This window comes from Ranitomeya imitator, chromosome 4 (genome assembly GCF_032444005.1).
Source record: "Ranitomeya imitator isolate aRanImi1 chromosome 4, aRanImi1.pri, whole genome shotgun sequence".
Taxonomy (NCBI): domain Eukaryota; kingdom Metazoa; phylum Chordata; class Amphibia; order Anura; family Dendrobatidae; genus Ranitomeya; species Ranitomeya imitator.
The window spans coordinates 642,905,657-643,049,835 of NC_091285.1; the positions used below are offsets into that span (position 1 = coordinate 642,905,657).

General features: G+C 44.6%; 1 protein-coding gene across 3 annotated transcripts; it reads right to left on the reverse strand.

The window, feature by feature from the left end:
- Window positions 1-4,692: 4,692 nt before the first annotated feature.
- Window positions 4,693-94,776, reverse strand: LOC138677069 (RING finger protein 112-like). 3 transcript variants are annotated; one of them, XM_069766903.1, is made up of 13 exons: window positions 94,650-94,776; window positions 86,286-86,451; window positions 76,259-76,477; window positions 71,868-72,005; window positions 60,697-60,801; window positions 57,007-57,057; window positions 56,867-56,911; window positions 35,668-35,754; window positions 34,371-34,494; window positions 32,837-32,970; window positions 28,785-28,838; window positions 21,091-21,165; window positions 4,693-7,092 (listed from the first exon to the last, which is right to left on the reverse strand). In XM_069766903.1, exons 1-13 carry the CDS (start codon window positions 94,664-94,666, stop codon window positions 6,676-6,678), a joined length of 1,632 nt encoding a protein of 543 aa, XP_069623004.1. In that variant the 5' UTR covers window positions 94,667-94,776; the 3' UTR covers window positions 4,693-6,675. The 3 variants fall into 3 exon arrangements, with proteins under 3 accessions (XP_069623004.1, XP_069623006.1, XP_069623005.1); XM_069766905.1 differs by lacking the exon at window positions 76,259-76,477; XM_069766904.1 differs by lacking the exon at window positions 71,868-72,005 and having other exon boundaries at window positions 4,699-7,092.
- Between the last annotated feature and the right edge of the window lie 49,403 nt (window positions 94,777-144,179).

The following is a 144,179-nucleotide window of genomic DNA, read 5'->3' on the forward strand; positions in this document are numbered from 1 at the left end:
AATAACGGGTGATCAAAAGAACGTATCTGCACCAAAATGGTATCATTAAAAATGTCAGCTCGGCACGCAAAAAATAAGCCCTCACCCGACCCGAGATCCCGAAAAATGGAGACGCTACGGGTATCGGAAAATTGCGCAATTATTTGTTTTTTAGTAAAGTTTGGAATTTTTTTTTACCACTTAGATAAAAAAGAACCTACATATTTGGTGTCTATGAACTCGTAATGACCTGGAGAATCATAATGACAGCTCGGTTTTAGCATTTAGTGAACCTATCAAAAAAGCCAAGCAAAAAACCAGTGTGGGATTGCACTTTTTTTGCAATTTCACCGCACTAGGAATTTTTTTCCCCGTTTTCTAGTACATGACATGGTAAAACCAATGGTGTTGTTCAAAAGTACTACTCGTCCGGTAAAAAATAAGCCTTCACATGGCCATAGTGACGGAAAAATGAAAAAGTTATGGCTATGGGAAGGAGGGGAGCGAAAAACGAAAATACCCCGGGTCTTGAAGGGGTTAAGGGCATAAAATTTTAATTTGAAAAATTGCTAAATTTTCAACATTTTCGCAAAATTTCCTAATTTTTTTTCCACAAATAAATTCAAGTCATGTCAAAGAAATTTTACCAATAATATGAAGCACAATGTGTCACGAGAAAACAGTCTCCGAATCAGTGGGATCCATTGAAGCGTTCCAGAGTTATGACCTCAGTTGTCCGAATTGTGAAAAATGTGCCTGCTCAGGAAGGTGAAAACAGGCTTCGAGGTGAAGGGGTTAGTAATAGATTCCAATTTTTTTTTTTCCGAGTATTTCTTGTATCCCTGAGTGGGAATTGTTATATGTGGTGGTGATGTAACTTAATTTGAAAGGTTATTGTCAGTATTAATTTTTATATTATTATTATTATTCCTATTGATGAGACATTCGTCTTGATACAATAATTTGGCTCTCTAAGGTATTTTCTAATGGTCTCTATGGATATTTCTTCTCAGGGGAACATATATACCAGGATGGAGGACCTACTTTATATACCAGGATGCGGGACATACATTGGGTGAAATAAGTATTGAACACGTCACCAATTTTCTAAGTAAATATATTTCGAAAGGTGCTATTGACATGAAATTCTTACCAGATGTTGGTAACAACACATCCAATACACACAGGCACAGAAATCAAACCACAAAGTAAGTTATATGTGATAATTAGAAATAACAAGTGGCGGACAGTGCGCACTTCTCTCTTGCTGGTTCATTATTACTGATCTGAGCACGCTATGATTGCGCATATCACACAATAACACAGTGCAGGGACTAGTCCCTGAAATGAGCATCACTGATGGCGCCTCTGCCCCCTGATGGCGCATCACTTGAGTACCCCAAGATGCACTGGGATAATAAAACGAAGTGTAATCGCGCAGGAAGTAGGGAAAAGAATATAATCACAATAAGTGTAGTTAGGGAATGGTAGTTTTTTAATGTAAGTATATTAGAAATTAATTTGGATTACGGCACTAAATAGATAGGGATTTAGAGTAATATTTATTTGACCTTGGGACCACTCCTTTAAGGGTTTGTTCACCCAGGTGCATAACTTTGACAAGTGCTATCCGACATTTTATCTGATAGCTCTAGGCCCAATGTTATACTACAGAGCAGTGCAGATCTGCGTGTTTTTCTACAGCTGAAATAGGTCTGTGGAAAAAAAAATCACTGCATGCTGACAGTTGATCCACAAATTAGATGACACGCAACTTTACAAGTCTATGTGAAACATAGGACTCCATTCGGATGTCATCAGAGTGCTGTCTGATTTCTGCAGACTCAGACAATGGAGAAGATGGAGAAATTAAGTTCTCCATCTTCTCACCTGCGCTGCAATTCTCTCGTGTGAGATAACCGGATCACACTAAGATGACAATCGGGATCAGAGTTTAAGCAGAGAGGCCGTTAGCATAATTGATATGATTCCCTCGCAGAAAGAATATATGATTGCGTGACCCAGGCGTAAAAGTGATTAAAAAAATGCATGTACCCAAAAATGTTACCAGTGAAAACTTCAGCTTGTCACACAAAAATAAGGCCTCGTATAACTCTCTATTGAAAATAAAAAAAAGGTACAGGTCTAATATGGTGAACCTTCCGAAAAGATAGTTGTTAAAAAGTGATGTTTGTATGTAAGATTAGTAAAACATAAAAAAAACCTATGTAGCTGTTCACAGGCATTTTTTCCCCATCACTTTGATGCAGATTTCTTGTGGAATCCATTCCAAACTGGACTCTGTCAAGGCTGAAGACTTGCATCGGCGTTTTCCTGAAGCGTCTTCTGTTTCAAAAACTCTGCGGCTATGCCAGCATATAAAGATGTCATGAGCACATACCCTTGGGCTCAACGTGTGCACGTGGTCTTACATGGATTTCTTTGGAAAACTATACCTGATTATGAACATATTTACGTTTTTTAATGTGGATTTTTTTAAGCGGAACCATAAGACCAACCTTTATTAGCCACCCAAAAGGTATCACTCCGAAGTGTAAAAAAATATGACAGGATTAATGAAGATGAAGTTACATAATATTATCTCCTTTATTATAATCAGATAGAGCAGGTACATCGGATATACAGTTGTGGCCAAAAGTATTGACACCCCTGCAATTCTGTCAGATAATACTCAGTTTCTTCCTGAAAATGATTGCAAACACAAATTCTTTGGTATTATCATCTTCATTTAATTTGTCTTAAATCAAAAAAACACAAAAAGAATTGTCCTAAAGCCAAATTGGATATAATTCCACACCAAACATAAAAAGGGGGTGGACAAAAGTATTGGCACTGTTCAAAAAATCATGTGATGCTTCTCTAATTTGTGTAATTAACAGCACCTGTAACTTACCTGTGGCACCTAACAGGTGTTGGCAATAACTAAATCACACTTGCAGCCAGTTGACATGGATTAAAGTTGACTCAACTTCTGTCCTGCCTCCTTGTGTGTACCACATTGAGCATGGAGAAAAGAAAGAAGACCAAAGAACTGTCTGAGGACTTGAGAAAACAAATTGTGAGGAAGCATGAGCAATCTCAAGGCTACAAGTCCATCTCCAAAGACCTGAATGTTCCTGTGTCTACCGTGCGCAGTGTCATCAAGAAGTTTAAAGCCCATGGCACTGTGGCTAACCTCCCTAGATGTAGACGGAGAAGAAAAATTGACAAGAGATTTCAACGCAAGATTGTGCGGATGTTGGATAAAGAACCTCGACTAACATCTAAACAAGTTCAAGCTGCCCTGCAGTCCGAGGGTACAACAGTGTCAACCCGTACTATCCGTCGGCTTCTGAATGAAAAGGGACTGTATGGTAGGAGACCCAGGAAGACCCCACTTCTTACCCCGAGACATAAAAAAGCCAGGCTGGAGTTTGCCAAAACTTACCTGAAAAAGCCTAAAACGTTTTGGAAGAATGTTCTCTGGTCAGATGAGACAAAAGTAGAGCTTTTTGGGCAAAGGCATCAACATAGAGTTTACTGGAGAAAAAAGAGGCATTCAAAGAAAAGAACACTGTCCCTACAGTCAAACATGGCGGAGGCTCCCTGATGTTTTGGGGTTGCTTTGCTGCCTCTGGCACTGGACTGCTTGACCGTGTGCATGACATTATGATGTCTGAAGACTACCAACAAATTTTGCAGCATAATGTAGGGCCCAGTGTGAGAAAGCTGTGTCTCTCTGAGGTCATGGGTCTTCCAGCAGGACAATGACCCAAAACACACTTCAAAAAGCACTAGAAAATGGTTTTAGAGAAAGCACTGGAGACTTTTAAGGTGGCCAGCAATGAGTCCAGACCTGAATCCCATAGAACACCTGTGGAGAGATCTAAAAATGGCAGTTTGGAGAAGGCACCCTTCAAATATCAGGGACCTGGAGCAGTTTGCCAAAGAAGAATGGTCTAAAATTCCAGAAGAGCTTTGTAAGAAACTCACTGATGGTTACCGGAAGCGGTTGGTCGCAGTTATTTTGGCTAAAGGTTGTGCAACCAAGTATTAGGCTGAGGGTGCCAATACTTTTGTCTGGCCCATTTTTGGAGTTTTGTGTGAAATGATCAATGTTTTGCTTCATTCTCTTTTGTGTTTTTTTCAGACAAATTAAATCAAGATAATAATACCAAAGAATTTGTGATTGCAATCATTTTCAGGAAAAAACTGAGTATTATCTAACAGAATTGCTGAGGTGTCAATACTTTTGGTCACAACTGTATAAAATCCCTTCAGCTTCCTCGTTTCTGGATTGTTTGATGTGGCCGACACTTCCTATCTCATCATTTGCTCCACATGAGTATTACCTTATGTTAAGTGAGATGTATGCAGAGGGCCAGCTCTATAAAGCATCAGTTGTTGGTGCTCCAGTCATTTTTGGTTCTCCAAACTACACACTCAACATAATATTTAAAGGACCTCTTCAGGCAAAACTTTGATCTTCCATGTGTAGGTCATGCCCTGGACCGGGCACATCACCGTATATCAGTCTTGTCTGGAGTGCTACTTTAATGTCGTATGTCATAAGTTTAATCATAAAGCATAGAACGTGTATATTTAAGTCCAGCAAGGACTATTATTGTTCTGTCTTCATACACGTTGATACGGTGTGTGATCCAACATACAGCATAAACCACTTCTGTCCTCCAAATAAGCAGACTGTTCTCTGTAGTCTAACTTGTTTATTGGTAAACAGGTATTACGAATGCACGATAAAACTATAAGAATACAAATGACATGAATAAGTATTGGGCCAAATAATAACACAGCTGACACTTACAACTAACAGAGAAGGCATACAGTATGATGCAACTTGTATATATAACTACATACAGTAAGTCACTGATAATAGATTTCCTAAGTACTAGCTGCTATACAGTAAATCACATTCTGTACAACACTATATTTGAAGAACAGAGGTAACAATCTTACCGGATAAACTTAACCAGGATGGCAAGTGAGAGAGATGGTTCCAGCACAGCACATAAGCACGTGTCCCAGGAAGTGCACAGAAAATAATGGAGTTTCCCTGTCCCAGCATACTTTTGTACAATCCCACAATGCAACACTCTAATTGTTAAAGAACAGATTATAAATTTAACCACCATTAGATGGTGCTATAAAAAAGCAAACCAAAACACTAATAGTACTAAACTTTAATGCATAATACGAACCATACTGTCCTTACTAGAATGGACAGAACAATTATCAAAGAAATCCATATAGGCATGTGAATAATAAAGACAGGTCTCAAGAAAAACACAACGTGTAATGAAATAATGCGATATATCGATGCATATAAATTTGCTCTAAGGCTACATGGTGCAGATTTATTCGTACAGCCCAGTCCATCGGTCACAGTAGCGGTCTGTGGCCTCTGCACGAGAAGGGGAGACCAGCCTCTTTCCTGTCGATATTTGCGGCACTTCTTTTGATTAGCCGGCCCTGATGCAGTGTTACACGTGCATCACACCACAACGATGACGTCTCGCCAGACTTGGCTCTACTCACCAAACAGAGCCGTCTCTTTTGGATCTTAAATGGATCCCTCATAAATATGCGTTCGCCATAAGTGAACATTTTATATTAAATTAACGCAGTTGAAACCCCACCTCACCCGTGACCGAAAACCCAACTACTTGTAGCCAACCAATTAAATCCATAGGTGGGTGGGGTTTTAACTTCCGAACACCGACATTTTGCGCTGAGAGCAATTCAGAGAATTTCTTGGCTCTGAATAGGGTGATGGCTCCCATAGTTCCCAGCAGGGAGCCAACTCTTTTTCTCGGATCGGTCGTGAACGACCCATCAATGAGGTAAAAGGCGCACTGCAACTGTGCAGCAGCCCTAGAACACTGTCATGTCCTATGCACTAAGACATGCGAATAAATCCGTACCAAGTCTAAAAACAAGAAAAAAAAGGAATATGTGAAAAAATGATTCTCTTGTCCCATCATCCATATTGTTATATTGTGCATCACTATGGATGTTACATCACCAACGCTGAACCACCACTGGACAACCCCTGCAGAAGCACGGAAAAGTCCCATAGAAAGCTAAAACGATGGTTAGTCACTTCCCACAGTGTCGGCGCCATTCCAGCGATGTCAATGTTTTTATTCCTGATCACCTAACATTGAGTCACATGACCACTGTCGGTTGCATCTCATTAATATTCCTTCAGACCAAATAGTCATGGCTGCAGTGGTCATGTGGCCAACATCACTGGATCGGCGTCGATGCAGGAGGTCAGTATAGATTTTTTTTTATATTCCATAGTACTCTGAAGTGAATAAGTTGGGTTTCTCCAGTAGTGGACATCCACTTTAATTCATACATAGGCCACAGGGGTTGTTAGAAAAACATGGGCTGAGGGCCACACCTGTCATCTTAGTGCATGATGGGAAAGACATGAAAAAGTAAAATAATAATTAAGTTTTGCGAGAAGGGAAAGAAGAGACCATTCCGGAGCATCCACTCAATTTGCCATAGTAGATGCTGCAGGGAGGTGGATGGTCAGATGTGGCTGTTCCTACAGCAAGGGTTAGAGAATTCGGACCTGGGGAGGTCAGTTGATAGTTGGCTTTTAAGCTGAGAACATTTCACAATGATCCTGTATAAACCCCATTTTCCGTTATGTTTGTATTTTCACTAAATAAATCTACGCACAAAAGCCACACCAACCTGCGCTGCTGCTGTAGCCCCACCAATAATGGAGGAGGTTGAAAATGCACTTGCCGCTACCGGTGCTGCTGCCTGAAAACCAAACCATGCTCCCACGGACTCTAATGTAAATGTACCTGCCGCTGCTGCTGCCGGAGCAGCGGCAAAGACACCCGCCAACGGCAATGCCGCTACGCCCGCAACAGCCGTAATCCCATGTAAACAAAGTTTAATATTGTGTCTTTTGCAGAACTTGTCTCCTTCTGTAACCAAATATGTCCTCAGCTTCTCCAACTGTTCTTCGTAATCTTCCTCATTTATACACTTGTATGATGTCGCAAATCTCTGGAGAAGCTCTGAAATTTTGTCAGCAACCTGATTTCCAATTTTTAATTTCCAGATGGACTGTGGAGGCAATCAGTGAGAAGGTATTGAGTGTTATTACAGAGGAACAGAAGATGAAATAGTAGTTTATTATGATGCTGTTCTGTTATTATTATTTATATAGCACCATTAATTCCATGGTGCTGTACATGAGAAGGGGTTACATCAAAATACAAATATCACTTACAGTAAACAAAACTAACAATGACAGACTGGTACAGAGGGAAGAGGACCCTGCCCTTGCGGGCTTACATTCTACAGGATTATGGGGAAGGAGACAGTAGGTCGAGGGTTGCAGTAGCTCCAATGGTGTTGAGGTGGCTGTGTGGTCTTTACAGGCTGTAAGCTTCCTTGAAGAGGTGGGTTTTCAGGTTTCTTTTGAAGGATCCAAAAGTAGTGGATAACCGGATGTGTTGGGGCACTGAATTCCAGAGGATGGGTGATATTCTGGAGAAGTCTTGGACTGTTCAGTGTCATTTACTATGTTATATATACACTACTCAACAAAAATAAAGGGAACACTCAAATAACTCATCCTAGATCTGAATGAATGAAATATTCTCACTGAATACTTTGTACAAAGTTGAATGTGCTGACAACAAAATCACACAAAAATCATCAATGGAAATCAAATTTATTAACCAATGGAGGTCTGGATTTTGAACGATAATCTAAATCAAAGTGGAAAATCAAATTACAGGCTGGTCCAACTTCAGTGGAAATGCCTCAAAACAAGGAAATGATGCTCAGTAGTGTGTGTGGCCTCCACGTGCCTGTACGACCTCCGTACAATGCCTGGGCATGCTCCTGATGAGGCGGCGGATGGTCTCCTGAGGGATCTCCTCCCAAACCTGGACTAAAGCATCCTCCAACTCCTGGACAGTCTGTGGTGCAACGTGACATTGGTGGATGGTGCGAGACATGATGTCCCAGATGTGTTCAATCAGATTCAGGTCTGGGGAGCGGGCGGGCCAGTCCATACCTTCAATGCCTTCATCTTGCAGGATCTGCTTACACACTCCAGCCACATGAGGTCTGGCATTGTCCTGCATTAGGAGGAACCCAGGGCCAACTGCACCAGCATATGGTCTCACAAAGGGTCTGAGGATCTCATCTCAGTACCTAATGGCAGTCAGGCTACCTCTGGCGAGCACATGGAGAGCTTGTCAGCCGTCCAAAGAAATGCCACCCCACTGCCAAACCGGTAATGCTGAAGGATTTTGCAGGCAGATCGCTCTCCAAGGTGTCGCCAGACTCTGTCACGTCTGTCACATGTGCTCAGTGTGAACCTGCTTTCATCTGTGAAGAGCCCAGGGCACCAGTGGCGAATTTGCCAATCTTGGTGTTCTGTGGCAAATGCCAAGCGTCTTGCACGGTGTTGGGCTGTGGATGTCGGGCACTCAGACCATCCTCATGGAGTCGGTTTCTAACCATTTGTGCAGACACATGCACATTTGTGGCCTGTTGCACGTCATTTTACAGAGCTCTGGCAGTGCTCCTCCTCTTCCTCCTTGCACAAAGGCTGAGGTTGCAGTCTTGCTGTTGGGTTGTTGCCCTCCTACGACCCCCTCCACGTCTCCTGGTGTACTTTCCTGTCTCCTGGTAGCGCCTCCAGCATCTGGACACTACACTGACAAACACAGCAAACCTTCTTGCCACAGCTCCCATTGATGTGCCATCCTGGATGAGCTGCACTACCTGAGCTACTTGTGTGGGTTGTAGAGTCTGTCTCATGCTACCACGAGTGTGAAAGCACAACCAACATTCAAAAGTGACCAAAACAGCCAGAAAGCATTGGTACTGAGATGTGGTCTGTGGTCCCCACCTGCAGAATCATTCCTTTATTGAGTGTGTCTTGATAATTGCCAATAATTTCCATCTGTTGTCTATTCCAATTGCACAGCATCAAGTGAAATTGATTGTCAATCAGTGTTGCTTCCTAAGTGGACAGTTTGATTTCACAGAAGTTTGATTTACTTGGAGTTATATTCTATTGTTTAAGTGTTCCCTTTATTTTTTTGAGCAGTGTACTATATACTGTATACACCAAGCAATATAAAAGATCAGTGGTTTATCAGCCCATGGTGGCAGTGCCAACGTTTTGGTTCTGAGGTAAAGGGTCGTATTTAGAGTTTCTGCTGCCCTAGGCACTTTTAGTGCTGCCTCCCCCATTGGTGAGCATGACACTATTGGCAGTGACTTTGGCAATAATCGCTAATGTGAAAGTAGCCTTTTGAAGCAGATACGGCAGTTTTTCCGCATCTGCCGCGTAATGGATCACTTACGGCAACACTGCGTTCAGCCTCATTCATTCCCTATGGGACTTGCGGACATGTGCAGCACTTGCAGTTTTGCTGTGATCCGGCTTTACTTAGCTGCTTTTTTCTTGGCATAACACAAATTCTAACAGTCTATTCAGTAGGACTATTAGCTGTGTATCCACCAGACTTCTGCACAACACAACTGGTGGTCCCAACCCAATTTATAAGGCACTTATTAAACCTGACAGGGCACACCTGTGAAGTGAAAACCATTCCCGGTGACTACCTCTTGAAGCTCATCAAGAGAATGCCAAGAGTGTACAAAGCAGTCATCAACGCAAAAGGTGGCTACTTTGAAGAACCTAGAATATAAGACATATTTTCAGTTATTTCACACTTTTTTGTTAAGTATATAATTCCACATGTATTAATTCATAGTTTTGATGCCTTCAGTGTGAATGTACAATTTTCATAGTCCTGAAAATACAGAAAAATCTTTAAATGAGGTGTGTCCAAACTTTTGGTCTGTACTGTACATGTGTGTATATTACATACCGTATATACTCGAGTATAAGCCGACCCGAGTATAAGCCGAGACACCTAATTTTGCCACGAAAAACTGGGTAAGCTTATTGACTTGAGTATAAGCCGGGTATGTAGTCCCCTCATTCCTATCCCAGTATGTGTGCTTGCCCCGTCCTGTCCTGCTCTGTGTGGCTCCCTCTGTTGTATGCACGGCTCGGCTCCCCTGTCCCATTTTGTATGCATGGCTCTGCTCCCCATCCCATCTTGTATGCATGGCTCGGCTCCCCCCGGCCCATCTTGTATGCATGGCTCTGCTCCCCCATCCCATCTTGTATGTATGGCTCTGCTCCCCCCGTCCCATCTTGTATGCATGGCTCCCCCCGTCCCTTCTTGTATACATGGCTCCCCCTGTCCCATCTTGTATCCATGGCTCCCCTTGTCCCATCTTGTATACATGGCTCCCCCTGTCCCATCTTGTATCCATGGCTCCCCTTGTCCCATCTTGTATACATGGCTCCCCTGTCTCATCTTGTATACATGGCTCCCCCTGTCCCATCTTGTATACATGGCTCCCCCTGTCCCATCTTATATGCATGGCTCCCCCGTCCCATCTTGTATACATGGCTCCCCTTGTCCCATCTTGTATACATGGCCTCCCTGTCCCATCTTGTATACATGGCTCTCCCTGTCCCATCTTGTATGCATGGCTCCCCCATCCCATCTTGTATGCATGGCTCCCCCTGTCCCATCTTGTATGCATGGCTCCCCCTGTCCCATCTTGTATGCATGGCTCCCCCATCCCATCTTGTATGCATGGCTCCCCCTGTCCCATCTTGTATACATGGCTCCCCCGTCCCATCTTGTATGCATGGCTCCCCCTGTCCCATCTTGTATGCATGGCTCCCCCATCCCATCTTGTATGCATGGCTCCCCCTGTCCCATCTTGTATGCATGGCTCCCCTTGTATGTCATTTTTGAGGAGGGGGCAGAGTGAGGTGGGATGGTGGGTGGCCGGGCGGTTGCCCCAGACAAAAAAATCCTTGCTTATGTGCCGCCCCCCGCATCCTGCCGCCCTAGGCACGTGCCTAGTGGCAAATACGGCCCTGCTGAGGTATGTACCTTCTCGAGCAATGATAGAATACCAATGCCATATATTGAAAGCCAAATATTCTATGTATTATAATTTATCTACATCACCCTGAACACGCCCGATCTCGTCTGATCTCAGAAGCTAAGCAGGGCCGTTCCGGGCCTCGTTAGTACTTGGATGGGGGACTGCCTGTGAATACCAAGTGCTGTTTGGGATGTACATCACTATTTCAACACTTTTGACTATTAGAATTGACCCCTTTATGCCCAGTTTCTCTAGGTAATGTGTACCCTTTATGGATTGTGAGTGGAGTTCTGTGTGTTTAATTAGACCCAGACCTCCTCGCATATCCTTTTATTTCCGTTGTACCAGTCCCAGCCATTGTGGGGTTTCCCTGGAATCCTCTTGGGTCATTCCTATATATGCCTTGCAGCTTGGGATCTTTCCTGCCTATCTATAGCATTGTGTTGTTATTGCCAGTACATTTGCCTTTTAGCAAGATGGTGTTTTTAACATCATCTAATGTGCAGCAATTCATCTGTCTTCACCCTCCCTCTTCACCCTATTTATATAGTGCCAACATATTCCGCAGCGCTTTACAGTTTCAAACACAACAGTCATAAGTAACAATGTTAAAAATACAATAATTAAAGCAAAATAAGATGACCCTGCTCGTGAGAGCTTACAATCTACCATGTGGTGGGGGAGGTACAAAAGTACAGGTGTGTATTTACAATGATGTATTTACAATGATGGTCCAGCCATCTTCAGGGGGTGGAGGATAGATGGAAGTAGTGAATGGGCCACACACACACAAACATGAAATGACTTTGATTAGTGAATTGATAGGCTGCTCTGAACAAAGGTGTTTTGAGGGAGCGCCTAAAACTATGCAAATTGTGGATGGTCCTAATATCTTGGGGTAGAGCATTCCAGAGGATTGGCGCAGCACGGGAGAAGTCTTGGAGTCGGGAGTGGGAGGTAAGGATTAGGGCAGAGGTTAGTCGAAAGTCGTTTGCAGAGCGCAGTGGTCGGTTAGGCCGATAGACCGAAATGAGGGAGGAGATGTAAGGGGGTGCCGCACTGTGGAGAGCTTTGTGGGTGAGAACAAGTACTTTGAATTGGATTCTATAATGAATGGGCAGCCAGTGTAACGACTGGCGAAGAGCGGACATGTCTGAATACCGATTAGCCAGATGGACAACCTTGGCTGCTGCATTAAGGATGGACTGGAGAGGGGAAAGTCGAGTAAGAGGGAGGCCAATTAATAGAGCGTTACAGTAGTCCAGGCAGGAGTGGATCAAGGCGACAGTGAGGGGTTTTGTTGTTTCCATGGTGAGAAAAGGGCGGATTCTAGAGATGTTCTTTAGGTGTAAGCGGCAAGAGATTGTATGTGGGAGGTGAAGGAGAGATCGGAGTCAAACATAACACCCAGACAGCGCGCCTGCTGTCGGGGTGTTATTATGGTGTCAACCACGGAGAGGGAAATGTCAGATTTAGGGAGGTTAGTAGATGGCAGGAGCAGAAGAAGTTCAGTTTTGGAGAGGTTGAGTTTGATAGAGAGCGGACATGATGTTGGAGACTGCAGACATTCATTCAAAAAAGATTACCGCACACTCAAGACTGGTAAGATGCAAAAGGTGTATGCCAATTTTATTGAAGAAAACAAAACAAAAAAGAAGTGGTTGCCACATTCATATTCATTTGAAATAGACAAAAACCCAAACTCAGGAGACTGCGGACAGTCAGTGGCGTTCTGTAGTACAGCGGGGGTAAGGTCAGGGGATGACGTGTATAGTTGTGTGTCATCAGCATAAAGATGGTACTGAAAGCCAAATCTGCTGATGGTCTGTCCAATTGAGGCCGTGTAGAGGGAGAAGAGAAGTGGGCCAAGGACTGAGCCCTTGAGGTACCCCAACAGTGAGAGGAAGAGGAGATGAAGTGGAGCCAGAGAACAGAACACTGAAGGAGCGGTCAGAAAGGTAGGAAGAGAACCAGGAGAGAGCAGTGCCCCTAATGCCTAGTGACTGGAGCCTAGAGAGCAGGAGAGGGTGGTCAACAGTGTCGAAAGCTGCAGAAAGGTCGAGAAGAATGAGCAGAGAGTGGTCACCGTTACGTTTTGCTGTCAGAAGGTCGTTGCTCACTTTGATGAGTGCAGTTTCTGTCGAATGTAGGGGGCGGAAGCCGGACTGTGAAGGGTCTAGGAGGGAATGAGTGGAGAGGTAACGGGTAAGGCGGGAGTATATCAGGCGCTCCAAGAGTTTAGAGATGAAGGGGAGATTGGAGACTGGTCTGTAGTTGTTTGTGCAGGATGGGTCAAGGGTGGGTTTCTTTAGTAATGGAGTAATGATAGTGTTTGAAGGAGGAGGGGAAAATGCCAGAGGAGGGGGAGAGATTAAAGATTGTAGTTAGATGAGTTGCGAGTCTTCCACCGCACACTGATGTAATTTCACATCCCTTTCATACTATTGAATGAGTGCTGACATACATGTGCACGGCACTCACCTTTTCTAAGATGGCGCCGGTGACATCAATTGTCACTGTGCATGTTTAAGAAGAGGGACCGGACCGGGGGTACCTTTCTTGCACCGGGTCCGGAACTGTCGGACTGTCACCTTTGTTGACTGGGGGAAAGCTTAGAAACCCGAACCGATCTTTGCACTCGACAGCAGGGGGCGTAGCTAGGCTAAAAAGAGCAGAGTGCGCCAAAAAGTAGATAGACTTGGCGGGAGCACGCAGCGCACAGCAGGGGAAGTATAGTGCTCCGTCCTCTGAGCTCCGTGACAGCGCAGGTCCGCACTATAGTAATTCTGCTGCCACTTACAGAGATTGTGACCAGAGAACTGCTCTTTGCCCGTTGGCTCCCGCTGCTCAAGGTACCCAGCGCTGCAGGCCGGTAAATACTGTGTGCGTGCCACCTAAGAAATACCGGGTGACTCACCGAGAACTGTTCCTCTCTCACCCACATACTTCTGCCGAGTTTTGTTTGCCCCGGCAGTGTTGTAGACTGCAACCCGAATCCAGGACCCCGCGCAAGATGTCAAGGACTCATCATCACCGCCAGGAACCGGATCATCAACACCTGCAGGACGACCTCAGATTCATCACGTGTTAACTGCGTTGGCACCACCGTTTGAACCTAGGACTCTGCAGTCAGGAAGCCGTCACACTGATAAGTTAACCCCTAATGAACAGTTGCTATACTTATTGCCCTCGTTACCTCCCTTACCACCTGCCATACCCCTGCCTCGCCTATCCCCTCACTGTGTGGAGGATTCCCCTGCTCAAGTAAAAATTAACGTTAACCTTTGCTCTGCCGCCTGTCCGTTACTGCATCCCGCAACCTGCTCACACATGTGCGAAATCACACTTACCACCTCATTTTTGCTCTGACATGTGCAGAGGGCTAATTAGGACACTGAATACAGCGGTTTTCTTATACAGATGACCTATAGGGTGAGTCATCATCTTAATCATTGTGATTTTTTTTCGCCTGGTATTTACCTGCATAATTAAGCACTATTGCACTTTTATTGTACACTGTGATACTAGAATTCCTTCACTTGCAGGCATCTTTAATGTATATGCACAAAGTCACATATCTGTATATTGTATATTCACCTTGTATATGTATTTTTATGCACTTTTTATAACATTATATGATGACCTTCCTAAACACTTATCACTCAGGACCGAATTGTTGCCACTGCCTCTATGGGCTAATAAACCACATTTTTTCCCATATTGATTGGTGTGCTGCCTCCATTTGTTCCTTCTTATCCTAGTGGCTTGCTCTTTGCCAGGAAGGCTTTGCTCCCACGTTACCCTGGTGTTGCTCCTGCTTTTCTTTTTTTCTTTTTTTTTTTATACACATGTGGAGTGGGGTCCATTCACAATCCTCATCACCCCCTCAATGCTATCCGTCTACTTGTGACCATTATCCTCCACGTCATTGCTGTTAGAGGAAACCTGTCACCTGAAAAAACACTATTAGGCCGGCGTCACACACAGCATATAAAAATACGGTCCGTAATTTACGGCCGTAATACGCAGAAAAGTCCCCAAAATAGTGGTCCGTATCTCCTCCGTAGGCAGGGTGTGTCAGCGTATTTTGCGCATGGCATCCTCCGTATGTAATCCGTATGGAACTACTAGTCCCATTCGGCTATGCCTGCTACAGTGACAGCTAGCCGAATGATGGGACAGTATAGTCCCCGAAACACAGTGTCTGCAAATTGAGATCTGGTTTGGCTCTTATCCCAAGTCATGTGACAAGGCTCGTTAAAGGGTCGACATTGACTGTTAGGATTGCTACTTCCAATGGGTGGCACTAGAGTTCTAGTTCTCTTCCTCTCTGAAGAGACAATTTGCATATTTCCCAGAGGAGCATTGCGGCTTTAAGTCTCCTCACCTTGACATGCTTAACATGTCACTCTCCGCAAGGAGAAACGATACTTCTTGGATCGTAGGATACTGAAAGTGTTAGCAGAGGAAATTGCAAAACCACTAGCTAGAATCTTTGAAGAATCCTGGAAAACAGGAGAAATCCCAGAAGATTGGAGAAGGGAAAATGTTGTTACTATCTTCAAAAAAGGAAAGAAGATGGAGCCAGGAAATTACAGGCCAGTGAGTCTTAAGGTACCTTCACACATAACGATATTGTTAACGATATCGTTGCTATTTGTGACGTAGCAACGATATCGTTAATGAAATCGTTATGTGTGACAGCGACCAACGATCAGGCCCCTGCTGGGAGATCGTTGGTCGCTGAGGAAAGTCCAGAACTTTATTTCGTCGCTGGACTCCTGCTGACATCGCTGGATCGGCGTGTGTGACACCGATCCAGCGATGTCTTCACTGGTAACCAGGGTAAACATCGGGTAACTAAGCGCAGGGCCGCGCTTAGTAACCCGATGTTTACCCTGGTTACCATGCTAAAAGTAAAAAAAAACAAACACTAGATACTTACCTACCGCTGTCTGTCCTCCAGCGCTGTGCTCTGCACTCCTCCTGTACTGGCTGTGAGCCGGAAAGCAGAGCGGTGACGTCACCGCTCTGCTTTCCGGCTCACAGCCAGTACAGGAGGAGAGCAGAGAAGCAGAGCGCAGCGCTGGAGGACAGACAGCGGTAGGTAAGTATCTAGTGTCTGGTTTTTTTTATTTTTAGCATGGTAACCAGGATAAACATCGGGTTACTAAGCGCGGCCCTGCGCTTAGTTACCCGATGTTTACCCTGGTTACCGGCATCGTTGGTCGCTGGAGAGCGGTCTGTGTGACAGCTCTCCAGTGACCAAACAGCGACGCTGCAGCGATCCGGATCGTTGTCGGTATCGCTGCAGCGTCGCTTAATGTGAAGGGGCCTTTACTTCTATACCAGGAAAGATCTTTGAACAAATTATGTAAATACTTGGATAAGAATACAGTAATTAACCAAAGCCAGCATGGGTTTGTAGCAGACAAGTCATGCCAGACTAATCTAATTTAATTCTATGATGGAATAACTGACTGTGTGGATCAGGGAAATGCGGTATATATAGCATGCATCAGCTTCAACAAAGCATATAGTATATCATACTATTCTTATTGAAAAAATGACCTAGTATGGGATTGATAAGGCTACAGTTAGGTGGATTCATAACTGGCTCAGTGATCATACTCAGAGTGGTAATAAATAGTTGCACATCCAACTGGAAAAGTGTTTAAAGTGGGGTACCACAAGGCTCTGTCCTGGCTCCAGTGTTGTTCAACATTTTTATAAATGATCTAGATAAAGGAACTGAAGGTAAAATAATCAAATTTGCAGGTGATGCAAAGCTAGGAGGAAGAGCTAACACTAGAGAAGACAGAAAGGATTCAGAAGGATCTGGATAAGCTTGAACAATGGGCAGCGAATAATAGAATGGTATTTAACAGGGAGAAATGCAAGATTCTACATCTGGGCAAGAAAAACGAAAATTACATTAATAGAATGGGAGGAATAGAACTAAGCAACAGCATGTGTGAAAAAGACTTGGGTATGCTAGTAGATCACAGACTGTACATGAGTGAACAGTGTGATGCAGCAGCAGAAAAAGGCAAACACGGTTCTAGGATCTATTAAGAGAAGCATAGAGTCTAGATCACGTAAGTAATTATCCCCCTCTACTCCTCCTTGGTCAGCATTCATCTGGAATACTGTGTCCAGTTTTGGGCACCATATTTTAAAAAAGACATTGAAAAACTGGAGCAAGTTCAGAGAAGAGCTATCAGGATGGTGAGCGGACTGCAAAGTATGTCCTACGAGGAACGGTTAAAGGATCTGGGAATGTTTAGTTTGCAATAAAGAAGGCTAAGGGGAGGCTTAATAGCTGTCTACAAATATCTGAAGGGTTGTCACAGTGTAGAGGGATCATCATTATTCTCATTTGCACAAGGAATCATGAGAAGCAATGGAATGAAACTGAAAGGGAGAAGATACAAATTAGATATTGGAAAAAACTTTTTGACAGTGAGGGTGATCAATGAGTATACCAAAGCAGGGTGTGACTAATATATAAAAATTAACTTTTAATAAGTAATACTAAAAATGGTATAAAAAAAACACAAAAACAGACATGAAGGACTCACAAAACAAATTCCCATATATAGGGGGAATTAACAAATCACCAAATCCCTGAGACCGTCCACATAGACGCCTCAGTGTCGGTCTGTACAGGGAAAAAAAGAAAAAACCACTCCTACCAGGGGAGCATATAGCGTGTATAGGTAATATATTCGCACTGCCTATAATGTATTCCCATCAATGTCGTGGGAATGCAATAAGAACACATATGTCCTGTCTCTGTCACTCTTCTAGAGACATGCACAGTGTGAAAAAAATTGGAACGATCTCACCTCTGGACTTCTTATCTTATAACGGCGAGGCCACTCAAATCCGCAGCATCTGGGAGGGGGGTCCACAGTTTTGACCACACATGTACCCATCCACGCTGTCCGGAATATCAATTAACCCCAATAAACCAAACACATTTCTTTCCCTACGCGTTTCATTTGTGGTAAATTCATCAGGGGAAACCGATGTATAGTCCCTCCACCTCCGTGGGGAACCTTCAACCTAGGGGTATGTTCATCATCATCATTGTATGGCAGCGTTCTTGTCATTTAAATAGCCCGCCCCGTGCTGTCTGGGACTGGGCTGTATCGCGTCATTTGCTATGCGCCCCTTTGGAGCGCAGATCTTGGACCGCACGCGTCACTTCCGGTGACGCGCGCAGGTCCGTTGCTATGGCAGTGCACTGCCCATAACAAGTAACAGGTACTCTGGCGTCTACTGGCGCCATGCGCCTAACTTCCGGTGGAGCGCACCTGTCCGGTTGCTATAGCAGCGCAACGCCCGACCGTAACCTCAGGTCCAGGCGATCCTGCTATTTATTAGCGTTCGGAGTCCCGGGATAGCGCTGCATCAGGCTGTGTAAAGACGCCTCTGCAGCGTCACAAAAAAGAAGAAGTGTAGACTATCCTTCCCCAGGTGCTGAGCATGCCAATTACTGCATGCCGACCTGTTTATCATAACGGGCCACTTCTCAGTATCATTGATCCTACCATAACCTTCTCTCAGAAGGGAGGATCTTACCCATGGGCACATGCTGGCTAAATTCCAAAAAAAGGGTGGAGGACACGTACATCGGGGGGCAGAAAAAGACCAAAACATCTGTTAGAAAGCTGTCCCAAACATATAGGAGGGTCCCAATAGAGGATCGAAGAGGCCAAGTATATTTAGAAAAACGTATTTAGAAAAAACATATTTAGAAAAACCTGGGCGAGGCCCACAGGAGAGATGGGAGGTTTTTGGGGCAAAGCCTAATGACAGGATTGGTGCAACGGAAAAAATCAGCGAGAGGGATAGTATCATGTGTCCCCCCACTCTCCCTAGTAAAAGGTATACAGATTGATTCTTTTCTTCCTTCCCCCCCTTTCATCTCTTCACACTAGGGTCTGTTAGGACCGCGATTAGGGATAGCCGTCGTGGAATGGGAGCGCCAATCTTGCGTTTCTATCCTAGGGTGCCAACCTCCATTGTTAGGTAGGCCATGAGAGATAGGAGCTTGGTTAGGGAGAGTGGGGGGACACATGATACTATCCCTCTCCCTGATTTTTTCCGTTGCACCAATCCTGTCATTAGGCTTTGCCCCAAAAACCTCCCATCTCTCCTGTGGGCCTCGCCCAGGTTTTTCTAAATATGTTTTTTCTAAATACGTTTTTCTAAATATACTTGGCCTCTTCGGTCCTCTATTGGGACCCTCCTATATGTTTGGGACAGCTTTCTAACAGATGTTTTGGTCTTTTTCTGCCCCCCGATGTACGTGTCTTCCACCCTTTTTTTGGAATTTAGCCAGCATGTGTCCATGGGTAAGATCCTCCCTTCTGAGAGAAGGTTATGGTAGGATCAATGATACTGAGAAGTGGTCCGTTATGATAAACAGGTCGGCATGCAGTAATTGGCATGCTCAGCACCTGGGGAAGGATAGTCTACACTTCTTCTTTTTTGTGACGCTGCAGAGGCGTCTTTACACAGCCTGATGCAGCGCTATCCCGGGACTCCGAACGCTAATAAATAGCAGGATCGCCTGGACCTGAGGTTACGTTCGGGCGTTGCGCTGCTATAGCAACCGGACAGGTGCGCTCCACCGGAAGTTAGGCGCACGGCGCCAGTAGACGCCAGAGTACCTGTTACTTGTTATGGGCAGTGCGCTGCCATAGCAACGGACCTGCGCGCGTCACCGGGAGTGACGCGTGCGGTCCAAGATCTGAGCTCCAAAGGGGCGCATAGGAAATGACGCGATACAGCCCAGTCCCAGACAGCACAGGGCGGGCTATTTAAATGACAAGAACGCCGCCATACAATGATGATGAACATACCCCTAGGTTGAAGGTTCCCCACGGAGGTGGAGGGACTATACATCGGTTTCCCCTGATGAGTTTACCACAAATGAAACGCGTAGGGAAAGAAATGTGTTTGGTTTATTGGGGTTTATTGATATTCCGGACAGCGTGGATGGGTACATGTGTGGTCAAAACTGTGGACCCCCCCTCCCAGATGCTGCGGATTTGAGTGGCCTCGCCGTTATAAGATAAGAAGTCCAGAGGTGAGATCGTTCCAATTTTTTTTCACACTGTGCATGTCTCTAGAAGAGTGACAGAGACAGGACATATGCGTTCTTATTGCATTCCCACGACATTGATGGGAATACATTATAGGCAGTGCGAATATATTACCTATACACGCTATATGCTCCTCTGGTAGGAGTGGTTTTTTCTTTTTTTTCCCTGTACAGACCGACACTGAGGCGTCTATGTGGACGGTCTCAGGGATTTGGTGATTTGTTAATTCCCCCTATATATGGGAATTTGTTTTGTGAGTCCTTCATGTCTGTTTTTATGTGTTTTTTATACCATTTTTAGTATTACTTATTAAAAGTTAATTTTTATATATTAGTCACACCCTGCTTTGATATACATTTTTGGACTGGTGATACACCGTTGCTTGGTGATCAATGAGTGGAACAGGCTGCCACAAGAGGTGGTGAGTTCTCCTTCAATGGAAGTCTTCAAACAGAGAGGCTGGACAGACATCTGTCTGAGATGATTTAGTGAATCCTGCATTGAGCAGGGGGTTGGACGCGATGATCCTGGAGGTCCCTTCCAACGCTAACATTCTATGATTCTATGTGACATGCAGTTATGGTGCTGGAATCACGGGCCTGGGGGTGTCACTTTTTCCCACTGCTATTGGCATTAGCTTCATTGCTATACTGAGCAGGAAAGTCACTGCTTCGGATGTAGCAGTGACTCGCCGGTGCCTGTGCAGAAGAATGGTTAAGACGCTGCCCATAGAAGGGCAGAAAAGGTATGCATAATCGTGTGAGTGCAGGGCGCAGGCGTGGGATTCTGGCACCACAACTGCACATCATATGGCACTGTGATGTGCATGGGTTAACACCGGAGACAGAGTATGCCCACAGTAATAGTTTGAAAGCGTCCCAGGGGGTGACAGATTCCCTTTAACAAACAAGTGCAGGGAAAATGCCTGAAGGATGATAATACCCTTCTTTATTATGGAGCAGATGGGAAGGTGGATGGTGGTCACTACTTTCAAACAACTCACCCAGTTCCGGAGAAAATCTTGAAATTCATTCTTTATTTCTTGCATGGTCTCCAGATTTTCCTTCATGATCAACATCTGAAGGGACAATAAATTGGCAAACATATCACAATGTCATGTAAAAGAATTTTCTCTGACTCAACAGCCACCAGTTTTTACTATAATATTTTGCACATAATGTCATAACATTGGTATGAACCCATCAAAGCCAGTTTTCACCTGCCTGACCAGGCAAAATTTTTAAAATCTGACATGTGTCACTTTATATGTTAATGGGGTTGTCCGATCTAAATTAATAAGTCTAGTAAACACAACAGTAACACCTCACGGTACTATACTTTTATAAGAAGATAAATTAATATCTATAGTGAATAACCGCGGTGCTCTGTAAAGAAGTGGAAACCACTCAGAGAGAAGGAACCAGCCAAAATACCCCAGAGCAGAGGTGTCAAACTGCATTCCTCAAGGGCCGCAAACTGGTCATGCTTTCAGGATTTCCTTAGCTTTGCACAAGGTGCTGTAATCATTATGTGTGTAGGTGATTAAATTATCACCTGTGCAGTACAAGGAAATCCTGAAAACATGACCTGTTTGCGGCCCTTGAGGAAAGCAGTTTGACACCTCTGCCCCAGAGCAATGGTCAGCCAAGAAACAACCAGACAAAGAATATTCAATAAAAAGATGTATCTTTATTCAAAAAAAATGGCAAAAAAGTGGTACTATATAGAGAAATGTGCACGTATCAGGACCAAATATGTACGGTTAGCATTAAAAAGGAAAATTTGATAACATATACAAACCAATAATACAAATGGCAGACTCAAGGTAATATTGACGTTAAAAAAATCAAAAGACACATAAAATATAAATAAGGTTATATATGTGGGTACCAAAAGAAATCATTTAAATTACCTCCAATAAATACTGTGAATTGAAGAAAAACAAAATAATAATAGTATGAAAAAAAATATATTAAATTATTCTACATATGTAGATAACCATAAAAATGATGATTAAAAAATAAATAAATAATTAACCCCTTAAGCCCCGAGGGTGGTTTGCACGTTAATGACCGGGCCAATTTTTACAATTCTGTCCACTGTCCCTTTATGAGGTTATAACTCTGGAACACTTCAACAGATCTTAGCGATTCTGACATTGTTTTCTCGTGACGTATTGTACTTCATGATAGTGGTAAAATTTTTCGATATAACTTGCGTTTATTTGTGAAAAAAATGGAAATTTGGCGAAGATTTTGAAAATTTTGCAATTTTCCAACTTTGAATTTTTATGCCCTTAAATCACAGAGATCTGTCACGCAAAATACTTAATAAGTAACATTTCCCACATGTCTACTTTACATCAGCACAATTTTGGAACAATTTTTTTGTTTGTTAGGGAGTTATAAGGGTTAAAAGTTGTTCAGAAATTTCTCATTTTTACAACACCATTTTTTTTTTAGGGACCACATCTCATTTGAAGTCACTTTGAGGGGTCTATATGATAGAAAATACCCAAGTGTGACACCATTCTAAAAACTGCACCCCTCAAGGTGCTCAAAACCACATTCAAGATGTTTATTAACCCTTCAGGTGTTTCACAGGACTTTTTGGAATGTTTAAATAAAAATGGAAAGAAATATATCTTGGTACCGTGTTAGCCAGTAGATAGAAAAATATTTAGAATTGAGAGTCCTCAGTGGTTGGTACCTTTTAATGGCTAACTGAAGCCATTAAAAGGTATCAACCACTGAGGACTCTCAATTCTAAATAAATAAAAATGAACATTTAACTTTTTTTCACACAAAATTTATTTCAGCTCCAATTTGTTTTATTTTACCAAGGGTAACAGGAGAAAATGGACCCCAAAAGTTGTTGTACAATTTGTCCTGAGTACGCGGATACCCCATATGTGGGGGTAAACCACTGTTTGGGCGCATGGCAGAGCTCGGAAGGGAAGGAGCGCCATTTTACTTTTCAATGCAAAATTGACTGGAATTGAGATGGGACGCCATATTGCGTTTGGAGAGCCCCTGATGTGCCTAAACATTAAAACCCCCCACAAGTGACACCATTTTGGAAAGTAGACCCCCTAAGGAACTTATCTAGATGTGTGGTGAGCACTTTGACCCACCAAGTGCTTCACAGAAGTTTATAATGCAGAGCCGTAAAAATAAAAAATCATATTTTTTCTCAAAAATGATCTTTTCGCCCCCAATTTTTTATTTTCCCAAGGGTAAGAGACGAAATTGGACCCAAAAAATTGTTGTACAATTTGTCCTGAGTACGCTGATACCCCATATGTGGGGGTAAACCACTGTTTGGGCGCATGGCAGAGCTCGGAAGGGAAGGAGCGCCATTTGACTTTTCAATGCAAAATTGGCTGGAATTGAGATGGGACGCCATATTGCGTTTGGAGAGCCCCTGATGTGCCTAAACATTAAAAACCCCCACAAGTGACACCATTTTGGAAAGTAGACCCCCTAAGGAACTTATCTAGATGTGTGGTGAGCACTTTGACCCACCAAGTGCTTCACAGAAGTTTATAATGCAGAGCCGTAAAAATAAAAAATCATATTTTTTCACAAAAATGATCTTTTCGCCCCCATTTTTTTATTTTCCCAAGGGTAAGAGAAGAAATTGGACCCCAAAAATTGTTGTACAATTTGTCCTGAGTACGCTGATACCCCATATGTGGGGGTAAACCACTGTTTGGGCGCATGGCAGAGCTTGGAAGGGAAGGAGCGCCATTTGACTTTTCAATGCAAAATTGACTGGAATTGAGATGGGACTCCTTGTTCCATTTGGAGAGCCACTGATGTGCCTAAACATTGAAACCCCCCACAAGTGACACCATTTTGGAAAGTAGACCCCTTAAGGAACTTATCTAGATATGTTTTGAGAGCTTTGAACCCCCAAGTGTTACACTACAGTTTATAACGCAGAGCCTTGAAAATAAAAATTATTTTTTTCCCACAAAAATGATTTTTTAGCCCCCAGTTTTGTATTTTCACAAGGGTAACAGGATAAATTGGACCCCAATAGTTGTTATCCAATTTGTCCTGAGTAGGCTGATACCGCATATGTGGGGGGAACCACTGTTTGGGCGCATGGCAGAGCTTGGAAGGGAAGGAGCGCCATTTGGAATGCAAACTTAGATGGATTGGTCTGCAGGCGTCACGTTGCATTTGCAGAGCCCCTGATGTACCCAAACAGTAAAAACCACCAACAAGTGACCCCGTATTGCAAACTAGACCTCCCAAGGAACTTATCTAGATGTGTTGTGAAAACTTTGAACCCCCAAGTGTTTCACTACAGTTTATAACGCAGAGCCGAGAAAATAAAAAATATTTTTTTTCCACAAAAATTATTTTTTAGCCCCCAGTTTTGTATTTTCCCAAGGGTAACAGGAGAAATTGGACCCCAAAAGTTGTTGTCCAATTTGTCCTGAGTACGCCGATACCCCATATGTGGGGGGGGGGGGACCACTGTTTGGGCGCACGGGAGAGCTCATAAGGGAAGGAGCGCTGTTTTACTTTTTCAACGCAGAATTGGCTGGAATTGAGATCGGACGCCAGGTCGCGTTTGGAGAGCCCCTGATGTGCCTGAACAGTGGAAACTCCCCAATTCTACCTGAAACCCTAATCCAAACACACCCCTAACCCTAATCCCAACGGTAACCCTAACCACACCCCTAACCTTGACACACCCCTAACTCTAATTCCAACCCTAATCCCAACCGTAAATGTAATCTAAACCCTAACCATAACTTTAGCCCCAACCCTAACCCTAACTTTAGCTCTAACCCTAGCCCTAACCCTAGCCCTAACCCTAGCCCTAATGGGAAAATGGAAATAAATACATTTTTTTAATTTTATTATTTTTCCCTAACTAAGGGGGTGATGAAGGGGGGCTTGATTTACTTTTATAGCGTTTTTTTATAGCGGATTTTTATGATTGGCAGCCGTCACACACTAAAAGACGCTTTTTATAGCAAAAAAGTTTTTGCGTCTCCACATTTTGAGACCTATAATTTTTCCATATTTTGGTCCACAGAGTCATGTGAGGTCTTGTTTTTTGCGGGACGAGGTGACGTTTTTACTGGTAACATGTTCGGACACGTGACAGTTTTTGATCGCTTTTTATTCCGATTTTTGTGAGGCAGAATGACCAAAAACCAGCTATTCATTAATTTCTTTTGGGGGAGGCATTTATACCGTTCCACGTTTGGTAAAATTGATAAAGCAATTTTATTCTTCCGGTCAGTACGATTACAGTGATATCTCATTTATATCATTTTTTTATGTTTTGGCGCTTTTATACGATAAAAGCTATTTTATAGAAAAAATAATTATTTTGGCATCGCTTTATTCTGAGGACTATAACTTTTTATTTTTTGCTTATGATGCTGTATGGCAGCTCGTTTTTTGCGGGACAAGATGATGTTTTCAGCGGTACCATGGTTATTTATATCCGTCTTTTTGATCGCGTGTTATTCCACTTTTTGTTCGGCGGTATGATAATAAAGCGTTGTTTTTTGCCTCGTTTTTTTTTTCTTTTTCTTACGGTGTTCACTGAAGGGGTTAACTAGTCGGACAGTTTTATAGGTTGGGTTGTTACGGACGCGGCAATACTAAATATGTGTACTTTTATTGTTTTGTTTTTTTTTTATTTAAAGAAATGTATTTATGGGAATATTTTTTTTTTCTTTATTTAGGAATTTTTTTTTTTTACTTTTTTACTTTGTGCCAGGGGAAGACATCACAGATCACTGATTTGACAGTTTGCACAGCACTCTGTCAGATCAGCGATCTGACTTACAGCGCTGCAAGCTTACCAGCGCCTGCACTGGACCCGGAAGTAGTCCCTGCAGGACCCCTATGCAGCCCCGCGGCCATTTTGGATCCGGGGCCTGCAGGGATAGGAGGTAAGAGACGCTCGGAGCAACGCGATCACATCGCGTTGCTCCGGGGGTCTCAGGGAAGCATGCAGGGAGCCCCCTCCCTGCTGAATGCTTCCCTATACCGCCAAAACACTGCGATCATGTTTGATCGCAGTGTGCCGGGGGTTAATGTGCCGGGGGCGGTCCGTGACCACTCCTGGCACATAGTGCCAGATGTCAGCTGCGATAGTCAGCTGACACCCGGCCGCGCTCCCCCCGTGAGCGCGGCCGATCGCTATGACGTACTATCCCGTCGGTGGGAATTAAGGCCTACCCCACCTCGACGGGATAGTATGTCATATGGGATTAAGGGGTTAAACAGGAGGGGACCCTCGAGTGAGAGCAAAAATAAGGTGCATAAGTGTCAAGGTAAATAGCGCAACTCAGTAACACACAAAGTGCATGGTGCAAAAGTGACAATATGGTAAAATTAGAGGAGTAATGTACCTTTAAGAGTCGCCAGGTCTTGATAAGGTCTTGTGTGTATTATCAAAACCTGGAAACTCTTAAAGGTACATTACTCCTCTAATTTTACCATATTGTCACTTTTGCACCATGCACTTTAAATGTGTTACTGAGTTGTGCTATTTACCTTGACACTTTTGCACCTTATTTTTGTTCTCACCCGAGGGTCCCCTCCTGTTTAAATATTCATTATTTATTTTTTTATCATCAATTTATGGGTATATGCATATATAGAATATTTTAATATATGAGCAGACTTGCTCCATACACTTGCAGTGCCCCAGGGTCCTTGTCGTTGCAGTAATGTCATTTTCCTCTAGGGGAGAGTGATGTTACGTTTGGAGTCAAAGAAGGACAACTGCATCCAGGTATCACAAACATGCAACACATTTCACACTCCAGGCCACCAGGGGGAGCTCTTGCTCCTATTTATTAGGTCACTCCCCACACTTTGGTAAAACTGGTGACCTGTAGGGAAAGTTAGTTAGTTGCTGGCTGAGCTTTGCTCAGGTACTTGGTCCCTGACAGGGGTGGGATCCTGTCAGAGATCGAGGAAGAAGGACACGGAGCTGTGCATGCCCTGAGAGCTGCAGCTCCTAGAAAGCGACACGGAAGGAGAACTGTATTGCAGAGAGGGTGAAAGAAGTTGTAGCTAAGGAGTGAATACCAGGGGGGGATCAGCCCTACACAGGCTGCCTCCTTGTGAGGCGCAGGATCCCGGTAGCCGGATAACCGAGGGAGCAATGACCCTTTATGCCTTGCTCCAGAGACCGGCAGGACAGCTTATTTCACGTTTCCTGTCCGCCCTATACCAAGGAGGCAAGGTGGCACCCCTTAGAGGCTGGGGCATGATAGAGTCCCTATAAACCGCCTCAAGCCACTAGTCATACGGGTTTGTCCTATCCTATCTGGGTGATAGAGAGAGAGACATAACATCTGTGAGGACCTTATGTGAAGCCTTAGGCAGTAAGGAACTACAACCCCATGGCGCTAGAGGAAGGCTACTGATTTCCACCTGGATAAGGGGACTCTGGACTTGCCTCCAAACCGGCCGGACTCTGCCTGCCCTGTGATCTGGTGCTCTGGACTGTGGATGCTGAAGTCCTCAGTAAAGGTAAAGAGACTGCAACCTTGTGTCCTCGTTCTTCACTGCGCCTCTCACCATCCACCATCTACACACCAGGAAGCCCTGGGGATACACTTCACCTGGGGGAAGGTATACCATCTAGCTGCCATAACATCACCCCAGCGAACCCCTTAAAGCAGCGTCGGTCACCCTGACCGAATACCACAGGTGGCGTCACAAACATTTCCCCTTTAAAGACCTTTCCCTTTAATACGGACGTTCCAGGGCCGCGGACCAGGTCAGCCACCGTGACATCCCCCTGTGAACCGCAGGACCCGGTACCGAGTACCCTGCTGTCCACTTGTTTTGAGTGAGGCTGCACCCACTAGTCAGCCTCTTGAAGGGAGCATGCATAAAGCATATGTACCCCATCGAGAAAGAGATCCAAGTGTCAGAATTATGGTTTTATAGTCACCGCAACACTGGAAAAAAAATGCAATAAAAGGCGACCAAAACACTATATCGACCCCAAAATGCTATTAAGAAAAACGAGGGTGCAAATAAATAAGCCATCACACATTGACCAAAAATGTGAAAATGTTATGGGTCTCAGAAAACAGTGACAAATGCAAATTTATTTTTTATACAAATTTCAGATTTTTTTCTCCTACAGTAAAAAAAAAAAAAAAAACCTATTCATTTTTGGTATTGCCGTAATAGTACTAACCTGGAAAATTATAATTATGAGTAATTTTGACAGTATGAATGAAAAAAAACAAACATTGTGGAATTGCAATTTTTTTTTGCAGTTTTGCCGCACTTGGGAATTTTTTCTCACTTTTCAGTACATCACATGATAACATTAATGATATCCTTCAAAAGTAGAACTCCTTCCCCCCCAAAAAAAACTCTTATATGGCTGCGTTGATGGAAAATTATGGTTTTTGGAAAAAGGAGAGAAAAAACGTACACACGAAAACAGAAAATAGCCGTATTGGGAAGGGGATAAAAGGCTTTGATTGTTGATGTCATTCAAGTTCTCCAGGCAACTTCTGGAACTCAGTGTGAACCACGGCCATGGATCATGTCCACTGGGAAAGGGAGCAGGGGAATGTAGAGGGGAACGTAGAGTTCACTAATGAAATGTTTACATTTCCTGCTAATAGATTTGTTGAATGATATAAAAGACACATATTATACATATTAATATATAAATTCACCTCACCTCTGAGGGACTGGAGATATTGCACTTCATTTTGTTAATGTAGGGCAAAAACTCCTGAAAAAAAGAACATAGAATGAATGAAGTTTTAAATTCCTGAACGATATACATTTTTACATACAAATTCCTAATGTTTCATGAGTGAGAAGATCCTAAAACAAGTCTGTGAAATATAAAAAGGCAGTCTCTTGTACCCTCGACATGACCCTTAAAGAGGAACTGTCACTTGCCATAAATATGTATTTTTTTATCTGCTGTAAATGTCACCGTGCTTCTAAATCTAGCATTGTTTTTTCTTTTTCTTCATGTTCCTCTCTAGACTTGCAGAGTGGAAAAATGTATGAAGTCTTTGATTTTTTTAAAGAGTTCAGAACGAATATGACACACTTAATAAAGCCACCATCAAGTACTACGACAATGACCACTTTCCAGCGGCAGTGCGGTCAACCAGAAATGTACATCTCCTTTTTCTCCTCATATTGAGACTAGTAGCATTTACAGTGCAGATGTTTTCTTTTTTCCAAGGAAGAAGCATCCTCCGTTCAAAAGATTTTTATGAGAGTGTTCTACAGTAGATGTTTTGTCTCCATTGTCCAGATATGACAACAATATCTACCTCTGTGGGTCATTTGCATTGTAGCTGTTCCATCTCGCATGTTCTACGTGGATATTTTCTCTCTGAGCCCTGTTCATACAGGTACTGTACAGATGATCAGGTTTTTAAATACATCAGATAGGGATTATATACATTAGACAGGACTGCTCTATTATGGGTATACCTTGGCGATTGGTGGAGCAGCTTAACATACTTTTTTTTGCAAAAAAAACGTATAAACTAAATACCCTGTATTTTTTCATTTTTTGACTAGCACTTGCTTATTTACTATGACTTTTTTACAACAGAGTATTTTTTTACCTCTCTGTGTTTTCAACAATATCTACCGCCTGGGACCTCCGGGGGTGAAGATATCCTGTAAGTTGGGGATGTCATAAAATTCGAACAAACCCAGCACATCCCAAAATAAGCCTCCACATGAGCTCATCAAAGGGAGGTATGTGGTCGTAACCTTGAGTGTTGTGAATTCTGTTATCGAACTCCCTCTTGTGGTCATGAATGGTACTTCGGCTGTGAGTGGAGCTGCTGGTTCTGAGGTTCCTTCCACAGGTGACTTAGTTTATTCTTAGGCTGGCTGCTCTATTTAACTCCACTCAGATTGTTACTCCATGCCAGCTGTCAATGTTCTTGTACTGGTTCAGTTCGCTCTTGGATCTTTCTGGTGACCTGTCTACTTCAGCAGAAGCCAAGTCCCTGATAGTTAATTATTTGTTCATTGTTTTCTTGTCCAGCTTGCTATCATGATTTTGCCTTGCTAGCTGGAAGCTCTGGGAGGCAGAGTGGCACCTCCGCACCGTGAGTCGGTGCGGGGGTCTTTTTGCACACTCTGCGTGGTCTTTTTGTAGTTTTTTGTGCTGACCGCAAAGATACCTTTTCTATCCTCTGTCTGTTTAGTAAGTCTGGCCTCCTTTGCTGAAACCTGTTTCATTTCTGCGTTTGTGACTTTCATCTTAACTCACAGTCAATATTTGTGGGGGGCTGCCTTTTCCTTTGGGGAATTTCTCTGAGGCAAGGTAGGCTTTATTTTCCATCTCTAGGGCTAGTTAGCTCTTAGGCTGTGAAGAGGCGTCTAGGCAGAGTTAGGTACGCTCCACGGCTATTTCTAGTGTGTGTGATAGGATTAGGGGTTGCGGTCAGCAGAGCTCCCACTTCCCAGAGCTTGTCCTGTGTTAGTTTAACCATCAGGTCAGTCCGGGTGCTCCTAACCACCAGGTCCATAACACTTGAGCTAGCAACAAGCAGTATTTGGGTTTGGGTCTTTGTCATTCCAGGAAAACATAGTTCGCTGTGAGAGTGTTCCAGTTTCCTAATTGGAGTGCTTCCCTCTGCTAAGCTGTGAGCCATTTCCATGACAAAGGTTTAGCAGTTTTCTTTCATTCTTCCTTTTAATTTTATGTAATTGTATATATTGTACTGTTTGGTTCTCATTTTGTATCATCTTTGTATATTTTTTTTATAAGCACTGCCTATCTAGTGTGAAGTTTGCACAATCAGTGATGGTTTGGGGAGCCATGTCATCTGCTGGTCCACTGTGCTTTATCAAGGCCAAAGTCAGCGCAGCCGTCTACCAGGAAATTTTAGAGCACTTCATGCTTCCCTCTGAAGACAAGCTTTTTAGAGATGGAAATTTCATTCTCCAGCAGCCCCTGTCCACACTGCCAAAAGTACCAATACCTGGTTTACAAACAGCAGTATCACTGTGCTTGATTGGCAGCAAACTCACCTGACCTTAACCCCATAGAGAATCTATGGAGTATTGTCAAGAGGAAGATGAGACACCAGACCCAACAATGCAGACAACCTGAAGGCTGCTATCAAAGCAACCTGGGCTTCCATAACCCCTCAGCAGTGCCACAGGCTGATCGACTCCATGCCACGCGGCATTGATGTAGTAATTGATGGAAAAGGAGCCCCGACCAAGTATTGAGTGCATTTACTGATCATACATTTCAGTAGGCCAACATTTCGGATTTAAAAATCATTTTTTCAAGCTGGTGTTATAAAGTATTCTAATTTACTGAGATAATGACTTTTGGGTTTTCATTGGCTGTAAGCCATAATCATCAACATTAACAGAAATAAACACTTGAAATAGATCACTCTGTAATGACTCTATATAATATATGCGTTTCACTTTTTGTATTGAAGAACTGAACTAAATTAACTTTTTTGATGACATTCTAATTTAGTGAGAATTTTGCTGTGTGGTGGCAGCAGTGGGATCTGTGTGATCTCTCCAGTGTCATCTGTGACAAAGTGGTAACAGTGGTGGCATCTGCATGAACCACAGAGCATTAGTAACTGGACTGAGCAATCATTCCTAAAACTAAAAACTTGCACAGTCCATGCAAGGATTCTGTACAGGGGCACTAAGCAAGCATGGGGGGGTCCGCTCGCCATTGGGGATGCCGGCATGCTATGGGACCCAGGAGCTGCCGCCACCCCTCCCCAGCCATTGTGCTTTAAACTGTTTGAAATACTTAACTCTACCTGTTCTTCCGCAGCTCCTATCTCTTCCGCATCTTCTGACTGTGACATCTCAGGGCAGAGGGCACGATGACGTCACTACAGTGCGCCCTCTATGCTGAGCAGTGCAGAGGGTCAAAAGATGCTCTGGAGATTGGAGCTCCAGCCAGCAAGGAACGAGGAGATGTATTTGATTATTTTTTTATGTATGGCCGGGTTCACATTGCGTTAACAGCAGCCCGTTCAATACATACGTTAACGGGCTGCTATTAACGCAAGTGCCGATGTGTCATCACGTTAGCGCAGATAGAGCTAGCAGATGCTCAATCTGCGCTAGCAGTGACGGACCCGAAAACGCTGCAGCCCGCGTCTCAGGGTCCGTCACTCAATGACGGCACATCGATAGCGCACACCCATTGTGGGCGTGCGCTAGCGATGCATCCGACATAGGACATAATGGTGGTGTTAACGGACTGCATTACACCGCGTTATGCCGCGGCGTAACGTAGTCCGTCTAACGGACTCCACAGACGCAATGTGAACCCAGCCTATGGAGCATTATATGGGACCCTTTCTGTATGGAGAAAATTATTCTGTAGGGAGCATTATATGGAGTTCATTATTCTGTATGGATCATTATATGGGGTCCATTATTCTGTATGGAGCACAATATGGGGCTCATTAGTCTGTATGGAGCAATATATGGGGCTAATTATACTGTATGAAGCACTTTATAGGGCTAATTATACTGTATGGAGCATTAGATGGGGTCCATTACTCTGTATGAAGCATTGTAGTGATCGAATGGTCCTTAATGTAATCAATGGATGACTCCAGTCTTCCAGAGCATCTCCTGAGCCTAATGCAGGAATTCTGACCCTTAATAATAATAATCGGTTTCTTCAAAACGTACATTGTATAAGATGGGCAAATTCAGTTTCTTCTTTAAGTAATAGATAACTTTGATACAAACCGTTAATATCTTCTCAGCCATCTCAGAACATGTGACTGTGTTTTCACTGTTAGCAGATCCAATACTGGAAAGGACTCTCCTCACTACACCCGATAGATAAATTCTCAAACTCTCCTGGAATTCTTTATTCATATCTAGAAAATTAGCAAACAATAAGTAGAATATGTAGGCAGCAGGTAACTACATGGTTAATTTAACCCATTGGTGATGCAGCCATTTTTCAACTGTTTTCATTTTTTCCTCTTTGCCTTTCAGGATCCATAACCTTTTTTTTATCTATCAATTAACATCGCCATTTCAATTTGAAAATTTGTTATATTGTAGGATTGGTTGTAGTTTTGAATGCCAATATACATTTTAGGATACAAATCCAAGTGGGATTGAGAAAAAAAAAACAGTAATTCTGAATTACCTTTTTTTATTTTCTTTACCTTAAATAAAAAATGCCCTGGTAACTGTTCTACAAGTCAGTAAGGTTATGCATATAGCAAATTTATATAGTTTTTCTTTTATGTTTTACTATTTTAAAAAAAACAAAAACTTATTTTTATTTCTGCGATTTTGGGGTATGTACAATTCTTTTATATTTCTTTCTGATCTATTATAAGGCTTGTATAGCGCAGTTATTACATAGTGACTGTTCTTATTCTGCATAGGCTTATCCCTTATTATATAGTGTACTTTCTTTTTATTTATAGTGCCGTCCTTAGTGATCTCTTGTTATGTATACTGTCCCTTGTAACATAATGTCCTTCCTCTATTAAGTTTAATTTGTGCTTTCGATTTTTACATAGTCCTCTCTTGTTATACATTTTATAGCATCATCCCTTATTGCATAGCATCTTTTGTTGTATCATGTTGTGTTTTATTACATAGTGTCTCTCTTGTTATTCAGTATATAGCATCACCCCTTATTAAATATCATCTTATGTTGTATCATGTTGTCCCTTATTACAGTGACCTCTTGTTATACAGTATATAGCATCACCCCTTATTAAATAGCATCTTATGTTGTATGCTGTAGTCCCTTATTACTTAGTCTCCTCTCTTGTTATAAATTGAGACATCTCTTATTACATAGCATCTTATGTTGTATCATGTTGTCCATTATTACATATTGCACTATCTTTTTATTTATAGTGGCATCCCTTGCTACATAGTGATCTCTTGTTATGTGCGCTGTAGTATTCTTCTTTATTATGTTTAATTTGTGCTTTCCATTTTTTGCAGTGTCCTCTTTTACAGTATATAGTGACATCTCTTATTACATTGTGCCTTATGTTGTATCATGTTGTCCCTTATTACATAGTCTCCTCTCTTGTTATGAATTGTGACATCTCGTATTACATAGTGTCTTATTTATTATGCATAGCATTGTTCAGTTGGAAAAAAATATGCAGAATGTGTGTTGATCACGAGACATAACACATGACACCTTTTCATCATTTGACATGTCACCTGACACATATGGTGCCTGTCCGGGATCCTGGCTACCCTTTATTGGTAGCAAGAGAAACAGTGCAATAATTATTACCTTTAAGTCTTCCAGTGTCCTCGGAAGTGATTTTTTCTCCTGGATATGGCATCAAGAAGCATTTAGAAGAACACTGATTAAGAACTTCTAAAAATGTGCAATCCTTATATTTTTTCTTCATTGTCTGTAAAGCAAAACATATAGCAAGAACTTAAAGTCATAAACTTAGACGATATGTATAGGCAGCACGGTGGCTCAGTGGGTAGCACTGATACCTTGCTGCGCTGGGGTCCTGGGTACAAATCCCACCAAGGACAACATCTTCTGACTTCAGTATTGTGTCTGCAGCTCCCATGAAGACCTGCATGTCAATAGTGGCAGTCTACAAGCAAATTCTGTGTATTCTGATCCTACAGCCTTATGCTCATCTGTCTGTTCTACACTTCTAGCTAATAAATATATTTTAGCGAGAAGACGAGGACAGACGGAAAGACGAATTTACGTATTCACGACCAGACAACTTTTCGTTCTTGTGCGTTTGCATTTTTTGTCTCCGTCTTCCAACAGCCATAAGAATATTTTTATTTTGCTGCCAACCTAATCCTAGGAGAGGTTGTTGCTTTTTTTTGTTAATCCAGTTGTAGTCTAGAAAGAAACCATCCAGTTTACCATGTAATGTAATAAAAACAGTTGAAAAAAAAGCGGTAAAACACAATTCAAAAATGAAATAAAAAAAAGTGGTTTGTTTTGCGATTTTTTGAGACCTGTAAGTTTTTGTTTTTTTTCATCATTGAAGCTGTCTGAAGGCTTGTTTTTTTTCTTCCATGGCGAGTTGATATTGTTATTGATATTATTTTAGGGTAAACAAGACCTTTTGATTGCATATTTTTAGGGAGATATGGCCACTAAAGAATGCAGTTCTTGTGTTTTGCCGTTTATTCTCATTTTTAATTACTATACCATATGAGTAATTTAATTGTTTATTTTGAAAAGTCAGATTTTTACGGATGGGCTGTTACCAAATCTGCTGACTTTTATCTCTTTATTATTTCAGCCAGAAAATGAGGGTGACTCAAATTTTATATATACTTTTTTTTTTTCTTACATTTTATTGTTTTACATCCCCCTAGTGGATTTGAACTTGGGGTCGATTGATCGCTTGTTCTATATGCTGCAATTCTACTGTAATGCACTCTGTAGCCAAAGATACATTCTCCTATGTAACTGTTCTATGTTCGCTAGAAACAAATACTAAACTATTCACATTTTTTGACTGCAAAATGAAGGAATTTTACTGCATAGAAAAGTGAATGTAAGTTTCATAAAAACTAAAGTTAATATATGTAAAATTACAAACCTCAATTATTAGTTTATAATGAGATTCACCATGTTCGGCTCCACACATCCTTGGGTCATACCAATTACGGATCAAGAAATCAAAATACTGGAATAAAAGAAAAGAAAAAAAAATTGTCAAACAAAATTAAATCTCTCTACAGTTTTGGTGTAAGTTTTCTAGATTTTCATTTCCCTAAATGAAAGGGAATGTCCTGCCAGAAAATGAGATATTGACTAAATCAGGTTTTTGTGTTAAATGTGTTTTTTTTTTTTTACTTTTGGCAAATCTTATTAGTTGGTTGCTTTTATATCTCGATCTTTATATATTACAATACAAAATTTGTAATCTTGCAATTTCCACACTGGCGTTATTGCAGATTTGTACCGTAATTCACATCCTTTCAGGAAGAGTTTACAGCAGTTTAATTAGCATCAGAGCCAGAATTACAATGACAGGCACAAACATGGACAAAAGAGCTGCTATCTTTATATTAAATTAAGAAAAAAACCACAATGGTCATTGAAATAACTTGAAACTCACTAAAGTAATTTTCAATTTAAATTTACTGAATATCAACTAATCGGACATTGATTTTTTGCTTTGAAATTGTGGTTCAATAGAAAAAGAAAAACTAATGAAACTAGCCTGGACAAAAATAATATTACCTTTAACTTAATATTTTGTTGCACAAACTTTTGAGGCAATGACTGCAAACAATTTCTGTAACTCTCAAGGAGACTTCTGCACCGTTCTACAGGTATTTTTGCCCACTCCTCATGTGCAAACTGCTCCTTGTGTCTCAGGTGTGAAGGGTTCCTTCTCCAGACTGAAGGTTTCAGCTCCTTCCACAGATGGTCAATAGGATTTAGGTCAGGGCTCATAGAAAACACTTCAGGATTGCCCAATGCTTTGCTCTTAGCCATTCTTGGATGTTTTTAGCAATGTCTTTTGGGTCATTGCCCTGTTGGAGAAGCCATGACTTGTGCCTCAGACAAAACCTTCTGACACTGAACAATACATTTCACTCCACAGTGTCTTGATAGTCTTGAGATTTCATTATACCCTGCACAGATACAAGACACCCTGTGCCAAATTCAGCAAATGAGCCCCAAAACATATCTGAGGCTCCTCCTTGTTTCAAAGTCGGGACAATGTTCTTTTCTTTGTAGGCTTTATTTTTTGCGACTGTGAAAATAAAGCTGATGTGACTTGCCAAAAAGCTTTAGTTTTGTCTCATCTAACCAATGGATGTTCTCCCAGAAGCTTTGTGGCTCGTCAATATGCATTTTGGCAAATTCCAGACTCGCTGTTTTACTATTTGCTTTCAACAGTGGTTTCCTCCTTGGTCATCTTCCATAAAGTCCATTTTGGTCAAGACAGTGGCAGACGGTGCCATCTGACACTCATGCACCTTTACTCTGGAGTTCTCCTCTAAGCTCTTTGGAAGTTGTTCTGGGATCTTTAGTTACTATTCATATTATCTGTCGATAGTCAGCAATTTTCTTTTTGCAGCCACGTTCGGGGAGGTTGGCTACAGCCCCATAAACGTCTGAATCATGTTCTGTGCAACTGAAGTAACAGAAACATGAAGCTGTTTGGAGATGTTCTTATACCCTTTAACCTTTAGCATGTTTTTCTGCTGAGACAACTCTTTCTTTAGCTTTCTTTGTTTCTTTTCAGTGTGGTACTATGATAGCAAACACAATGACTACTGTATTTTTCGGACTATAGGATGCACTTTTTCTCCCCAACTTTGCTCTCAATCCGCACATGAACTGCCTATGGCGGCCATTTTTCTGGAGGCCACTGCATCGCAGCAGTGGATGTGCGGGGGCTCCGGGCTTTCACAAAATGTCGACAGAGACCCCTGCACAATGAGCACTGCCGAACCTGTTGCACCAGTCTGGGATGGCAGCCATATCATAGCCAAACCACCGAACTCCCCCTGTGACCCCAGCTCCACCAGCATTGCCGATCCCCCCAGGTAAGCTGATTTTTATTTGGAATGTAAGACGGACCCCCATTTGATGTACTATTTTTTTTCCCCTATTTTCCTTCTGAATATTTGGGGTGCGTCTTATGGTCCCAAAAATACAGTACTTTTCACCCTTCAAATATGCAGGCTGACTGACTACAAGTTTGTAGACATCTGTGATGATAATTTCCTTAAAATGAAATTTCCTTAATTTAATTGAAAAGAAAAGCACTGTTCTTTCCAATGAAGCTAACATTAAATGATTCAGAAATACACTCTATACATTGTTAATGTGGTAAATGACTATTCTAGCTGCAAGCATCTGGTTTGTAATGCAATATCTTCATACGTGTATAGAGGCCCATTTCCAACAACCATCACTCCAGTGTTCTTATGGTACTTTGTATTATTATCTAACTGTGTAAGAAGGCTAATGGATGGTTAGAATACCCTTGAAAACCCTTGTGCAAGTATGTTAGCACAGCTGAAAACAGTTTGGCTGATTAGAGAACCTATAAACCTGACCTTCCTTTGAGCTACTTGACAATCTGGAGCATTTCATTTGTTGGTTCTATTAAACTCTCAAAATGGCCAGAAAACAAGAACTTTCATGTGAAACTCGACAGTCTATTCCTGATCTTAGAAATGAAGGCTATTCCATGCAAGAAATTGCCAAGAAACTGAAGGTTTCCTACAACAGTGTGTACTACACCATTCAGAGGAGAGCACAAACAGGCTCTAACCAGAGTAAAAAAGAAGTGGGAGGCCCCGCTGCACAACTGAGCAACAAAGCAACTACATTTGAGTCTGTAGTTTGAGAAATCGATGCCTCACAGGTCCTCAACTGGCAGCTTCATTAAATAGTACACTCATCCGGGATGCTGGCCTTCAGGGCAGAGTGGCAAAGAAAAAGCCATATCTGAGACTGGCTAATAAAAGGAAAAGATTAATATGGGCAAAAGAACACAGACATTGGACAGGGGAAGATTGGAAAAAAGTGTTATGGACAGACGAATCCAAATTTGAGGTGTTTGGATCACACAGAAGAACATTTGTGAGATGCAGAAAAACTGAAAAGATGCTGAAAGAGTGCCTGATGCCATCTGTCAAGCATGGTGGAGGTAATGTGATGGTCTGGGGTTGCTTTGGTGCTGGTAAAGTGGTAGATATGTACAAGGTAAAAGGGATTTTGAATAAGGAAGGCTATCACTCCATTTTGCAACGCCATGCCAAACCCTGTGGACAGCGCTTGATTGGCGCCAGTTTCATCCTACAACAGGACAATAACCCAAAGAACACCTCCAAATTATGCAAGAACTATTCAGGGAAGAAGCAGGCAGCTGGTATTCTATCTGTAATAGATCTCAACCCCATTGACCTTTTGTGGGAGCCCATCAAGCCAAACCAACTTGTGGGAGCGGCTTCTGGAAGCATGGGGTGAAATTTCTCCAGATTACATCAGCAAATTAACTGCTAGAATGCCAAGAGTCTGCAATGCTGTAATTGCTGCAAAAGAAGCATTCTTTGACGAAAGCAAAGTTTGAAGGAGAAAATTATTATTTAGAATAAAAATCTTTTTTTCGAACCTTGTCAATGTCTGGACTAGATTTTCAATTCATTTGGCAACTCATTTGATTCATAAAAGTATAAGTTTTAATGGAAAACACAAAATTGTCTGGGTGACCCTAAACTTTTGAACGGTAGTGTAGTAACTCCCCATTTACAGCAAAATATGAATATCGGGTGTCTGCTCCAGAGTCTTGAGCAACATCATTAAGTACAGCTACGTTATCAAATAACATAGTAACATAGTAACATAGTTAGTAAGGCCGAAAAAAGACATTTGTCCATCCAGTTCAGCCTATATTCCATCATAATAAATACCCAGATCTACGTCCTTCTACAGAACCTAATAATTGTATGATACAATATTGTTCTGCTCCAGGAAGACATCCAGGCCTCTCTTGAACCCCTCGACTGAGTTCGCCATCACCACCTCCTCAGGCAAGCAATTCCAGATTCTCACTGCCCTAACAGTAAAGAATCCTCTTCTATGTTGGTGGAAAAACCTTCTCTCCTCCAGACGCAAAGAATGCCCCCTTGTGCCCGTCACCTTCCTTGGTATAAACAGATCCTCAGCGAGATATTTGTATTGTCCCCTTATATACTTATACATGGTTATTAGATCGCCCCTCAGTCGTCTTTTTTCTAGACTAAATAATCCTAATTTCGCTAATCTATCTGGGTATTGTAGTTCTCCCATCCCCTTTATTAATTTTGTTGCCCTCCTTTGTACTCTCTCTAGTTCCATTATATCCTTCCTGAGCACCGGTGCCCAAAACTGGACACAGTACTCCATGTGCGGTCTAACTAGGGATTTGTACAGAGGCAGTATAATGCTCTCATCATGTGTATCCAGACCTCTTTTAATGCACCCCATGATCCTGTTTGCCTTGGCAGCTGCTGCCTGGCACTGGCTGCTCCAGGTAAGTTCATCATTAACTAGGATTAACTAAATGCTCCTTTAAGAGTTGAGTACCTGAGTTTGAGTTGGGCAGTACCAAATATTCAACTTGACACCTCCAGCTCAGGGATGCTGGCTTCAGTGGATGCTGCCTCATCCTCATCGCCAACCATCACATAAAAGGGAAACCCAGACTCGAGCTGTGTTGAGTTTTCTTTAAGAGTGACCTGTCTGGTCAGAGAAACCAGACGATCCCCTTTCAATTTCCCCCACAAGACCCAAAACAAGACAAAATCCCACCCTATTATAACAGGGTGTAATATATCAACATCATGGGAATCGGTGCCACAGTTTGTGCCAGTGACAACTTGGTCCACAAAGTAGTCTTTAGCATCCCTGTGTATACAGCAGAGCTCACCATCTTCCCAGAAATCAACCGTTGATGAAGTGGGGTCCTCACTTGGGTGACCAACTTTCCCGAGTCCAATAGACCAGTCATGGGCACTCCGTTCACTCTTACGGGACATGCTTGCTGCCCCTCGCAAGGATAAAAGTTAGCACTGCAGGTAGGGTATGTAAAATATAAGCAGCGCTGTCCTTTGCTGCAGTCCATCAGCTCAGTGGTCATGGGACAACGGGCAGCTATGTGACCTGGAACCTCCAACCGATAGCATTATTAGATGGGGCCTTCGGCAACTACTCTGCCGTTTCGGGCTCTTGGATCCCCCTAAATGTGGCTCTAATTCACTTCTTTTTGGTATCAGCCCCACCTTGGGGCAACCCAGGATTGCATCAGCCTTGGAATGGAGTGTATTAACCTGTCCATGACGACCCACTCCACCATTTGCGCTAGGGAGGAGGATTGCAAGCACTTTTGATCCTGGTGTAATAGGTCAAACATTTAAGACACAGAGTTTTGTCACTGTCATAGGCCTTGTGGTGTACCTGTTGCATCCTGACAATGAGAGTTACTCATAACGCACCAAGATCTCCTTTTTCAACTTCACATACTCTTTTGCGTCTTGCAAGGCCAGGTCAAAATAGTACTTCTGTGGTGCCACCATTAGCTATAGCACCAGTATAGCTCCATACTGTATAATGGCCACACATGATGCTCCATACTGCATAATGGCCACACAGTGCTCCATACTGTATAATGGCCACACATGATGCTCCATACTGTATAATGGCCACAGATGATGCTCCATACTGTATAAGAGCCACACATGATATTGCGTACAGTATAATGGCCACACATAGTTACTCCTATACACGCGGCTCCGCTCCGTACACCTTGCACACACGGCTCCGCTCCGTACACCTTGCACACACTCCTCCGCTCTGTACACCTTGTGCACACACGGCTCCGCTCCATACACATCGTACACACACTGCTCCACTCCGTACACCTCGTAAATACACGGCTCCACTCTGTACACCTCGTACACACACGGCTCCGCTTCATACACCTTGCACACACGGCTCCGCTCCATACACCTCATACACAAACGGCTCTGCTCCGTACACCTCGTACACCCCCGGCTCCGCTCCGTACACCTCGTACACACGTGGCTCCGCTCCGTACACCTTGCACACACAGCTCTGCTTCATACACCTCGTAGACACACGGCTCTGCTACATCCACACTGTAAACCCCTCCTGACCCCACACATACTGTGCCTACAAGTAGTATTCAACCCCCTGCAGATTTAGCAGGTTTACACATTTGGAATTAACTTGGCATTGTGACATTTGGACTGTAGATCAGCCTGGAAGTGTGAAATGCACTGCAGCAAAAAAGAATGTTATTTCTTTGTTTATTTTTTTTTTAAATTGTGAAAAGTCTTTTCAGAGGGTCATTTATTATTCAACCCCTCAACCCACCAGAATTCTGTTTGGTTCCCCTAAAGTATTAAGAAGTAGTTCAGGCACAAAGATCAATGAGCTTCACATGTTTGGATTAATTATCTCTTTTTCCAGCCTTTTCTGACTTTAAGACCCTCCCCAAACTTGTGAACAGCACTCATGCATGGTCAACATGGGAAAGACAAAGGAGCATTCCAAGGCCATCAGAGACAAGATCGTGGAGGGTCACAAGGCTGGCAAGGGGTACAAAACCCTTTCCAAGGAGTTGGGCCTACCTGTCTCCACTGTTGGGAGCATCATCCGGAAGTGGAAGGCTTATGGAACTACTGTTAGCCTTCCACGGCCTGGACAGCCTTTGAAAGTTTCCTCCCGTGCCAAGGCCAGGCTTGTCCGAAGAGTCAAGGCTAACCCAAGGACAACAAGGAAGGAGCTCCGGGAAGATCTCATGGCAGTGGGGACATTGGTTTCAGTCAATACCATAAGTAACGTACTCCACCGCAATGGTCTCCGTTCCAGACGAGCCCGTAAGGTACCTTTACTTTCAAAGCGTCATGTCAAGGCTCGTCTACAGTTTGCTCATGATCACTTGGAGGACTCTGAGACTGACTGGTTCAAGGTTCTCTGGTCTGATGAGACCAAGATCGAGATCTTTGGTGCCAACCACACACGTGACGTTTGGAGACTGGATGGCACTGCATACGACCCCAAGAATACCATCCCTACAGTCAAGCATGGTGGTAGCATCATGCTGTGGGGCTGTTTCTCAGCCAAGGGGCCTGGCCATCTGGTCCGCATCCATGGGAAGATGGATAGCACAGCCTACCTGGAGATTTGGCCAAGAACCTCCGCTCCTCCATCAAGGATCTTAAGATGGGTCGTCATTTCATCTTCCAACAAGACAACGACCCAAAGCACACAGCCATGGAAACCAAGGCCTGGTTCAAGAGGCAAAAAATCAAGGTGTTGCAGTGGCCTAGTCAGTCTCCTGACCTTAACCCAATTGAAAACTTGTGGAAGGAGCTCAAGATTAAAGTCCACATGAGACACCCAAAGAACCTAGATAACTTGGAGAAGATCTGCATGGAGGAGTGGGCCAAGATAACTCCAGAGACCTGTGCCTGCCTGATCAGGTCTTATAAAAGACGATTATTAGCTGTAATTGCAAACAAAGGTTATTCCACAAAATATTAAACCTAGGGGTTGAATAATAATTGACCCACACTTTTATGTTTAAAATTTATAAAAAATTTAACTGAGCAACAAAACTTTTTGGTTTGTAAGATTTATGCATCTGTTAATAAATCCTGCTCTTGTTTGAAGTTTGAAGGCTCTAACTTATTTGCATCTTATTAAACCTGCTAGGGGCGTGGCCTAACGAGCAATGTGAGAAGACGGACGGCTGAGCTCTCCTGCCACAATCTCCCTAAACATTGGTACCTGAGGCGCCGCCGAACGCTGAATTCACTCTTAAGAGTGTGCAGGGACCCATGGAGCAGCAGTGAGCAGTGTGCGGTCAGGTGGAGAGGAGTCCCACATGAGAATGACGCGCAGGAGACAGAAGGAGCTGGCAGCGTCTGGAACCTCTCAGGCCCAAGATGGCGCCGAGACTGCAGAAGAGGCGGCAAGGGCGAGCGCGGCATATCTAAGGCTAGGGTCACATTGCGTTAGTGCAACCCGTTTAGCGCTAGCGGGTTGCGCTAACGCAATGTTTTTAATGTGGCCGCGTCCCGGGGTCGCGGTAACGTCCCCGCTCTCGCAGATCCCCGATCTGCGAGAGCGGGGAACGGACCGCGGGCACGCCTCGGACGCTGCAAGCAGTGTCCGCGGCGCGCCTGGAAACACCAGCGCGTCGCTAGCGTGTGCCGAACATGGCACGCGCTAGTGCTGCGCGTTCCCATTGCCGTGAATGGGCGCGCTAACGGACGCGTTGCACGGCGTTAATTTCGCCGTGCAACGCTGTCCGTTAGCGCTTTCCCATTAACGCAATGGGAACCAAGCCTAAGGAAGATGGAGGTGATCGCTCGGCTGGAACGCTTTGCAAGGTCAGAGGTGGCTGCTAATGAGCTGTCAGCAGCTGAAGGTGAGAGACCTGAAACAACATACAGTGGGGCAAAAAAGTATTTAGTCAGTCAGCAATAGTGCAAGTTCCACCACTTAAAAAGATGAGAGGCGTCTGTAATTTACATCATAGGTAGACCTCAACTATGGGAGACAAACTGAGAAAAAAAAATCCAGAAAATCACATTGTCTTTTTTTAACATTTTATTTGCATATTATGGTGGAAAATAAATATTTGGTCAGAAACAAACAATCAAGATTTCTGGCTCTCACAGACCTGTAACTTCTTCTTTAAGAGTCTCCTCTTTCCCCCACTCATTACCTGTAGTAATGGCACCTGTTTAAACTTGTTATCAGTATAAAAAGACACCTGTGCACACCCTCAAACAGTCTGACTCCAAACTCCACTATGGTGAAGACCAAAGAGCTGTCAAAGGACACCAGAAACAAAATTCTAGCCCTGCACCAGGCTGGGAAGACTGAATCTGCAATAGCCAACCAGCTTGGAGTGAAGAAATCAACAGTGGGAGCAATAATTAGAAAATGGAAGACATACAAGACCACTGATAATCTCCCTCGATCTGGGGCTCCACGCAAAATCCCACCCAGATCAGAATGATCACAAGAACGGTGAGCAAAAATCCCAGAACCACACGGGGGGACCTAGTGAATGAACTGCAGAGAGCTGGGACCAATGTAACAAGGCCTACCATAAGTAACACACTACGCCACCATGGACTCAGATCCTGCAGTGCCAGACGTTTCCCACTGCTTAAGCCAGTACATGTCCGGGCCCGTCGGAAGTTTGCTAGAGAGCATTTGGATGATCCAGAGGAGTTTTGGGAGAATGTCCTATGGTCTGATGAAACCAAACTGGAACTGTTTGGTAGAAACACAACTTGTTGTGTTTGGAGGAAAAAGAATACTGAGTTGCATCCATCAAACACCATACCTACTGTAAAGCATGGTGGTGGAAACATCATGCTTTGGGGCTGTTTCTCTGCAAAGGGGCCGGGACGACTGATCCGGGTACATGAAAGAATGAATGGGGCCATGTATCGTGAGATTTTCAGTGCAAACCTCCTTCCATCAGCAAGGGCATTGAAGATGAAACGTGGCTGGGTCTTTCAACATGACAATGATTCAAAGCACACCGCCAGGGCAACGAAGGAGTGGCTTCGTAAGAAGCATTTCAAGGTCCTGGAGTGGCCTAGCCAGTCTCCATATCTCAACCCTATAGAAAACCTTTGGAGGGAGTTGAAAGTCCGTGTTGCCAAGCGAAAAGCCAAAAACATCACTGCTCTAGAGGAGATCTGCATGGAGGAATGGGCCAACATACCAACAACAGTGTGTGGCAACCTTGTGAAGACTTACAGAAAACGTTTCACCTCTGTCATTGCCAACAAAGGATATATTACAAACTATTGAGATGAAATTTTGTTTCTGACCAAATACTTATTTTCCACCATAATATGCAAATAAAATGTTAAAAAAACAGACAATGTGATTTTCTGGATTTTTTTTTCTCAGTTTGTCTCCCATAGTTGAGGTCTACCTATGATGTAAATTACAGACGCCTCTCATCTTTTTAAGTGGTGGAACTTGCACTATTGCTGACTGACTAAATACTTTTTTGCCCCACTGTATGTCCCTGGGGAACAACAAGAAGGAGGGGGCCAGTCGCAGAGCAGTGGGGAGGAACAGAGATCCCCTGATGTGGATGCACGTGTGTTATGTAGGCAATCCAGTGACACAGTGTGCCAGCAATAAGAGCACATACAGTGATCTGACAATAACCCAAAAACAATAGAACGAGCTCTGAGACGTGGAATCTCTGTAGACCGCAATACCTGAACCTATCCTAAACACAACTAAAGGCAGCTGTGGATTGCGCCTGACACTACCTATGCAACTCGGCACAGCCTGAGGAGCTGACTAGCCTGAAGATAGAAAAACAAGCCTGACTTGCCTCAGAGAAATACCCCAAAGGAAAAGGCAGCCCCCCACATATAATGACTGTTAGCAAGATGAAAAGACAAACGTAGGGATGAAATAGATTCAGCAAAGTGAGGCCCGATATTCTAGATAGAGCGAGGATAGCAAAAAGAACTTTGCAGTCTACAAAAAACCCTAAAGCAAAAAACCACGCAAAGGGGGCAAAAAGACCCACCGTGCCGAACTAACGGCACGGCGGTACACCCTTTGCGTCTCAGAGCTTCCAGCAAAACGAAATGACAAGCTGGACAGAAAAAGTAGCAACAAAAGCAAAGAAGCACTTATCTAAGCAGAGCAGCAGGCCACAGGAAAGATCCAGAAGCTCAGATCCAACATTGGAACATTGACAAGGAGCAAGGAAGACAGAATCAGGCGGAGTTAAATAACAAAGCAGCCAACGAGCTCACCAGAACACCTGAGGGAGGAAGCTCAGAAGCTGCAGTACCACTTGTGACCACAGGAGTGAATTCAGCCACAGAATTCACAACACACGTGCTGACCAGCTTGAACAGCCAGACACACTAGACATAGCAGAGCCGACGCTCAAAGATATATTCTCTGTGGTGATGTACAACAAGTCTGCCCTTGCAGCTCTGAACAGTCGTGTGGATGAATTAAAGGGAGAGATGGTTGCTATTAATGCTGCAGTGCGCAAAGTTGAACAGAGAGTGGAGGTGGTGGAAGAACGTGTGGGGAGCGCTGAAGACCAGGTTAATGAACTGTTGAAAAGGGAAAAAAAGTATGTGCAGCGTATAGCTGAACTGGAATATAAAACTGATGATCTTGAGAACCGCTCCCGTAGGAGTAACCTGAGGATTGTGGGGGTGCCAGAAAAAGCGGAAGGAAATAACTCCACTGAGTACATTGAGTCATGGCTGAAAAACACTGTAGGAGGGGATGGTATCACTAAAATGTTTTCCGTTGAAAGGGCCCATCGTGTGCCCACCAGACCCCTGCCCCCAGGATCAGCCCCAAGAGTCATCTTGGCTAAAGTTCTGAATTATCGGGACCGGGATACCCTGCTGAGGAAAACCAGGAACTGTGCGGATCCATAGATGGCAATCGCATCTCCATCTACCCAGATTATTCTGTAGCCGTCCAAAAGCTCCGAATGACGTTTGGAGAAGTCAAAAGGCGACTACGAGACTTGGATTTGCGCTATTCAATGATTTACCCAGCTAAGCTGAGAGTCGCTGCCTTGGATCGGGTGCACTTTTTTCAGAATCCAGAGGAGGCGACACACTGGCTGGATTCTACCACCAAAAATATCAGAGCGGAACGGTCCCGCTGAAGCAGACTCTGGGTGAAGTGGAAACAGTGATTACCTGTTAGTCAGTTTGAATTTGATAAGTTAATGGTCATCTCTGAGATGACATAATGTTATGCTGGTATATGTGGGTTGTGTTCGACGGCACAACGGACATTGCAGTTTGATAAATGTGGACGGGAGAGTAGTTGGAGCATTGAGCTTGTATTGTTGGGCTGTAAAAACGCCCTCTTAGATCTCAAATAGAGAGGGAGAGTGAATTCTTATCAGCTTAAAAGTTGTGGGAGCCAATCAATCTTTTGGGAGGGGGATGGAAGGGAAGGTTGGGAGTTATTTCAGTTGGAACGTTGGGAAGGTGGGGGGGCGGGAGGGAAGGGCAAGGGGGGGAGGACCGAGACCTCCTTTCTTAATGAGTCAAACGTTTGGTACTGTGATATATCATGGGGGGTAGAATTAAAATTCTAAGCTGGAACGTTAGGTGTTGTGAGTTCTGTTTTTGGGCTCCCTCTGGTGGTTACTGATGGTACTGGGTGACTTGTCTTTCCTGGGTTTCTGGGTTCCACCTGTTCCATCAGCATATGGGAGTTTCCTATTTAACCTGGCTTTGCTGGCATTTCCTCGCCGGTTATCAATGTATCCAGTGTGTCTTGTTACCTCTGCTCCCTGCTCCTAGAACCTTCTGGACAAGCTAAGTTTGGATTTTCCTGTTTTGTGTTTTGCTTAATTTGGTTTTTAGTCCAGCCTGCAGATATGTGATTCTCTGATGCTGGTTGCTCTAGTGGGCTGAAATTGCTTTTCATGTACCATGAGTTGGCACATGAGTTCAAGTAATTTCAGGATGGTTTTTTTGAAGGGTTTTTCGCTGACCGCGCAGTTCACTTTTGTATCCTCTGCTATCTAGCTTTAGCGGGCCTCATTTTGCTGAAACTGTTTTCATACTACGTATGTGCTTTCCTCTCATTTCACCGTCATTATATGTGGGGGGCTGCTATTTGCTGTGGGGTATTTCTCTGGAGGCAAGAGAGGTCTGTGTTTCTTCTGATAGGGGAAGTTAGATCTTCGGCTGGAGCGAGACGTCTAGGATCATCGTAGGCACGTTCCCCGGCTACTTTTATTTGTGTGTTAGGTTCAGGGTCGCGGTCAGCTCAGGTTCCATCGCCCTAGAGCTTGTTTGTATCTGTGCTTGTCCTTTTTGTGATCCCCTGCCATTGGGATCATGACAGTTAGGGGTCTCGCAAATGTCTCAAAGCGGGCCGCAATTCTACAATATCTGCTGAAACAGGCCCTCAATGATATGCCTTCAAAAAACACACCTGGTAGAAGACAAAGTAGCTATGTTACAAAAAAGATGGGTGAGGAAGGCTTATCACTCGACGTACTCAGCCTATGCTAGGGGAGTGTCAGTATTAATCCACACTTCTACTCCATATGAAGAAGTGGAGGTTATAATAGACAAAGACGGGCAATACGTGTTTATTGTATGTAAGATATTGCATAGATTATTATGTATAGTGTCTTTATATATCCCTCCACCGTTTTCGGGAAAAAAGATACAGGAAATTCTGGACATATCAGGGAAATGGACTGGAGTCCCGTTGCTTGTAATAGGAGACATGAATAATATTGCAAATGATCATTGGGATAGGGGCAAACATACAGGGAATAGAGAGGAAGGGAATGTAACACCTTTTGGAAACTACATGAGGGAAATTGGATGGATAGACTTGTGGAGAGTTCGAAATATGGAGAACTACACTTACTCGTGCTACTCGGCGACGTATGGTTCCTTGTCTCGCATTGATGTGGCTTTGGGAAATGAAGGGATGGATAACTTTGTGCAGGAAGTGGAATATTTGCCCAGAGTTCTATCGGATCATTGTCCTCTGATGGTATCTCTACAATTGGGAGAACAGGGGAGGTTGGCAGGTATGGGATGGAAAATTCACCCCTTTTGGTTACGGTTGCTGGATATGGAAAAGATAGGAGAGGAACTGGGTGAATTCTTTAGGATAAACGAAGGTAGTGCAGAGGGTCATATAGTTTGGGATACTATGAAGGCGTTTTTTAGAAGGATCTTATTCAGAGAAGTATCTCGATTTAAGACTAGGTCTCAAAAACTAGATAAAGCAGTGATGGAGGAATTAAGGGCAGCGGAGGAGGCATTGGGGGCACAGTGTTCCAAAGCTACGCAGACCCGCATGAGAGTGGCCCAGTCGGAGGTTAATAAACTTCACATCCGTAAGGCAGAGAGATTGCGGGCATTTCAGAACGAGGCATTCTATGCGGAGGGTGAGAAAGTGGGGCACCTGCTCTCAGTCGTAGCTTCGGCACAACGGGAATCCTCACATGTATACGCAATTAAAACAAAGGAAGGTAATGTGGTTACACAAGGGGATCAAATTTTGGATGTATTTAAACAATTTTACAGTGAGTTATACTCCTCTAGGATACATAAAGGTCAAGAGGAGATGAACAGGTATATGAGTGCGATTAAGCTTCCTAGACTAGGTGAGGAGGATAGAGAATGGATGGATAGGCCGATGGCGGCGGAGGAACTGAGGGTGGCACTGGCGGATATGGCGGGTAATAAGGCCCCGGGGGCGGATGGCATTCCGGTAGAGGTGTACAAAATTTTTAATGAAGAAATAACTAAATTGGAGAAGGTATTTAATGAGTCGTTGGAGAGGGGAATACTACCTACATCTATGAGAGAGGCCATTGTTGTGGTCATTCCTAAAGCTGATAAGGATCCGCTGAATCCGGAGTCCTACAGACCAATCTCACTCCTTAGGATACCGTCACACAGTGGCATTTTGATCGCTACGACGGCACGATCCGTGACGTTCCAGCGATATATCCGTGACGTTCCAGCGATCTCGCTGTGTCTGACACGCTCCTGCGATCAGGGACCCCGCTGAGAATCGTACGTCGTAGCAGATCGTTTGAAACTTTCTTTCGTCGTCTAGTGTCCCGCTGTGACGGCATGATCGCATGGTGTGACAAAGGTGTGCACGATATTGTATACGATGTGCGCATAGTAACCAACGGCTTCTACATCGCACATACGTCATGAAATTATCGCTCCAGCGTCGTACATTGCAAAGTGTGACAGCAGTCTACGACGCTGGAGCGATATTGTTACGATGCTGGAGCGTCACGGATCGTGCCGTCGTAGCGATCAAAATGCCACTGTGTGACGGTACCCTTACAGCGGATATAAAGATTTTGGCAAAGGCCTTGGCCAACAGACTAACCCATGTGATTGATAAAGTAATCCACCCAGATCAATCTGGATTTATGCCCAACAAATCTACAGCAATCGATTTAAGGAGACTATATTTAAATATGCAAATTCCAGCCGAAAATGCTGGAAAGAGAGTGGTGGTGTCTTTGGATGCCCATAAGGCCTTTGATTGTGTAGAATGGAATTACTTGTGTTCGGTTCTGTTGTGCCTTGGGTTCGGGCCTAAGTTTATATCTTGGGTGGGGTTGCTATACTCCTCTCCAATGGCAAAAATTAGAGTAAATAATAAATTAGCTGATAGTTTCTCATTGCATAGGGGTACAAGGCAGGGGTGGCCATTGTCTCCGTTGCTATTTGCCCTAGCTGTGGAACCCTAAGGGAGGCACGAGAGATAAAAGGATTTGTCTATGGAATGAAGGAGGAGAAGGTGTCTCTGTATGCTGACGATATTTTGTTATTTTTGGGGGACTCAGGGGAGAATCTGGATAACGCGGTGGCATTAATTGAGGAATTTGGGGAATTCTCTGGACTCAAAATAAATTGGGACAAATCGTGCATTATGCCCATTGATGAGGTAGAAAGGGGTACTGAGGAGGTGGAAATGTCAGCAAAATTGAAGGTAGTTTCGAAATTTAAATATTTTGGGATACAAATCACCCTTCCTCTGACGAGGTTTGAAGAACTTAATCTAAGCCATCTGCTACAAAAAATACGTACCAAAATTTCAGCGTGGAACAAACTACATCTCTCTGTAATTGGAAGAGTGAACCTTTTGAAGATGATTGTGATGCCACAGCTGTTATATGTACTGCATAATTCTCCAATTTGGATTCCGCAGAGTAGGTTCCATAAAATTAAATCGCTGTTTGGCGAACTAATATGGGGGGGAAAAACCCAAGGTTTAAACAAGAAACTTTGCAGAGGCCAAAGGCGGAAGGGGGCTTGGCGCTCCCTAACCCTTGGGTATATTTTTTATCAGCACAATGCCAGCATATTGGAGGATGGGGGGAGGAGATGGGAAAGGGGCAATCGCCCAGTAGTTTGAGTTATTTGATGGGAAAATGGCCTCTGGGTGAGAGTTTGGAAGGGGGGCAATTTTTAACTGGGTTCTCGGTTTCCTACTGTTCTCCTAATTCATAAGGTATGGGAAAAAGTTAAACAGATTAGGGGTGTCACAGGCCTTACCAAATACTCACCTATAAGGGATAATATAAACTTACAAGAATTTAAGCAAATGGAAGGATATGGGCCATGGAGAGAGGCAGGAATTAGAAAGATGGGTCAGCTACTGGGTCAAGGGGGACTTAAGTCATTTGTGGAGTTACAAACAGAATTCCAGTTATCACATTTAAATTTATATCATTATAAAAGAATTCAGCATGCGTATCGGTCGCAATGTCGGAGAAAACTTATTGAGATCCAGATTGATATCACGCTGGCTTCCATTTTGGAGAACAGCGGGACAAGGGGGGCAATTTCAGAAGTGTATAGAGATTTATTATTCACCTTTCTAGCCAAACATCCCATCAAGTCTAGAGTGAAATGGGAATCTGAATTGGGAGAGATAAATGATGATAGATGGGAATCTATTTTAGAATATGTGACTAAGATCTCTATGAGCGAACCTGGGAGGATGTCTCAATTATACGTGATTCATAGAGCTTACAGAACTCCCGATAGACTGTTCAAGATGGGTTTGAGGTCTGATTCCGAGTGTCCACGATGTTCGCAGGAACAGGCAGACATGTTACACATGCTGTGGCACTGCCCTAGATTGCCTTCTGGACAGTTGTATTGAATCGGATTGAATTGGTATATAGGTGTGTCATTCCCAGAGACCCTTTTGTTTGTATAATAGGCTATGTGGAAGAAATAGCAGTGGTATCTATGGTTAAACTGGCGATTGCTAGACTGTTATTCATAGCAAGGAAATTGATAGCTCGGTTCTGGATCAGGGAGGAGCCTCCGACTAGACGAGACTTTCTTACGCAGGCGGACCATATAATTTTATTGGAAAAAAGTATCTATACTAAGAGAAATAAACTAGATGTATTTCAAAAGATTTGGCAGCCATGGATAGAATGGAATTAGAATTGTGGGGAGGATGCATAATGTTATAGATGATGTTCATACTATACAATTGTATTTGAATTGGGGAAGGAATATCGGATGGGAATTTGGGAAAGCATTAAAGGGGTCTCGAAGGGGGGGGGGATAGGGAGGGAAAAGGGGGGGGAGTTATGTTCATAAAATATATGATTATCTGTGAATAACAGCTTGATGTCATTTGTTATAATTGATTTTCCTTAATAAAAATTTATCTGATTAAAAAAAAAAAAAAACCTGCTAAATCTGCAGGGGGTTGAATACTACTTGTAGGCATTGTAAGCTTATCCTCTTCCAGCACCATGACAGCACGGCAGACTCCTGCAATACATGGAGGCCCTTGATCATGTGACTCATGACTCCTCCCCTCCTGTGACCTCATCACAGATCCTGTGCGCACAGAGCAGCGGCAGACATATATGTGGTGTGCGGCTCTCTGCGGTTGGAGGGATGCATCTCTGCAGTGCGGGACCGCGGGGCACTCTCAATATTGGGACTGCGCCGCGGGATACAGGACGGTTGGGAGGTGTGGTACCGGATCACGGCTCTGAATCTCCCCGGTTCTGGGAACCGGCTGCTTTTTTAACAAGCGGTTCCATCGAACCGGGGACAACCGGCCGAATCCCACCCATGGCCGTATCTTATGGAATGTTTTTATTTTATTTTTCTATGTTAGCTCAGAACAAAGCCCTACCAGGTGTACCATGCTAATCTGATAAAGCCATGGCGAGATAGGGACCCCGTGGAAGCTCCATGTTTGCTGACTAAGCCCGAAGTGGATGTGAAAGATGTTAAGGTGGCAGAGATGTCACCTGCCCAGAAACAGCAGTACCAAGAATTGTTTAATTGGAACAGAGAACTGTTTTCAGAGTTGCCAGGCTGTACTCTGGTTACTGAAAATGAAACCCTCACGAAGCCTCATGTATGGGTGAATTTGAAGCCATAACAGATTCCTGACAAAAGGTAATCTCAAAGGAGGTGAAACAAATGTTGAACTTGGGTGTCATTTAAGAATCCCAGAGCGGCTGGTCCAGTCCCTTCGTCTTGGTGCTGAAACCAGATGAAGAATGGTGGTTCTGCAATGACTACCAGAAGCTGAATGAAGCTTCTAAATTTGACACTTATCCAATGCCCATGTTGATGAGCTCATTGAAAAGCTAGGGCATACCTGATACATTAAGACTTTGGACCTCATGAAAGGGTATTGGCATGCCAATGAGAAGATGGCCTTTGCAATGCCAGATGGTTGTTTCCAGTATATCAGGAGCTCCAGCCACCTTCCAGAGAGTCATGGACCAAATCCTAGCACCTCACAAGAAGTAAGCAGCAGCCTACCTGGATGAGACCATCATCTTCAGTCAAGATCGGGAAAGCCATCTATGCAAAATCCAGGCGATATTTGATGCCATAAGGAAGGTTGACACAATCCGGAATTGGCCCCAACCGCTCTCAAAGAAGCAGATGAGAGCGTTTCTGGGCATCATGGGTTACTACAGTCGCTTCACCCCTAACTTCATCATGATAGTGGCATCTTTGACGGACCTCTCAGGAAGTGAAAGGCAGCAAACACCCGATAATATACCTGAGTCAGAAACTGTCTCCCTGTGAGAAAAATTACTGCATCGTAGAGAAGTAGTATATGGCCATCAAGTGGGCGTTGGACACTTGATGATACTACCTATTAGTTAGGAAGTTAAGGTTAGTGTCAGCACATGCCCCGCTGAGGTAGATGTGGGAGAAGGGGGACAATGACCCCTGTGCCTTCTTATAATAATGCCTCCTGTGCTCTCCCTATAAAGACGATTCCCATTGTGCCTCCTTGTATTAATAAACCCCAATGCCTGTTTATTGTAATAAAGCAGGAGCATACATAGAAGTCATTGGGCCCAAGAGCAAAAGTCCTATAATGGCACATAGGTGCATTAACAGAAGAACATATTAGGGTATTGCCGGACTTATACAGTAATTTTGTCCCTATTCATTCCTCTTAGTGTTCTCGTACACTGATACCCCTTCTTTTGGCCCCCATAGAGTATGATACGCCTCCAACATGAGCCAACACAATATGATGTTCCCACATTTCTGCACCTACACAACATGATGGTCCCACAAACCCACACGATAAGATGGTCTCCACAGACCCCACACACAGTATAGTGGTCACTCCAGTCCCCCCTCACAGTATGATGGTCATCACAGTCCCCCATCACAGTATGATGGTCACCACAGCCCCCAACACAGTATGATGGTCACCACAGTCCCCCATAGAGTATGATGGTTACCACTGCCCCCCCCACAGTGTGATGGTCCTCCCACAACATAGTCTCCACAGCTCCACACACAGTATAATGGTTCCACCATAGTACCCCACACAGTATGATGGTTCCCTCACACAGTTTGATAGTTCCCCTATAGCCCTCCATATATTGCACTTTATAATGGTCCCTCACATACCACATTATAGTATGATGGTCCTCCCACAGCCCCAATACAGCATGATGGTCCCAATGCAGCCCTCAATATAGTGTGATGTATTTCCTCACAGCTTCATGACAGTATGATGGTCCACCACAGCCACAGTACAGTATGATGATCCCCACACACACACCACCATATTGTATGATGTTCCCCCACAGCCCCCATACAGTATGATGTTGCTCCACAGCCCCCATATAGTTTGATGGTCCTCCACAGCCCAAATACAACAATTTATTCTCCCCACAGACCTTCATATAGTATGCTGTACCCCTGAAGCACCCATATAGTATGATGTTCTCCCACAGCCCCATATAGTATGATGTTCCACCACAACTACCATATGATATGATGTTCCCCCACAGCGTTCATACAGTATGATGTTCACCCACAGCCCCCATGCAGTATGATGTTCACCCACAGTCCCCATACAATATGAGGTTCCCCTTCAGCCGCCATACAGTATTATCATTCCCACAGCCACAACACAGTATGATAGTCCTCCACAGCCCCAATACAGTATGATGGTCTGCATTAGCCCCAAAACAGTATGATAGTCCTCTACAGCCCCAAAACAGTATGATGTCCCCCCAAAGCCCCAATACAGTATAATGGTAATCAACACCCTCAATACAGTATAATGGTCCCTCCACAAACCTCCATATAGTATAATGTTCCTCTACAGCCAACAAAGAGTATGATGGTTCCCCATAGCCACAATACAGTATGATGGTCCCACAAAGCCGCCATATAGCATAATGGTCCCCGACAGCCCCCATATAGTATAATTGTCTTCCACAGTCCCCATATGGTATAATGGTCTTCCAAAGCCCCCATATAGTATGATGGTCCCACACAGTTCCCATATAGTATTATGGTCCCCACAGCCCGAATTTAGAATGAATGTCGCCCAATGCCCCCATATAGGATGATGGTTCCCCACAACTCCTATATAGTAAGATGTTTACCCAAAGCTCCCATATAGCATGATGGTTCCCCACAGCACACAAAAAAATCTTATATTCCCCTAATCCAGCTGCAGCCTCCATCTCTTTTATCCTGTCTTGGTTGCAGCAATGGACACAGGCTGTGCGACGCAGTGACTACATCATGCTGGCCTCCAGCAGGCCGCGGGCTGAAAGTATCTTATGGCCTGCCGAAGTAAGTGATGGCTCTGTGCTGCGCCACAGTTGTTGACAATATATAGATAATGTTAATAGAGTCACGGCTGATGTGACCAACAGCCGGACCGGACCATCTAGAATTTGCCAGATAGACAAGTCCGGCCTTGGCTGTGACCTCCCTGGCCATGCACAATGTGGCAATGAGGCCGGGGGGGGGGGGGGGTACAACTGGGTTACTGTGCATTGCTAGGGAGGAAGAACAGTCATTGACATCTGGTTGTGTCCTACGTTACCGCTGCCTAACTCAGCATGCGCACTAAGAAAGCCGTTGTGCATACACCCCACTTACTGTGCATTGTCAGGGAGGCAGTCTGGGGAAAACAACGCCCCCGTACCTAGTTACCCACTAATTACCATATCATAAGCCCAGTTATAAAATATATTTTTGGCATGTAAAGAGATCAATAAAACAACAAAATGGGCTTGTTAGAAAGGGCACAATGATAGCAATAAATTCATGGTGGCAGTTTAGGGGTCCTGGTGAAGCTGTTAGGTTCCCTTTAAAAAATGTATATGCCTTTGGAAATTAACTATCTGTATAAGTTTGTGCAAACTTGGCTTTGACCATAAAATCATACTATACCTTTAATTTATGTAATTTATCGCTGCCGAGTCCATGACAGTAAATCTAGGAAATAATGAAGATATTAAGACAAATGTAAGAAATGTCCAAACAATGTGAAATAAGTGATATTAACAACTTAGAATTTTTTTTCTTCTCACCTCAAGGTAGTCAATATCTGTTTCTTTTATCGTTGAGCTCACATTGTACACCTAAAAAAGTTACAAAAGCAAAAGGTGACGCAGTCCGGTTGTTACGTTGACGCAGTTTAGCAGTGCAGTGGTTAAAGCATTCACATTTGGGTACGTACATAGCTTTGGGCTTATTCCCGGGTTGTGGTTATATTATTAGTGATGATTGAGGACGAAAATGTCCCAGTGGTCAGTACTCGAATCGAGCAGTTCGGACGCTAGGATGGGCTCAAAATGAGTAGTGAGTATAAATGGAAGTCAAGGGGAAACTCGAGAATTTTTCCGGAAGACCCTAACAGGAGGACTGGGGAGGCTGGAAAATCACTGAAATGGATGAAAATGGCGTTTAAATGGAATGGGAATCTCTGACTCCCAAGTTGCTGCTGGGCAAAGCAAAGGTTTGTAAAAAAAAAAAAAAAAAAAATTGTAAAAGCAATAATATACAGTACAGACCAAAAGTTTGGACACACCTTCTCATTTAAAGATTTTTCTGTATTTTCATGACTATGAAAATTGTACATTCACACTGAAGGCATCAAAACTACGAATTAACACATGTGGAATTATATACTTAACAAAAAAGTGTGAAACAACTGAAAATATGTCTTATATTCTAGGTTCTTCAAAGTAGCCACCTTTTGCTTTGATGACTGCTTTGCACACTCTTGGCATTCTCTTGATGAGCTTCAAGAGGTAGTCACCGTAAATGGTCTTCCAACAATCTTGAAGGAGTTCCCAGAGATGCTTAGCGCTTGTTGGCCCTTTTGCCTTCACTCTGCAGTCCAGCTCACCCCAAACCATCTCGATTGGGTTCAGGTCTGGTGACTGTGGAGGCCAGGTCATCTGGCGTAGCACCCCATCACTCTCCTTCTTGGTCAAATAGCCCTTATACACCCTGGAGGTGTGTTCGGGGTCGTTGTCCTGTTGAAAAATAAATGATGGTCCAACTAAACGCAAACCGGATGGAATAGCATGCCGCTGCAAGATGCTGTGGTAGCCATGCTGTATGCCTTCAATTTTGAATAAATCCCCAACAGTGTCACCAGCAAAGCACCTCCACACCATCACACCTCCTCCTCCATGCTTCACGGTGGGAACCAGGCATGTAGAGTCCATCTGTTCACCTTTTCTGCGTCGCACAAAGACACGGTGGTTGGAACCAAAGATCTCAAATTTGGACTCATCAGACCAAAGCACAGATTTCCACTGGTCTAATGTCCATTCCTTGTGTTCTTTAGTCCAAACAAGTCTCTTCTGCTTGTTGCCTGTCCTTAGCAGTGGTTTCCTAGCAGCTATTTTATCATGAAGGCCTGCTGCACAAAGTCTCCTCTTAACAGTTGTTGTAGAGATGTGTCTGCTGCTAGAACTCTGTGTGTCATTGACCTGGTCTCTAATCTGAGCTGCTGTTAACCTGCGATTTCTGAGGCTGCTGACTCGGATAAACTTATCCTCAGAAGCAGAGGTGACTCTTGGTCTTCCTTTCCTGGGGCGGTCCTTATGTGAGCCAGTTTCTTTGTAGCGCTTGATGGTTTTTGCAACTGCACTTGGGGACACTTCAAAGTTTTCCCAATTTTTCGGACTGACTGACCTACATTTCTTAAAGTAATGATGGCCACTTGTTTTTCTTTACTTAGCTGCTTTTTTCTTGCCATAATACAAATTCTAACAGTCTATTCAGTAGGACTATCAGCTGTGTATCCACCAGACTTCTGCACAACACAACTGATGGTCCCAACCCCATTTATAAGGCAAGAAATCCCACTTATTAAACCTGACAGGGCACACCTGTGAAGTGAAAACCATTCCCGGTGACTACCTCTTGAAGCTCATCAAGAGAATGCCAAGAGTGTGCAAAGCAGTCATCAAAGCAAAAGGTGCCTACTTTGAAGAACCTAGAATATAAGACATATTTTCAGTTGTTTCACACTTTTTTGTTAAGTATATAATTCCACATGTGTTAATTCATAGTTTTGATGCCTTCAGTGTGAATGTACAATTTTCATACAATACAGAAAAATCTTTAAATGAGAAGGCGTGTCCAAACTTTTGCTCTCTACTGTATATATAAAAAGCTTATATAAGTTTAGCATTGTCGTAATGATACTCATCATGTTACTAGGTCATTCTTATCCCACAATGACACAATGAAAGCCTTAAAAACAAAAAAGTATTGTCCCTGCCATGAATGATGCTGTCACGGGGTTCCCGCAACAGTGTGGAGCCAGAAGACCACACTAGATAAAGAAACAGGAGGGCACCACACATCAATTCAAACAGGAGAGTTCACCATGGGCTTGAAAAAGGACATAAAAACAAGAAAAGATCATGCCCATACAGACGGGAACACCTCACAATATATAAAAAATTCAATGCTTTATTGGTAGAAAATAACACACAGCACAAAGAACATTAAAAGCATTAAAATTGCAAAGAAGATACCTATACAGAAACCATGCCCTATTATAGGGGCAATGATAACTCACACCAATAGTCCCCCAAAAACATCTAGGTACAAATAATGTACATAATATGCAGAAAATGTGCAAAAAGTATGCAAAGATGGCTCCTAGATGATGTTCAATCTTGATCTAAATAATAAAAAAAAAAACACTTGATCTAAATAAGTCTAAACCATAATGGGCAGCTTTTACACCAGTATCACAGTACCATATGAGTTTAAAGAGATCTTAGTAGCGTACTAGCAAGGAATTGCAGTAAAAGAATAGAGAAGCACATAAATAAAGAGGGCTAAAGTGCCCAGTCTTTACACTAGTATATCCCAGCTTCCATGGTCCAAAGATTTAGAAGCGGAGCCAGCATTGATGATGGGGGACAGGAGGTGTGGGATAGGATCCCACGTGTATCGCCGCAGAAAAAGCGGCTTCCTCAGGGAAGAGTAGCATCTCTACTCATTGAATTTTTTATATATTGTGAGGTGTTCCTGTCTGTATGGGCATGATCTTTTCTTGTTTTCATAGTGTGGAGCCAGAAGACCGCAGCGTCTGATTGCTCCTACACTGGCACTGAGAAGAAGCACCTCTCCTTCATTTTAAATATGTTTATTTCCTCTAGCAGAACAGGGGTTAATTGGCTATATTGAAAATCCCTGTTCTTATAGCTGAGCTCAGTTAGCCACTCCTTTTCCCTTTATAATCTGGGCTCTGTTCCAAATCCTTGTCAGAGCTAGCATTTGCTGCGGTGGTGGGAGGGAAAGGAGAGTTGAAGGAGTTATCTGTGACTGTTGTTTGGTATATTTGTATGGCAATTCCTTATCCTTCTCTATTTTGGTTTATTTCCCTACCTTCACACCCCGGTGCATTCCTCTGTCATATGTGTTATATGTTAATATTTTGTGTGCCTGGAGTTTTCTGTTAACCCTTGTCTGTGTTGCTTTGTTTGTAAGGTTGTGTACTACGGTGCACAGTAGCACCCCCTCTTCCCTGGGTGGAGGAAGAGAACAGATGGAAGGCTAACTCAGGAGATAAGGCAAGGGTGGAGGCCTAGGCATCTTCACCATCTGAAGTATCCCGGGTAGCAGGGCGAGCTAGGGCGCCCCCTAGTGTTAGGGACAGGGAAGGAGCCCCTGGTCCCAGGTCACCCGACAGCTGTGCCATGACAGATGCACACCACTATTTTTATAATAAAAGCTACCGTACTTACAAGATGCAAGCTGAGGAGCATGGTTAACATGCACATCTTTATGTTGGACTTTCTATCAACATATATATCCATGGAACCTTCCATGCCCATCAGAAATACAGCAATCTGCAGGGATTAAAGAGACAATGTCAGAACTTAGAGGGGATCTTCACCTGATCAAAAATGACCCGTTTTTGCTCATATTTTATTCCTGCTGCTCCCAAATATTCATTTTTTTTGTACGGTATATATCAGTGATAAGGTTCCATAGATATGGGCATTATTTCACTGTAAGCACTACCCCTTGCAAAAAAAAAAATTAGCACTAAATCAAAAAGCTCATATCTTGAGAACCCTATGACAGATTTAATAAAATAATGGCAAAAACTGGCCATTTTTGACCTGGTGACAAGTCCAGTTTAAATGGCAGAATGCATGGCCTACACTACTTCCAAGTCCCTTATGCAGCAACTCTACTAGAAACTATTTTTTATTCCAACCTGAGATCCTCTCCAGATCTGGAAACATTTTTACCAATTGGTCAAAGACTACGTTGAGGCTGTGTGCACACTTTCCAGATTTTTTGCTTTTTTTTTCTCGTGTTTTTTTCGCTATAAATACGCGATAAAACACACATCCATTAAGCATCGTATTAATAGAATGCAATCCACAATTTTGGTGCACATGTTTTCACGAAAAAAACGCATCGCGGTAAAAAAAAAAAACCGCAGAATGTTCATTAATTTTACGGATTTTTCGCGTTTTTGCCGCTATATATTGCATTGGGGAAGCTCCGGAAAAAAAACGTGAAAAATCCGCAAAAAAACACATGTGGATTTCCTGCGGAAAAAGTCCGGTTTGGGTCAGGAAAATTCTGCAAAGATTCCTGACGTGTGCACAAAGAGTCTACGCCAGTGATGGGCATTCTTTGAAGTTGTAGACTTAAGGTACCTTCACACATAACGATATCGTTGCTTTTTGTGACGTAGCAACGATATCGTTAAGGAAATCGTTATGTGTGACAGCGACCAACGATCAGGCCCCTGCTGGGAGATCGTTGGTCGCTGAGGAAAGTCCAGAACTTTATTTCGTCGCTGGACTTCCCGCTGACATCGCTGGATCGGCGTGTGTGACGCCGATCCAGCGATGTCTTCACTGGTAACCAGGGTAAACATTGGGTTACTAAGCGCAGGAGGAAAGCAGAGCGCCGGAGGACAGACAGCTGAAGGTAAGTATGTAGTGTTGGTTTTTTTAACGTTTACGCTGGTAACCAGGGTAAACATCGGGTTACTAAGCACGGCCCTGCACTTAGTAACCCGATGTTTACCCTGGTTACCGGGGACCTCGGGATCGTTGGTCGCTGGAGAGCTGTCTGTGTGACAGCTCTCCAGCTACCAAACAGCGATGCTGCAGCGATCGACATCGTTGTCGGTATCGCTGCAGCGTCGCTCAGTGTGAAGGTACCTTTACAAGAGCTTGGGAGGCAGAAGGTACACATCACTACTAGACACAGGGCACAGGCTAAGGGCCCCTTTCCACTTGTGTGAGAAAAAAACGGTCCGATTTACGGACCGAAAAAACTGATGTAACGTCTGCGAGTGTCATGCGAGTGTCATGCGATTTTTTTATCGCAACATCCGTATGACATCCGTATTGCTGTCCGATTTTTACGCACGGGTTTCCTTTGAAAAGCCGGTAATTCAGCGCAGAGTACAGTAAAATCACACTGACAGGTTAGATGAGAATAGATATATACACATAGAATAGGTATATATACATATATATATGTCAGGGAGACACCTATATATATATATATTTATATTTAATGCAGCGCGAGACAGCTTTAAAGCTGGTAATTCAATTACCGGCTTTTGCTTTCTCCTTCCTAAACCCGACATGATATGAGACCTGGTTTACATACAGTAAACCATCTCATATCACCATTTTTTTTGCATATTCCACACTACTAATGTCAGTAGTGTGTATATGCAAAATTTGGCAGTTCTAGCTATTATATTTAAGGGTTAAATGGCGGAAAAAATTGGCGTGGGCTCCTGCGCAATTTTCTCTGCCAGAGTAGTAAAGCCAGTGACTGAGGGCAGATATTAATAGCCTGGAGAGGGTCCATGGTTATTGCCCCCCCCCTGGCTAAAAACATCTGCCCCCAGCCACCCCAGAAGACCCTCGTTCTGTAACCAAAAAAACATAATAAACCAACAATATACATACCTTCCGCAGATCTGTAAAGTCCAACGATGTAAATCCTTCTGAAGGGGTTAAAACATTTTGCAGCCAGGAGTTCTGCTAATGCAGCGCTACTCCTCGCTGCAAAACCCCGGGGTATGAAGGTAAAGTAGGTCAATGACCTATATTTACCTGCATTTGCGGTGAGGCGCCCTCTGCTGGCTGTTCATAGATCGTGGGAGCTTTCCTTGAACGAGGGTCTTCAGTGATTGGATTGGGCGTTAAATAAAATATTACAACAACCTTTGTTTTTATTTCATTAAAATAATTTTTAATAATGTGTGTGTTTTTTTTTAACCCTTTCATTCAATTGGATTAATAATGGATAGGTGTCATAATTGACGCCTCTCCATTATTAATTAGGCTTAATGTCACCTTACAATAGCAAGGTGGCATTAACCCTTCATTACCCCATATCCCACCGCTACACGGGAATGGGAAGAGAGTGGCCAAGTGCCAGAATAGGCGCATCTTCCAGATGTGCCTTTTCTGGGGTGGCTGGGGGCAGATGTTTTTAGCCGGGGGGGGCAATAACCATGGACCCTCTCCAGGCTATTAATATCTGCCCTCAGTCACTGGCTTTACTACTCTGGCGGAGAAAATTGCGCGGGAGCCCACGCCAATTTTTTCCGCCATTTAACCCTTAAATATAATAGCTAGAACGGCCAAATTTTGCATATACACACTACTAACATTAGTAGTGTGGAATATGCAAAAAAATGAGGATATGAGATGGTTTACTGTATGTAAACCAGGTCTCATATCATGTCGGGTTTAGGAAGGAGATAGCAAAAGCCGGTAATTGAATTACCAGCTTTAAAGCTATCTCACGCTGCATTATATATATATATATATATATACAGTGGGGCAAAAAAGTATTTAGTCAGTCAGCAATAGTGCAAGTTCCACCACTTAAAAAGATGAGATGCGTCTGTAATTTACATCATAGGTAGACCTCAACTATGGGAGACAAACTGAGAAAAAAAAATCCAGAAAATCACATTGTCTGTTTTTTTAACATTTTATTTGCATATTATGGTGGAAAATAAGTATTTGGTCAGAAACAAAATTTCATCTCAATACTTTGTAATATATCCTTTGTTGGCAATGACAGAGGTCAAACGTTTTCTGTAAGTCTTCACAAGGTTGCCACACACTGTTGTTGGTATGTTGGCCCATTCCTCCATGCAGATCTCCTCTAGAGCAGTGATGTTTTTGGCTTTTCGCTTGGCAACACGGACTTTCAACTCCCTCCAAAGGTTTTCTATAGGGTTGAGATCTGGAGACTGGCTAGGCCACTCCAGGACCTTGAAATGCTTCTTACGAAGCCACTCCTTCGTTGCCCTGGCGGTGTGCTTTGGATCATTGTCATGTTGAAAGACCCAGCCACGTTTCATCTTCAATGCCCTTGCTGATGGAAGGAGGTTTGCACTCAAAATCTCACGATACATGGCACCATTCATTCTTTCATGTACCCGGATCAGTCATCCTGGCCCCTTTGCAGAGAAACAGCCCCAAAGCATGATGTTTCCACCACCATGCTTTACAGTAGGTATTGTGTTTGATGGATGCAACTCAGTATTCTTTTTCCTCCAAACACGACAAGTTGTGTTTCTACCAAACAGTTCCAGTTTGGTTTCATCAGACCATAGGACATTCTCCCAAAACTCCTCTGGATCATCCAAATGCTCTCTAGCAGACTTCAGACGGGCCCGGACATGTACTGGCTTAAGCAGTGGGACACGTCTGGCACTGCAGGATCTGAGTCCATGGTGGCGTAGTGTGTTACTTATGGTAGGCCTTGTTACATTGGTCCCAGCTCTCTGCAGTTCATTCACTAGGTCCCCCCGCGTGGTTCTGGGATTTTTGCTCACCGTTCTTGTGATCATTCTGACCCCACGGGGTGGGATTTTGCGTGAAGTCCCAGATCGAGGGAGATTATCAGTGGTCTTGTATGTCTTCCATTTTCTAATTATTGCTCCCACTGTTGATTTCTTCACTCCAAGCTGGTTGGCTATTGCAGATTCAGTCTTCCCAGCCTGGTGCAGGGCTACAATTTTGTTTCTGGTGTCCTTTGACAGCTCTTTGGTCTTGACCATAGTGGAGTTTGGAGTCAGACTGTTTGAGGGTGTGCACAGGTGTCTTTTTATACTGATAACAAGTTTAAACAGGTGCCATTACTACAGGTAATGAGTGGAGGAAAGAGGAGACTCTTAAAGAAGAAGTTACAGGTCTGTGAGAGCCAGAAATCTTGATTGTTTGTTTCTGACCAAATACTTATTTTCCACCATAATATGCAAAAAAATGATAAAAAAAACAGACAATGTGATTTTCTGGATTTTTTTTTCTCAGTTTGTCTCCCATAGTTGAGGTCTACCTATGATGTAAATTACAGACGCCTCTCATCTTTTTAAGTGGTGGAACTTGCACTATTGCTGACTGACTAAATACTTTTTTGCCCCACTGTATATATATATATATATATATATATATATATATATATATATATATATATATATATATATATATATATATATATATATATATATATACACACAGTGGGGCAAAAAAGTATTTAGTCAGTCAGCAATAGTGCAAGTTCCACCACTTAAAAAGATGAGAGGCGTCTGTAATTTACATCATAGGTAGACCTCAACTATGGGAGACAAACTGAGAAAAAAAAATCCAGAAAATCACATTGTCTGTTTTATTATCATTTTTTTTGCATATTATGGTGGAAAATAAGTATTTGGTCAGAAACAAACAATCAAGATTTCTGGCTCTCACAGACCTGTAACATCTTCTTTAAGAGTCTCCTCTTTCCTCCACTCATTACCAGGGATTCAAGCTTCAGGAGGCTAATTTGCATATTCCAGGTGCCTTCTGGGAGAAGCGAAGTCTCCCTAAGCTAGAAGATCGTTGGGTACAGCCGGGACCAGCTGCTTCGAAAGCATCACCAAACCGCGCGCCGTAAGGCGCGCGAATTTTTGCCTGTAGGACATTATTGCAAGAGAGCTTGGCTGAGTAGATTACACAAGAAGGAAAACACACAGCAAGTCAGCAGGATCTAGGAGCAACATGGCAGATGTGACAACCTACATGGTGAGCTGCAGCATGTGCTACATGTTCACAGATCGACCAGAAGAAGAATCCAATTTCACCTGTCAGAAGTGTAGACTAGTGGCCCTTTTAGAAGAAAAGGTGCGGGGTCTGGAAGAAAGAATAGCAACTTTGAAACTCATCAAAGAGAATGAAGACTTTCTAGACAGAACAGAAGCATCTCTACTGGTCACAGAAGGTGCAAAAAGTGTCAGAGAACCTCCAAAAGCAGATGAGTGGAAGCATGTGACCAAAAGAAGCAAGAAAACCATGGAGAAATCACCAACCACACAACTGAAGAACCGATATCAAATCTTTGTAGAGGATGAAGATGGCACACCTAAGAATGAAGCAATACCAGCAAGCAAAAAAGAAAAGGGCACACAGCAACAAGTGACAGCAAAAAGTACAGCCAAGAAGCAACGAAGAGTGGTGGTGGTGGGAGACTCACTACTGAGAGGCACCGAAGCAGCCATCTGCAGACCGGACATAACTGCAAGAGAAGTATGCTGCCTTCCAGGTGCGATGATCAAGGATGTGACCGATAGGATACCAAAGCTCTTCAGCTCCAAGGACGTCCACCCATTTCTTCTGATACATGTTGGCACCAATGACACGGCAAGGAAGGACCTACCGACAATCTGCAAGGACTTTGAAGAGTTGGGGAAGAAAGTAAAGGAACTGGATGCACAGGTAGTTTTTTCTTCTATCCTTCCAGTAGACGGGCATGGCACCAGGAGATGGAACAGGATCCTTGATGCAAACAACTGGCTAAGACGATGGTGCAGACAACAAGGATTTGGATTCCTGGACCACGGTGTGAATTACTGGTATGATGGACTCCTCGCCAGAGACGGACTACACCTCAACAAACCTGGGAAACACACATTCGCCAGAAGACTCGCTACACTCATCAGGAGGGCGTTAAACTAGAAGAAGAGGGGACGGGAAGAAAAACATTAGACTCGAACAAAGACGACCCAGGAAAACATACTCAGAAGGGAGGTAAGAACATTTCTAAAACAATCCACAGTGAGGAGATTGGAACAAAACAAAATCCTCTAAACTGCATGCTCGCAAACGCCAGAAGCCTGACAAACAAGATGGAAGAACTAGAAGCAGAAATATCTACAGGTAACTTTGACATAGTGGGAATAACCGAGACATGGTTAGATGAAAGCTATGACTGGGCAGTTAACTTACAGGGTTACAGTCTGTTTAGAAAGGATCGTAAAAATCGGAGAGGAGGAGGGGTTTGTCTCTATGTAAAGTCTTGTCTAAAGTCCACTTTAAGGGAGGATATTAGCGAAGGGAATGAGGATGTCGAGTCCATATGGGTTGAAATTCATGGAGGGAAAAATGGTAACAAAATTCTCATTGGGGTCTGTTACAAACCCCCAAATATAACAGAAAGCATGGAAAGTCTACTTCTAAAGCAGATAGATGAAGCTGCAACCCATAATGAGGTCCTGGTTATGGGGGACTTTAACTACCCGGATATTAACTGGGAAACAGAAACCTGTGAAACCCATAAAGGCAACAGGTTTCTGCTAATAACCAAGTAAAATTATCTTTCACAATTGGTGCAGAATCCAACCAGAGGAGCAGCACTTTTAGACCTAATACTATCTAATAGACCTGACAGAATAACAAATCTGCAGGTGGTTGGGCATTTAGGAAATAGCGACCACAATATTGTGCAGTTTCACCTGTCTTTCACTAGGGGGACTTGTCAGGGAGTCACAAAAACATTGAACTTTAGGAAGGCAAAGTTTGAACAGCTTAGAGATGCCCTTAATCTGGTAGACTGGGACAATATCCTCAGAAATGAGAATACAGATAATAAATGGGAAATGTTTAAGAACATCCTAAATAGGCAGTGTAAGCGGTTTATACCTTGTGGGAATAAAAGGACTAGAAATAGGAAAAACCCAATGTGGCTAAACAAAGAAGTAAGACAGGCAATTAACAGTAAAAAGAAAGCATTTGCACTACTAAAGCAGGATGGCACCATTGAAGCTCTAAAAAACTATAGGGAGAAAAATACTTTATCTAAAAAACTAATTAAAGCTGCCAAAAAGGAAACAGAGAAGCACATTGCTAAGGAGAGTAAAACTAATCCCAAACTGTTCTTCAACTATATCAATAGTAAAAGAATAAAAACTGAAAATGTAGGCCCCTTAAAAAATAGTGAGGAAAGAATGGTTGTAGATGACGAGGAAAAAGCTAACATATTAAACACCTTCTTCTCCACGGTATTCACGGTGGAAAATGAAATGCTAGGTGAAATCCCAAGAAACAATGAAAACCCTATATTAAGGGTCACCAATCTAACCCAAGAAGAGGTGCGAAACCGGCTAAATAAGATTAAAATAGATAAATCTCCGGGTCCGGATGGCATACACCCACGAGTACTAAGGGAACTAAGTAATGTAATAGATAAACCATTATTTCTTATTTTTAGTGACTCTATAGCGACAGGGTCTGTTCCGCAGGACTGGCGCATAGCAAATGTGGTGCCAATATTCAAAAAGGGCTCTAAAAGTGAACCTGGAAATTATAGGCCAGTAAGTCTAACCTCTATTGTTGGTAAAATATTTGAAGGGTTTCTGAGGGATGTTATTCTGGATTATCTCAATGAGAATAACTGTTTAACTCCATATCAGCATGGGTTTATGAGAAATCGCTCCTGTCAAACCAATCTAATCAGTTTTTATGAAGAGGTAAGCTGTAGACTGGACCACGGTGAGTTATTGGACGTGGTATATCTCGATTTTTCCAAAGCGTTTGATACCGTGCCGCACAAGAGGTTGGTACACAAAATGAGAATGCTTGGTCTGGGGGAAAATGTGTGTAAATGGGTTAGTAACTGGCTTAGTGATAGAAAGCAGAGGGTGGTTATAAATGGTATAGTCTCTAACTGGGTCGCTGTGACCAGTGGGGTACCGCAGGGGTCAGTATTGGGACCTGTTCTCTTCAACATATTCATTAATGATCTGGTAGAAGGTTTACACAGTAAAATATCGATATTTGCAGATGATACAAAACTATGTAAAGCAGTTAATACAAGAGAAGATAGTATTCTGCTACAGATGGATCTGGATAAGTTGGAAACTTGGGCTGAAAGGTGGCAGATGAGGTTTAACAATGATAAATGTAAGGTTATACACATGGGAAGAGGGAATCAATATCACCATTACACACTGAACGGGAAACCACTGGGTAAATCTGACAGGGAGAAGGACTTGGGGATCCTAGTTAATGATAAACTTACCTGGAGCAGCCAGTGCCAGGCAGCAGCTGCCAAGGCAAACAGGATCATGGGGTGCATTAAAAGAGGTCTGGATACACATGATGAGAGCATTATACTGCCTCTGTACAAATCCCTAGTTAGACCGCACATGGAGTACTGTGTCCAGTTTTGGGCACCGGTGCTCAGGAAGGATATAATGGAACTAGAGAGAGTACAAAGGAGGGCAACAAAATTAATAAAGGGGATGGGAGAACTACAATACCCAGATAGATTAGCGAAATTAGGATTATTTAGTCTAGAAAAAAGACGACTGAGGGGCGATCTAATAACCATGTATAAGTATATAAGGGGACAATACAAATATCTCGCTGAGGATCTGTTTATACCAAGGAAGGTGACGGGCACAAGGGGGCATTCTTTGCGTCTGGAGGAGAGAAGGTTTTTCCACCAACATAGAAGAGGATTCTTTACTGTTAGGGCAGTGAGAATCTGGAATTGCTTGCCTGAGGAGGTGGTGATGGCGAACTCAGTCGAGGGGTTCAAGAGAGGCCTGGATGTCTTCCTGGAGCAGAACAATATTGTATCATACAATTATTAGGTTCTGTAGAAGGACGTAGATCTGGGTATTTATTATGATGGAATATAGGCTGAACTGGATGGACAAATGTCTTTTTTCGGCCTTACTAACTATGTTACTATGTTACTATGTTACCTGTAGTAATGGCACCTGTTTAAACTTGTTATCAGTATAAAAAGACACCTGTGCACACCCTCAAACAGTCTGACTCCAAACTCCACTATGGTGAAGACCAAAGAGCTGTCAAAGGACACCAGAAACAAAATTGTAGCCCTGCACCAGGCTGGGAAGACTGAATCTGCAATAGCCAACCAGCTTGGAGTGAAGAAATCAACAGTGGGAGCAGTAATTAGAAAATGGAAGACATACAAGACCACTGATAATCTCCCTCGATCTGGGGCTCCACGCAAAATCCCACCCCATGGGGTCAGAATGATCACAAGAACGGTGAGCAAAAATCCCAGAACCACGCGGGGGGACCTAGTGAATGAACTGCAGAGAGCTGGGACCAATGTAACAAGGCCTACCATAAGTAACACACTACGCCACCATGGACTCAGATCCTGCAGTGCCAGACGTGTCCCACTGCTTAAGCCAGTACATGTCCGGGCCCATCTGAAGTTTGCTAGAGAGCATTTGGATGATCCAGAGGAGTTTTGGGAGAATGTCCTATGGTCTGATGAAACCAAACTGGAACTGTTTGGTAGAAACACAACTTGTCGTGTTTGGAGGAAAAAGAATACTGAGTTGCATCCATCAAACACCATACCTACTGTAAAGCATGGTGGTGGAAACATCATGCTTTGGGGCTGTTTCTCTGCAAAGGGGCCAGGACGACTGATCCGGGTACATGAAAGAATGAATGGGGCCATGTATCGTGAGATTTTGAGTGTAAACCTCCTTCCATCAGCAAGGGCATTGAAGATGAAACGTGGATGGGTCTTTCAACATGACAATGATCCAAAGCACACCGCCAGGGCAACGAAGGAGTGGCTTCGTAAGAAGCATTTCAAGGTCCTGGAGTGGCCTAGCCAGTCTCCAGATCTCAACCCTATAGAAAACCTTTGGAGGGAGTTGAAAGTCCGTGTTGCCAAGCGAAAAGCCAAAAACATCAGTGCTCTAGAGGAGATCTGCATGGAGGAATGGGCCAACATACCAACAACAGTGTGTGGCAACCTTGTGAAGACTTACAGAAAACGTTTGACCTCTGTCATTGCCAACAAAGGATATATTACAAAGTATTGAGATGAAATTTTGTTTCTGACCAAATACTTATTTTCCACCATAATATGCAAATAAAATGTTAAAAATACAGACAATGTGATTTTCTGGATTTTTTTTCCTCAGTTTGTCTCCCATAGTTGAGGTCTACCTATGATGTAAATTACAGACGCTTCTCATCTTTTTAAGTGGTGGAACTTGCACTATTGCTGACTGACTAAATACTTTTTTGCCCCACTATATATATATATATATATATATATATATATATATATATATATATATATATATATATATATGTGTCTCCCTGACATATATATATATATATATATATATATATATATATGTATATATACCTATTCTATGTGTATATATCTACTCTCATCTAACCTGTCAGTGTGATTTTACTGTACTCTGCGCTGAATTGCCAGCTTTTCTAAGGACACGGGTGCGTAAAAATCGGACAGCACTCGCATGGTGCGAGTGCTGTGCGTTTTTTTTCTCGCACCCATTGACTTGCATTGGCGAGTCTCGTCCGAGAATCTCAGCAATACGCAGCATGCTGCGATTTTTTTCTCAGCCGACACAGATTTTTCTCAGTCCGATTTCGGCTGGGAAAAAATCGCTAATGGAATGTCACCTATTGAAAAACATTGGTCCGAGTGCAATCCGATTTTTTATCGGATTGCACTCGTCCGTTTTTCTCACAAGTGGAAAGGGGCCCTAATGACTACAAAAGCCACAAGAGACTGTCTAGAGCTAAGATTAGGGGTATTTCATCATTTGCATATCACTTACTTTCTGCTCATTTAGCTCTAAAATGAAGGGTTTACTCCATATCCAAATTCCATTAGTAACTGTGCCTGGGCCGGGCTTCCAAGCAAAGCCTTCCAATATCTCATCTTCTGCTCCTAGATCAAATCTATCAGTTGTCTCCTAAAAAGAAAAATAAGAACATACTGTATGAATAGAAGTTTTTTTTTAATTAGGTAAAGCACATTTATATATTGTGATGCAGTGACCCCTTTTACAGCTAGGGGGCGCTGCATGTGCTCCACAGGATATGCATGGAGGCATATCTGTAGTTGTAATGGTTGAACTAGCCACACACACCTCCCACACCTCCCACCTATGCGAGTGGCTACAAGTATATAATGTGACCACATGGAGAAAGATGGATGGACTTGAGTGATCTGTGCGCCAGGTCCTGAGGGCCTCTGTCTTGGGAGGTCCTGGGAGTAGGACTAGATCCCTGAAGAGCACATGGGAGAGGCCTTGGACCTGGGGGCCTGTGTGTTCGACGGTCCCAGATGGGGATGGACGGTCCCAGATGGGGATGGACGTCCTGATTAGAGCACAGAGAGGACGCGTGTGCAGAGTCCGTAATGGCACTGCGTTTGGGGAAGCTACAGCACGTCTGAGGATCTGGACTGTCAGGTGGCCTGGTGAGCAAGGCATTGCCCGGGACGGTGATCCCAGTTTGGCAGCTTCCCTGAGAGACAGAGTACTGACAGGAGTCAGCGAATGGAGGAGCTCCTGGAAGGTAACCCAGCGTATGAGGAACCATGCAGTCACGCATGGTAACCGGAAGGAGTAAGGTCCAGCATGATTAGAGACTGCAACCGTAATGTCGTATGTTGGTGCCTGTTGTGCTCCATGGACATTAATGAACTGTATGGCGTGCGGTCACCCACGATAACTGGACACAGCGGTTCGGAGTGTTTAGTGACCGCGTTTCAAAGCCGTATACTATGATGTGAAGATTGATGTAAAGATTGTTTGCTTGTTGTTCGTATTTCTGTGGCTTATGACTCCATAATAAACCACATGGACTGTTAAAGTGAAAACCCGTGCCTGACTACGTTAATGCGCTGCCAAATGAGTGTCCCCCAATACACTCAGTAAAGGTACCTTCACACATAACGATTTCGTTAACGATATCGTTGCTTTTTGTGACGTAGCAACGATATCGTTAACGAAATCGTTAAGCGTGACAGCGACCAACGATCAGGCCCCTGCTGGGAGATCGTTGGTCGCTGGGGAATGATCAGAACTTTTTTTGGTCGCTGATCACCCGTTGTCATCGCTGGATCGGCGTGTGTGACGCCGATCCAGCGATGTGTTCACTGGTAACCAGGGTAAATATCGGGTTACTAAGCGCAGGGCCGCTGTGTCAGCGCCGACCGGCCGTAAAGCAAAGTACAGCGGTGACGTCACCGCTGCTTTACGGCCGGCGCTGACACAGTGCAGGGAAATCTCTCGGCAGCAGCGCGTGCATTAGCAGCACTCCTGCCGAAAGCAGTTTTAACCCTGTGGACGCCGGGGGACGTGACAGACATCGGAATGTGAGTATGCACTGTTTGTTTTTTTTTAACTTTTACAATGGTAACCAGGGTAAATATCGGGTTACTGAAGACAGTTTCAATGATGCCGAAGTCTTTCCCCTGATCGTTGGTCGCTGGAGAGAGCTGTCTGTGTAACAGCTCCCCAGCGACCACACAACGACTTACCAACGATCACGGCCAGGTTGTATCGCTGGTCGTGATCGTTGGTAAGTCGTTTAGTGTAACGGTACCTTAAGTGCAATCTTACAATATGTTGTCACTGATCTAATCTCCTATGTAATCCAAACACATAATTCCCTAAACCAGGAGTGGGCAATTAACTCTCCCAAGAGGCCAAATGAGAGACTGCGACTGTTATGGAGGACTGAATCAATAGGCTAAAATGAATTCTCAATATTAATATTAAGATATATTGATTACAATTATTTTATATCAATATTCATTGTATCACTTAATATTGAGCAGAATTAAATATGCTGACAACCCCCTCATGAGCTGGCACAGATCGCCCTATATGCCGCATGAGCCAACACACAGCCCCTACATACAGTATGAGCTCCCACATAGCCCCCTATATACAGTATGAGCCCCCACATAGCCCCCTATATACAGTATGAGACCTCAAATAGCTTCCTATATACAGTATGAGCCCCCACATAGCTTCTTATATACAGTATGAGACCCACATAGCCTCCTATATACAGTATGAGCCCCCAGGGCCGGCGTCAGCACCCGGGCAAGTGCCGGGGCCCTGGCGAGATAGGGGGGCCCATTCAAGGCCGGCGTTAAGGGCAGGCAGCTGCCAGTGCCTAGGACCACCTCCCCCAGGGGCCCTCAGCTAGCGGCACATCACGGAGCTGACTCGGCAGGGGAGGGGGAGCGGCCAGGGGCTGTCTAATTACACTCACCTACTCCTGGCGGCTGGTGCGGTCCCTGCAGGTCCCCGGCTCCCCAGCTTCTTCCTGTACTGAGCGGCCACATGGTACCGCTCATTACAGTAATGAATATGCGGCTCCACCTCCCATAAGGGTGGAGCCGCATATTCATTACTGTAATGAGCGGTAACGGTGACCGCTCAATACAGGAAGAAGCTGCTGGCGCCGGGAAGCAGGGACTGCACAGGGCCAGGAGCAGGTGAGTATAACGGGGAGGGGAGCATTGCGCTGCGTGATATTCACCTGCTCCTCGTTCCAGCCGCCGCTCCGTCTTCCACGTCCTCTGCAGTGACGCTGAGGTCAGAGGGCGCGGTGATGGGGTTAGTGCGCGCCCTCTGCCTGAGCGTCAGTGCAGAAGACGCTGAAGAAGATGGAGCGGCGGCTGGAACAAGGACAGGTGAATATTGAAAGTGCCGGGGGCCTGAGCGACGGAGAGGTGAGTATGTGATTTTTTCCTTTTTTTTTTAATCGCAGCAACAGCAAATGGGGCAAGTGTCTGTATGGAGTATCTTATGGGGCCATAACGTTTGTGCAGCACTATATGGGGCAAGTGTCTGTATGGGGCCATAATGTTTGTGCAGCACTATATGGGGCCTGTGTCTGTATGGGGCATCTTATGGGGCAATAACGTTTGTGCAGCACTATATGGGGCAAGTGTCTGTATGGAGCATCTATGTGGCCATAACGTTTGTGCAGCACTATATGGGGCAAGTGTCTCAATATACTACATGGCTGTTCTATTTACTACATGGGCTGTGTTATTTGCACATCCAATTGGAAAAGTGTTTCAAGTGGGGTATCACAAGGCTCTGTCCTGGCCCCTGTGTTGTTCAACATTTTTATAAATGATCTAGATAAGGGAACTAAAGGTAAACTAATCAAATTTGCAGACGATGCAAAGCTATGATGGATAGCTAACACTAGAGAAGATGTATAATGGATTCAAAAGGATCTAGAGAAGCTTGAACAATGGGCAGCGACTAATAGAATGGTATTTAACAGGGAGAAATGCAAGATTCTACATCTGGGCAAGAAAAATGAAAGTTACATCTATAGAATGGGAGGAATAGAACTAAGCAACAGCATGTGTGAAAAAGACTTGGATATACTAATAGATCACAAACTGCACATGAGTCAACAGTGTGATGCAGCAGCAAACAAGGCAAATACAGTTCTGGGATATAGTAAGAGAAGCAAAGAGTCTAGATCACCTTAACTAATTATCCCCCTCTACTCCTCCTTGGTCAGGCCTCATCTGGAATACTGTGACCAGTTCTTGGATTCACATTTTAAAAAAGACATCGAAAAACTGGAGCAAGTACAGAGAAGAGCGACCAGAATGGTGAGCGGACTGCAAAGTATATCCTACGAGGAACGGTTAATGGATCTGAGAATGTTTAGCTTTAAAAAAAGAAGGATAAGAGGAGACTTAATAACTGTTTACAAATTTCTGAAGGGCTGTCACATTATAGAGGGATCATCCTTATTATTTGCACATGGAAACACGAGAAGCAATGGAATGAACCTGAAAGGGAGAATATCCAGACTAGATATTAGAAAAAACTTTTAGACAGTGAGGGTGATCAACAAGCGGAACAAGCTGTCACGAGAGGTGGTGAGTTCTCCTTCAATGGAAGTCTTCGGACAGAGGCTGGACAGACATCTGTCTGAGATGGTTTCGTGAATCCTGCTTTGAGCAGGGGGTTGGACCAGATGACCCAGGAGGTCCCTTCCAACTCTACCATTCTATGATTCTACACAAGCTGTAACAGGTCATCATTATATTGTGTGTCATTTATAATACTGATATCATCTTATGTGACCAAGGGGCCTTCAAGCCCTTCAGGCACCGGGGCACATGTATAACTGTGATCTCCTCAACCAACTTAAAAACTTAATGTCCACTCACCTGGATATGAAGGACTTTCCTAATGTAATTCATTAGAAATGATTTTCCTGTACGCCTCTCTCCAATCACACTTATCAGGAAAATAGGGTATTCTTCAATTCCCTCTCTCAGGAAACACATTCTCAGGACATTCTCATTTAGATCTAGAAGACCATTTTCATCAACACTTATTAGCTGCAGGGGCATGGGATTTAGGGGCTGTAGGGACGACTGCAGGGACTGAAGAAATAAGGAGTAAGTTAGTTTTCATAACTTTTACTTTATAAAATCAGAAAGGTGTAAATAATATCAATTTCATGGATAACCACTTTATGCAACTGTCTGTTATTATTATTTTTTATTATAGCGCCATTTACTCCATGGCGCTTTACTCGTTATTTGTAATTGTGATTATATCAGACGAATGCAATCTGATTAAAAATCGGATTGCATTCGGATCAAGGTTATTCAGTGCTCAACTGCGATTTTTTTCATCAGCTCGTATCGGATTGCAATCGGACTGATAAAAAAAAAAAAAATCGCAGCATACTGCGAGTGACAAATAATGTGTTTACCTAAACAGTGGTGATCCAAGTCACACCATCATGACACATGCCCCGACACGTTTCGCACCGACTTTCTCAGGGGGCCAAGACTGAGGAAACCGATGCGAAACGTGCGTCGGGGCACGTGTCATGCTCTCAGCCATGAATACAGGTGAGAACTAGTGATGGCTTGGCTCACCACTGCTTAGGTAAACACATTATTGGTCACTGACTTAGTATCTTTGTATTACGCTGTATGCTCCTTATGTGGTGTCATGAGTCCACCATTGCCGGTCTGGCTTTCATCATGATTATATGCACCAGCACTTATGTTTCTATATATATTTCATGTGAAGGCCCCTTCATCTGTGTCTATACCTATAGGATGACACCACGTATGTGGTGCACCTTGTACCCAATTTGAATAGCTCTGTCATTGATTAATCTGTTGTGATACATGATTGTTCTGTATATTTTATTGAATCAATATTAAAATTTACTTTTCATATATTTTTTGGTGGTCTATATGCTCCATGTGTCTGTGTTTAATATGTAATTGAGAGCTCCATAGGGTTAAAACCCTTTTCAGTCCCGATAGATAAATTAAATTAAGGACTGAGTGCTTATATTATGGTGTCTGCATCTGAGATATGCTGAGAGTATATGCAAATTTCGCAAGCGCCAAGTGAAGTCAATGGGTGTGTTAAAAAAAAAAACAACGCATGGCACTTGGACCATGCGACTACTGTCTGATTTTTACACACCCATGTCCTTTGAAAAGCCTGCAATTCATCTGCTGCATACAGTAAAATCACAGCGTGACCCGACAAAATAGAGTAGAATAGATATATACAGTACATATTATGGATAGATATAAAGACGTCAGTGACCTCTATAATTAGTGCAGTGTGTTTAGCTTACTGTATATCTTTTTTTTTTACTTACTAAATTATTTTCTGAAAAAAATGGCAAGGGATCCGCTAACATTTTACTAACCAGCAGAGGGAAAGCGGACAGCTGGGACAGACGTTTATAGCCAAGTAAGGGGGTAATACATGTAGAGCTTCAAAGACTATTAATATCAGCTCACAGCTGTATACTTAGCATTTCCTGGTTATTAAAATGGGGGACCCCCCCAAAAAAATAACGTAGGGTCCCATATAATTAATAACCAGCAAAGGCTAAACAGACAAATGTGGGATGATATTAATAGCCTAGGAAAGATCCATTGATATTGGCCTCCTCCCAGACTAAAAAAATTTGCTCTCAGCCACCCCAGAAAAGGCGCATCTCAGTAGCGCAGCTACTGGGGGGGCAGAGGGGGCCATTGCCCCGGGCCCAGTCACCTGAAGGGGCCCACCAGGAGATCCACTGCCGAGTCTGAGGTGTCAGGGAGAGAGCAGCACAATGCAGGCTGCAGAGCCCCCCTCCTGCAGAGTGCGATGTGGTCTCACCCGAGGAGTCTCTTCCTGGCTGCCAGCAGCAGCTGCAGTTAGCTTGGTTTAGCTGGGGCACTCTGGGTCCTAGTGCCCTCCTGCATCTACCTGGACACTTCCTGGTTCTCCTCACTGCCTGAAAACTTCATCAGTAAGTGGGGATGGAGTTTATTAGAGTAATTCGGATTAGGCATATCATGGTCACTGTGGGGGTGAATGTCAGAGGATTGTGGTATTGTAGGGGCTGAAGTGGGAGAGGACAGGGCACTGTGGGGTAAATGTGAAACGATGGGGGTTATTGTGTGTGTGCAGGGGGACAGGGCACTGTGGGGGTAAATGAGAGAGGATGGTGGTATTGTGGAGGGAGACAGGGCACTGTGGGGTAAATGGGAGAGTTTGAGGGTATTGTGAGGGCTGACGTGGGTGAGGGGGCACTGGGGGGCTGATTATTATTATACTGTTTAATGTTATGAGATATTCACTCCATCATATGTGAGGGTACGTGTCCTCGAGGTGTATTTGCAGCGCTTTGGACGCAGCAGATACCCCGCTCCGCCTAAAGCGCTGCCCCCTGTTGTACGCACGGTGATTCCGCATATATTCATTGAACACAGGTGGAATCACCGCATCCTATTCATAGACTGTTTTATTTATCTTGTGGAGACGCAGCATCTCCACAAGATCAATAGACATGCTGCTGTCTAGAAAGACACGCCACATGTCCGGTTACGCAGGTCTGCCACCTGCGTCTATGTACGCATAGTGGAGACGGGATTTCATAAAATCCCCTCCACTATACTGTAACATCTGGAAGCTGCGGTTTCGACGCTGCGGATGTACACAGCATCCAATCCCCAGCAAAAACCCAAGCAATACGCCCCTTGGAAACATACCCTAATAGTTGCTGTTGGGGGCTGGAGATGGGGAGGTCGGGGGGGTTTTATTATTGCGAGCTGGGTCTTTTATAAGTATTAGTAAAACAAGCATAGCAAAGAAGGTTAATATTACTATAACAAGGATAAGTATTAACATAAGGGTGCAGACAGACACTGTATAACTCATGCGACGAGCGCATTGCAATCCTCGGACTGGCCCTGACACTTCTCCTGACATAAGCATCAGGGTACGTGCACACGTCAGGATTTTTAGCGTTTTTTTTTTTTTTGCGGTATTTCGCCATAAAAACGCTATAAATCCGGTAAAAAACGCTAACATTATGCATCATATCTTTTAGAATGCATTCCGCATTTTTTGTGCATATGTTAGCGTTTTTTTCCGCAAAAAAAACGCATACCGCAAAAAATCCGGACATGCTCTATCTTTTTCCGGATTTCCTGCGGATTTCCTATCAAAAAGAACATTCCGGAAAATTTAAAAAAAAAACGCAAAAAATCCGCAAAAATTCCGCGCAAAAAACGCACAAATTCCGCGCGAAAAAAGCAAGCGGATTTCTGGCAGAATTCTCAGGATTTTGCCAGGAAAAAATCCTGACGTGTGCACATACCCTAACAGCGTGATAAATTACTATGCAACTGTCAGCCTCAGGTCAGGAGAGCCGACGGTCAGTCCGAGGACTGCGATGCGATCCTCACATGAGAAATATGTCCGTCTGTCTGCCCCCTAACAAGTATAACAATACAGTAACCACGGGCTGCATTCTATGTTATAAGAATAAATTGCTTATAATTACATTATTAAAGGGAACCTGTCACCCCCCCCCCCCCCGGGCCTATTAAGGTAGTAGAGCCAGCCCCCCGAACTCAATACAGGTATGGCGCACAATTTATAAAAGTGAATATTTCAGCGTTATTAGGGATCAAAAACATAAGAGCCACCTTCACAGAATGCAGCCTTAGTGCTGAAGAAGGTGGCTCTTTTACCTTAATAGGCCCTGGGGGGGTGACAGGTTCCCTTTAAGTTATTAAAGGCTTGGGATAATTGTCTGCAGTCACTCTAGAGACTGCCAAATCATGATGGGGTGCACCTGCCGTCATGAGACCCCAAGACCACTGGTGTGATCAGGCGCTCATGCCAAGACCACTGGTGTGATCAGGCGCTCATGCCAAGACCACTGGTGTGATCAGGCGCTCATGCCAAGACCACTGGTGTGATCAGGCGCTCATGCCAAGACCACTGGTGTGATCAGGCGCTCATGCCAAGACCACTGGTGTGATCAGGCGCTCATGCCAAGACCACTGCTGTGATCAGGCGCTCATGCCAAGACCACTGGTGTGATCAGGCGCTCATGCGACCACGTTTGCTATTTGCACGTGTTCACTAGACAAGTTTGACTTCTCTCAATAGAAGAAAATCGTCACATGACCTCCTGCTCTCATCAGCGATGCTGGGGCCATTATTACTGTACATAGGGGGACTCCTAAATATTAAGTAGACACTTACGTAGCATTGAAGCCTAACTACTGGGTGGCAGATAGTGCTGTACCGGCTGTCAGTCTGTCCCAGGGCATCAGTTACAGTCGCCGCTCTCTATACACAGAGCGGTGACTGAAAAATGTGGAATTAATAGTATATACAGATGGGAAAAGTGAATGGCTCCACCGGAAAGAAGTCACCATTGTGCAGTTTCACCTGTCTTTCACTAGGGGGACTTGTCAGGGAGTCACAAAAACATTGAACTTTAGGAAGGCAAAGTTTGACCAGCTTAGAGATGCCCTTAATCTGGTAGACTGGGACAATATCCTCAGAAATGAGAATACAGATAATAAATGGGAAATGTTTAAGAACATCCTAAATAGGCAGTGTAAGCGGTTTATACCTTGTGGGAATAAAAGGACTAGAAATAGGAAAAACCCAATGTGGCTAAACAAAGAAGTAAGACAGACAATTAACAGTAAAAAGAAAGCATTTGCACTACTAAAGCAGGATGGCACCATTGAAGCTCTAAAAAACTATAGGGAGAAAAATACTTTATCTAAAAAACTAATTAAAGCTGCCAAAAAGGAAACAGAGAAGCACATTGCTAAGGAGAGTAAAACTAATCCCAAACTGTTCTTCAACTATATCAATAGTAAAAGAATAAAAACTGAAAATGTAGGCCCCTTAAAAAATAGTGAGGAAAGAATGGTTGTAGATGACGAGGAAAAAGCTAACATATTAAACACCTTCTTCTCCACGGTATTCACGGTGGAAAATGAAATGCTAGGTGAAATCCCAAGAAACAATGAAAACCCTATATTAAGGGTCACCAATCTAACCCAAGAAGAGGTGCGAAACCGGCTAAATAAGATTAAAATAGATAAATCTCCGGGTCCGGATGGCATACACCCACGAGTACTAAGAGAACTAAGTAATGTAATAGATAAACCATTATTTCTTATTTTTAGTGACTCTATAGCGACAGGGTCTGTTCCGCAGGACTGGCGCATAGCAAATGTGGTGCCAATATTCAAAAAGGGCTCTAAAAGTGAACCTGGAAATTATAGGCCAGTAAGTCTAACCTCTATTGTTGGTAAAATATTTGAAGGGTTTCTGAGGGATGTTATTCTGGATTATCTCAATGAGAATAACTGTTTAACTCCATATCAGCATGGGTTTATGAGAAATCGCTCCTGTCAAACCAATCTAATCAGTTTTTATGAAGAGGTAAGCTATAGACTGGACCACGGTGAGTCATTGGACGTGGTATATCTCGATTTTTCCAAAGCGTTTGATACCGTGCCGCACAAGAGGTTGGTACACAAAATGAGAATGCTTGGTCTGGGGGAAAATGTGTGTAAATGGGTTAGTAACTGGCTTAGTGATAGAAAGCAGAGGGTGGTTATAAATGGTATAGTCTCTAACTGGGTCGCTGTGACCAGTGGGGTACCGCAGGGGTCAGTATTGGGACCTGTTCTCTTCAACATATTCATTAATGATCTGGTAGAAGGTTTACACAGTAAAATATCGATATTTGCAGATGATACAAAACTATGTAAAGCAGTTAATACAAGAGAAGATAGTATTCTGCTACAGATGGATCTGGATAAGTTGGAAACTTGGGCTGAAAGGTGGCAGATGAGGTTTAACAATGATAAATGTAAGGTTATACACATGGGAAGAGGGAATCAATATCACCATTACACACTGAACGGGAAACCACTGGGTAAATCTGACAGGGAGAAGGACTTGGGGATCCTAGTTAATGATAAACTTACCTGGAGCAGCCAGTGCCAGGCAGCAGCTGCCAAGGCAAACAGGATCATGGGGTGCATTAAAAGAGGTCTGGATACACATGATGAGAGCATTATACTGCCTCTGTACAAATCCCTAGTTAGACCGCACATGGAGTACTGTGTCCAGTTTTGGGCACCGGTGCTCAGGAAGGATATAATGGAACTAGAGAGAGTACAAAGGAGGGCAACAAAATTAATAAAGGGGATGGGAGAACTACAATACCCAGATAGATTAGCGAAATTAGGATTATTTAGTCTAGAAAAAAGACGACTGAGGGGCGATCTAATAACCATGTATAAGTATATAAGGGGACAATACAAATATCTCGCTGAGGATCTGTTTATACCAAGGAAGGTGACGGGCACAAGGGGGCATTCTTTGCGTCTGGAGGAGAGAAGGTTTTTCCACCAACACAGAAGAGGATTCTTTACTGTTAGGGCAGTGAGAATCTGGAATTGCTTGCCTGAGGAGGTGGTGATGGCGAACTCAGTCGAGGGGTTCAAGAGAGGCCTGGATGTCTTCCTGGAGCAGAACAATATTGTATCATACAATTATTAGGTTCTGTAGAAGGACGTAGATCTGGGTATTTATTATGATGGAATATAGGCTGAACTGGATGGACAAATGTCTTTTTTCGGCCTTACTAACTATGTTACTATGTTACTATGTTACCATCTACAACTGTACTGTGATCTCTCTATGTCATGCAGGACTGGTATCTACCACTATATGGTATTACTGTATGGCGGTAATATCAGTACTGGTTATTGTATAGAGATTTATTTTGTCTGTGGACACAGAAAAGGGCCTATGTGCAAGAACAATATATGGGCCCTTTGCAGCCCAAGAACTTCTAAAAATACAAAATTGCACCTTATTTAGAGGTAGAAAAGGCCCCCCTTAACTCTTGGGCCCATGTGCTGCCGCATAGTTTGCACTAATGATATGTCCGCCTGTTAGGGGCCCACTCACATGTTTCGCCCCCCCTGAGCTGAACCCCTAGCTACGCCTCTAGTTCTAGCACTTTGCTTTGCTCTTCACACTGGTGCAGTGGCAAGTGGGGTGATAGTTGGGGGGGTTGATTTCAACTTTGTATTGTCAGGTGATATCAAGCCCAGAGGTTAGTAATCGAGAGGCAGCTATAAGACGCCCCCATTACTAACACCATAGTGATGTTGTATAAAAGAAAAAACACACACAAAATAAAGTCCTATAATTGAAATAATGACATAGACTCCTTTAATTAATCTAAACTAAACCAAATCAGCTATACTAATGTCAACACCCAATCCACTGAAGCCAATGTCTCCTGTAATAGAATGAAAATAATAAACAACCATATTCCTCACCCGTCTGATGAGAAGATAATAATCCAAATTTCCCACAACGCATTTAGTTATGCTACGTCTAGAAGGCAGGAATATGTTTATTATTTTAATTCTTATCGACGTCTCGCCATTACTAACCTCTGGGCTTGATGTTACCTGACAATACAAAGGTGACATCAACCTCAATACTATAATCCCACTTGCCACCGCAGCAAAGCAAGTGGGAAGAGTGAGGCTAAGTGCCAGCATTGGTGCATCTTATGGATGCACATTTTTTGGGGCGGCTGAGAGCTGATGTTTAGTCTGGTTGGGGGCCAATATCCATAGGCCCTTCCTAGGCTATTAATATCAGCCCACAGCTGTCTGCCTAGCCTTTGTTGGTTAATAATTATAGGAGGACTCTACTTCATTTTTTGGGGGAGTCCCCCATTTTAATAACCAGGAAAGGCTAAGTATAAAGCTGTGAGCTGCTATTAGGGTATGTGCACACGATGCAGATTTAGTGCAGAACTGCAGCAGATTTTTCTGCAGCAGAAACGCTGCAGAACTGCACTGTGATTACAGTACAATGTAAATCAATATGAAAAAAAAAAAGCTGTGCACATGGTGCAGAAAAATCTGCGCAGAAACGCTGCAGATTTCAAAGAAGTGCATGTCACTTCTTTTGTGCAGTTCTGCAGCGTTTCTGCACCCCTCCATAATAGAAATCTGCAGGTGCGTTTTTGATGCGTTTTTTGTGCAGATTTGTGCACAAAAACGCATAAAAAACGCATCAAAAACGCATAAAAATGCACCTGCGGATTCTGCCAGGAGATGCAGATTTAGTGCAGAACTGCAGCAGATTTTTCTGCACCAAATCTGCATCGTGTGCACACAGCCTTAATAGGCTGGGAAGCTTCCTGGATATTATATCTGCACCCGGCTGTCCGCTTTCCCTCTGCTGGTTAATTTATTTAGTAAAAAAACACATGTACAGTAAACTTGCAAAGCACTAATTATATACAGTATCTCATTCACATATTTATATCTATCTATCTATCTATTTATCTATCTATTTAGAAAAAGAAAACAAAGAACAGCACCTTATAAAAAATAGCTGGGTGCAAAGCTCCCTAGGTACATACCAGTATATTAAATATTAAAAAAATGGAAGCAGCACACCATCATAGTCACACAGAGAGCCGAAACGTCGCATGATGGGCTATTAAAAGCTACTTTTTTCTTAATATTTTTTTTTATCTATGTAATCTCTCTCTCTCTCTCTCTCTCTTTCCATAGAAAACTATGTGTAAGGTACATAGAGAATTGCTCTATGTAAAAGCTGATGTTAAAAATCGCATTGCAATCAGATTGCATTCGCATGGAAATCAGATGTTAATCGGATGGTAGGTGTGAAAAATCAGATTGTACTTGCATGAAAATCGCATGACACTTGCAAGACACTCGTCCAACTTTGCTGGATTGGGATGAAAAAAAAAATTACACATCTCGCCTACTGCGGTGGGATCAGTGGGGTGAGAATTTATTTTTCCAGGTCTCTATAATTCAGCAAAAGGACAGCTGTCTATTTTGATGAATTTGCCAGAAGTGAATAGCAAAAAATGTTGGATCCAGAATAAACTGAATGGTTTGTAAAATTCTAAGAGATTTCATTTTGCATTGTACAGATTCACTCATCTCTAATTAGAAAGAAATAGTATGTTACAGTAAGAAATATACAGTAGGTGATACATTTCTTTGAAGAGGTTATCCAAGAATGTAATAAAATTAAACCTGTCACTGAATTGAAATGGCAGCCTGTCCAAGTCATGTGTCAGGTTTCGGGAGCTGGGTTTTTTCATACTGCAGCTCATCCTATGACTCAACTGACAGAGAAGCTACATCATGTGCACCGATACCTCAGTATCTTCTGTTCAGCTCTCTGAACACAAAAGATTTTTCTCCATTCTCAGTCTTCAGTGTGTAGTCATCCAAGGAGAAGATTTATTTATTATTTATTGTTCTTATAGGGTACGTCTGCTTACGATACAGCTCCTCTGTCAGTTGAGACACAGATTTTGGAAGCTGCGTTTCTTCAGACTGCAGCCCTTCCCAATACGCTACTAGGATGGGCTGCAGTACGACTAATGTGATGGGGGTCATTTTATTAAGGGTTTACGCTGCAGGGTTATCATCTAGTGCTGCAAAGACTACACTTAATAATAATAATAATAATAATAATAATAATAATTTTTATTTATATAGCGCCAACATATTCCGCAGCACTTTACAATTACATGATCTCTCACACTGTATTATTATTTATATATCACCATTAATTCCATAGTGCTGTACATGAGAAAGGGGTTACGTACAGAGTTATGATATACTTATCTATGTTTTCATCATAAATTTAGAATCTCATTAAATGTCACATATTTGTTCTGTTGGATTCATAAACCTTTCCTTGCCATCATATATAATCAGAGGCCTACGGAAGTACCATAGAGAACCTATGTAACTTTTTAGATGAATGGTCATTTAAAAAAAGAAAGATGTGTTTTTCTTTGCCCAAAACAGCTCTGACCTTATTTATTCCTTTGCGGTTGATGCATGATGGACAACCACCTCCAACGTTCCCTTTTAAAGCTCGATATTTATAAAGACAATTCAAGCAGAAGCTGTGTCCACAGGGTTTACTGATGGGATCCTGTATCTCTCCATTGCAGAGAAAGCATATATAACCAGCACTCCTGTTGTAAAACATAAAATTAAGTTTGTTAAATACCATATCTTAATGACCTGGTGCTTTTGATTTGTACCTTTTTATTACTACCATTTTGGGGAAAATATACTTTATTGCTTAGTGTGAAATAGCAAAGGAAAGGTTGGTTATATAATTCAACTTGACATAGTGGTACACCAGCTATCTTGCCTCTGTACAGGGGAATTCTAATAAAGCAGCTTTGTACTACTCCTTCCATTTGTGGATGACGGAATGAGCAGTGCTCCGTGAGATGTTCAGAGCTTGGCCTATTTTTTTTAAACCCTGCATTACTCTTCTCCATAACTTTATCCCTGACCTGTCTGGTGTGCTCCTCGGTCTTCATTATGATCTTGGATCACTAATGTTCTCAAACAAACCTCTGAGGCCTTCACAGAACATCTGTAGTTATACTGAGAATAAATTACACACAGGTGAACTCAATTTATTAATTATGTGACTTCTGGAGGTAACTGATCACTCAGGGTTTTATTTAGGGGAATGAGACTACTGGGCGCTGAATGCAAATATATGTCACAATTTTCCAATATATCTATTTTAAATACTTAGAAAACCATGTATCATTTTCTTTACACTTCACAAATACCGTACTTACTACTTTGTGTTTGCAAATCGCATAAAATCCAAATAAATTACACAATTTTGTACAATTGACTCCCCAAGAGGGAATCACGCCGTCAAAACGTGCGTAGGGGAAATGGCACCATGGCTTGGTTAAGGCATTATTATACCCTCTTACAGCGCATGTTTATAGTTATTCATGAGTATTTCAGAATCTCCAATGTTTTGATCATAGTGTTCATTATAGTGCACTAAGCACTTCAGTATGTACTATATGGTCTGTAATTGACGTCAAATGCTGTGACTACTGAGTAATGGGAGAGACTGGGGAAGAAATGCTGTGAGGACTGAGTAATGGGAGAAACTGGGGAAGAAATGCTGTGACTACTGAGTAATGGGAGAGACTGGGGAAGAAATGCTGTGACTACTGAGTAATGTGAGAGACTGGGGAAGAAATGCTGTGACTACTGAGTAATGGGAGAAACTGGGGAAGAAATGCTGTGACTACTGAGTAATGGGAGAGACTGGGGAAGAAATGCTGTGACTACTGAGTAATGTGAGAGACTGGGGAAGAAATGCTGTGACTACTGAGTAATGGGAGAAACTGGGGAAGAAATGCTGTGACTACTGAGTAATGGGAGAGACTGGGGAGAGACTGGGGAAGAAATGCTGTGACTACTGAGTAATGGGAGAGACTGGGGAAGAAATGCTGTGACTACTGAGTGATGGGAGAGACTGGAGAAGAAATGCTGTGACTACTGAGTAATGGGAGAGACTGGGGAAGAAATGCTGTGACTACTGAGTAATGGGAGAAACTGGAGAAGAAATGCTGTGAATACTGAGTAATGGGAGAGACTGAGGAAGAAATGCTGTGACTACTGTGTAATGGGAGAGGCTGGGGAAGAAATGCTGTGACTACTGAGTAATGGGAGAGACTGGGGAGAGGCTGGGGAAGAAATGCTGTGACTACTGAGTAATGGGAGAAACTGGAGAAGAAATGCTGTGAATACTGAGTAATGGGAGAGACTGAGGAAGAAATGCTGTGACTACTGTGTAATGGGAGAGACTGGAGAAGAAATGCTGTGACTACTGAGTAATGGGAGAGACTGGGGAAGAAATGCTGTGACTACTGAGTAATGGGAGAAACTGGGGAAGAAATGCTGTGACTACTGAGTAATGGGAGAGACTGGGGAAGAAATGCTGTGACTACTGAGTAATGTGAGAGACTGGGGAAGAAATGCTGTGACTACTGAGTAATGGGAGAAACTGGGGAAGAAATGCTGTGACTACTGAGTAATGGGAGAGACTGGGGAGAGACTGGGGAAGAAATGCTGTGACTACTGAGTAATGGGAGAGACTGGGGAAGAAATGCTGTGACTACTGAGTGATGGGAGAGACTGGAGAAGAAATGCTGTGACTACTGAGTAATGGGAGAGACTGGGGAAGAAATGCTGTGACTACTGAGTAATGGGAGAAACTGGAGAAGAAATGCTGTGAATACTGAGTAATGGGAGAGACTGAGGAAGAAATGCTGTGACTACTGTGTAATGGGAGAGGCTGGGGAAGAAATGCTGTGACTACTGAGTAATGGGAGAGACTGGGGAAGAAATGCTGTGACTACTGAGTAATGGGAGAAACTGGAGAAGAAATGCTGTGAATACTGAGTAATGGGAGAGACTGAGGAAGAAATGCTGTGACTACTGTGTAATGGGAGAGGCTGGGGAAGAAATGCTGTGACTACTGAGTAATGGGAGAGACAGGAGAAGAAATGCTGTGACTACTGAGTAATGGGAGAGACTGGAGAAGAAATGCTGTGAATACTAAGTAATGGGAGAGACTGGAGAAGAAATGCTGTGACTACTGAGTAATGGGAGAAACTGGAGAAGAAATGCTGTGAATACTGAGTAATGGGAGAGACTGAGGAAGAAATGCTGTGACTACTGTGTAATGGGAGAGGCTGGGGAAGAAATGCTGTGACTACTGAGTAATGGGAGAGACAGGAGAAGAAATGCTGTGACTACTGAGTAATGGGAGAGACTGGAGAAGAAATGCTGTGAATACTGAGTAATGGGAGAGACTGGAGAAGAAATGCTGTGACTACTGAGTAATGGGAGAGACTGGGGAAGAAATGCTGTGAGGACTGAGTAATGGGACCTTTTCCGACCTTTACCCGACCTTTTCTCACCTTTGAAACTGCTAATACTCTTACTGTCGCTCTTCTTCACTCTCGTCTGGACTACTGCAACTCTCTTCTGATCGGTCTCCCTCTTTCCAAACTTTCTCCTCTCCAATCCATCTTAAATGCGGCAGCCAGGGTCATATTTCTGTCCAGCCGCTTCACCGATGCCTCCATCTTGTGCCAGTCATTACACTGGCTACCCATTCGCTACAGGGTCCAGTATAAACTCATCTCTCTCACCCACAAAGCTCTCCACAGTTCTGCACCGCCTTATATCTCCTCTCTCATCTCTGTCTATCACCCTACACGTGCCCTCCATTCTACAAATGACCTAAGACTAACAACCCCCGTAATCCGAACCTCGCACCTCCGCCTCCAAGACTTCTCTCGTGCTGCGCCAGCTCTCTGGAATGCACTTCCCCAGACGATCAGACTGATACCTAGCCCCGACCTATTCAAGCGCGCTTTAAAAACCCATCTCTTCAAACAAGCCTACCAAATCAACTACTCAGTAAACTAACTTTGTCCTGTTCCCTCCTTCCAAAAATTATCTGCATGTGAATCTGCACCCTACTATTCATCTGTCTCCACACCCTCCATGCACACGATAACTGCACTTGATACTTGACTATTGCACTTAAACACACGGGCTGATGACCGGATCATGCAGCTTTATATGAAAATCCCTATTTATTATAATTGCCAGACCAGAAATAACAAGCACTTTTCACCTATCGTGTCCCCCCATTTCCTTGTAGATTGTAAGCTTGCGAGCAGGGACCTCACCCCTAATGTCACTGTTTAATTGTCTTAACTTGTACTGAATTTATTGTCTGTACATGTCCCCGCTTAATTGTAAAGTGCTGCGGAATTTGTTGGCGCTATATAAATAAAAATTATTATATTATTATGGGAGAGACAGGAGAAGAAATGTTGTGACTACTGAGTAATGAAAGACTGGAGAAGAAATGCTGTTACTACGGAGTAATGGGAGAGGCTGGGGAAGAAATGTTGTGACTAGTGAGTAATGGGAGAGACTGGAGAAGAAATGTTGTGACTAGTGAGTAATGGGAGAGACTGGAGAAGAAATGCTGTGACAACTGAGTAATGGGAGAGACTAGAGAAGAAATGCTGTGACTACGGAGTAAAGGGAGAGGCTGGGGAAGAAATTCTGTGACTAGTAAGTAATGGGAGAGGCTGGGGAAGAAATGTTGTGACTAGTGAGTAATTGGAGAGACTGGAGAATAAATGTTGTGACTAGTGAGTAATGGGAGAGACTGGAGAAGAAATGCTGTGACTACTGAGTAATGGGAGAGACTGGAGAAGAAATGCTGTGACTAGTGAGTAATGGGAGAGACTGGAGAAGAAATGTTGTGACTACTGAGTGATGGGAGAGACTGGGGAAGAAATGCTGTGACTACTGAGTAATGGGAGAGACTGGAGAAGAAATGCTGTGACTACTGAGTAATGGGAGAGACTGGAGAAGAAATGCTGTGACCACTGAGTAATGGGAGAGACTGGAGAAGAAATGCTGTGACTACTGAGTAATGGGAGAGACTGGAGAAGAAATGCTGTGACTACTGAGTAATGGGAGAGACTGGAGAAGAAATGCTGTGACTACTGAGTAATGGGAGACTGGGGAAGAAATGCTGTGACTACTGAGTAATGGAAGAGACTGGAGAAGAAATGTTGTGACTACTGAGTAATGGGAGAGACTGGAGAAGAAATGCTGTGACTAGTGAGTAATGGGAGAGACTGGAGAAGAAATGCTGTGACAACTGAGTAATGGGAGAGACTAGAGAAGAAATGCTGTGACTACGGAGTAAAGGGAGAGGCTGGGGAAGAAATTCTGTGACTAGTAAGTAATGGGAGAGGCTGGGGAAGAAATGTTGTGACTAGTGAGTAATTGGAGAGACTGGAGAATAAATGTTGTGACTAGTGAGTAATGGGAGAGACTGGAGAAGAAATGCTGTGACTACTGAGTAATGGGAGAGACTGGAGAAGAAATGCTGTGACTAGTGAGTAATGGGAGAGACTGGAGAAGAAATGTTGTGACTACTGAGTGATGGGAGAGACTGGGGAAGAAATGCTGTGACTACTGAGTAATGGGAGAGACTGGAGAAGAAATGCTGTGACTACTGAGTAATGGGAGAGACTGGAGAAGAAATGCTGTGACCACTGAGTAATGGGAGAGACTGGAGAAGAAATGCTGTGACTACTGAGTAATGGGAGAGACTGGAGAAGAAATGCTGTGACTACTGAGTAATGGGAGAGACTGGAGAAGAAATGCTGTGACTACTGAGTAATGGGAGACTGGGGAAGAAATGCTGTGACTACTGAGTAATGGAAGAGACTGGAGAAGAAATGTTGTGACTACTGAGTAATGGGAGAGACTGGAGAAGAAATGCTGTGACTAGTGAGTAATGGGAGAGACTGGAGAAGAAATGCTGTGACTACTGAGTAATGGGAGAGACTGGAGAAGAAATGCTGTGACTACTGAGTAATGGAAGAGACTGGAGAAGAAATGCTGTGACTACTGAGTAATGGGAGAGACTGGGGAAGAAATGCTGTGACTACTGAGTAATGGGAGAGACTGGAGAAGAAATGCTGTGACTACTGAGTAATGGGAGAGGCTGGGGAAGAAATGCTGTGACTACTGAGTAATGGGAGAGACAGGAGAAGAAATGCTGTGAGGACTGAGTAATGGGAGAGACTGGAGAAGAAATGCTGTGAGGACTGAGTAATGGGAGAGGCTGGAGAAGAAATGCTGTGAGGACTGAGTAATGGGAGAGACTGGAGAAGAAATGCTGTGAGGACTGAGTAACGGGAGAGACTGGAGAAGAAATGCTGTGAGGACTGAGTAATGGGAGAGGCTGGGGAAGAAATGCTGTGACTACTGAGTAATGGGAGAGGCTGGAGAAGAAATGCTGTGAGGACTGAGTAACGGGAGAGACTGGAGAAGAAATGCTGTGAGGACTGAGTAACGGGAGAGACTGGAGAAGAAATGCTGTGAGGACTGAGTAATGGGAGAGGCTGGGGAAGAAATGCTGTGACTACTGAGTAATGGGAGAGGCTGGGGAAGAAATGTCACAGCATTTGACGTCTATTACAGACCATAAAGTACATACTGAAGTGCTTATTGGAGATTCTGAAATACTCATGAATAACTCTAAGGGTATGTGCACACGTAGCGGTTTTTGCGCAGTTTTCCATGCGGTGTACAGTACAATGTTAACCTATGGAAAACAAAAACCGCTGTGCCCATGCTGCGGAAAAAGCCGTGCGGAAACGCTGCAGTTTATTTTCAGGCAGCATGTCAATTCTTTGTGCGGAATCCGCAGCGGTTTGGTACCTGCTCCATATTAAACATCCGCAGGTGTCTAAAACCGCAGAGGAAACCGCACAAAAAAAACGCGATAAATCCGCAGTACTTTTTGAACTGCCGAAAAATTCCGCAACGGAATCCACCACAGCGTGTGCACATGGCCTAAACATGTGTTGTAAGAGGGTATAATAATGCTACTACTGAGTAGTGGGAGAGACTGGAGAAGAAATGCTGGGAGGACTGATTAGTGGGAGAGACTGGAGAAGAAATGCTGTGACTACTGAGTAATGGGAGAGACTGGAGAAGAAATGCACTGAGGACTGAGTAATGGAGGAGGCTGGAGAAGAAATGCTGTGGGGACTGAGTAATGGGAGAGACTGGAGAAGAAATGTTGTGAGGACTGAGTAATGGAGGAGTCTGGGGAAAAAATGCTGTGAGGACTGAGTAATGGGAGAGGCTGGGGAAGAAATGCTGTGAGGACTGAGTAATGGGAGGGACTGGGGAAAAAATGCTGTGAGGACTGAGTAATGGGAGAGACTGGGGAAGAAATGCTGTGAGGACTGAGTAATGGGAGAGGCTGGAGAAGAAATGGTGTGAGGACTGAGTAATGGGAGAGACTGGGGAAGAAATGCTGTGAGGACTGAGTAAAGGGAGAGGCTGGGGAAGAAATGCTGTGAGGACTGAGTAATGGGAGAGACTGGGGAAGAAATGCTGTGAGGACTGAGTAATGGGAGAGGCTGGGGAAGAAATGCTGTGAGGACTGAGTAATGGGAGAGACTGGGGAAGAAATGGTGTGAGGACTGAGTAATGGGAGAGACTGGGGAAGAAATGCTGTGAGGACTGAGTAAAGGGAGAGGATGGGGAAGAAATGCTGTGAGGACTGAGTAATGGGAGAGACTGGGGAAGAAATGCTGTGAGGACTGAGTAATGGAGGAGGCTGGGGAAGAAATACTGTGAGGACTGAATAAGTCTAAGTTCACATTTGCGTTGTGCGCCGCAGCGTCGTCGCCGCAACGCACAACGCAAACAAAAACGCAGCAAAACGCATGCACATGCGGCCCATGCGGCGCTAATGTTAAAAGATAGGGCCGCACGACGCATGCGTTTTTGAAAAGGTCGGCGCCGCCCGAAAAATGCAACATGTTGCGTTTGACGCGCCCAGGCAGGTGCGCCCTAACGCCGCATGCGGCGTAAAACGCAACAAAACGCAACACAACGCATGCACATGCGGCCCCAATGTTAAAGATAGGGCCGCACGACGCATGCGTTTTGTTGCGGCGGCGACGCTGCGGCGCAAACCGCAAATGTGAACGTACCCTAATGGAGGAGGCTGGGGAAGAAATGCTGTGACTAGTGAGTAATGGAGGAGGCTGGGGAAGAAATGCTGTGACTACTGAGTAATGGAGGAGGCTGGGGAAGAAATGCTGTGAGGACTGAGTAATGGAGGAGGCTGGGGAAGAAATGCTGTGAGGACTGAGTAATGGGAGAGACTGGGGAAGAAATGCTGTGACTAGTGAGTAATGGAGGAGGCTGGAGAAGAAATGCTGTGACCACCCAGTAATTGGAGAGGCTGGGGAAGAAATGCTGTGACTAGTGAGTAATGGAGGAGGCTGGGGAAGAAATGCTGTGAGGACTGAGTAATGGAGGAGGCTGGGGAAGAAATGCTGTGACCACCCAGTAATTGGAGAGGCTGGGGAGAATCCTTTGGTGTAAGGGTAAGGGGGCTGCGGAGAGTCCTGATGTAACTACTGTGAGGAGGTTGGAGTTCCCCCGGTTTGACCACTCTGTGATGTATCTTCGACGCCATGATTCTTCAACACTCCAAACACCGAGTAATACTACTAAATCTTTGGTCTAGTTTTTCTTTTTTTTTGTGGGATGGAAATTTGGCACCAAAAATTCCATAAAGAGAAAAATTATTTAAAGGTGTTGTCCCATCACAGACCTCCACTAACTACCATAGTTCCTTGGAATCTGGACAGAGATACTCCAGAAAACAGTAAGAATCAACAGCATTTAAGGATGGAGTTGTGGAGAGAGAGAGAGACATTTATGTGGGATATGTCGTAATAAAAAGTAATAATATAAAATCACTTCCTACCTGAAATGTGGCTGCATTTTCTGCTCCAGATTTAACTGCTTCTTCTTCTTCTTCTGTCCTCTATCAGTCTGTTAGTTGCTTTCTCTGGTCTTTTATTCTTCTCTAGAAACTCCTCCTTTCATGGTTTTCACAGAATAGAAACTGAAACTGCACTGTATCCACTTGTACTTTATGAATCATTTTAATATTACATATTATATAACAGCTATAAATAAATATAAAATGTATTCAAGATACAGTAGAATATGTGTGTGAGATATATATATATATACACACACACAATTAAAACAAGACATTTACATACAGTGAAGCAAAAACATTTTCAGAGACAGGAACCAAGATAGTAACTAGCAGGTTTAAACTCATAAAATAATTTGAACACAACAAGCACCACTCAGCATAATTAAAGCAAGATGAGATCAAAGAGTATATATAACCATAAAATCAACTTTATTAACATAATTAAACATTAAACTGTACCAAACCAGAGAACAACTATCAAAGCAGGAATCATGTATGAGGATAGTAATGGCGAGTATCACCAAGGAATGTGAAAAGTATATAGCTTAAATGAATGCAAGGCAAGAGTTCAGCCTAGGGCGCACAAACAGGATTAGTATATATGGGAACACAGTTCATAAAGAGTTATAGATTGTACAAAAGGCAGAGTGGTAAGGAAAGGATGTGAAGTCAGCGCCAAATGTCCTGGTAAAGTCCAACATTTACTCCAGGTGTCCTATATAAAGGGTACTTTACTCATGTGAAATGGAGGGTAGGTTGGATGTGCATGTAGCAGCGGTGCTAAAGTGCTTGCTGTGCAAAGATAGTGTAAGAAAGTGTATGTGCTTGGTTATTACTTGCATAGTTATATGATGAATAGACCCCGACCTGCCGCCCATATAAAAAGATACATCTGCATGTTTTTCCGAATACCTGACATGAAATCAGAATAAACCTCTCGTTTTAGGTCAATTAAAATTACCATAATTATTAATATTTGCGAAATACCAGAATAATGAGAGAGAGGGAATGTTTTACGGCATTTTTATTACTTACTGCAAAGTTAAAGGTTTCATCCATTTCATTAGTATTTGGTACCATTGTCCTTAAACTGAATGACTTGGGTCAAACAATGTAGATATCGTTCCACAAGCTTCTTACAATAGTTGGTCGGAATTTGGGCCCATTCCTCCTGACAAAGCTGGTGTAACTGATCCAGGTTTGTAGGTCGCCTTGCTCGCAGCGGCCTTTTCAGCTTTGCCCATAAATTTTCAGTAGGATTGAGATCAGGGCTGTGCGATGGCCGCTCCAAAACATTGACTTTGTTATCCTTAAGCCACTTTGTTACCATTTTGACTGTATGCTTCTGGTCATTGCCCATTTCGAAGACCCATTTCCGCCCAAGCTTTAACCTCCTGGCTGATGTCTTGAGATGTTGCTTCAGTATAGCCACATAATCTTCTTTTCTTCTGATGACATCTATTTTGTGAAGTGCACCAGTCCCTCCTGCAGCCTTTCAGCCCATGCTGATACAGTACTCGTTTCTCTGTGGATATTGATACAATCTTTCCAGCTTCCACCATCATCTTCACAAGGTCTTTTGGTTTTGTCTTTGGGTTAATATGCACATGTCATACCAAAGCACGTTCATCTCTGGGACACAGAACCCATCTCTTTCCTGAGCGTTATTGATGGCTGGACATTCCCATCTTGTTTATACTTGCGTATAATTGTTTCTACAGATGAATGAGGCACCTTCAGGTATCTTGAAATTGTACCCAAGGATGAGCCAGACTCGTGCAAGTCCACAATTCGCTTCCTGATATGTGGGCTGATTTCTTAAGACTTTCTCATCATGCTACACAAAGAAGCAGTGTGTTTCAGGTGCGCATTAAAATACATTCACAGATGCGTTTTTATATATAGATATCTGAATGAGGCCTTAGGGCTTGGCTTGTTCCCTAGTAGCGTTTTTTCAGCATTTTATATGAACGTTTTTTGAGCATTAAAAAAAGGTTTCATTTTACAATAGTAGCAAAATGAATAAGAATAAAAATCTTACTCAGAGTATGTGCGCGCAGCATCTCTTTTACGGTATGTGGATTCCAGTCACAAACTGCCTGAAAATGCACAGTTAAATTTCCCCTGATCATAACACACAGCACATTGTGCACATGTTCCATCTTATGTCACTTTTTTAACCACTTCAGGGTTCAGAAACTGTGAAGCGATTAAACAAAGTGACATTCATTCTTTGGGTGGCTTCCAGCTACAACGACGGTGAAGCCACCAGCAAAGACATGTCAGGAAAACGTACGCCGGCGTAATGCCTGCTGCAGCGCAACCTCCACCAGGGGGTGCGGGTGAAGGAAAACAGGTACACTCACAGTGAAATTACAGAGCAGCAGGCAGAAGCCACTAGGTGGAGAAAGAGTAGACAGAAAAAGCCGGGTCAGCTCCAGAGAGGGAACAAAGTACCAAAAGTCACAGCAATACACATGGTCAGAAACAAGCCAAAGAAGTCAGAGCCAAAATGGTATTACTGCAAAATATAAATTATACAAATCCTCAGAGCCCCATTATGCAATAGGCATGATATCAATATCACAGTAACAAACCCAACAGTAAGGTGCAAAATGTAAGTGCAAGTGCAGCGCCCCAGAGACCTGGTCGTTGCAGTAATGTCGCTCTGCCACTAAGGGGAGTGATGGTACGTCTGATGGCACTAAAGGAGTTCACCTGACCAGGTATCACAGTCACACACTACATTTCACACTCCGGCCACCAGGGGGAGCAAAAGGTTCTATCTACTAGGCCACTCCTCACACTTTGGTAAAACTGGGGGTTGGATAGGAAGTTAGTCAGAAGCTGACTGGGTTTTGTCCAGGCAACATCCCGTGGCAGGGGGTGTTTTGGGGAAGATTCAGAGGGGTCCCTGTCAGGCGTGGGAACCTGGCAGTGACTCAGCGACAAGGACAGATCGTTACAGAGCCGCGCCTGCACTACCTTGTGGCGACATCTAAAGAAAGGACACGAAGCGAAGTATATTGTGGACATTAAGAAACGAGATCAAGCACAAAGGAGAGCCAGTAGGAGTCGTGCCCCGAGATCGGCAACATCCTACTGAGGCGCGTAGCCGGTGGCCAGAACGCCGAGGAAGTAACTGACTCCAAGCATTACTTCAAACAGAGGCAGGACAGTTGATTATAGGTTGGCTGTCTAACATACATCACCTAAGCAGACATAGGGGGCAACCGTGGAGCGGGGCATCTCTAGGGTCCCAGAATAGCTCCGAGCCTTCTCGTCATACGGGTGCATCCTAGCCATATCAAACTGGGGGACGAAGCAGAACATCAGAACAGAAACAACAGTTGTGAGGACTACCCCGAATGCTCAGCAGGGAAGGACTACAGCACACAGGTGCTAGTGGTAGGCACCGATTTCCACCTGCAAAGGGAACTCTGGATGTGCCTTCGGACTGGCCGGTCTCAGCCAGCCCTGTTAACAGTGCTCCGGATTGAGGATCCTGAAGTCACCAGTAAAGGTAAAGAGAGTGCAACCCGGTGTCCTCGTTATTAACTGCGCCTCACACCATCGCCACCTACACCACTTGGAAGCCCTGGGGATTCACTTCACCTGTGGGAAGGTATACCATCTAGCTGCCATCACATCACCCCAGCGGACCCCAAGCAGCGTCGGTCACCCTGACCGAACACCACAGGTGGCGTCACAAACACCTAACAACTTCCATCACCCTTTCATTGGGCGCCCCGTAGCAGGGTCACGGACCGGGTCCAGCCACCGTGACAATCCCAGAACAGAGACAGAGAGGACCGGTACCAAGCGAACCCGCGGCCCTGCATCTGGGGGCGCTCCAACTTGGCGTCACGAACAGGATCGTACTTAAGCCTGAAGAATTGGGTCATGTGTGCCTTGGAACTGTGTTAGAATTGTGCTTGAACTGTGACTTATTGCAAAGACTGTGCATTGCTGATTGCCGCAAGGATTCCTGCCAAAATTGCCGCCATTATAGCGCCACGAGGAGCGCAAGAGAAGATGAAGGGTGTAGAGTTGTGGGTGTGAAAGAACTGAGAAGCGCGAAAAGCAATGGCCGCCCAGTCTAAATATTTCTGTACCTTGAGGGCGTGTCCATCAGCAGCCGAGATCCGCCTCCTGATCCTCAATGGGGCGCGGGGACCAAAGAAACGAAACCGCCCACGAAGAAGAGAGCGGGAAAAGGACAAAGAGGACAGCAGCCACGTGGAGGACGCCATGACAAGCCACCCGGAGCCGGAGCGTGGGGTCGAAGACGGAGACTCCCCCAGCTACCCGGAGGAGCATCGTGGCAAAACCTTCACTGCTGATACCGAGTCCCTGCAGCTTGGAATGGAGGAGCTGATCGATCAACTCCTGCAGCTGCAGGTGGAGACCAAGTCCTCGCATCCAGTGGCGCCTGTGAAGGATCCATCGTCGCTGATGTCGCCCCTTGTGCCGCAACCGGAGCCCCTGCTGATCCCATCGCCGAGTCCGTCGTCGACAGAGTCGGCCGACCCCGAAGACACCGTGATGGCAGGTAAGGACACTGATCCTGCCCCGGTGGCTGAGGACCTGTTGGTGGGCCCGGTTGCAGCGCCGCCTCCCTACGGCACTCACCACCTTCAGCGCTTTGACCCCTGGGACCAGGTCACGGGTATGGGGCTGTTCATCGAGGCCCCGATAGAGCCCACTACCCTGCCAGGTGAAGTCCACGCCGCACGGACCGTATACCGCTGGGTGAACCCTGGGTCAGACTTCATGGGGTTCCCCAGGGCTGAAAAGCGGGAGGGAGAGAGAGTGGAGGCCCTCAGCTGGGAGAGGTACCAGGCCTAACTTGCCCGGCAGTGAGAGGAAAAGGAGGCCGAATATCAGGCCCAGGGTCAGGCCTACGACCAGAAAGACCGGGCGGTCAAGGCCAAGGCCCGTAAGGACCGCAGCACGAACCCGGCCCCGCGGAAGCAGGGCCAAGTGGTAGCCTTTCGACTTCGTGGAGGCTGGGGCTTCATTAAAGAACCGGGTCTATATGCGAAGGTGTTCGTCAACCGCAGGGATGTGGAGTCGCATCTCCTGGAGGGACATCCGGATCGGGATCTCTACCCGGGGGACATTGTCACATACACCAGACATTTTGGGGAAAAGGGCTGGTTCGCATTGGATGTGCACAAGAAGAAAGGTCCGGTAGCGCACCAGGCCAAGGCTCCAGCACAGCCATCCCCCATAGCAAAGGCGCCCCCTTGTGACCGGTCTACTATTACTACGGAGACTACGGTGGTTACTCCGACGTGCACCATTGTCAAGACCACAACCTGCACCGTTGCTACCACTACCACCGTGGTAGCCGAAGGGTTGGCCTTAGTGACGGCTAGTACCCCGGCCGATTTGGGGTCCAGAACTGTAGCCACCCAGACTCCTGCCTGGAGCGAAGGGGCCCCTGGAGCCTCACCTTGTAGCCGCAGGTATCCGGGGCGGATGGCCCCGCCCACTGCTGCTGGCGGAGCTGCAACCACCAGAATCAGAGTAAACCTTGGAAACCTGAAACTGTAAATAGTTAATTGTTTGTCTTCCTGCTGTTTTACTGCTAGTACCCGTCTAGGGTTAATCCTTAAAGGGGTCCCTTTGTTTACCCGGTATCCATATCATTTTATTTTGCACAAGTTATCATTGTTTTCAAGGACTGCCGAATCATGGACGGTGAATGGTTCACAAACTGTTTTGTAAATAGTTCGCACCTTCTTAAAAGGTGCCCTCTACTGGTTTTACAAAGAAAGAAGACTTTGTGAAGAGACTGTTTTTGAATACAGCACACAAGTTCTTGCTTTCCAATGGACTTGCAGATAGAGAGAATCTGCACTACCTCAAAGAGACTTGGTTCCCTCTTAAAGGGAATGTTCACGTGTTGCACTTAAGTATAATGTTGCCTTAAGAAAGTTAAATTGTAATAATATTGAGACTTAGGAAATGTTAATAATGTTACTAGAGATTGAGGACAGGAAAAGTTGGAAGCCGAATTTCAACACAGTGAACCTGTAGGGGTTAGAGAGTCCTCCTGATAACCAGGGGCTGACTGGCAAATTTTAGCCTGGGGGGCAAGCACACAGCAGTGGCCCATGAGTAGCGGCTCATCCTTAAAGGGGTTGTCGGATCTTATGCTACATGTCTACAGACACTATGTGTGAATCCTCATATCATGCGCTATGAAGATTCTCTGGTGCCGGCAACAGGTGGTCTTGTGACTGCAAGCATGCGATATATATATTCCCAGCCACATTTCGACTAGACTGTTTTGGGCCTTGTTCAATACAGTTGCATTAGGCCATGCAAGTCTGGTCGGCATGTGACTGCATGTATGCAAATCACAAACTTACAGCCACACACCCGCCAAATGACCACAGCACTGCCAGCAATGTGAGAAGCACAAGTCTGCAGTCCAAAGAATGACAGAGTGAATACACCAATGACACACACACACACGCACAGCCCCACTGTATAATGACAGACACATGCACAGCCCCACTGTATAATGACACACACACACAGCTACACTGTATAATGACACACATACACAGCCCCACTGTATAATGACACACACAGCCCCACTGTATAATGACACACACACACAGCTACACTGTATAATGACACACAGCCCCACTGTATAATGACACACACAGCCCCACTGTATAATGACACACACAGCCACACTGTATAATGACACACAGCCCCACTGTATAATGACACACACACACAGCCCCACTGTATAATGACACACACACACAGCCACACTGTATAATGACACACACACACAGCTACACTGTATAATGACACACATACACAGCCCCACTGTATAATGACACACACAGCCCCACTGTATAATGACACACACACACAGCTACACTGTATAATGACACACATACACAGCCCCACTATATAATGACACACACAGCCCCACTGTATAATTACACACACAGCCACACTGTATAATGACACACAGCCCCACTGTATAATGACACACACAGCCCCACTGTATAATGACACACACAGCCACACTGTATAATGACACACAGCCCCACTGTATAATGACACACACACACAGCCCCACTGTATAATGACACACACACACAGCTACACTGTATAATGACACACAGCCCCACTGTATAATGACACACACAGCCACACTGTATAATGACACACACAGCCCCACTGTATAATGACACACACACACAGCCCCACTGTATAATGACACACACAGCCCCACTGTATAATGACACACACAGCCACACTGTATAATGACACACACAGCCCCACTGTATAATGACACACACACACAGCCCCACTGTATAATGACACACACACACAGCTACACTGTATAATGACACACACGCACAGCCCCACTGTATAATGACACACACATACAGCTACACTGTATAATGACACACACACACAGCTACACTGTATAATGACACACAGCCCCACTGTATAATGACACACACAGCCACACTGTATAATGACACACACAGCCCCACTGTATAATGACACACACACACAGCCCCACTGTATAATGACAGACACATGCACAGCCCCACTGTATAATGACACACACACACAGCTACACTGTATAATGACACACAGCCCCACTGTATAATGACACACACACACAGCCACACTGTATAATGACACACACATAGCCCCACTGTATGACACACACAGCCCCACTGTATGACACACACACACGCACAGCCCCACTGTATAATGACACCCACAGCCCCACTGTATAATGACACCCACACAGCCCCACTGTATGACACACACAGCCCCACTGTATAATGACACACACACACGCACAGCCCCACTGTATAATGTCACACACACAGCCCCACTGTATGACAGGCACACGCACAGCCCCACTGTATAATGACAGGCACACGCACAGCCCCACTGTATAATGACAGGCACACGCACAGCCCCACTGTATAATGACAGGCACACGCACAGCCCCACTGTATAATGACAGGCACACGCACAGCCCCACTGTATAATGACACACACAGCCCCACTGTATAATGACACACACACAGCCCCACTGTATGACACACACACGCACAGCCCCACTGTATAATGACACACACACAGCCCCACTGTATAATGGCACACACACACGCACAGCCACACTGTATAATGACACACACAGCCCCACTGTATAATGACAGACACATGCACAGCCCCACTGTATAATGACACACACACACACAGCTACACTGTATAATGACACACAGCCCCACTGTATAATGACACACACACACAGCCACACTGTATAATGACACACACATAGCCCCACTGTATGACACACACAGCCCCACTGTATGACACACACACACGCACAGCCCCACTGTATAATGACACCCACAGCCCCACTGTATAATGACACCCACACAGCCCCACTGTATGACACACACAGCCCCACTGTATAATGACACACACACACGCACAGCCCCACTGTATAATGTCACACACACAGCCCCACTGTATGACAGGCACACGCACAGCCCCACTGTATAATGACAGGCACACGCACAGCCCCACTGTATAATGACAGGCACACGCACAGCCCCACTGTATAATGACAGGCACACGCACAGCCCCACTGTATAATGACAGGCACACGCACAGCCCCACTGTATAATGACAGGCACACGCACAGCCCCACTGTATAATGACACACACAGCCCCACTGTATAATGACACACACACAGCCCCACTGTATGACACACACACGCACAGCCCCACTGTATAATGACACACACACAGCCCCACTGTATAATGGCACACACACACGCACAGCCACACTGTATAATGGCATACACACACAGCCCCACTGTATAATGACACACACACACAGCTACACTGTATAATGACACACACAGCCCCACTGTATAATGACACACACAGCCCCACTGTATAATGACACACACAGCCCCACTGTATAATGACACACACACAGCCCCACTGTATAATGACAGACACATGCACAGCCCCACTGTATAATGACACACAGCCCCACTATATAATGACACACACAGCCCCACTGTATAATGACACACAGCCCCACTATATAATGACACACACAGCCCCACTGTATAATGACACACACACACACAGCCACACTGTATAATGACACACACAGGCCCACTGTATAATGACACACACACACAGCCCCACTGTATAATGACAGACACATGCACAGCCCCACTGTATAATGACACACACACAGCTACACTGTATAATCACACACAGCCCCACTGTATAATGACACACACAGCCCCACTGTATAATGACACACACACACACAGCCACACTGTATAATGACACACAGCCCCACTGTATAATGACACACACACAGCTACACTGTATAATGACACACAGCCCCACTGTATAATGACACACACACAGCCCCACTGTATAATGACACACACAGCCACACTGTATAATGACACACACATAGCCCCACTGTATGACACACACAGCCCCACTGTATGACACACACGCACAGCCCCACTGTATAATGACACCCACAGCCCCACTGTATAATGACACCCACACAGCCCCACTGTATGACACACACAGCCCCACTGTATAATGACACACACACACACGCACAGCCCCACTGTATAATGTCACACACACAGCCCCACTGTATGACAGGCACACGCACAGCCCCACTGTATAATGACAGGCACACGCACAGCCCCACTGTATAATGACAGGCACACGCACAGCCCCACTGTATAATGACAGGCACACGCACAGCCCCACTGTATAATGACACACACACACGCACAGCCCCACTGTATAATGACACACACACAGCCCCACTGTATAATGACACACACACAGCCCCACTGTATGACACACACACGCACAGCCCCACTGTATAATGACACACACACGCACAGCCCCACTGTATAATGACACACACACACGCACAGCCACACTGTATAATGGCATACACACACAGCCCCACTGTATAATGGCATACACACACGCACAGCCCCACTGTATAATGACACACACGCACAACCCCACTGTATAATGACACACACACACGCACAGCCCCACTGTATAATGACACATGCACAGCCCCACTGTATGACAGGCACTCGCACAGCCCCACTGTATAATGACAAACACACACAGCCCCACTGTATAATGACATACACACACCCACAGCCCCACTGTATAATGACACACACACACCCACAGCCCCACTGTATAATGACACACGCACAACCCCACTATATAATGACAGGCACACGCACAGCCCCACTGTATGACACACACAGCCCCACTGTATGACACACACACACGCACAGCCCCACTGTATAATGACACCCACAGCCCCACTGTATAATGACACCCACACAGCCCCACTGTATGACACACACAGCCCCACTGTATAATGACACACACACACGCACAGCCCCACTGTATAATGACACACACACAGCCCCACTGTATGACAGGCACATGCACAGCCCCACTGTATAATGACAGGCACACGCACAGCCCCACTGTATAATGACACACACACAGCCCCACTGTATAATGACACACACACAGCCCCACTGTATGACACACACACGCACAGCCCCACTGTATAATGACAGGCACACGCACAGCCCCACTGTATAATGACAGGCACACGCACAGCCCCACTGTATAATGACACACACACAGCCCCACTGTATAATGACACACACACAGCCCCACTGTATGACACACACACGCACAGCCCCACTGTATAATGACACACACACGCACAGCCCCACTGTATAATGACACACACACACGCACAGCCACACTGTATAATGGCATACACACACAGCCCCACTGTATAATGGCATACACACACGCACAGCCCCACTGTATAATGACACACACGCACAACCCCACTGTATAATGACACACACACGCACAGCCCCACTGTATAATGACACATGCACAGCCCCACTGTATGACAGGCACACGCACAGCCCCACTGTATAATGACAAACACACACAGCCCCACTGTATAATGACACACACACAGCCCCACTGTATGACACACACACGCACAGCCCCACTGTATAATGACAGGCACACGCACAGCCCCACTGTATAATGACAAACACACACAGCCCCACTGTATAATGACACCCACACAGCCCCACTGTATGACACACACAGCCCCACTGTATAATGACACACACACACGCACAGCCCCACTGTATAATGACACACACACAGCCCCACTGTATAATGACAGGCACACGCACAGCCCCACTGTATAATGACAGGCACACGCACAGCCCCACTGTATAATGACAGGCACACGCACAGCCCCACTGTATAATGACACACACACAGCCCCACTGTATAATGACACACACACAGCCCCACTGTATGACACACACACGCACAGCCCCACTGTATAATGACACACACGCACAGCCCCACTGTATAATGACACACACACACGGCCACACTGTATAATGGCATACACACACAGCCCCACTGTATAATGGCATACACACACGCACAGCCCCACTGTATAATGACACACACGCACAACCCCACTGTATAATGACACACACACGCACAACCCCACTGTATAATGACACACACACGCACAGCCCCACTGTATAATGACACATGCACAGCCCCACTGTATAATGACAAACACACACAGCCCCGCTGTATAATGACAGGCACACGCACGGCCCCAATGTATAATGACAGGCACACGCACGGCCCCACTGTATAATGACAGGCACACGCACGGCCCCAATGTATAATGACAGGCACACGCACGGCCCCACTGTATAATGACACACACACACACACAGCCCCACTGTATAATGACAGGCACAAGCACAGCCCCACTATATAATGACAGGCACACGCACGGCCCCACTGTATAATGACACACACACGCACGGCCCCACTGTATAATGACACACACACACTCACACACAGCCCCCCTCTGTATAATGACAGGCACACGCACGGCCCCACTGTATAATGACACACACACGCACGGCCCCACTGTATAATGACACACACACACCCATTGTATAATGACAGGCACACGCACGGCCCCACTATATAATGACAGGCACACGCACGGCCCCACTATATAATGACACGCACGGCCCCACTGTATAATGACACACATGCAGCTCACAGATGCACGCAGCACACACACGCACGCAGCTCACACACACGCACGCAGCTCACACACACGCACGCAGCTCACACACACGCACGCAGCTCACACACACACGCACGCAGCTCACACACACGCACGCAGCTCACACACACACATGCACGCAGCTCACACACACACGCACGCACGCAGCTCACACACACACGCACGCACGCAGCTCACACACACGCACGCACGCAGCTCACACACACACGCACGCACGCAGCTCACACACACACGCACGCAGCTCACACACACACACACACACTCTCTCCTCATACACACATACACTCTCTCCTCATACACACACAGACACTCTCCTCATACACACACAGACACTCTCCTCTGTGGTGCAGGGGCGGCTGATGTCCATGTGCAGCTCTTCAGTTTCTCCTGCTCACAGCTCTGCACTGTCCCGGCACCTCCCCCATCTCTCCTTCTCTGCCGGGATAGCAGATAAGAGCAGGTGAAGCCGGAGCTCCGTGCACACACAGGCCGGTATGACGGTATGCTGACCTTTCATCTTGGCTGCTGGCTCTCTCCCTCAGAGTGGCAGTGGCGCATAGGAGCTTGCTCATCACATACCCCTGCAGCCTGCATATTAGGGCTGCTGGCGGGATGACACCATCGCGCACTACAGGTGCGCTATGTATTAGTCACTGCCAGTCCTCCAGCGGCCCTGTGCAGCTGCTTAGACACCGGCCCGGGGGGCATATGCATTTCTGCCACCTGGGCCAGCCCGCGCCTGCTGATAACCATAGAGAGATGGTTGATTGCGCTGATAGAACAATGCCAGTAGGCCCAGACAAGGAGCTAGGCGGTCCTGCATTTGTGAAGTCAGAAAAATAAAGAAAAAGTTAAGTTTGCATTATAGTATTTTATAGTAAACCTTTAGTGGGTTCAGCCTATACGCCCTTAAAGGTGAAGTTAAATTATTGTTCAGAATTTGCACTTAGTAGAATACCCGGCAGGGTACCAGAAGTTATTTATAGTCAGAGTGTTATTTAAAATATTTAAACTTGTTTTCGTTTGTAATGTTCAAGTGTCCTCACCTCCCATAAAGGGAAGCATTGTTATATTTATTTGTTCCTTGCATTTCAAAAATTTGCATGTCTTTTGCTAACATGTATTGTTGTTCTTCTTCCCAGTCCGGGAGTACTGGATTTAACCGGGGGGGGAGTGCAGCGCCCCAGAGACCTGGTCGTTGCAGTAATGTCGCTCTGCCACTAAGGGGAGTGATGGTACGTCTGATGGCACTAAAGGAGTTCACCTGACCAGGTATCACAGTCACACACTACATTTCACACTCCGGCCACCAGGGGGAGCAAAAGGTTCTATCTACTAGGCCACTCCTCACACTTTGGTAAAACTGGGGGTTGGATAGGAAGTTAGTCAGAAGCTGACTGGGTTTTGTCCAGGCAACATCCCGTGGCAGGGGGTGTTGCGGAGAAGATTCAGAGGGGTCCCTGTAAGGCGTGGGAACCTGGCAGTGACTCAGCGACAAGGACAGATCGTTACAGAGCCGTGCCTGCACTACCTTGCAGCGGAATCTAAAGAAAGGACACGAAGCGAAGTATATTGTGGAGAAGTGAGAAACGAGATCAAAGCACAAAGGAGAGCCAGTAGGAGTCATGCCCCGAGATCGGCAACATCCTACTGAGGCGCGTAGCCGGTGGCCAGAACGCCGAGGAAGTAACTGACTCCAAGCATTACTTCAAACAGAGGCAGGACAGTTGATTATAGGTTGGCTGTCTAACATACATCACCTAAGCAGACATAGGGGGCAACCGTGGAGCGGGGCATCTCTAGGGTCCCAGAATAGCTCCGAGCCTACCCGTCATACGGGTGCGTCCTAGCCATAACAAACTGGGGGACGAAGCAGCACATCAGAACAGAAACGACAGTTGTGAGGACTATCCCGAATGCTCAGCAGGGAAGGACTACAACACACAGGCGCTAGTGGTAGGCACTGATTTCCACCTGCAAAGGGAACTCTGGATGTGCCTTCGGACCGGCCGGTCTCAGCCAGCCCTGTTAACAGTGCTCCGGATTGAGGATCCTGAAGTCACCAGTAAAGAGACTGCAACCCTGTGTCCTCGTTATTAACTGAGCCTCACACCATCGCCACCTACACCACTGGGAAGCCCTGGGGATTCACTTCACCTGTGGGAAGGTATACCATCTAGCTGCCATCACATCACCCCAGCGGACCCCAAGCAGCGTCGGACACCCTGATCGAACACCACAGGTGGCGTCACAAACACCTAACAACTTTCATCACCCTTTCATTGGGCGCCCCTTAGCAGGGTCACGGACCGGGTCCAGCCACCGTGACAATCCTAGAACAGAGACAGAGAGGACCGGTACCAAGCGAACCCGTGGCCCTGCGTCTGGGGGTGCTCCACAATAGTATTCAGCAGTTAAAGACATCAAACACATGACAGAAGATGGAAAAATTAGAGCTATGGAGAGGGACAGGGAGAGAGGGAACTAAAAAATATAAGAACCCAACCTCAAACCAAAATCCCCTCATACCCACAGTCCAAAAAAATGCTGCATGGAGTCATGTGAAGTGGGGAGACAAGATGTGGGATAGGTTCCCACGCGTATCGCCGCCCAAATCGCGGCCTCCTCAGGGAAAGAAGTAGTATATCACTGCCGCTCTCCACAGCTCTAATTTTTTCATCTTCTGTCATGTGTTTGATGTCTTTAACTGCTGAATACTATTGCGCTTAAATTATGCACCTTACTGTTGGGTTTGTATGATACTGTGCTATTGATATCATGCATATTGCATAATGGGGCTCTGAGGATTTGTATCATTTATTTTTTGCAGTAATACCATTTTGACATCCTTGTAGTGGGTGACACATGTTTTGTGGGCTGTCATTGCTCCTAAACTAGGGCATGACATATGTATAGGTACTCTTTGCATATTTGCAATTTTTAAGTGTTTTAATTGATGTGTGTGCTTTGTTCTTCACATATATAACTTTCTTTGAGATTTGCTAATAAAATACAATTTTTGATACTGTCATGTGGAGGTGTTCCTATATGTGGGCATGATCTTTGTCTTGCCTTCTGTCAGGCCACACATATACACCACTTCCGTCCACCCCGACGCACGTTTCGGCGAGTACCTTCCTCAGGGGTCGTGTCTATGCTCAGTGGACTCCGATTAAATAGTCGTACAGCCGGAAACAACAGCACTCCCTTAATCTATTGCCATAACAACCGGACGCCGGCTCGCCTGGTGCGTGGCACGGACAGACATGGAGCCCCATTCCATCCAGAGCCGCGCACACCGCGATACCCAGAACCGGAAGTGACATCACAGACATACGCATATCATACAGCGCAGCCATCTTAGTATAGGGCACCTAATGCATACAGATATAGCAATGTAGCCATATTATTAAAGGGCAAATTGTATAAGCATACCGTTACTCCGGGGGTAATAGCCATACATTATAACAATACAAAACAATAAAACAAAAAAACACGAGCACCGCAAACATACTGATTATGGGCAAAAATATCCAAACAATGATCTAACAATAAAGATCTCTGCCACTAGCATTATTACATATAAAATAGCATAGAACAATACCTTTATTACAGATGATGATAATAGTAGACGACAGTATATATAATCAGGCTATATCTGACCCCATCATAGCTTACATGAAGCATCATATGATGTGGTAAACCATGCATATTAATAAGCTTAAGAAGACAATAATCAAGTTTAAAACTGGTCAATCAACATCACATACATGGTTGTTTATGTAATAGCGTCCAAAAGAGATGTATACTACTCCTAGGTTAACCCATAAATGCCGTATAGAACAGCAATCTTAGCATAGAGAAATTTCTTGCAAAAAACACAATTGTCCACCAGTTATAGATCATAGTAGTCTTCAAGCCACACACATCCCAGATGTTTTATAATCTTTATTTTTATATAGCGCTAACATATTCCGCAGCACTTTACAGTTTGAACACATTATCATCGCTGTCCCCATTGGGGCTCACAATCTAAATTCCCTATCAGTATGTCTTTGGAATGTGGGAGGAAACCGGAGTGCCTGGAGGAAACCCACGCAAACACGGAGAGAACATACATCCCACCCAGGACAACATCTGCAAAGAGTTTGTATGTTCTCTCCGTGTTTGCGTATACACAGCAGCCGAGGGACTACAAAAAGGGGGCAAAATACACATTTTCATTCAGTCTTTCACCTGTTTTTTTATTAATAAAGTATTTTGTACATTCATACTTTTTTTTTAAGACTGCTTTTCTCTTGGATCTATTCGTAATGAACGTGCAGTTAGTCTGTTAATGGTCCTATCCAGTCTCTTTTTCTTTACCTATTGGATATTTATCCACCATTATGGAAATTAATTTGGGGTTAATATAGACTGGGATGTATTCCATACATGTGTTGTGGTCCATTATTATTATTATACATTTTTATAGCGCCATTTATTCCATGGCGTTTTACATGTGAAAAGGGGCAAATTATAGACAAATACAATAAACATGAGCAAAAAACAAGGCACTAACAGGTACAGAAGGAGGGAGGACCCTGCCTGCAAGGGCTCGCAGTCTGCAGGGGATGGGTGAGGATACACTAGGAGAGGGTAGAGCTGGTCGTGCGGTGGTTCAGGAGGTTGTAGATCACTGCAGGCTGTAGGCTTGTCAGATGAGGTGAGTCTTCAGGTTCTTTTTGAAGGTTTCTATGGTAGGCGAGAGTCTGATGTGTTGGGGTAGAGAGTTCCAGAGTATGGGGGAAGCACGGGAAAAGTCTTGGATGCGGTTGTGGGAAGAGGAGATAAGAGGGGAGTAGAGGTACCGTCACACATAACGATATCGTTAACGATATCGTTGCTTTTTGTGACATAGCAAAGATATCGTTAACAATCTCGTTATGTGTGACAGCGACCAACGATCAGGCCCCTGCTGGGAGATCGTTGGTCGCTGAGGAAAGTCCAGAACTTTATTTTGTCGCTGGACTTCCCGCTGACATCGCTGGATCGGCGTGTGTGACGCCGATCCAGCGATGTCTTCACTGGTAACCAGGGTAAACATCGGGTTACTAAGCGCAGGGCCGCGCTTAGTAACCCAATGTTTACCATGGTTACCAGCGTAAACGTTAAAAAAACAAACACTACATACTGTACTTACCTTCTGCTGTCTGTCCCCGGAGCTCTGCTTCTCTGCACTCCTCCTGCATCCTGTGTCAGCGCCGGCCAGCCGGAAAGCATAGCGGTGACGTCACCGCTCTGCTTTCCGGCTGACCGGCGCTGACAATGCAGAGGAAAGCAGGGGACAGACAGCTGAAGGTAAGTATGTAGTGTTTGTTTTTTTAACGCTTACGCTGGTAACCATGATAAACATCGGGTTACTAAGCGCGGCCCTGCGCTTAGTAACCCGATGTTTACCCTGGTTACCGGGGACCTCGGGATCGTTGGTCGCTGGAGAGCTGTCTGTGTGACTGCTCTCCAGCGACCAAACAGCGACGCTGCAGCGATCGACATCGTTGTCGGTATCGCTGCAGCGTCGCTCAGTGTGAAGGTACCTTAGAGAAGGAGATCTTGTGAGGATCGAAGGTCGCGTTTAGGTAAGTACCAGGAGACCATGTCACAGATGTATGGAGAAGACAGGTTGTGGATGGCTTTGTATGCCATAGTAAGGGTTTTGAATTGGAGTCTCTTGATTATAGGAAGCCAGTGAAGGGCTTCGCATAGGGGAGAGGCTGTGAAATAGTGGGGAGAAAGGTAGATTAGTCGGGCAGCAGAGTGTAGGATGAATTGGAGTGGTGCCAGAGTGCTAGAGGGGAAGCCAGAGACTAGGAGGTTGCAGTAGTCAAGGCGGGAGATGATAAGGGCGTGCAACTAGTGTTTTTGTGGTTTTGTTGTCGAGGAATATGCGGATCTGGGAAATATTTTTGCGTTTGAGATGGCAGGAGGGGGCAAGGGCTTGGATATGTGGCTTGAAAGAGAGGGCAGAGTCGAGGATCACCCCGAGGCACCGAGCATGCCGGACTGGGGAAAGTGAGAAGCCATTGACACTGATGGATAGGTGAGGTGGAGGGGTAAAGTGAGATGGGGAAAGATGATGAATTCTGTTTTGTCCATGTTCAGTTGTAGAAAGCGAGCAGAAAAGAAGGCCAAAATAGCAGACAGACAGTGTGGGAGTTTGGTGAGTAAGGAGGTGAGGTCAGGTCCGGACAGGTAGATCTGTGTGTCATCGGCGTAGAGATGATACTGCAAACCGTGGGATTATATGAGCTGTCCGAGGCTGAAGGTGTAGATGGAGAAGAGTAGGAGTCCCAGAACTGAGCCTTGAGGAACACCGACAGACAAGGGGCGAGGTGAGGAGGTGTTGTGGGGGAGGGAGACACTGAATGTTCGGTCTCTAAGATATGACGAGATCCAGGATTGGGCCAAGTCTGTGATGCCAAGAGATGATAGATATAGTCATGAGGACAATACTATGTTTAACATAATTGACTTTGTAGCTGTGACAGGAGGCATGTTGTATAAAAGCTAGGAGTCAAAGATGATGGCGTGGCTTCCTTTGAAAGGGAAGGAAGAAGCCTTTGTGATGATCTGGGTAAGGTGGAAAAGATTGTGAGAGTGAACAACTGCAGAGACGCCTATGCTTTTGTATATGAGCTGTGCTGCAGTGTGTGGCAAGGGGCGTTACACTCAGGATGGAGCTGGGATCAGCAGGTCTCTTCAAAGTGATCACATTTTGTTCCCATTGTGTGTGATGGGGTAGTTGTGACTACTGTTCATGGGAAGAGGCTGGCAGAGGGGGAGTCCTGTTGTTACTGCCGCGTCAGGTTTATTGGGTTTGTGTGATAGTTTCCAACATTTGAAATGTTTTTAGATATTCTTTGACTTTCCAGGGCTATGAACATTGGGGTGTGTCTTAATACAGGGTGGGGTTTGATGGTAATGTAGCTACTCATGAGGTGGTGTTTTCCAGAATATAGAAATTTATACGGAGAGAAAAGACATTTGGACTAATTCAGAAGATCAGCCTAGCTAAGGGCGTGCGCTAGCAATGTGCCGTCATTGAGTGACGGACCCTGAGACGCGGGCTGCAGCGTTTCTGGGTCCGTCACCACTAGCGCAGATAGAGCTAGCAGATGCTCTATCTGCGCTAGCGTGCTGCATGACTGGCACTTGCGTTTACAGCGGCTCCTTACCGTATGTGTTGAACGGGCTGCTGTAAACGCAATGTGAACCCGGCCTAACAGATGAGCTAATAAAATCGTTGTTCATGTGTTTGCTAAACAGCATCCAGAAAACATATTTGTCAAATTGCTCTTTACAAATTGGGACATTCCCCGTAGGATTGCCAAATATGTTATTTACATAGCAAATGGTAACAAAGAGTTGATTAATCCATGGCTGAACAGAGACTATTTGCACTGCTATTATTTGGAAAGGGTTGTTCCACTAATTTTATATTGATGACCTATTTTAAAGACCGGTCATCAATATCAGGGGTCCAACATCCGGCCACTCCACCTATTAGATGTTCTCTGTGCTAGAATGTTTGCAGCTGCAGCGCTGAACAATCCGGCAGCCGTTGACACTGAGAACAGCTGATCGGAAGGGAGCAGCCGGATATTGGACCCCACCGAGCTGACATTGATGACCGATCTTTAAGATAGGTCATCAATATAAAAGTGGTAGAGCAGGGGCCTATCCAGGACGCTAATGTGAGAGGAGCACCCGCCGAGCACTGCTCCTGAACGGCTTTATTAGCGTGGTAACTCTCCAGATGGGTCCTCATAAACCTAAGACCCCCTGCGGCTGCAAATGCCCCTGAGGCCACCACCGTACTTAATGCAATTCTGATTAATAAGTCATGCAGCTCCGACATCTCTGCAACATCCTTGAGCACGTCAGTGGTGACTACCAAGCCATCCTCAAATCAAATTTAAAGATCTTCACGCGCCTTCTAGCCTATAGACTTAATTACTGGCTCCCGCAACTACGGCAATCCATAAGACTCAGGTGGGGTTTGTCCCCTTCCTTCAGCGTGGTAACAACACTAGAAGGGTAGTGGATCTAGTTGATGTGGTTAATAAGAACAAAGTTAAAGATCTTCTCCTCAGCCTTGATGCAGAAAAGTCATATGATTGCATCAATTGGTCAATTTTTATTTGAGACAGTCAAGGCTTTTGACATTTCAGGGTCTTTTTTTAAAGGCATTACAAGCTCTTTATAGCAAACTTTACATTAAACTACCTCATCATATTTCACCTAGTTTGAACAAAGCTAATGGAACGAGGCAGGCATGCCCTTTGTCCTCACGATTGTCCACTCTGTGTATTGAATCACTAACAGCTATTATCCAGCAAAAGCCTGACATTTCAGTGGTAGAAGTAAAGGGTAGGGTCTTTAAAATAACTCTATTTCCAGATAATGTTTTACTTACTGTCACCAAATTACGCATTACACGACCTACCCTTAATATTATTGCCTCCAAAACAGAGTCCCTTCCATTGAACATCCCTCATGATGCACTAGAAAACCTCAAGAGAAATTATAAATTCCACTGGAAGATGGAGACAATTAACTACCTTGTGGTCAACCCCACCACTGCTACCACCAAGGAGAAAATAGATCCCACCTGTTACCAGTTTGCAAAGAGAACGCAACTCTGCTGCCTCCAATCATCAAGGCAGTTGCGCAATTGACTGACGAGTGATGGAAAAGGACACAACTGCTTCCACTACTAGGCCAGTTATTGGGGAACTCACCTCCGATTCCAGCTCATGCAATATATATACCCCGGTACCGTCACCGCCAACTACGCAATAACAAAAGAACTACTAGCTGCCACCATCAATTATTTCCACAGGATGATTGGACACACGGTACAGGTACCTTCAAGGGTGTGGTCTACAGAACAAGAAGAACAGAGCTATTACATTTTATATATTTATTTCAGAAAGGTAGACAGTGTTTATAAAAAATACACAGATGATACAAAATGGAAACAGCACAATATGATATATACAATTGCATAAAATAAAAAGAAAAGAAAATTACTAAACCTGTGTCACGGACATGGCTCACAACTTAGCTGAGGAAAATGGACAGAACCCACAGCAAGCTGTACCTCCCAGGACTGACAAATGACCAAACCCAATTTCTGTTTTTATTAGATCAAAGTTACGCCCACATACCTCACCTCGGTGAGCTCATGTGGGGGCTGGTTTTGGGACCTGCTATGTCTTTCGGAATTTTAGGAGATCTCCAACTTACAGGATATCTTTGCCCCTGGAGGTCCTAGGTGATAGATATTGTTGTGATGTTTCTTATCGCAATATTACCTGTCTATAGAGATTAAACATGGCCTGGTTAGCATCATCCTTCAGATCATTATTAAATTGGAAGGGTTAGAATGCCCTTACGGTGATATGAGTGAATGCATTATGTTCGTCCCTTCACTACGACGCTGAAAATATATCTCTTACGAATATCGAATCAGTGCAAACTCCAGTATTCATCACTGACCACTGGCTCCAACTGGTCTGCGGGCTATGCCTGGAGCAGAGGAAGGTCGTTGGTTTGGAAGTGTACTTCCTCGCCTTTGCAAAAAAAAACAAATTTCAGCCTTGGTGTCTTCTTCCCAGCATATCTCACTGCTGTAATTATCTAGTCACTGCAGGAGGCCCATTCTTCAATGGAAATGGAAATGTCAGCTCTTTTTTACTTCCCTTGTTATAATTAGTTGCTCTCTTCCCCAACCACAATTAATCTCAAATGTTCAATGTGAAGGTGATATGTCCCCTCTCTCGAGATGTCTTTATAGATTTTTTTTCCCTCTATGACAGCCTGACTAATGGTTCGCACAAGGTTTTGTTATACCATAGCAGCTTAGAGTAATAGAAAAACCTATCCAATCAGCAGAAGATTAGGAAATTTAAAATGCATATCATTACTGCCCACAGCGGGACAGTCCCAGATGGTCTGCCAAATGTCCTATCACCTGCCCAACTACCTGCTATCAATGTTGCGCTGTGTAACATGAGCAATGATCTGCTGTGCTCATGCCTGCAGCAACTTCAGCATCAGGTGAGGTACTGCAGTTCCCTGAAGAAGACAGAAGTGGTTTATCATTGTTTTTGTCTTCTCTTGCGCTGCCATGTAGTGTGCAATGAGTGCCATGTACTGAATGGAAGCATCAGTGTTGAGGGAGGATCTAAATTGATCCTTCACGGTTGACTCAGTGATTTCCAAATTAATCTACAGGGCGTTGCCGGCAACTGAAAATGACCAGACGGAGACGCGTGCCTCTGTATGGGGGATCGAGCAGATCTCTGGGCCCCCGTTTATTGTGTATAACTCTTTATAGTCATAAAAATTATACTTCAACCAATCACCATAAGAACACGCTCACAGTTCTTAACCTATAAGAATGCAGGAAAAACTTAACCCATGAGGATACAGAAAAAATGGAAACTACAGATATGATCATGTCTTCTTGGCATAAAAAAGACATACTAACAGATGCCTCAGTCTTGTATAGCGATCTTGTATGAGTGTGCAAAGCAGTCATCAAAGCAAAATATGACTACTTTGAAGAACCTAGAATGTTAGACATAATTTCAGTTGTTTCACACTTTTTTGTTAGGTATATAATTCCACATGTGTTAATTCATAGTTTTGATGCCTTCATTGTGAATTTACAATTTTCATAGTCATGGAGATACAGAAAAATCTTTATATGAGAAGGTGTGTCCAAACTTTTGGTCTGAAATACTAGCTATTGAACCCGTTCTACGCCCGGGTGGTGAGCATTTATATTGGTATATGGTCTCCATCCTGGTATGTGCTGCTCCATCCTGCGTCCCCATCCTGTCATGTGCTGCACCCATCCTGCGTCCCCATCCTGTCATGTGCTGCACCCATCCTGCGTCCCCATCCTGTCATGTGCTGCTCCATCCTGCGTCCCCATCCTGTCATGTGCTGCTCCATCCTGCGTCCCCATCCTGCATCCCCATCCTGTCATGTGCTGCACCCATCCTGCGCCCCCATCCTGTCATGTGCTGCAACCATCCTGTGCCCCCATCCTGTCATGTGCTGCACCCATCCTGCGCCCCCATCCTGTCATGTGCTGCACTCATCCTGCGTCCCCATCCTGTCATGTGCTGCACCCATCCTGCTCCCCCATCCTGTCATGTGCTGCACCCATCCTGCGTCCCCATCCTGGTATGTGCTGCACCCATCCTGCATCCCCATCCTGCGTCCCCATCCTGGTATGTGCTGCAACCATCCTGCGTCCCCATCCTGTCATGTGCTGCACCCATCCTGCGTCCCCATCCTGTCATGTGCTGCACCCATCCTGCGTCCCCATCCTGTCATGTGCTGCACCCATCCTGCGTCCCCATCCTGTCATGTGCTGCACCCATCCTGCGTCCCCATCCTGCGTCCCCATCCTGTCATGTGCTGCACCCATCCTGCGTCCCCATCCTGTCATGTGCTGCACCCATCCTGCGTCCCCATCCTGTCATGTGCTGCACCCATCCTGCGTCCCCATCCTGGTATGTGCTGCACCCATCCTGCGTCCCCATCCTGTCATGTGCTGCACCCATCCTGCGTCCCCATCCTGGTATGTGCTGCACCCATCCTGCGTCCCCATCCTGCGTCCCCATCCTGGTATGTGCTGCAACCATCCTGCGTCCCCATCCTGGTATGTGCTGCAACCATCCTGCGTCCCCATCCTGCGTCCCTATCCTGGTATGTGCTGCAACCATCCTGCGTCTCCATCCAGCGTCCCCATCCTGGTATGTGCTGCACCCATCCTGCGTCCCCATCCTGGTATGTGCTGCAACCGTCCTGCGTCTCCATCCAGCGTCCCCATCCTGGTATGTGCTGCACCCATCCTGCGTCCCCATCCTGCGTCCCCATCCTGGTATGTGCTGCAACCATCCTGCGTCCCCATCCTGGTATGTGCTGCAACCATCCTGAGTCCCCATCCTGCATCCCCATCCTGGTATGTGCTGCAACCATCCTGCGTCCCCATCCTGTCATGGGCTGCACCCATCCGGGGGCCTGAGCAGGCAGGGACACCGGCGCGCTGTGGGGGTCAGGTGCCGGTATCGCCGCCAGCTCAGGCCCCCCAGCACTTACTATACTCACCTGTCTGTCCCGTTCCAGCGCTGCGCACCGCCATCTTCCCGGTCTCCTGGCTGTGACTGTTCAGTCAGAGGGCGGCGCCGGCGCGCATTAAGCACGTCATCGCGCCCTCTGAACTGAAGGTCACAGGGTGAAGACCGGGAAGATGGCGGCGCTCAGCGGTGGAACGCAGGACAGGTAAATATGGCCGATGCTCACCCTCCTGGCGGTCCCTGCTTCTCTGTTGGAGATCGCGGTGTGCGTTCAGTGTGAACGCATACCGCGATCTCCCGGGAGCGTCACTCTGTGAGGCCCAGACTGCGCCGGCGCTTGCGCCAGCGCAGTCTATAAAGGCTTCGGACAGAGTGACGCTCCCAGCGTTATATTATAGATATATACTCAAAAAAAGGAAAAGCAGCACAAAATAATTGAAAAAAAGTGGACTTTAATGCCTGAACGGCATGGCAACGTTTCAGATGTGTTATCCTTTGTCAAGCCAGATTTCCACTGGTCTAATGTCCATTCCTTGTGTTCTTTAGCCCAAACAAGTCTCTTCTGCTTGTTGACTGTCCTTAGCAGTGGTTTCCTAGCAGCTATTTTACCATGAAGGCCTGCTGCACAAAGTCTCCTCTTAACAGTTGTTGTAGAGATGCTGTTAACCTGCAATTTCTGAGGCCTGTGACTCGGATAAACTTATCCTCAGAAGCAGAGGTGACTCTTGGTCTTCCATTCCTAGGGCGGTCCTCATGTGAGCCAGTTTCTTTGTAGTGCTTGATGGTTTTTGCAACTTAACTTGGGGACACTTTCAAAGTTTTCCCAATTTTTCGGACTGACTGACCTTCATTTCATAAAGTTTTTCTTAACTTAGCTGCTTTTTTCTTGCCATAATACAAATTCTAACAGTCTATTCAGTAGGACTATCAGCTGTGTAACCACCAGACTCCTGCTCAACACAACTGATGGTCCCAACTCCATTTATAAGGCAATAAATCCCACTTATCAAACCTGACAGGGCACACCTGTGAAGTGAAAACCATTTCCGGTGACTACTTCTTGAAGCTCATCAAGACAATGCCAAGAGTGTGCAAAGCAGTCATCAAAGCAAAAGGTGGCTACTTTGAAGAACCTAGAATATAAGACATATTTTCAGTTGTTTCACACTTTTTTGTTAGGTATATAATTCCACATGTGTTAATTCATAGTTTTGATGCCTTCAGTGTGAATGTACAATTTTAATAGTCATGAAAATACAGAAAAATCTTTAAATGAGAAGGTGTGTCCAAACTTTTGGTCTGTACTGTATATATATACTTATAATATTTAGTTTCAAATATTGTTTTGCTTTCTTCCAATATGTTGATCGTCACACTACTCCAATAAGGTAATCTGTTTTGCGCTTTGAGATAATGTTATTAACTTTACTGAGTGGATATGAAGAACATTTGCATACTTTTCCAAGAGATTTTGCAATGTTTATTGTACTGATATAGCATTTGAACTATTTCATATGCTTATATTATGGGATTGTGCTGGCCTTCACACTACTCGGATAAGGTGATATATTCTGCACTTTGCACTTCCTTTTTCATGCGAGACATTTTTTGTAACATATCTTAACTGGTATGCGAAGGCCATTTGCGTATTATCCTTTAAATTTGATTTCCAGAATAAACACCTAGTATACAGCACAGAAGAAGAGGTACTGGGCGGTGTGTATACCAGCTCGTTATGGTATCAACTCATCTTATCCACACAGACAAAGAAATCAATCCATAGATGTCCATAAATTAAATTATATGTAATAATGAGAACCGACACAGGGAAAAAGTATTGAACACGTTTACTGAAATGTATTCAAGACACTTCCTGTATGGAGAAGCTAGTCGCAGGCATTGCTCAGGTGTGATTTTAGCCCATTCTTCCACACAAACACTCTTCACATCCTGAAGGTCACGTGGGCTCCTTCGATGAATTCTGAGCTTTAGTTTCTTCCATACATTTTCTATTGGATTCAGGTCAGGCGATTGGCTCGGCTATTCAAGCAGCTTTATTAACTTGAAATCAATTGAGATTTCCCTTGGCTGTGGATTATTGTCTTGCTGATATAGCCACCCTCATTTCATCTTCTTCCTGGTACATGGAAGATTTTCATCAAGAATATTTTGGTACATTTGTCCATTCACCCTTCCTTCAATTACATGAACTTTGCCAGTGCCGTATGCTGAAAAACAGCCACACAATATGATGTTCCCACCTCCAAACGTCTCTGTTGGTATGGTGTTTTTGCGGTGGTATGCAGTGCCATTTGGCCCCCAAACATTGTGACCACCACGGTGGCCAGACCAGACCATGGTGACCAAACATCTGACCAGACTAAATTCTCTCAGTATTTCACAGGCTTGTCTAAATGTTTTTGAGCAAAGTTTAAATGTGATTGAACATGCTTTTTGTTCAGCAACAGAGTCTTGCATGGTGAGCATGCATAAAGGTCATGGAGATTGAGGGCATTACTTATAGTTTTCTCTGAAACAATTGCATCTGTGGATTCCAGGTTTTTCTGTAGCTCTCCTGTCACAGGTGTGTCAGATTCAACAGACTGTTGCTCTGCATCTGGGTGCAGAAGGTCTCTGTGTTTGGCATTACAGACGCCTCCTTAATCCTTCTGACTCTTTGACCCAGAGGCAATCTCCTTCCGGGTCTAGACCTGGGTGTTTATAAATTCCCAGTCTGCTGCAGAGAGTCATGGTGATATTCACATTTTTCCCTTGTGAAGGCTTGGAGCTATAGCAGTCGGCTAACTTCCTCTCTGGAGCTGTTGAGGACGTTTAGTGTTACCTGAGTCTGCTCAAGCTAAGTTCATTTACATTGTCTGTCTACCTTTTTGTCTTTAGTTTACAGTGGGGAATGACCAGTTCGTTTACCACCCCTTCCTACCAAGGCTTTGCTCTAGGGACATAAATGGTTAGGTTTCCTGCTCGGCGATTGGTGAGGAATCAATTTAGGGATGGTAGGGTAGGTAGAGTGTTATTACATCTACTCTGGGGTCTCCACTTACCCTTTCCCTAGTGTCTGGGCTTCCGTCCCCTCATCCCTTCATGTTGTACTTAGTCTTTCCCACACTTTGTGAGACATCTCCACAAGTGGTCCTTGGCACTTAGACAACTTCTGATAATTATTTTCACTCCTCTGTCTGAAATCCTGCTGGAAGCACCTGGTCATGGCTGGCTTACTGTATGATGAAATTATGTTCTTTCCACTTCTGGATTATGGCCCCAACAGTGCTCACTGAAACCTTCTGTAGTCTATAAATTCTTCTGTAACCAATGCCATGTTTTGCAAAAATAAGGTTGCGAAGGTCTTGCAAAACCTCACTGGTTTTGCCCATCATGAGCCAGTTATGAATCCATCTAACGGTAGCCTTGTCAGCCCCATACTTGGTCATTTTTTCAATAAGGATAGTATGAGATACTTTATCAAATGCTTTGCTGAAGTTGAGATATTCCGTATATACTCGAGTATAAGCCGAGATTTTCAGCCCACTTACCCAGGGGTCGGCAGGGGAGGGGGAGCGGGGGCTGTCTAATTATACTCACCTGCTCCTGGCGCGGTTCCTGCAGGTCCCTGTTTCCCCGGCGCTGCAGCTTCTTACTGTAGTGAGCGGTGACATGGTACCGCTCATTACAGTAATGAATATGCGGCTCCACCTCCCATAGGGGTGGAGCCGCATATTCATTACTGTAATGAGCGGTAACGGTGACCGCTCCCTACAGGAGCACCCTACATTCTGTAAAAATCCTGCAGTATCTTTGACCAGGGCTGTTTAGTCGTTAAAGGGAAGGTGCCACTAGTTTTCTTGTATTTTGTTTTTTTGTGAAATTAAGCTTAAAATAGTAATTAACCCCTTCATGACCGTGGGATTTTTCGTTTTTCCGTGTTCGTTTTTCACTCCCCTCCTTCCCAGAGCCATAACTTTTTTATTTTTCCGTCAATTTGGCCATGTGAGGGCTTATTTTTTGCGGGACGAGTTGTACTTTTGAACGACATCATTGGTTTTAGCATGTCGTGTACTAGAAAACGGGAAAAAAATTCCAAGTGCGGTGAAATTGCAAAAAAAGTGCAGTCCCACACTTGTTTTTTGTTTGGCTTTTTTGGTAGGTTCACTAAATGCTACAACTGACTTGACATTATGATTCTCCAGGTCATTACGAGTTCGTAGACACCTAACATGTCTAGGTTATTTTTTATCTAAGTGGTGAAAAAAAAATCCAAACTTTGCTAAAAAAAAAAAAAAAAATTGCGCCATTTTCCGATACTTGTAGCGTCTCCATTTTTCGTGATCTGGGGTCGGTTGAGGGCTTACTTTTTTGCGTGCCGAGATGACGTTTTTAATGATAGCATTTCGGTGCAGATATGTTCTTTTGATCGCCCGTTATTGCATTTTAATGCAATGTCGCGGCGACCAAAAAAACGTAATTCTGGTGTTTCGAATTTTTTTCCCGCTACGCTGTTTAGCGATCAGGTTAATGCTTTTTTTTAATTGATAGATCGGGCAATTCTGAGCGCGGTGATACCAAATATGTGTAGATTTGATATTTTTTTTATTGATTTATTTTGATTGGGGCGAAAGGGGGGTGATTTAAACTTTTATATTTTTTTTATTTTTTTAACATTTTCTTCAACTTTTTTTTTTTTACTTTTGCCATGCTTCAATATCCTCCATGGGAGGCTAGAAGCAGGCACAGCACGATCACCTCTGCTACATAGCAGCGATCTGCTGATCGCTGCTATGTAGCTGAAATGCAGGAGTGCTGTGAGCGCCGACCACAGGGTGGCGCTCACAGCCACCGGCGATCAGTAACCATAGAGGTCTCAAGGACCTCTATGGTTACAATGGAGATGCATCGCCGACCCCCGATCATGTGACGGGGGTCGGCGATGACGTCATTTCCGGCCGCCCGGCCGGAAGCGGTAGTTAAATGCCGCTGTGCGTTTGACAGCGGCATTTAACTAGTTAATAGGTGCGGGCAGATCGCGATTCTGCCCGCGCCTATTACGGGCACATGTCAGCTGTTCAAAACAGCTGACATGTCCCGGCTTTGATGCGGGCTCACCGTGGAGCCCTGCATCAAAGCAGAGGATCTGACCTCGGACGTACTATCCCGTCCGAGGTCAGAAAGGGGTTAAAATGTATTAATGCAATGTTTGCACTGTTTGCAAACATTTCTATATTAAAAATAATATATATTTTTCCACAAATATTCATATTTACCACTAGGGGGAGCATTTTCCGTTTTAGACCTCAAGCAGCTATAGTAAGATTTAGCAGCTCTGCCCCAGGGATATTAGACCACCCAAAAGGGGAGGGAAATGGTGATGTCAGCAGTTACTGCTCCAATTTTGCTGCTAACTAACAGTAAGAATGAAGAGCAGCATCACAGGGCAGCACCATTTTGTGTGTGACTGCCCTGTGACCTGCTATCACCAGCAGTTACTGCATCAGAGGCACAGCTTGTTTACAGAGGAGCAGAACACAGTGGACTCAGTGGCATTTTTTGTGAATAACATTCTTGCCATCCCCCTTCCCCCACCTTAATCCCTGTCCTGTCAGCTGCCCTGCTCTCTCTCTCCAGGTGTCACCTCCCTCTCTGCAGGCTGTGAGTGCAGCTTACAGGAGATCACAGGGACTGTGTGTGAGGGGGGAGGCAGAGACACAGCAGGAGAAGCACACAGGGCAGCTTGTGAGGAGCAGAGGTTGTGTGCCTGCTTGGAGTACAGAGGAGCAGTGAGCGCTTCTTCTGTCCTGCGATAGAGAGTAGGTGGATCTCGGCAGATAGCACAGGGCTATAATAAAATGGCAGCTAGTCACACCTACAGCAGTGAGTTGTGCGGCCCACAGAGGCGTGCCCAGCTCACTGCTAATGCTGCTGCAATGTTACAGATTGGGTCAGCGCCGTCTATTATCTCCTATGTCCATGGGGTGCCGTAATCTAACATTGATAGTGCCCTGCTACTGCTGCAAAACCAAGATGTCAGCCCCCAGTGCATTCTTTAACCCCTTAACGACTGCCGATACGCCTTTTAACGGCGGCCGCTAAGGGTACTTAAACCACAGCGCTGTTAATTAACGGCGCTGGGGAAAAAGTAAATAGCGCCCCCCAGAGTCGGATTTTCTCCGGGGTCTCGGCTGCCGGGGGTAGCCGAGACCCCAGAGAACATGATTCGGGGGGGGTGGAGGGGGTTTACCGACCCCACATTTGCGATCGCCGGTAATTAACCGTTTACCGGCAATCGCAAAAAAAAAAAAACGCGATTTCTTTTTAATTTCTCTGTCCTCCGATGTGATCGCACATCAGAGGACAGAGAAATGGGGTCCCAGGTAGCCCCCCAATACTTACCTGTCTCCCCCGGTGCTCCTCGTGGCTCCCGATGGGCGCCGCCATCTTCAAAATGGCGGGTGCATGTGCAGTGCGCCCGCCGGCCGGCACCGGGAGAATCTTTGGGGTCTCAGCTGCCGGGGGTAGCTGAGACTCCAAAGAACATGATCGGGGTCGGTTTTACCGACCCCTGTTTTGCGATCGCCGGTAATTAACTGTTTACCAGCGACCGCAAAAAAAAAAAAAGCAAAGTGTAATTGTTCTGTCTCCGCCATCTAATATTGTTACCCTGATTATTTGCTTGCATAATTGCAGTTTCCTCAGTATACAGTATTGATATATTCATGCCTTTATTCATCTGTGATGCTTTGGCTCCCTCTAGCGGTCAGAGTTATGTTGGCAGTTCAATCTTGTTTTTGTATTATCCATGTCTGATTCTCCTCCTCCTTTGCAATGCATTATGGTAGCTCAGCCTCCATTTCCCTCCATTTTTCCTTTCACTTTCTTCAGTTTGCCTTCAAGGAAAGACGCTTCACTTCATCCCCCTTGCGATTGCATTGCCGGTATGTCTTTATGCTTCATATAGATATTCCTGCTCTATATTAGCTTAGTTTAACCAGTTGTACTCCCAGTTTAGTCACTAGCTTTCTAAATGTTATGCATAATGTATATCATGTGTATTATGTATCTGTTCTATGCCATGCACTGATTCTATGTTAATCATTGTTCACAGTTTCACCGCATCAATATACCACTACGTTTAATAAAGCACAGACTCAACCACAGTCTCCTTATTTGACCCCGGTATAGCTGACTGTATAGCTACGTATGAGCCTGCCTCAGCTAGTGAGGACAGAACAGTGAAACGGCAGCCATCCAACTAGTGGGATTCAAGTCACCGGCTACACAGAGACTGAATACAGCTGCAGCAATCTCTGCACAGCCAGCACTTTCCCAAGACACCATGTCTCACAAATCACATAGGACAAGATCTGTTACTTCCGTCTCCTCAAAGACAACATCCATCAGCAGCGCGGTCGCCATTGCCCGCGCAAATGCTGAAGCCGCCAAAATACGAGCGAGCTTTGCTGACCAAGAGATGCAACTTAAATGAGAAAAGGCACGCCTAGATGATGAAGAGAGAAGGTCGCGCTTAGAGAGAGACGAGCAAGAGAGAAGGGCGCGCTTAGAGAGAGACGAGCAAGAGAGAAGGTCATGCTTAGAGAGAGCCGACCAAGAGAGAAGAACGCAGTTAGAGAAGGCATGTGTGGATGCCGCCTTAGAAAGCCTAGCAGCAAAAAGGGAAGCTGCCGCAGCCCTCGCCGAAGCAGAATCGCTAGAAGCCGCGCAAAATCCCAAGCTGCATAGCCAAAGCAGTACGTCGAGTCTGGAGTTTCCACTGCAAGACTCACCACAACGCACATCTCAGTATGTTAATGACCTTCCTGATCCAAACTATAACCCTGAACCAGTACCAAAACCAGAATACGACACCTCCAGCGAAGTGAGCGAGAGTCGTCACGAGGCTCAGGACAGAAACAAACTCGAAAATGTGAGGCAAAACAACTCTGCTAATGACTACCTTGCCCCTCATCAGGTAACCAACGTGGATCACCCTGCTGACGCACCGTACATCAGGCCGAAGCAATACGACACCGGCTGGCGCCACCATGAGGACACTAACAGGTATGAACGCACCTCACATCACTATCAGGGCGACCCATCACCAGTATACTCTGCTGACAACCGGTTCACGACAGAATTTGCCAAGTTCTTCACACGACGTGAACTGGTTGCCAAGGGACTCATGAAATTCACTGACCGAGCTGAAGGTTACAGAGCTTGGAAAGCTTCCTTCCAAAATGTCATTAGAGACTTGGGGCTACAACACAGGGAAGAGATAGACCTGTTAGTCAAATACCTGGGAGAAGAGTCAGTCAAACACGCAGTAAGGATCAGAGACATTAATATAAACCGCCCTGAGACTGGCCTCAAAGAGATCTGGAAAAGGCTGGATGAGTGTTACGGCTCAGCAGAAGTAATAGAAAGAGCCTTGTTCAAAAGAATCGATGACTTTCCTAAAATATCTAACAAAGGTCTCCAGAAACTTAGAGAGCTAAGCGACTTGCTAAAGGAAGTCCAAGTTGCCAAATACGAGGACGACCTACAGGGACTTGCATTTCTCGACACAGCCAGAGGTGTTAACCCTATAGTCCAGAAGTTGCCCTACAATCTACAGGAGAGGTGGCTCACACATGGTTCCACGTACAAATACAAACACAGCGTTCCATTCTCTCCCTTCTCCGTTTTTGTTGACTTCATACAACAACAAGCAAGAATTAGAAACGATCCCAGCTTTGACTTTGCAATACCATATGCCACACCGTCACCACCTGCAAATCCACGCAGAACATCTGTGGAAGTACACAAGACATATGTTTCTTCTCCAGGTTCTAATTACAGGTCTGCTGGCTGCTCCCAATCAGAGACAAAGGTGCAGGACCCTGACAAGCAGTGCCCACTTCATCAGAAGCCTCATCCTCTCCTGAAATGCAGAGCCTTCAGAGGAAAATCTATGCCAGATCGCAGAAGCTTCCTGAAAGAAAACGGTATCTGCTACAAGTGCTGCTCGTCCACAACTCATCTCGCCAAGGATTGCAAGGTCAGTGTAAAATGCACAGAATGTGGCACCACAGATCATAACACCGCTCTACACCCTGGCCCAGCTCCATGGAGTACACAAAACACGCCAGCTGACAGTGAGCATGGCGGGGAGGAAAGGAACACTGATACAGCTACGCCAGAGATCACTTCACAATGCACCGAGGTCTGCAAAAGGGACAATAGACAGTAGGTCCTGTTCAAAAATATGCCTCGTCAAAGTATACCCGAAGGGCCATAGAGACCAAGCTGTAAGACTGTATGCTATCTTGGATGATCAAAGTAATCGATCCTTGGCTAGATCAACGTTCTTTGACCTATTCAACATCAAAGGGCCAAGCACTCCCTACTCCTTAAAGACGTGTGCAGGTACTGTGACAACAGCAGGCAGGAAAGCTACTGACTACCAGATCGAGTCTTTAGACGGACAATTCTGCCTACCACTACCTACGATCATCGAATGTAACCAGATCCCAGACAACAGATCTGAAATCCCTACGCCAGATGTAGCAATCCATCACGCTCACTTAAAACAAATAGCACACCTCATACCGGAACTCGACCATCAGGCCCAGATAATTCTGCTGTTGGGGAGAGATATCCTACAGGTTCATAAAGTGAGACGTCATATCAATGGACTTCACAATGCTCCCTATGCCCAAAGGCTAGACCTAGGATGGGTCATAATTGGCAACGTATGCTTGGGACGCATGCACGCCCCATCTTCTGTGACAAGCATGCTGACAAATACATTGGAGAAAGGACGTCCATCTCTGTTTCAACCTTGTAACAATGAGTTCCATGTCAGGGAACTGCCACACAGCATCCAACTACCTGATCATTTAATAGACTTTACTCACGACAGCAGTATAGTGTCGGGAAGCCATGAGGATCAGTTAGGGGGCACAGTCTTCCAGAGAACTAAGCAGGACAACCAAGTGGCAATGTCGGTAGAGGACAAGTTGTTCTTAGAGGTAATGGACAAGGGACTCGTTAAAGATGAGACCAACAGCTGGGTCGCACCTCTTCCCTTCAAAACCCACAGACCACGTCTACCGAACAACAGAAATCAGGCATTACAACGTTTCTCCTCTCTCAAACGTAATCCGCAAAAGAAACCAGAGATGAAAGATCACTTTTTCTCCTTCATGTCAAAGATTTTTGAAAACCGTCACGCAGAACTAGCTCCCACTCTCAAAGACTCTGAATGTTCGGAGTATACCACCCTAAGAAACCAGGCCAGATCAGAGTCGTGTTTGATTCCAGTGCTAAATTTAATGATGTCTCCCTGAATGACGTTCTGCTGACAGGACCAGACCTCAATAACAAACTACTGCGTGTACTTATGCGCTTCCGTAAGGATTCCATTGCCTTCATCGCTGACATCCAGCAAATGTTCCATTGTTTCCTTGTGAGAGAGAGAGACAGGAACTTCCTAAGATTCTTCTGGTACAGAGACAATGATCCTACTAAAGAAGTCACAGAGTATCGCATGAGAGTGCACATCTTTGGCAACAGTCCTTCACCTGCAGTCGCCATTTACGGACTCAAAAGGTCAGCTCAGGAAGGAGAACCAGAATACGGAGCAGATGTCAGACAATTCATAGAAAAGGACTTTTATGTCGACGACTGTCTAAAAGCCATGCCTTCAAATGAGACTGCCATCAGTCTTCTCAGGAGAGCCCAGGACATGCTTGCCTGCTCAAACCTTAGGCTTCATAAAATAGCCTCAAACAGCCAAGAACTCATGGAAGAGTTCCCTTCTCAAGACCTATGTAATGGTCTCAGAGACCTAGACCTGGGATCAGACCCCGCACCAATGCAACGCAGCCTCGGGCTTCTCTGGAATCTACAATCAGACACTTTCACCTTTCAGGTCAGCCAGGAAGAAAGGCCTTTCACACGTAGAGGCGTCCTGTCTACCATCAACAGTCTGCACGACCCCTTGGGTTTCGCAGCTCCTGTTACTATACAAGGCAAGGCCCTACTAAGAGACTTAACTAGGGAAACATCTGACTGGGATGCACCTCTCCCACCTGATAAGAGGATCCAGTGGGAAGAGTGGAAGAACTCGTTAGCGGCACTCTCCAACTTGCATATGCCAAGGCCATACACCCCTGTGCCATCTACTGAGATACAGAGCCAAAGACTGTACGTATTTGCAGATGCTTCTGTCAAAGCAATTGCCGCTGTTGCCTACCTCAAAACTGTAGACTCCAAATGTCAGTGCCACATTGGTTTCGTCATGGGAAAGGCCAAACTCGCACCACAACCAGAGCACACTATACCCAGGATAGAGCTTTGTGCCACAGTCTTAGCCGTTGAGTTAGCGGAGTTCATCGCATCCGAAATGGATATCGACCTGACACAAGCCAAGTTCTACTCAGACAGCAAAGTAGTCCTGGGATATATCCACAACAAAACCAGGCGATTCTACGTTTATGTCAATAACAGAGTGCTACGAATCAGGAGATCAGTTCACCCACAGCAGTGGCATTACATACCCACAGACCAGAATCCCGCGGATCATGCAACTAGAGCAGTTGACGCAAGTCGACTAGGAAGCACAACGTGGCTCTCGGGACCAAAACTATTGTACATTGAGGAATGTTTTCCAGACACCTTTGAACTAGTAGGAGAGGACTCAGATGCTGAAATCCGCCCTCAGGTGTCTACCCTTCATACAGTGACCTCTGTTATCCAGCTTGGATCTTGCAGGTTCGACAGATTCTCAAGTTGGAAGTCACTTACTCGAGCCATTACCTGCCTGACTCATATAGCTCGCTCATTCAGGACCACCAGAACTCGTGACATGGAAAAATGTAAAGGAGCAGCGAGGCTCACCCACGAAAGCCTAATCACCTTCATGGCTGAAGCTGCAGCTATAATCAATGCAAGACCCCTGGTTCCAGTTCCCAACGACCCTGAGGAGCCCTTGTTATTGACTCCAGCTACTCTACTTACCCAGAAAACGGGACTGTCCAGTGCCCCTCCAGGAGGATTCAACGCGAAGGACCTCTACAAGCGCCAATGGAGACAGGTACAAAGTCTTGCAAATAATTTCTGGGACAGGTGGCGCAAACAATATTTGTCTACCCTGCAGCCACGTACAAAGTGGCAATCTACTAAACCTAATCTGAACATAGGTGACCTTGTTCTTGTGAAAGACTGTCAAATTCATCGGAACCAGTGGCCACTTGGCCTAGTTACCGCAATGTTCCCGAGCAAGGACGGCAACATCCGCAAAGTTGAGCTAAGGATGACCAAAGGGAATGAACCTAAGACATTTTCCAGACCGGTATCTGAACTGGTCCTATTGTTGCCTTCGGAAGAAAGGAGTAGTGACATCCGTTGATGCCAGACGGGGAGTGTTCTGTCTCCGCCATCTAATATTGTTACCCTGATTATTTGCTTGCATAATTGCAGTTTCCTCAGTATACAGTATTGATATATTCATGCCTTTATTCATCTGTGATGCTTTGGCTCCCTCTAGCGGTCAGAGTTATGTTGGCAGTTCAATCTTGTTTTTGTATTATCCATGTCTGATTCTCCTCCTCCTTTGCAATGCATTATGGTAGCTCAGCCTCCATTTCCCTCCATTTTTCCTTTCACTTTCTTCAGTTTGCCTTCAAGGAAAGACGCTTCACTTCATCCCCCTTGCGATTGCATTGCCGGTATGTCTTTATGCTTCATATAGATATTCCTGCTCTATATTAGCTTAGTTTAACCAGTTGTACTCCCAGTTTAGTCACTAGCTTTCTAAATGTTATGCATAATGTATATCATGTGTATTATGTATCTGTTCTATGCCATGCACTGATTCTATGTATATCATTGTTCACAGTTTCACCGCATCAATATACCACTACGTTTAATAAAGCACAGACTCAACCACAGTCTCCTTATTTGACCCCGGTATAGCGGTTTAGCTGACTGTATAGCTACGTATGAGCCTGCCTCAGCTAGTGAGGACAGAACAGTAATTCTCTGTCCTCTGATGTGATCGCACATCAGAGGACAGATAAATAGGGGGATTCAGGGACCCTATTATACTTACAGGTGTCCCTGGGTCCTCCTGCTGCTCCTCCTGGCCGCCGGCATCTTCTTTGCAAAAGAAAATGGCGGGCGCATGCGCAGTGCGCCCTGTTATGAACAGGTAATTCAGAACCACAATGGACATTGAATTTCAGAGCACACAAAGTGACCTGACAATAACCAAAAACATAGGACGAGCTCTGAGACGTGGGAACTCTGCTGACCGCAATCCCTAATCCTAACACACCACACTAGAGGTAGCCGTGGATTGCGCCTAACGCTCCCTATGCAACTCGGCACAGCCTGAGAAACTAACTAGCCCTGAAGATAGAAAAATAAGCCTACCTTGCCTCAGAGAAATTCCCCAAAGGAAAAGGCAGCCCCCCACATATAATGACTGTGAGTAAGATGAAAATACAAACACAGAGATGAAATAGATTTAGCAAAGTGAGGCCCGACTTACTGAGTAGACCGAGGATAGGAAAGATAGCTTTGCGGTCAACACAAAAACCTACAAACAACCACGCAGAGGGGCAAAAAGACCCTCCGCACCGACTAACGGTACGGAGGTGCTCCCTCTGCGTCTCAGAGCTTCCAGCAAGCAAGAAAAACCAATAAAGCAAGCTGGACAGAAAAAATAGCAAGCAAAAATAACACAAGCAAAACTTAGCTTATGCAGCATAGACAGGCCACAGGAACGATCCAGGAGGAAGCAAGACCAACACTAGAACATTGACTGGAGGCCAGGATCAAAGCACCAGGTGGAGTTAAATAGAGCAGCACCTAACGACTTAACCTCATCACCTGAGGAAGGAAACTCAGAAGCCGCAGTACCACTCTCATCCACCAAAGGAAGCTCATAGACAGAACCAGCCGAAGTACCACTCTCGACCACAGGAGGGAGCTTGGCCACAGAATTCACAACAGCGCCCGCCATCTGTCGCCATCTGCCGGCTGGCAGGAGAAGAGCAGTTGGGGCTAAAATTAGGGTTAGGGCTAGGGTTAGTGTTAGGGCTAGGGTTAGGGTTGGGGCTAAATTTAGGGTTAGGGTTGGGGCTAAATTTAGGGTTAGGGTTGGGGCTAAATTTAGGGTTATGGTTCTTTCACACTTACGTCGGTACGGGGCCGTTGCAATGCGTCGGCCCGACATACCGATGCACGTTGTGAAAATTGTGCACAACGTGGGCAGCGGATGCAGTTTTTCAACGCATCCGCTGCCCAATCTATGTCCTGGGGAGGAGGGGGCGGAGTTACGGCCACGCATGCGCGGTCAGAAATGGCGGACGCGACGTACAAAAAAACGTTACATTGAACGTTTTTTGTGCCGACGGTCTGCCAAAACACAACTGATCCAGTGCACGACGGACGCAACGTGTGGCCATCCGTCACGATCCATCGGCAATACAAGTCTATGGGCAAAAAACGCATCCTGCGGGCACATTTGCAGGATCCGTTTTTTGTCCAAAACGACGGATTGCGACAGATGCCAAACAACGCAAGTGTGAAAGTAGCCTTAGGGCTAGGGTTAGATTTGGGATTAGGGTTAGGGTTTGGATTAGAGTTGGTATTAGGGTTAGGGTTGGCATTAGGGTTACGCTTGGGATGTGTTGGATTTAGGGTTTTGATTAGGGTTATGGTTAGGGTTGACATTAGGGTTGTTTTGGGGTAAGGGTTGTGATTATCGTTAGGGTTAGTGATTAGGATTTTGGATCGGGTTGGGATTAGGGTTAGGGGTGTGTTGGGGTTAGGGTTGGAGCTAGAATTGGGGGGTTTCCACTGTTTAGGTACATCAGGGGGTCTCCAAACACGACAGCCAATTTTGCGCTCAAAAAGTCAAATGGTGCTCCCTCCCTTCTGAGCTCTGCCGTGCGCCCAAACAGTGAATCACCCCCCCATATGGGGCATCAACGTACTCAGGATAAATTGGACAACAACTTTTGGGGTCCAATTTCTCCTGTAACCCTTGTGAAAATAAAAACTTGGGGGCTACAAAATCTTTTTTGTGGAAAAAAAAAATATTTTTTTTATTTTCACGACTCTGCATTCTAAACTTCTATGAAGCACTTGGGCATTCAAAGTTCTCACCACACATCTAGATAAGTTCCTTGGGGGGTCTAGTTTCCAAAATGGGGTCACTTGAGGGGGGTTACTACTGTTTAGGTACATCAGGGGCTCTGCAATCGCAACATAACGCCCACAGACCATTCTATCAAAGTCTGCATTCCAAAACGGCGCTCCTTCCCTTCCGAGCTCTGCCGTGTGCCCAAACAGTGGTTTACCCCCACATATGGCACATCAGTGTACTCGGGATAAATTGGACAACAACTATTGCGGTCCAATTTCTCCTGTTACCCTTGTGAAAATAAAAACTTGGGCGCTACAATATCTTTTTTGTGGAAAAAAAAATATTTTTTATTTTCACGACTCTGCATTCTAAACTTCTGTGAAGCACTTGGGCATTCAAAGTTCTCACCACACATCTAGATAAGTTCCATGGGGGGTCTAGTTTCCAAAATGGGGTCACTTGTGGGGGTTTCCACTGTTTAGGCACATCAGGGGCTCTCCAAACGCGACATGGCGTCCGATCTCAATTCCAGACAATTCTACATTGAAAAAGTAAAACGGCACTCCTCCTCTTCCAAGCTCTGCGGTGCGCCCAAACAGTGGTTTACCCCCACATATTGGGTATAGACGTATTCAGGAGAAATTGCACTACAACTTTTGTGGTCTAATTTCTCCTGTTACCCTTGTGAAAATAAAAATTTGGGGGCAAAAAGATCATTTTTGTAGAAAAAATGTGATTTTTTTATTTTCACGGCTCAACGTTATAAACTTCTGTGAAGCACATGGGGGTTCAAAGTGCTCACCACACATCTAGATAAGTTCCTTAAGGGGTCTAGTTTCCAAAATGGTGTCACTTGTGGAGGGGTTTCCACTGTTTAGGCACATCAGGGGCTCTCCAAACGCGACATGGCGTCCAATCTCAATTCCTGCCAATTCTACATAGAAAAAGTCAAACAGCGCTCCTTCTCTTCCAAGCCCTGCTGTGCACCCAAACAGTGGTTTACCCCCACATATGGGGTATTGGCATATTCAGGAGAAATCGCACAACAACTTTTGTGGTCTAATTTCTCCTGTTACCCTTGTGAAAATAAGAATTTGTGGGCGAAAAGATCATTTTTGTGTAAAAAAAATGCGATTTTTTTATTTTCACGGCTCTACGTTATAAACTTCTGTGAAGCTCTTGGGGGTTCAAAGTTCTCACCACACATCTAGATAAGTTCCTTATGGGGTCTAGTTTACAAAATGGTGTCACTTGTGGGGGGTTTCCACTGTTTAGGCACATCAGGGGCTCTCTAAACGTGACATGGCGTCCGATCTCAATTCCAGCCAATTCTGCATTGAAAAAGTCAAACGGCGCTCCTTCACTTCCAAATTCTGCAGTGCACCCAAACAGTGGTTTACCCCCACATATGGGGCATTGGCGTATTCAGGAGAAATTGCACAACAAAATTTATGGTTACATTTCTGTTTTTACACTTGTGAAAATAAAAAAAATGGTTCTGAATTAAAATGTTTGCAAAAAAAAAGTTAAATGTTCATTTTTTCCTTCCACATTGTTTCAGTTCCTGTGAAGCACGTAAAGGGTTAATAAACTTCTTGAATGTGGTTTTGAGAACCTTGAGGGGTGTAGTTTTTAGAATGGTGTCACACTTCATTATTTTCTATCATATAGACTCCTCAAAATGACTTCAAATGTGATGTGGTCCCTAAAAAAAAATGGTGTTGTAAAAATGAGAAATTGCTGGTCAACTTTTAACCCTTATAACTTCCTAACAAAAAAAAAATGTTGTTTCCAAAATTGTGCTGATGTAAAGTAGAGATGTGGGAAATGTTATTTATTAACTATTTTTCATGACATATCTCTCTGATTTAAGGGCATAAAAATACAAAGTTTGAAAATTGCAAAATTTTAAAAATTTTCGCCATATTTCCGTTTTTTTCATAAATAATCGCAAGTAATATCGAAGAAATGGTACCACTAACATGAAGTACAATATGTGACGAAAAAACAATCTCAGAATCAGTGGGATCCGTTGAAGCGTTCCAGAGTTATAACCTCATAAAGTGACAGTGGTCAGAATTGCAAAAATTGGCTCGGTCATTAAGTACCAAATTGGCTCTGTCACTAAGGGGTTAAACTCATATAACACATGAAATCTGTTTCACATGCATTTCAAACTTGCCTATAGCAGCATGTTATGCTACATTACAGTGATTTATTAATGACCTACAAACGCGGTACCTTCCCTTTAAAGGCTTGTTTTCACTTGCGAGGAACACGTCTGTGTCTCGCATGTGGAAACAAAGCTCTGGTGCCGGCACTCCGGAGCGGAGCGTGCGGCTCCATGTGTTGCTATGCGGCCGCATGCTCCGCTCCACAGTGCCGGCGCCAGAGCTTTGTTTCCTCATGCGAGACACGGACGTATATCTCGCAAGTGGAAACAAGCCCTAAGCCAAACCTCCGACTCCTGACTCCGACTCTACAGCACTGCCTCACTATTGAGCATGTACATAAAGGGCAGCACAGATTTCAACTAAAATCCAAGATCCATAGATCATGAATAGAACAGATGTTTATAGGACATTTCATAACTTTCACAAATTTTTATGAAACAATTTACAGCACATACTGCATTGAACTAGTGAATCCAATTTATTATATGTTTTAGGAGTCGGAGTCTATCCATTTTATACCAACTCCAACAAAATGGACACGACTACAAGACTCCGACTCCACAGCCTCGGCTAACTTTATATTTTGTCCCCAAATCCTTTTTTATTGCTTTTGATCTTTCTTGCAAGCCTCACTTCACTACTGGCTTCTAACACTTGCCCTGCATTCCCAGCAAACAGCATTATATTCCTTAGAAATGCCACCCTCTTTCCATTCGATATACATTTCTTTTTTCCTTTTTAGCAAGTGTTCTGTGTTCATCCATACTGGTCTCTTTAAATGCTTCCACTTCTTCCTTTTTTGGGAGATTGTTATTGATTGTGCAGTGAAAATTTCATTTAGCAAAATCTTCTATCCTTCTTGGATATTTCTGTCCTTAGAACATCCAGCCATTGGACCTTTCCTATCCTCTTTCTGAGTTCATTAAAATCAGTGTTTCTGACATCCAACCTTAAAGTCTGAGTCCTTGCAGGTCTTGCTCCTCTATAATATTTGCATGCAGGTGAAAAGTGGGCCCCCTAATTCAGTGTTACTGGTGGGCCTTTGTCATCCCAGTCCGACACTGGATGTATTAAAAACGCTGCAAAAACGCTGAAAGAAGTGACATGCTCTATGTCCAAAAAAAGCAGCAAAGCACAAAATCCTGATAACACGAAAAACCAATGTGTGTGCTGGTACTGTAAAAAGCAGCTGAAAATTAGCATAAAAAGTACATAAGTAAATATGGAGCCCATTATACAATGGAGCATCATATATGGGGCCCATCATACACTGGAGCATCATATATGGGGCCCATTATACACTGGAGCATCATATATGGGGCCCATTATACAGTGGAGCATTATATATGGGGCACATTATACACTGGAGCATCATATATGGGGCCCATTATACACTGGAGCATCATATGTGGGGCCCATTATACACTGGAGCATCATATATGGGGCCCATTATACACTGGAGCATCATAAATGGAGCCCATCATACACTGGAGCATCATATATGGGGCCCATTATACACTGGAGCATCATCTATGGGGCCCATGATACACTGGAGCATCATATATGGGGCACATTATACACTGGAGCATCATATGTGGGGCCCATTATACACTGGAGCATCATATATGGGGCCCATTATACACTGGAGCATCATATATGGAGCCCATCATACACTGGAGCATCATATATGGGGCCCATTATACACTGGAGCATCATATATGGGGCCCATGATACACTGGAGCATCATATATGGGGCACATTATACACTGGAGCATCATATATGGGGCCCATTATACACTGGAGCATCATATATGGGGCCCATCATACACTGGAGCATCATATATGGGGCCCACTATACACAGGAGCATTATATATGAGGCCCATTATACACTGGAGCATCATATATGGGGCCCATTATACACTGGAGCATCATATATGGGGCCCATTATACACTGGAGCATCATATATGGGGCCCATCATACACTGGAGCATTATATATGGGGCCCATTATACATGAAAATCAGTACAAAATTTTATTTAGAAAAATATACACAAAAACATGATATAAAGGTGAATGAATGACAACAGCTAAGAAATTAGTGCATGAGGATAGAAAAATTGCACTGATGAGAGAAACACACAAGCACCATCTGCAATGCAAATGCTGAATAGGTGAAAACCACAAAAAGAGGAAAAAAATCCTCCAATATTCAAGAAAAAAAAAACAAAAACAGGCAGAGATCCTTACCTGTCTAAATGGGCCTCAATGGGTGCAGCGGACCCAAAAAAAATGGCAACTGCACAGGTGTAATAATACCTAATGAGACAGCCAGCCTTCAATCAGGGATTGGCCGTGTGGCACACTAATGCAAAAAAAATGTACTCTGTATGTGGCAATGTTCACACAAGGAAAGCAGAGCATCTGGTTCTCAGCCTATTAATGACGCGCTATGGCGGGCTGCCCAGTGCTAACTATGATGCATCCTGTGTGAACAGAGGCCACAGTGTACAGAACCATTTGGGCCCAACTGCACCCTGAAAAAAATATAACGTGCAAAAAAAAAACCATCAATATATGTAAGGTATTGGTTGATATTCTGGCCATAATATGTAAGCTGGCAACCCGCGTCAATGCTGAATAGGCATAAGGATCACACTGCCATAGAAATAATACCCAATAGGGAAAAGTCAGGCATAATGGCTTAATGCTGTGACTGCAGTGCTCTATACATATACAGCCGTTAGTTAGATTCGCATAAGAGTAGATGAGACCCAAGATAAGCAATCATCAGTGTAAGCCAGAAACTGGCCATATAAAAATACCTTGGGACATGATGACCAGGAAGTGCAGATGTGCAAGCGGGACTTGAAGAGCCTCGACGCGCGTTTCACTGCCTTGGCTTCGTCAGGAGGTGTGGTTAAATAAAAAGGCTGGGGTTATTTATATGAAAAGGAAGGGACCTTCAGCGAATCGGCGTGCATCCCAGCATGGTATGTCCACTCAGACGGCAGGGCAGGCCAGCACGCGCAGCAGACGATGGGAAGGAGGACGTGCATCATCACTGCCCATCTCCACGGCAACGCGTCCAGCCAGCGCCGCCGCCGGGGAGACACAGCGCATGCGTGGGGCACGTCTGCGCCATGAAGACTGGATGAAGGTAATCATTCCAACCTAACGTGTAAACACCTGCTCGGCACAGGGGCAGCCCAATGCGTGCCGCAGGAGACAGAGCAGTGATACTGGAGCATCATATATGTGGTGCCCATAATACTGTATGGAGGACTATACTGTCCGGTTTTTGAGCTATTGGTATCACTCATGTAATGTAAGAAATAAGTGAAATTGTTGGCATTGTACTATACCTGCCGTATCCGTGCCGCATAAATTGTGGTATGTGTTAAAGGGGCCCACTGAAACTCTTTTGCCCGTGGCCCATGAAAACCCGTAGCCAGTCCTGGAGGCAGCGATCCTACAAATAACTATCTGCCTTTTAACGAGCCTTGCAATATGACTTAGTATAAAAGCCAAATCAGAATCTCAATGTGCAGACATGGTGTTTCGGGGTATTGCCCCTCATAAGTGCAAAATATGAGATCTGTTTTGGCTTGATAATTTAGACAGGCATGCAAAATGTACAAAATGCCAGTTTCAATGAATAGGGGCCTTTATGTGAAGAACGATATTGTAGGGTATAACACACACAGGTGTCTTGGGCACAAGGAGTAAAATAACATTGGCGTAGGGGTTACCAAAGGCAATTTTCCACAGGGTACCATTTAGCCTAAGGCCGGCCCTGTATGTAAATAATATAGGACACTTAGTTAATATTGTCTTGATCAAAAAAATGTAAAAGCCATCCCACCACGTCGTGGTGGGATGGGTTTTATTATTTTTTTTTTTTTATCAAAACAATGTTAACTAATTACCCTATATTATTTACATGTACTACTATTACTATCATTTGCTTGTTGCAGGGTATTTGCTCATTTTGTTTTTATCTTAGGTTCTGGCAAGGTCTAACTTGTAGTATGTCAGCCTTTTGAGCACATGTGCACTACAACCTGCTGGGAAATTTTAAAAAATCACGGACGGCTTTTTTTTTTTCTGCCGGATACTACAAATGGCAGAAAAAAATGCATTTTACAGACTGAAAAATTTAGAGATGTTTGGCAACCCAGGCTGCAGCCGTCCACGGTGCTCAATAGCTTGTGCCGCCTACCTTGGCTGAGCTAAGTGATTGACCGCAGCCGTCATGTGCGCTGTAGTCGTGGCATCACCCCTGCAACTTGTCAGCAAAGACTGGAGCAACAGCAGAAAGTCAGCACTGGCTCTGGGGAGGATGAGTAACTGATTTTATTTTTCCATAATACAAGCTTGTGGGCATAAAACAAGACAAAAATGGAAAACCCCTCTAAGAGGGACAGTCTTCGGTTTTGCAAACTTCCACCTTTTTCCTCCCTAAAAATGTTCATTATGGTTGAAAAGATCCATTTTTGCTCCATCAGATCTTTGTCTCTAAGGGCATAAAGGCTAAAGGAATACAAGGAAACGAAAAAATGTATACATTGCTGACGGGTGCATTAGTGATGTATTGTTCTGGGAATACGGAACCGTTGTTATCGAAAGCAAGGTGATTTGGGAGCGGCGAACCTGCCTGACAAGTCTCATTCCATGGAGTCAAGAATGTCAGCTATTAATAACACATGTTAGAGGTGACTATTCCAAAAAGCTGGTTGCCCCAAATCCTACATTTCTAGGGCTATAAGGGCTCACTAATACTAGCCAGTAGCCAGTGTATAACTCGGACGAGTGCTATCAGATTTTTCATCCAATGTTATACTATGGAGTAGTGTCGAACAGTGTTTTTTTCTCATACCGAGTCGACATGAAAAAATAAATCGCTGCGTGCTGCAACTAGTGGCAGCATATACAGTACAGACCAAAAGTTTGGACACACCTTCTCATTTAAAGATTTTCCTGTATTTTCATGACTATGAAAATTGTACATTCACACTGAAGGCATCAAAACTATGAATTACCACATGTGGAATTATATACTTAACAAAAAAGTGTGAAACAACTGAAATTATGTCTTATATTCTAGGTTCTTCAAAGTAGCCATCTGTTGCTTTGATGACTGCTTTGCACACTCTTGGCATTCTCTTGATGAGCTTCAAGAGGTAGTCATCGGGAATGGTTTTCACTTCACAGGTGTGCCCCGTCAGATTTAATAAGTGGGATTTCTTGCCTTAAAAATGCGGTTGGGACCATCAGTTGTGTTGAGCAGAATTCTGGTGGATACACAGCTGATAGTCCTACTGAATAGACTGTTAGAATTTGTATTAAGGCAAGAAAAAAGCAGCTAAGTAAAGAAAAATGAGTGGCCATCATTACTTTAAGAAATGAAGGTCAGTCAGTCTGAAAAATTGGAAAAACTTTGAAAGTGTCCCCAAGTGCAGTTGCAAAAACCATCAAGCGCTACAAAGAAACTGGCTCACATGAGGACCGCCCCAGGAAAGGAAGACCAAGAGTCACCTCTGCTTCTGAGGATAAGTTTATCCGAGTCACCAGCCTCAGAAATCGCAGGTTAACAGCAGCTCAGATTAGAGACCAGGTCAATGCCACACAGAGTTCTAGCAGCAGACACATCTCTACAACAACTGTTAAGAGGAGACTTTGTGCAGCAGACCTTCATGGTAAAATAGCTGCTAGGAAACCACTGCTAAGGACAGACAACAAGCAGAAGAGACTTGTTTGGGCTAAAGAACACAAGGAATGGACATTAGACCAGTGGAAATCTGTGCTTTGGTCTGATGAGTCCAAATTTGAAATCTTTGGTTCCAACCACGCGTCTTTGTGCGACGCAGAAAAGTTGAACGGATGGACTCTACATGCCTGGTTCCCACCGTGAAGCATGGAGGAGGAGGTGTGATGGTGTGGGGGTGCTTTGCTGGTGAAACTGTTGGGTATTTATTCAAAATTGAAGGCATACTGAACCAGAATGGCTACCACAGCATTTTGCAACGGCATGCTATTCCATCCGGCTTGCTTTTAGTTGGACCATCATTTATTTTTTAACAGGACAATGACCCCAAACACACCTCCAGGCTGTGTAAGGGCTATTTGACCAAGAAGGAGAGTGATAGGGTGCTACGCCAGATGACCTGGCCTCCACAGTCACCAGACCTGAACCCAATCGAGATGGTTTGGGTTGAGCTGGGCCGCAGAGTGAAGGCAAAAGGGCCAACAAGTGCTAAGCATCTCTGGGAACTCCTTCAAGATTGTTGGAAGACCATTCCCGGTGACTACCACTTGAAGCTCATCAAGAGAATGCAAAGCAGTCATCAAAGCAAAAGGTGGTTCATTTGAAGAACCTAGAATAGTATGGTTAAATGAAGAATATTAAAATACTTTTTTCCGAATGTGTGCGTGTTTTATTAACCCTTTCTTACTCTTGGATTAATAATGGATAGGCGTCTTATTAACGCCTCTCCGTTATTAACCCGGCTTAATGTCACCTTACAATAGCAAAGTGACATTAACCCCTTATTACCCCATATCCCACCGCTACACGGGAGTGGGAAGAGAGGGGCTAAGTGCCGGAATTGGCGCATTTTAGAGGCGCCATTTCTGGGGCGGCTGCGGACTGGTATTTGTAGCCGGGGGGGGGGGGGGGGGGGGCAATATCCATGGCCTCTCTCTAGGCTATGAATATCAGCCCGCAGCTGTCTGCGTAGCCTTTCTGGCTATAAAATATAGGGGGACCCCACGTCATTTTTTAGTGGGGTCCCCCTACTTAAATAGCCAGTAAAGGCTACGCAGACTGCTGCGGGCTGGTATTCATAGCAGGCTAAAAATATTGGCCCCCGGCCGTCGGCTTTCCCCCTCTGGCGCAGAAAATTGCACGGGAGCCCACGCCGTTTTTTTCAGCTTTTTTTCTTTTAATTCAACGCTCATTAAGGCCTCTTTCACTCTTGCGTCGGTACGGGTCCGTCGCTATGCGTCGGGCCGACGTACCAATGCACGTTGTGAAATTTGTGCACGACGTGGGCAGCGGATGCAGTTTTTCAACGCATCCGCTGCCCATTCTGAAGTGCGGGGAGGAGGGGGCGGAGTTTCTGCCACGCATGCGCGGTAGAAAATGGCAGGCGCGACGGCCAAAAAAACTTTCACTTGAACGTTCTTTCATGCCGACGGTCTGCCAAAACACGACGGATCCGTTGCACGACGGATGCGACGTGTGGCCATCCGTCGCCATCCGTCGCTAATACAAGTCTATGGGTAAAACGCATCCTATGAGCACATTTGCAGGATCCATTTTTTTCTACCGGATCGTTTTTTTCCGCCAGATCCGTTTTTTTCCACCGGATCTGTTTTTTTTCTGCCGGATCTGTTTTTCTCCACCGGATCGTTTTTTTTCCGCCAGATCCGTTTTTTTTCATAGAGTTGTATTAGCGCCGGATTGCACCTGATGGCCACGCGTTTCATCCGTTTTTTGCAGGATCCGTCAAAAAAGCTGTTTCCGCCGGACGGAAAACATATACAGAGGAACGGTTTTTCTGTCCGTCGAAAAAACGCACAGCGACGGATCTAGCAAAAAACAGATGAAACGTGTGGCCATCAGGCGCACTCCGGTGCTAATACAACTCTATGAGAAAAAAATGGATCTGGCGGAAAAAAAAAATGATCCGGTGGAAAAAAACGGATCCGGCGGGAAAAAAAAATCCGGCGGAAAAAAACGGATCCTGCAAATGTGCTCACAGGATGCGTTTTGTACCCATAGACTTGTATTAGCGATG

Bases quoted from the DNA above. Each gene is read 5' to 3' on its own strand.
- LOC138677069 (XM_069766903.1), bottom strand. The intron at 60,802-71,867 runs GTAAGTGATATG...TAATCCCTGCAG, and splicing joins TAGAGCTAAATGAGCAGAAA to ATTGCTGTATTTCTGATGGG. The intron at 34,495-35,667 runs GTTTGTAATTTT...TTTGCTTTACAG, and splicing joins ATTATAAACTAATAATTGAG to ACAATGAAGAAAAAATATAA.